Source organism: Phocoena phocoena, chromosome 19 (genome assembly GCF_963924675.1).
Source record: "Phocoena phocoena chromosome 19, mPhoPho1.1, whole genome shotgun sequence".
Lineage (NCBI taxonomy): Eukaryota > Metazoa > Chordata > Mammalia > Artiodactyla > Phocoenidae > Phocoena > Phocoena phocoena.
The window spans coordinates 51,224,559-51,355,557 of NC_089237.1; the positions used below are offsets into that span (position 1 = coordinate 51,224,559).

At 52.2% G+C, this 130,999-nt stretch overlaps 6 protein-coding genes across 9 annotated transcripts; 5 read left to right on the forward strand and 1 right to left on the reverse strand.

Annotated features, from left to right (window-relative positions):
• The first annotated feature begins 68 nt into the window (after positions 1–68).
• On the forward strand, positions 69–3,967 carry EFNB3 (ephrin B3). The gene is made up of 5 exons (XM_065897149.1): positions 69–190; positions 2,361–2,653; positions 2,823–2,915; positions 3,018–3,122; positions 3,558–3,967. The coding sequence occupies exons 1-5, from the start codon at positions 69–71 to the stop codon at positions 3,965–3,967; spliced, it is 1,023 nt and encodes a 340-aa protein (XP_065753221.1).
• A 9,369-nt stretch (positions 3,968–13,336) lies between these two features.
• Positions 13,337–98,811, forward strand: DNAH2 (dynein axonemal heavy chain 2). Its single transcript, XM_065897238.1, has 85 exons — positions 13,337–13,493; positions 17,683–17,744; positions 20,223–20,393; positions 28,361–28,589; positions 29,139–29,249; positions 29,419–29,657; positions 30,626–30,817; positions 32,792–32,997; positions 33,663–33,792; positions 34,058–34,240; positions 34,748–34,962; positions 39,152–39,298; positions 40,099–40,255; positions 40,506–40,745; positions 41,040–41,228; positions 41,425–41,572; positions 42,053–42,245; positions 43,750–43,950; positions 44,045–44,201; positions 44,565–44,739; positions 45,067–45,230; positions 46,853–47,014; positions 47,113–47,216; positions 48,260–48,416; positions 48,568–48,650; positions 48,741–48,921; positions 49,307–49,445; positions 51,803–52,020; positions 52,235–52,336; positions 52,667–52,792; positions 53,261–53,371; positions 53,681–53,869; positions 54,315–54,418; positions 54,519–54,708; positions 55,229–55,409; positions 56,366–56,493; positions 56,823–56,975; positions 57,258–57,383; positions 65,049–65,267; positions 65,511–65,628; positions 65,841–65,977; positions 66,495–66,632; positions 66,724–66,882; positions 68,492–68,644; positions 68,823–68,914; positions 69,198–69,396; positions 69,551–69,775; positions 70,952–71,056; positions 71,801–71,989; positions 72,189–72,274; positions 72,403–72,533; positions 72,691–72,840; positions 73,191–73,358; positions 73,605–73,765; positions 74,041–74,180; positions 75,838–75,970; positions 76,082–76,221; positions 77,519–77,729; positions 77,940–78,056; positions 78,227–78,368; positions 79,047–79,216; positions 79,353–79,469; positions 84,423–84,587; positions 85,284–85,409; positions 85,548–85,696; positions 85,770–85,836; positions 86,005–86,155; positions 86,408–86,556; positions 86,742–86,875; positions 87,033–87,177; positions 87,259–87,458; positions 88,930–89,056; positions 90,554–90,740; positions 90,949–91,097; positions 91,223–91,406; positions 91,642–91,832; positions 95,750–95,941; positions 96,112–96,296; positions 96,511–96,739; positions 96,824–96,975; positions 97,098–97,212; positions 97,704–97,880; positions 97,978–98,052; positions 98,209–98,359; positions 98,505–98,811. The coding sequence occupies exons 1-85, from the start codon at positions 13,337–13,339 to the stop codon at positions 98,657–98,659; spliced, it is 13,275 nt and encodes a 4,424-aa protein (XP_065753310.1). The 3' UTR covers positions 98,660–98,811.
• A 12,648-nt stretch (positions 98,812–111,459) lies between these two features.
• KDM6B (lysine demethylase 6B) lies at positions 111,460–120,278 on the forward strand. Its single transcript, XM_065896668.1, has 22 exons — positions 111,460–111,580; positions 111,861–111,994; positions 112,085–112,226; positions 112,431–112,529; positions 112,629–112,848; positions 112,957–113,049; positions 113,134–113,295; positions 113,378–113,551; positions 113,639–113,977; positions 114,082–116,231; positions 116,340–116,466; positions 116,594–116,699; positions 117,565–117,770; positions 117,893–117,957; positions 118,040–118,111; positions 118,210–118,358; positions 118,506–118,620; positions 118,710–118,897; positions 119,082–119,223; positions 119,516–119,642; positions 119,777–119,947; positions 120,066–120,278. Exons 3-22 carry the CDS (start codon positions 112,090–112,092, stop codon positions 120,087–120,089), a joined length of 4,866 nt encoding a protein of 1,621 aa, XP_065752740.1. The 5' UTR covers positions 111,460–111,580; positions 111,861–111,994; positions 112,085–112,089; the 3' UTR covers positions 120,090–120,278.
• Positions 120,279–121,644: 1,366 nt separating this feature from the next.
• On the forward strand, positions 121,645–122,673 carry TMEM88 (transmembrane protein 88). Its single transcript, XM_065897839.1, has 2 exons — positions 121,645–121,857; positions 121,982–122,673. Exons 1-2 carry the CDS (start codon positions 121,648–121,650, stop codon positions 122,249–122,251), a joined length of 480 nt encoding a protein of 159 aa, XP_065753911.1. The 5' UTR covers positions 121,645–121,647; the 3' UTR covers positions 122,252–122,673.
• Positions 122,674–123,295: 622 nt separating this feature from the next.
• On the reverse strand, positions 123,296–124,131 carry NAA38 (N-alpha-acetyltransferase 38, NatC auxiliary subunit). 3 transcript variants are annotated; one of them, XM_065897761.1, is made up of 3 exons: positions 123,995–124,131; positions 123,627–123,810; positions 123,296–123,454 (listed from the first exon to the last, which is right to left on the reverse strand). In XM_065897761.1, exons 1-3 carry the CDS (start codon positions 124,073–124,075, stop codon positions 123,342–123,344), a joined length of 378 nt encoding a protein of 125 aa, XP_065753833.1. In that variant the 5' UTR covers positions 124,076–124,131; the 3' UTR covers positions 123,296–123,341. The 3 variants fall into 3 exon arrangements, with proteins under 3 accessions (XP_065753833.1, XP_065753832.1, XP_065753831.1); XM_065897760.1 differs by having other exon boundaries at positions 123,296–123,459; positions 123,602–123,810; positions 123,995–124,075; XM_065897759.1 differs by having other exon boundaries at positions 123,627–124,035.
• Positions 124,132–124,743: 612 nt separating this feature from the next.
• On the forward strand, positions 124,744–126,250 carry CYB5D1 (cytochrome b5 domain containing 1). 2 transcript variants are annotated; one of them, XM_065897799.1, is made up of 4 exons: positions 124,744–124,903; positions 124,999–125,075; positions 125,206–125,424; positions 126,020–126,250. In XM_065897799.1, exons 1-4 carry the CDS (start codon positions 124,744–124,746, stop codon positions 126,248–126,250), a joined length of 687 nt encoding a protein of 228 aa, XP_065753871.1. The 2 variants fall into 2 exon arrangements, with proteins under 2 accessions (XP_065753871.1, XP_065753873.1); XM_065897801.1 differs by having other exon boundaries at positions 126,088–126,105.
• Positions 126,251–130,999: the final 4,749 nt, after the last annotated feature.

Below are 130,999 nucleotides of genomic sequence, written 5' to 3' on the forward strand. Positions count from 1 at the left end.
GCAGTCACCCCAGGGGGTGAGCGACTTTGGGGGAGTTGGTGCCCCGCCCCCCAGGCCTTGGCGGGGTCATGGGGGCCCCCCATTCTGGGCCGGGGGGCGTGCGAGTCGGGGCCCTGCTGCTGCTCGGTTTTTTGGGGCTGGTGTCTGGGCTCAGCCTGGAGCCCGTCTACTGGAATTCGGCGAATAAGAGGTGAGCGGCCCGGGGGTGGGGATACCCCACACCCTGTGGGCAGGGAGTCTGGAAGCCTTAGGGACTTTGGGGGCTGGGTTCTCGGAGCTGGGAGGAGGCGGAGGGAGGGTGCTGGTGATCGGATGTGAGCTGATGGGCAACCAGACAGAGGTGGTCTTGGGAGCCAGACTCTCGGGCCACGCACAGAGCTGGATGCGGGTGGTGACAACCATGTGTCAGGAGTTTGAGAGACCCCCAAGGGGCAAGGATTTGAAAGATAATGGGTAGCTGGGAGGACAGTGGAGTGGTTATTTGGGTTTGTGGGAGACCTGTGTGGTGTCGGGGGCTGGGCTTAGAGGGAGCCTGGTTAATGTCAGCTCTCAGGAGAGCAGCTGAGTAGGTGCTGCTGAGGTGCTGAGAGGAAGGGCAGGGTGCCTCCCTCCCCAGAAGGGACTCAGTGGTGGAAATGGGAGGGAAGGGCTCTCAGTCTGGGGGCACTGGGGACAACTCCCCCAAGGCTTTTTGACCCTTCTTCACACATCCGTCTCCTAACTCTTGCCCAGAGCCAGAGGGTCTGTGAGTCCTTGGTGGAACAATTTCCCAACCAGAAGATTTTCCTGCCTTCCTGGCTTGGAGATCTCTTTCTGGAAGAAGCCTGGAGCCCCCTAAAGCCCCCACTTTCCCTCTTGCATCTGGAGTCCTGAGGACTCCGTTGCCCCCTCCCCCATCTTTGCTGCAAACTCTTCCATCAGACCCTCTGTTCTGAGGCATGCTTGCTTTGCTCTGAAAAAAGGCCAGGGGTCAGATGAAACTTCAAGCCACACAGAGTAGGACAGAACCCTTGGGAGGTCATTTGGGTCCCTTGCCTCCATGCAGATCCTACTCCCTGTTAGCAAAAGAGTTTTGTGTTTTGAAAACTTCCTAATTGCCTGGGGAGGCTGTGTGAGGCCATGCAAAGAGGGTGTGCTTTGGAGCTCATCAAATCCTAGGTCTTAATCCTAGCTCTGCTGCTTTCTGTTGTGTGGCCTTGGGCAAGTCACTTAACCTTCCTGAGTTTGTATCCTCAATCCTTACAGGTTTTATGAAGATTAGAGGTAAGGTATTTGAACATATTATATGCTCATTAAAGGAGAACTAGGGTAATTATTCTTCCTCTCTTTACTTCACAGCTTCCCTCACATTTCCTGTCCTGGCCTCCCTCCCATATCTCTTGGGGTCTAATCTCAAATGTCTTTTCCCCTCTCAGTCTCCTACCCACCAACTCCCAGATGCAGTTGGAGTATCAGGAGCAGTGTGAGGATGTAAGTTAGGCTTATCCTGATAGAGCTGAGAAAATGGAGTTAGGGTGTTCTGGGAGCTCTTTGGGATGTTGGGGCAGGGAGGGAGGGGGTTATTTGGGAGTCTGGGAAGATACCAAGCAGCAGTCCCCTGTGACCAAGTTCTGAGACCCTGTCTGCAGCTGTTGGCAAGTAGTGGCTGTGCTGGGCCAGTGGCTGCCGGGGCTGAGGGAGATGCGGACTTGTGTCAGCTGTGGGTCGAAAGTCAACTCTTTCAATTCCAAAGCAATAGGGCACTTTCCCTAAGAAGTGTGGGACCTGGGGGAAGTGGGGTACTGAGCAGGGAAATGTCTGGGGCAGCTGTTTCGATTAGCCCCATTTAGGGCCATTGCCAGACCAGGCATTTGTCTCCTGTTACATTGCCTGGGTACTTGGGACACTGGTCTGGATCACCCTCCACACCCCCTCCCCCACCCCGCCCCCTTTGCCCTGAAATCACTGAAATTCAGGGTGGCCTGTGGGAGGGGAGGCTCTGCCCCCATGGTTGACTGCCATGGAATAGTGAAATCACCCGGGAGGGGTGGGCTGTGTGGTTCCAGAGAGGCCAGCTCCTTAGTAACTGGCATCCTGTTGCCACGGCAACAGGACCGGTGATGGAGTGAGAGATGGCAGTGTGCATGTGGTGAGGGCGGGCTGAAGAGTGCATTTGGGCACACCAAGGGGCAGGAGACCTCTGAGCCTGGCTTCCTGCTGCTTCCGTGAGCTTCCAGAGACCTTAGTGCCTGCTCTGTCAGAACAGACTCTCCACTCAGACAAAGGCTGTCCTGCAGGGATGTGGGGTGAGGGAGGCAAAGCTCTGGGGACCAGACCTCTGACACCTCTCGTCCTTATCCACCTTGCCCTCCTCCCCATAGGTTCCAGGCAGAGGGTGGTTACGTGCTCTACCCTCAGATCGGGGACCGGCTAGACCTGCTCTGCCCCCGGGCCCGGCCTCCTGGCCCCCACTCCTCTCCTAATTACGAGTTCTACAAGCTGTATCTGGTAGGGGGTGCCCAGGGCCGGCGCTGTGAGGCACCCCCTGCCCCAAACCTCCTTCTCACTTGTGACCGGCCAGATCTGGATCTCCGCTTCACCATCAAGTTCCAGGAGTATAGCCCTAACCTCTGGGGCCACGAGTTCCGCTCACACCACGATTACTACATAATTGGTACTGCTGGGCAGCGGGCAGGGTCGAGTGGGGAGGTGCTCCTGGGATCGAGGGCAGATGAGGGAGGGGACCACTGGAGCCACCTCGGGTGGTGTTGGGGCCAGGCATGGAGACAGAATAGGTGTAGACTCTGGAGGGCCAACTTCTCCCTCTGGTTCTTCTCTCCCAGCCACATCGGATGGAACCCGGGAAGGCCTGGAGAGCTTGCAGGGAGGTGTGTGCCTCACTAGAGGCATGAAGGTGCTTCTTCGAGTGGGACAAAGTGAGTGGGGCTGGGGCACACCTCCTAGGGGCCGAGGGGCAGTACCATCGTGGTCAGGGGGCTGCTGTCTCAGCCCCTCTCTCGGCCCTTCCCCGTCTCCAGGTCCCCGAGGCGGGGCTGCTCCCCGAAAGCCTGTGTCTGAAATGCCCATGGAAAAAGACCGAGGGGTGGCCCACAGCCTGGAGCCTGGGAAGGAGAACACAGCAGGTAGGAACCAGGGGTCCAGCCTCCTGTCTTCCCTAGCCTCCTCTGCTCTCGGACCCCAGCTGCCCTAGCTTCACCCTCTCCCTCCCTCCCTCTTCAGTTTTGGGAGCAGTGATACAGGAAAGAGGAGAAGAGAGGATGGGAGGGTGGGAGGGGAATGGAAGCCAAATGAGGAAAAGACTCAATCAGAACTAATTAGCCAAGTCAGTGCTTCAATCAGTGCTGTCAGAGAAGGGGGGAGGACTCCTTGGCATGGAGCTGAAGGGCTGGACACACCTGGATTCCGAGTGGGGCTTGGACGGGAGGGGAAGTGGGGTCCCCAAAGGGCCTGGGCACTGCTGGGGAAACCCATGGGGACCCGCAAAGATGGGTGTCCAGATGCCCGGGTGGCTCCTTCAGCCCCACCCCCTCTTTCCTCCTTCACCCCTTCCCTGCCAGGTGACCCCACCAGCAATGCAACCTCCCGGGGTGCTGAAGGCCCCCTGCCCCCTCCCAGCATGCCTGCAGTGGCCGGGGCAGCAGGGGGGCTGGCGCTGCTCTTGCTGGGCGTGGCAGGGGCTGGGGGTGCCATGTGTTGGCGGAGACGGCGGGCCAAGCCTTCGGAGAGTCGCCACCCTGGTCCTGGCTCCTTCGGGAGGGGAGGGTCTCTGGGCCTGGGGGGTGGAGGCGGGATGGGACCTAGGGAGGCTGAGCCTGGGGAGCTAGGGATAGCTCTGCGGGGCGGTGGGGCTGCAGACCCCCCCTTTTGTCCCCACTATGAAAAGGTGAGTGGTGACTATGGGCATCCTGTGTACATCGTGCAGGATGGGCCCCCCCAGAGCCCTCCAAACATCTACTACAAGGTATGAGGGCTCCTCCGACCTGGCTGTCCTGGATCCAGCCCCTTGTGGGGTGCTCCTCCAGTTTAATTCATGGTTTGAGGGACACCTCTAGCATCTCCTTGGCCCCCTTTGCCCCTCCAGCTCCTTTGCTCCTCCTGGCTCTCGCCTCTTCTCCACTTTTAGGATTCCCTAAGACATCCACCCAACGACCGCCTGCCCTCTGGTTGGCTGTGTGTGCCCCTCTCTGTCTCTGTGTTCCTAGGTCCTATTCCCCTGGGGAGGGGGCAAAGATTCAGCCTCTTCGTCTAACCGTGACCCAGGGATCCTTGTCCCCCTCACCCACTGAGAGCTAGGGGTGGGAACAGTCTGTCTTTTGGTTGGCACCTCTTTCTGCCTCTCACTGTTTTTCTCTTCTTTTCTCCTCTCTCTCTTATTTTCTGTCTCTCTCTTCTGTCTCTAGGTCTGTTCCTCTTCCCTAGCATCCTCCTCCCTGTACCTCCTTTTATTTACCCTCTTGGCTTCTTATCCTGTACCTCTCCCATCTCCAGGGTGGGGGCATCAAAGCATTTCTCCCCTCAGCTCCCTCTTCTGACTTCTCTTACCAACCACTCCCCTCAGTCTGCCAAAAATGGGGGCCTTATGGGGAAGGCTCTGGCACTCCACCCCAGCTCAGGGCATGGGTAGCAAGGCCTCCTCCTCTGCCCTGCCCCAGGCCTCTACATATTTACTCCAGCGATTTGGGATGGTTGGGTCATGACAGCTACCATGAGAAGTGTCCCGTTTTGTCCAGTGGCCAATAGCAAGCTATGAACCAGTCAGGACACATGTGGACTTGGTCTGATGCTGAATGGGCCACTTGGGACAGGAAGTGACTTGCTCCAGACAAGATGTGACCAGGCCTGGACAGAAGTGGCCTGGGAAGTGGAAGCAGTGCAGCAGGAACTGGAAGTGCCTTCATCCAGGACAGGAAGTAGCACTTCTGAAATAGGAAGTGGTCTGGCTGGAACCGGAAGTGGCTTAGTCTGGGGGGTGGGGGGAGGTGGATGGTTCTTACTCTGTGGAGAAGGGCGGGCAGGAAGAACTTCCCGTTTCAGGAGGAAGCTGGAACTTACTCTAAGAAGATCGGGTGGACTGAGGTTCTTCCTAGTATTCAGTGTCACGTGCCAGGATCTCCCTTCCCTTGTTCTCTGTGCTGCTTTTAGGACAGCTAAGGTGGCTGCCATCTGCCATGGCAGGCTCAATTTGTCTTGTTCTTCCCTTTCCATATCCCAGTATAATCTCTGTTATTCAACAGGATGACCCCAAGAACCCACGTGTTGTCCCCAGTAACCTGGATTGCTGTCTTGTTCATCACATTCTCCATTTCCTACTCCCTTCAAACTCAACACAGCTCCCTTCTTAGTGACCAAAATGGTGGCCTACTGACTGGTCTAGCTGACAGTGGTCCTTAGCAACAGCCAGTCTTTCCATAGTGACCAGCTGATACCTCTTCCTGCCCACTAGTGCACAATTGGGTGTTGCCTCAGTTTCCTCCCAGCTCATTTCCTTTAGGTCAGAGCTGCCTTTGGGCACCACGTCGGCCACCTCAATCACCAGCCAAGATGGTTGCTTTGTCCACCAGAGGTCAAGCTATCTCTCTGGTGCTGTAGTTCCCAGCTCCTTCCTGATTTTTCTAATCGCTCCTTCCAGAGAACAGGAAGTTGATATTGCCATGGGGGAGGTGGCGGGGTATGGCCGTCACCTCAATAGTTTTACTGTAAAAGGGAAATTTGAACAACAAAAACCAAAAAAAATAAAAAACTTCAAAAGTTGATGAGAAGGCTGGAGAATGACTGGACGTGAATTGGGGCAGAGAACTGGTGATTAGAACAGCTTTTCAGCCGAGTGTTGAATTGCATGAAACCAAGGGGTAGGGAGGGGGTTGTGTTGGATGGGTGAGGTGGACAGGGCCTGGCTGGAGGAGGGGAGTGTGGTCATGGGCTGGGCGATGAGGCTGAGGAAAGCAGCCCCTGCCAGGGCAGGGAGAGAGGAACCCAGGTGGCAGTGGGTTGCCAATACATCCAAATGGGGCTGTCTGTGAATATGTGTTCACTCACGGGGGAAAGCCCAAGTGTCTATTGCTAAACCAAGTATCAGATTCAAGGCAAGTCTCAGTCGGAAACAAAGTGGAAAAAACATGCTCACGTGTTCAATCTATTCCCTCCCACTCCTGCCCAAAGCACTCCTGTGCCCAGAAGACTCAGGGACCCAGGCATCAAGCTGCCTATCCCGTGGCTCCCTGTGTACCCATAACCCAGGCTCTTCTCCCCCTAAAACCCAGATGCCCAGTCCCCTAGACTCAGCCCCATTCTCCAACCACAAAAGCAGCAGTGAGGAGCATCGCTGCAGCCAGTCGGTGGGGGTCACAACCTCTGACCTGCCTGCCCCTCCCCTGACTTTAGGTCCCCTCCCGCTGTCTCCCATCTGCCTGGAGGTCAAGGGGTCCTCCTGCCCCTCCTCTGTCTAGTGGGACCCCTGCCCCTCCCCCTGTCTGAGCAAGATGCCTGGGTCCCGAGAGGTGCAGGCACTGTAGGAGGGGAGTTGAAAACTGGGAGGCCAGGTGCTGGGCTGTCTGGAATTTACTCCTGCCTTCTAAGCCCACACTGGAGCTGCCCGAGGTGGGGAGGCTGGAGGGGGTGTGGAAGGGCTGGTTCCTGCCCCTTAGTGGGGGTTGGTTGTCATGGCAACATCCCCTTCTTCACACAATGGGAAGCCCCCCTCAGCCTCCCGCGTGGATGGAGCCGACAGCCCCATCGCTGGCTATCAGCCTCAGGGACTTGGCAACCGTCACTATGGCAACCCAGAGCCCAGCAACAGGGCCCAGTTGAGAGAGGGAGGGGTCCACAACTGGGGCAGGGCTGTGTGTGCGAGGGGGCAAGGGAGCCATGGAAGACTCCCCTACACGTATATCCAGAGGCACAGGTGGAGAGAAGAGAGGGAAGAGAAGTGGGGATAAATAGTCTCCGTGACAGACAAACATCTCACCAAAGCAACCGAGACATCATAACATGCCGAGAGACCGGAAGACACCTGGGGACAGATGCACAGCTGGGGAGAGGAACAGCACATTCTGCACATTACCCTGGGACACACCCCTTCAGAGAACTGGCATCTATAGACGCTCCTCTCCCCAGACATTAACAATGCCAGATCTAGAGCCTTCCACATGTGTAGTGATCTTTTGAGCTATTTGAAAGCTCAGGTGACTTCCACACAGAAAAACACATGCCATCCTATTCGCTTTCTAGGTACAAACACACAAAAACACTCCTAGGGTAACAAGTACAACAAAGCAAGAAGAGGTGCAGGAAGACATCCATTCATTCATTCATTCATTCACTCAGCATCATATTAGATGTCTGCTTTGTTCCAGGTACTATTTCAGGCACTGGTAGTATGAGGTGAATAAGGCAAAGCCCCCGCTTTCATGAAATCCACATTTTGGTGGGGAACAGCATAATAATATTTCTGGTAGTGATAAGTGATATAAAAAAACAGAGTGAAGAGGATGGAGAGTATCAGGAAGATGCTTTAAATTAGGAGGTCAGGAGGGTCCTTCTGAAGAGGTGACATTTGTTCAGGACCTTGAATAATGAGGAGTATGGAAGGCAGGCACTATGGGGAAGGGCAGAGCAGAAAGATGGAACAGCAAGTGCAAAGCATAGAGGTGAAATCTCGACAGGCTTGGGAATAGTGAGAAAGACCACAACCACACACACGTTCTAGATGCGTCCTGTCTTTCCCCAGCCTCAGCGTGTAGGGTAGCAAGTGACCAAGGAAGAATCCACATTTAGGAAGTTGATCTAACTCCGTCTGCCATTTTTTCCCCTTTGTTTCTTTCTTTCTTTTTTTTTTTGACCTAAAAACATGCTTTTTTACTTCATTATAATAAATACAAAGAAATCAGCACACAAAATACATTTCCAGATAAACACACCAGTTTTATAGAAAAAGATATAAACATTTACTTTAAGGTCTGGGGTGGGAGGGGGTCCCCTTTGTTTCTTGTGTGGATGTGAGCTGTGTTTTCCTCAACTAAATTTTAGGCTCTGGGAAGGCAGGGATAATGCTCTGAGATTTTGGGGCTGTGGTACAGCTGCTGGTACAGAGTCTAGAGCAGAGTGGGAGTAAAGGATGTGAGAGAGCTGGGGACCACAGAACGTAAACCCAGCATAGGATGGAGGCTGTCCTGGGGGCTGTGCTGCAGACAGAAGCTCACACTTTTCCATCCTTCCGAACAGAAGCAGGATGTAAATTAGGTTGAGGTATGTATGTTTGTGTATGTGGTCTATGTTGAGGATTTTAAGAAAAGGAGAACAGAGCAAAGGGTTGCAGTGGGAATTTCTGATGGGGAATGGTTGACATCACAACTGGAAATGTAGTTAGAATGAAAAACAGAGCTTCCTAAGTGGAGTCACAAACGTGGGGCATCCCCTTCCCTAGAGAGAGTTTCAAGATCTGTAGGCAGGCTGGGAGAAATGTGGCAGGCTGGTTTGGAGGCAGGGGGCTAGCTGGGATGGGCTCAGAGAGTTGGGTGGGGGTAGGGAAAAGGATACAGAATAAATGGCAGTGAAAACTCAGCACAGGAGAGAGATGTTTGAAAGGCAGCAGCAAAGGTGGAGTCCTGTAGGGAGTTCTGAGGGGCCAGGTCCTAGGGTCCCCTGATTCCCAGAAGGAATCGAAGCATTCCACGGCCTGGCTCTCCCACTTCCCTCAGTTGCCATCAGAAACTCAGGCATCAGCTCCCTCCAATCCAAGTGGCTAGTGGTGGTGGTGGGGAGATTCAGCAGCCTCAGGGGGCGGCAGCTGGTGAGTGGGGAGGAATCTGTGTGCTGAGCAAACAGCAGCCTCAGTGCCCAGTGGCTGCTTCCTCCCTCATCAATCAGCCCAGCCAAATGTCCTTGCATTCCCACCACCCCAAGGGGACTGGGGCTGGGCCAGGGTCCCCAGGGGAGTGAGATGGGATGGGTGGGGGCAGGGGGGTTGGTGCTTGGCTCCCCATCTCTTGGCCTCTGTTCTCTCCTCTCCTGGAAGCTCTCTGCTGTTCGTGTCATGGAACGGACTCCCTCCTGGTGCTACCATCGTGAGGGCATCAGCTACAAATCACCTGTGGGGGTCTGCTCGTGGTGGGGGGGGTGCGGGGGGGAAGAGGGATGAGTCAGGGCTGAAGAGGAATCTACTCTGGTTCTCACGGGACTGGCCCCAGGCACATTCAGCAGGGAGGCTGCTGGCACAGGGGCTCTGCGCCCCCGGCTGGCCTCTCCATCCCCGACGGATGCTCTGGACAGCAGGCTGAGACCTGGACCAGAGAAATGTCCTCCCTCTTCTCACCTTTTCCTAGCCCCCAGCCCTAACTCCCCACTTCCCACCACAATCCAAAGGGCCAGCCCCCAGCTCACCCTAAATCTGCTGCTCCCCCTTGGGGACTGGGGCCTCCAGACCTTAGCCTCTGGCTCACTCTCCCCCCTCCTCAGCCCTTGCTCCCCTCAGGGACCCAGGCGTCCTGCCCACTCCCTTCACCATAACAACCATTCTTTTGGAGTTGCTTAAGACTTTAATATCATTTCATTAAGTCAGCTAGTTCAGAGAAGGTTGGGGGCACAAAGAGACTGGGGTGGGCAAAAAAGGGCCAAGGTAGGGGGGAAGCAAGGGAAGAGCTCCCTCTCTCCGTGGAGATGGCCCTGAGAAATCAAATATTGACAGTGAGAGAACAGAACTTATTAAAGCTGGGACAGGGGTGTGTGTGGGGAGCTGTGGGAATGGCCGGATGCCTGGGTTCTGAGAGTAATGAAGGGCCTGGGAGGAGGGAGTGCCTGAGGCTGGGAGGATGCAGTGAGATGAAGGGTTCTGTCGTACAACCCTTCTGCCCATTTCTTTTGCGAGGTACTGAGTCTTGCTACCCTGGCTGTTTCTCAGCTGTCCCCTAGAGCTCCTGGGGACAAGACCCCCATCACAGCTGTGGCTGCCCCCCCTTTCATCCCTTCTCCCTACCTCCACCTCTGTTGATGAGCTTCAGTGGCGTTTAATCGGATTGAGCAGTAATTAGCAAAGCAAGATGTTTGATTACCTATTTAGCATAATGTAGGGGCTGGGATCCCTAGGCACAGCCAAGGCCAGTGGGGGTGGGGGGTGGTTCAGAAAAGAAATGGGGTCTACACAACATTCCTTTCCCTGAGGGAGCCATGAGCCCCGCCTATAAGTCTCCCCATCCTGTGCCTCCCCTCAAATCTTCACTCCTCTGGGACTTTCTCCCTGGGGGATCTGACCAATCATGCCACCTCTCTGCCACCCACTGCCTAACTGGTTAGAGGATCACCCACTTAGCCCCACTTGCTGTGCAGCTGATTTTGGGGTGTGGCAGGACCCCTCTCTCCTTCAATCCGCGCCCTCAGCAACAGGAATGTGGGCTGGGCAGGAGCTCAGAGACCTCCTTTAAGGATAATGGGGGGGTGCCAAGGGCAGGGGTTGTCAATTCTGGAAATAAAAATGGGGTAGGTAGGATGGTGAGGTCAGAGCTGGGCTCAGGTGTGGATTAATCCACAGGCCCTTCAGGAGTACCAGGGACTGCCAGTCCTTGCCCTGCCAGACTGGCATAATGAGACTCGTCAGGTGTGAACATCAACCAGGAAAAGGGGGAACTGAGGTGCCAGCTTCTCTCCTCCAGCAAAGAAAATGTCATCAATTTAGCTCCTCATGGAAATGTAATCAGTGGGCTCGCTGCGGGCTTTGTCTTAATTAGGCACTATTGATGGAAGCAGGGAGGGTGCCTTCCCATCCCCCTGACTCGCTTCCTCCCTGCATCTCCCAGGCCTCCCTAAAGCTTCCACCAGCCCCAGGTACGGCTCAGTCTTCCAGGCGCCTCTTCTGGCACCCCGGCCCGCAGCGCCCCCTAGCACCGGCTGCCGTCTGCCCCTCCTCTCACACCCCTCTCCTGTCGCTTCCCCACGACTCTGTCTTTGTTCTTATGGAGAGCCGAGCCCCTCCCCGGCCCGGTCACCTTCCCCAGAGAGTCCCCGCCTCCTGTCCCCCCCAAAACGAGCGACGCTTTCCAAAGCCAATCCTCAGATTCCAAAAATTCCAGTTCCGTTCTTCCCTCCTTCCCCCACCCAGCGCTGCCCGGCGATCCTAGACCCCAGTCCGAATTAAGAAGGGGGAACGAGCGGGAGGGCAGGGGTGCTCCAGCCCCGGTTTTTTCCCCGGACTCAGCTGCAGCCACGGCTGTCTCGAAATCCTGGAACGCCTTCTAGAGCGCGCGTGAGCCTCGCAGACGGGACCTCGGGCGCCATCTGCTGGACTCGCCCGGAATGGAGCTCACAGACCCACGCGCGGGGTCGGGCGCTTGGGTTCCCCCAGCCTTTTCAGTGTCCTGCGGGAGGCCACTCATTGTTTCCAGCCCCAGTCCTTACCGCCCGTCCTCAGACCAGGCTTCCCGTCCCCCTCCAGCCCCCCTCCAGCCTGCCAGGTTTAGCGGCTTCCCCATGCCCCCCAGCCCTCTTGCCCCGGCTCCCCGCCGGGGTGACGCGAGCGCAGCCAAGCCGGGAGCGGCTGATCAGGGCGTCTCTGCGTCTGCGCCGAGGAGGCTGGCTCGGCGCGCTCGGGCCCCCGCCACTCGCCCCCCCCCACCCCCCCCGCTGCCCGTGCCCGGGGTTGCCAAGGCGACGCGTGCAGGCGCCGGCCCGAGAGGGCCACGCGGGGCAACTTCTCAGCTGGAGTGGCCGGTCGGTCGGCGTAGGGAGGAGAGGGTCGGCGTCGTGAGGTGTGTGTTGGCGGGGGAGGGCACCAGGGAGGAAGGGAGGAATGCCGGGGAGAGTGGGAAGCTACGGGGAGAAGGGGCAGTGGTGAGGGGTACGAGGGAGAGTTGTGGGGGCGAGGGAAGAAGGGGCCGTTGCGGGGGGAGGGCAGAGGAAGGGGCAGCTGAGAGGAAGGAGCGGCGACGGTTGTGACAGTTCTGTGAGGAAGCTCCTGTGAGGGGAAATTTGCCCACAGGTAGCCACTGGTGGTTGGAGGAGAGGGCCGGCCCCCTACGGTATTTCCTGAGAAATAAAATGAGCCCCAGGCTAGTAGAAGGCTCCTCCTGGGGCCTCGGTGTGGGACCATGGGGCGAACCCCCTGGGGAGGTGGCTCCCAGCCTTGCCACCGGAATGTTCCTGAGGCTCCAGCCGGAGGCAGGGAAGCACAACCTGACGCTTCTCTGGAGACTGGTGGCAGAAGCCGCGCTGTGGTACCTGGCTTTATTGATGTGTTGGCCTAATAGAACGGTGTTCCTTGGAGCAAAGTACAAATCCTCCAAGTGTGAAACTCATAGCGTATGATCAATGCCTGTGGCAGTCTGTGGGGATGAGGAAGAAAAGCCACAGGTGGTTGTCAGGCTAGAGCTGAGTGAAGAGGAACTGCCCAGCGAATCAGACATTGCCCTGGGCGCCCGCCAGAGATGCCCCGCTTCCCGCCCTCCTGCTTTTCTGAGAGAGACACTACTGGGCCTTCCTCATCGCCCCATTTCTCCCTCCCCCAGACACAATTCCAAGTTCATTGCTGGATGACCTTTGTCCTTCCTCTTCCAGTCTGTTCTCAGGACATCTGGAATCGAACGCTCTTGGTCTTCAGTAATCGGTTAGCACAGACTCAGCCAACTGTGCGAAGACACCTTTTCAGTACACACAGAACAGGGTTTCTGCCCCTCAGGATTGAAAAGCTGAGGAGACAGGTTGTAAATACTGTTTTCTTCCTTGTTTAAGGAGGTCACAGATTTTAGTGTGGGTAGGAGGGGCATTTTTCTTTCTCCCCCGCTTCCAGGGGGTAACTTGGGAGAAAAGGAGGTACATAGGAAAATCATCTTGGTTGCTCAGTGACGTGACAGAGAGTGTGGAACCTGGGGACAGTCTTCCCTTCCCTGGGCCCTCTTTCACTCACCCATGGCCCCTGAGAGCTAGAGTGCTTGAGGGTGTGTGCAACCACACCTCAGCGTGGTAGATGTTTCCCTGATTATCTTACGTTCTCATACCTGTGGGCAGAGATAGGGGTTCCTAAATCCTCATGAGTGGGTGTCTGCTGTGCCCTCATCTTTCCCCCCCCCCCCGGCCATGCCTTGGGGCTTGTGGGATCTTAGTTCCCCGACCAGGAACGGAACTCATGTGCCCCCTGCAGTGGAAGCGTGAGTCCTAACCACTGGGATGCCCGGGAATTCCCTATGCCCTCCTGTTTAGCTTCCATTTATTCCTAATGCCTCGAGGGACTGATTTTGATTTTTAACCCAGCGCCCTGAAGAAAGTAGGCTATCCCAGGGAAAGGACTGAGGATTGGGGGTGCATCTGGTGGTGGTCCCCCAGCTTCCGTGTGTCTACAGGTTTTGCCAACACAATGTCCAGCAAAGCCAACAAGAAGCAGGAAGTGAGTAGCCGGGGAAGCGCCCGCTGGCAAGTCGCTCGGTCTACTCTGGCCGCACAGGCTGTGGAGACCACCCTGCCGGCCAGCAGTGAGTCCCAGGCAGAGCCCGAGTCTCTCAAGGAGGAGCCTGGTGGGTACCTGCTGGGGAGAGGCTTGGAGGCAGAATGTTTGTATAGAAGGAGGGTCTTAGGGCCGGGGAGCAGGTTCTGTTACTTCTGGGTAAGAAGCAAGGGGTTCAGTGGAATCTCAGGCCTGCTGCTAGGTCCCTTGTTTTGTGTTTTCTTCCTGGCCAGCCTTATACTTGTTCTTTCTGTCTTAAAATTTCCCCCCAGTGCACCAAGAGCTCACCAGCCAATCCTCTATCCTAGCCTCTTCTTCCTTATTTCAAGTGTTCCTGGTTGCTCCTACCCGTGAAGAGGGTTTGATCTCTTCCTTTTTCCCATTTTCACCCTGGGTGGCAAAACAAATAATGTTTTCCTCCCATTAAGCCCATCACCATGGAGACTCAGCCTGCTTTGCCATCCTTTGAATCCTAAGCCTGACTGAATCTTTCTCCCATCTGTTTAAGGCTCTTGTATCTCTGCCCTCATTTCTTCAGGGCCTTGGTAGACTAAGGAGGTTCAGGTTCAGGGCCACAGGAAAAGAAGCCTGATGTCTAGATTGAGGAAGAAAAGAGTTTAAAGAGGCTGCCTCTTGTGGCTTTGATCTGAGGGATTCCTTCCTGTTGGGTGAGCTGGGGCCAATAGGGTTGGACGGTTTTTGGTAGCTGTTGCTGTCACTAGGCTGCCCCTTAGAGCACTGGCCAGTGTAGCTATGACTGTTAGCTAAGAATAGTCCTCCCCGTTTACCTGGGGCTTCTTTCCACTGCTAGCAGCCTGTCAAGATGGAGAGAAATAGAATCTCCTTTTAATATTAAAAGTTGAGAGATTAAGCGTGGGCATGGGAGAAAGGTCCAGGGTACACAGGGCCTTGCCCTGGGATCTGGACATTGGAACCCTGCAAATTTTTTTCTTCTGAGCTCTCTTAAGAGCAGTTTCAAGTGGGACTGGCTCCTAGACGCTGGGTACCAGGAGCAAGGGGAGGGAGGACGGAAGGCAGTGAAGTTCAACTTGGAGACTCCTCTGGGGTGGGAAGGGAATGTCAGGGTGTCATGTGATGTTGCTTATATGTGGAATCTAAAAAAAGGGTACAGATGAACTCATCTGCAGAGCAGGAATAGAGTTACAGACGTAGAGGGCAGACTTGTGGTTGCCGGGGGTAAGCGGGGGAGGGGTAAATTGGAAGATTGTGATTGACATCTGCACACTGCTGTGTGTACGGTGGATAAGTAATAAGGGCCACTGTACAGCACGGGGAACTCTACTCGACACTCTGTGGGGGCCTCGATGGGAAAAGAATCCAGAGAAGAGTGGATGTGTGTGTGTGTATACATGGGTGATGCACTTTGCTGTGCACCTGAGGCTGACACAACACTGGGAATCAACTATACTCCGATAAAAGTTATAAAAAAAAAAAAAGGGAACTTCTAAATGAAAGCACTGACCCCCAAACACCAAGGATCTCTGAGTCCTTTTAGCTCTAAGCCTTTTTATTGTTTGATGTGGAGCTTTCTAGCTGACGCTTGATAGAGGTTCAGAGAAGACTTGGGCCTCCAAGGCAGCCCTGAAATGAGCCTTAATCCCTGTACTCAGGACTTCCCTGGTGGTCCAGCGGCTAAGACTCCGTGCTCCTAAGGCAGGGAGCCTGGGTTCCATCCCTGGTCAGGGAACTAGATCCCACATGCATGCCGCAACTGAAGATCCCGTGTGCCGCAACGAAAGGTCCTGCGCAGCCAAATAAATAAGTAAATATTAAAAGAAAAGAATCCCTGTACTCTTTGGAGTTGGGGAGGGATTGAGGCCTGTCCCACAGGAGACAGAGGGGGCCTACTATGGTCTGAATGTTTGTGTCCCCCCAAATTCATATGTTGAAATTCTCATGCCCAATATGATGGTGTTAGTAGGAGGGGCCTTTGGGAGGTTGCTTAAATCATGAGGGTGGAGCTGTCATGAGTGGGATTAGTGCCTTAAAAGAAGCAACTCCAGAGAGATTCCTTGCCCCCTTCCGCTGGACACAAAGAGAGGTCTGCACCCCAGAAGAGGGCCCTCACCCAACCCTGCTGGCACCCTGATCTAGGACTTCCAGCCTCCAGAACTGTGAGGAATAAATGTCTGCTGTTTAGAAGCCACCCAGTCTATGGTGTTTTGTTATAGTAGTCCAAATGGGCTAAGACCAGGCCTAAAACACTTCTTGGTGAAGGATGGTGGGTTAAAGGGCAAAACACCCTTTTGAGGTCTTTATTGATATCCTTTGCTTCCTTAAGTGCTCCTCTGTTCCCACTAAGAAAAGAAGTACAGGTACATAATCCCATATCTCTAATTTTTAAAAGCCCTAAGAACTGAAAGGTTTTTTCCCCCAAAATTTGGCATCCAAACTTATTTGGTGGTGAGACATAACCTAAACTGACATGAAGGTATTTATAGTCTATTTAAACCACTTAGTATAAATTTTCATATGTTTTACTGCAGAAATACTGACATTAAAAGTTTGTGGAGTGCTGTTCTAGAGGCCCCAAGATGTGGTGGGGGTCTCATATACCATACGCTATTACAAGTCTACATTCTGAAATATACTTGATCCCAAGGGTTTTGGTTAAGGGATTGTAGACCTGTATTTCAGACAAATCAGAATAAATACAGAGAATGAGATAATGAACACCCATGTACCCGTCACCCAGTGTGAGAATAAACCATGATGGCAACAAGTGAATCCCTTTGTTCCCCTGCTACCTGCCCCCCCACCCCCAAGCCCTTCTCTCCTTCTCCAGAGGTCACCGCTATCCTGAGTTGGTGTTTGTCATTCTCAAGCCTGTTTCTTAAATTTTTACTGTATGTATCCATGACCATCACATACTAGTATCGTATTGCATGGTTTAGACTTTATATAAATTGTATTACAATAGAGGACAAAACCAGTTTACTCTTGCGATTGTCTCAGTCTCCCTCCCCCGCCTTGTTCCTGTCTGAAACCTTGGATGCCCTTGGCTTTCTCGAAGGGCATTGGGTTTCTTGGTTACCCATCGCACTCACCACTGAGCTCCTAGAATCAGCTGTTCCATCTTTCTCATGATTTCCTTCCTCGGCCTGTGTGCCTCACTCCCCTCTTAGGTTTTCTTTCTGGAAGTTGGAGTGTCCTGTTCCCAAGGTCTTTTGGTTGCCCCTCATTTGTTCCTTCCTCCTTTCAGCCCACGGGAGATGGGAGGTCCACCAGTTTTACCCCAGTCTCTCTGTGTGAGCAACAGATCAGGAAGGAGAGGGACACCCCCTGGGTTTTATGGAGTCCAGAGTGGGGATGGCGGTTTGCTTGGAAAGGGGCTGATTTCTGTGGGCCCCAGCTTCTCCATGTGGGAACAGGATGGGGGAAGAATGGCAGGCCAGACGCTGAATGCCTAGAATGACCTTAATACTGACTGCCTTCATTCCCCTGCCTCCTCCTGTGCCCCCTCCAGCCCCAGTCGGCTTTTTAAAAGAAAAATTAAAAAAATATATATATTTATTTATATTTGGCTGCACTGGGTCTTAGTTGTGGCACGTGGGATCTTCGCTGTGGCATGTCTAGTTGCAGAGAACTGGAGGCAGGGACTCGGACAGACATTTGTATGCCCGTGTTCACAGCAGTGCTATTCACAGCAGCCGAAAGGTGGACACACCCAAGCGTCCATCCACGATGAATGGATAAACAAATTGCAGTGGAATATTATGCAGCCATAAAAAGAACGGAGGTCTGCTACGATACAACAACGTGGATGAACCTTGAAAATATGCCAAGTGAAAGAACCCAGTCACAAAAGACCTCATATTGTATGATGCCACTAATATAAAATGTCCAGAATAGGCAAATTCATAGACTCAGAAGGTAGATTAGTGGTCACCAGGATCTGGGAGGAAAGGGGAATAGGGAGTGCCTGCTAAGAGGCTAGGCTCTGGTGCGACTTAGAAGTAAAGATATAGGGGCCATGGGGTGCCAGTTTCTCAAGGTACTTCAAGTACCTTGAAGTGGAGTTGCTCGGTCATATGGTGACTCTGTGTTTAACTTCTTTTATTTGTTGTTGTTTTTTTGGCTGTGCTGTCCGGCACGTGGGATCTTAGTTCCCCATCCAGGGATCGAACCCATGCACCCTGCAGTGGAAGCTCAGAGACTTAACCACTGGACCACCAGGGAAGTCTCTGTGTTTAACTTTTAATGGGATGCCTTCATTTTTGAATTTTCATTCTTCCCAGAGCCAATATTGGAGGAACCTGAAATACAGAAAGAAGAATTACAGGAGTGTGAGGTAGATGTGGTAAGTTTGGCTTTTCTCTGAGACAAATATTCCTCCCCAACAACTGGTGAATCAAAGGATCAGTTGCAGAATGGTGTATGAGGAATTCTCTTCAATCTCTCACTACCTTCTCTTTACTTTCTACTGGTAGCTTGCTCACTGCAAATCCAGTACACCGAGTAAAGGACAAAGTTATCCGTGTCCCCTACCCCTCCCAAAGAATAGGGCTTTCAGTGGGGAACAGGGCTCTTGGAAGGCCCTTCCTCATCTCTCCACCTTGGGTCAGATTGCAACAAGCTATATCCGTTGAATGGGTGAACATCTGAACAAGCTGGGCGGACACTGTCCTAATTGGTTACTAATTTCCAAGACATCCTCTTTCTTCCTGTCCTTCAGTTCCCTCCTTTGGCTGAAGAGTTTACAGAAGCCACTTGAAATACTTTCAGAATTTGGCACTCAGTAACCTCTACACCTTTATTTCCAAGCTGCATCAGAGCCTAGGCACACCCTCAGCTACCTGGGTTAGAAGAATAGAATGGTGACCTTGAACTTTTTTAAAAAGGGAGAGAAAAGTGACAACTACTCATTAAAGAAAAAAATTGGAAGGGATAGAAAAGTAAAACAAAGAAAGGGAAAATAAAAGTCATAGTATTACTGCCTGAACACATCCAACGTTACTAATTTGGTATATGTACATCCAAGGTTACTGATTTGGTATATGTACATCCAAGGTTACTGATTTGGTATATGTCCTTTCTTTCTGTGTAGATTTGCAAGTTTTTTTTGTTTCTTAACAATCCCAACTGTACCACACATTATAATTTTTTATTAGGCTTTCTCACAAAACATTTTTTTATTCTTCATGTTATTGTATACTTAAAAAAATACATCAGGCTGCCTTTATTTTTTTAATCACAAATATGTAAATCACAAGATACCTCTTTTTTTTTGATATGTAGTATTTTCATTACTGTTATTACATACTTTTTGTAAGCAGCATTTTTTTTTTGTGGCTGCGCAGCTTATGGGATCTTAGTTCCTGACCAGAGATTGAACCTGGGCCCCAGCAGTGAAAAACACCAAATCCTAACCACTGGACCGCCAGGGAATTCTCTGTAAGCGCCATTTTTTTTTTTTTTTTTTTTGGCCGCTGTGCTGCATGCAGGATCTTAGTTCCCTGACCAGGGATTGAATCTGTGCCCCCTGCAATAGAAGCGTGGAGTGTTAACCACTGGACCGCCAGGGGAGCCCCTTTAAGCGCCATTTTTAATGGTCATATGGTGCTCTGTAAGATATATGTATCACAGTTAAATCCTTACTCTTGGACATTTGCCATTTATGATTTTTTTGCTCTCATAATAATACAGTGATGAATATTATAAATAAAACTAACACATTTTGAAATACTTAATATTTCCTTAAGTTAGATTCCTGTATATGGAGTTCCTGAATCAAAGAGTAAAGAACATTTCTAACACCTTTAATACATAATGCCAAATTGTTTTTCAAACAAATTGCATTTTTTTGCCCTTGCACTAGCAACAAACACTTTCCAGGCCTGGGTGTTAGCAATTTAGCAGCTTTTTTTTTTTTCTAGTTCCACTCCGTGGCTTGTGGGATCTTAGTTCCCCGAGCAGGGATTGAACCTGCACCCTCGGCAGTGAAAACGTGGAGTCCTAACCACTGGACCACCAGGGAATTCCCTAGCAAGGATTTTTTTTTTTACATCTTTATTGGAGTATAACTGCTTTACAGTGGTGTGTTAGTTTCTGCTTTATAACAAAGTGAATCAGTTATACATATACATATGTTCCCATATCTCCTCCCTCTTGCATCTCCCTCCCTCCCACCCTCCCTATCCCACCCCTCTAGGTGGTCACAAAGCACCGAGCTGATCTCCCTGTGCTATGCGGCTGCTTCCCACTAGCTATCGGTTTTACATTTGGTAGTGTACATATGTCCATGCCACTCTCTCACTTTGTCCCAGCTTCAATGGAATATTACTCAGCCATAAAAAGAAATGAAATTGAGTTATTTGTAGTGAGGTGGATGGACCTAGAGTCTGTCATTACAGAGTGAAGTAAGTCAGAAAGAGAAAAACAAATACCATATGCTAACACATACATATGGAATCCTAATTGTTTGACTTAGGCTAATATCCTACATGTTCCCTTGATTTAGTTTTACTGTGAGGTTGAGGGTTGCTTGATAAGACATTTTTACAAACACAGGCATAAATGAAATCTCTTGGGAAGATAATATCCCTCAGTCTTCCTTCATGATCCATTCTATTTTTACTGGTAGAGGGAAGAGAATCTTATTGTCTTGTTTCTTCGAAAGCTTGAAACCTGTCTTTCAGTCCGTTCTCAGCTTTCCCTTCCCCGTTCTGAAGCTGTCTGACTTCTCTCATCCCCCACGTCCTCATACGTGACAGTGGTTGGGAGAAGTGACCCATCCCAACAGCTGTCCCTGCTCTGGCCCTCTGCTCTCCTTCTGCAGAAGCCCCTTTTCTTGTCCCGAGCTGTGCTGACAGGACTGGCAGCTGCAACTTGGACAGAGGAGCACGATACCATTCTGGAACACTTTGCCCAGGACCCTTCAGAGCCCATCCTCACCATCTTCATCGACCCCTATTTGGGGCTGAAGCTAGGTCTGGGGATGCCTGTGCAGGTGCGTACTCCGCGGTCCAGACCTCAGGGTGTTCTCCCAGGGGGCTGAGGGTTCTGAGGATCTCTGTCATCTGTGAGTATTATCTCCTGTGTACAAGGTCTGTTGAGCGTCACAGTGAGTCAGACACCCTGCTTGGCAGCAGGATACAGAGAGGAATGAGGCAAGGTTTTGCTTTTTTTTTTTTTTTTTTTTTTTTGCAGTACGTGGGCCTCTCACCGTTGTGGCCTCTCCCGTTGCAGAGCACAGGCTCTGGACGCACAGGCTCAGCGGCCATGGCTCACGGGCCCAGCCACTCCACGGCACGTGGGATCTTCCCGGACAGGGACACGAACCCGTGTCCCCTGCATCAGCAGGCGGACTCTCAACCACTGCGCCACCAGGGAAGCCCCAAGGTTTTGCTTTTGATGATCTCATGGTCTAGTGGGGAAGACAGACATATAAAAAATATTTACAGTATATTATGATGCCTGGGCAAAGCTTTATAAGAGCTTTTTTGGAAGCAACTAATGTAGCCAGTGGAATGCTGGCAAGGCTTGGTGATGGAGGTGATATTTGAGTTGGGGATGAAGGGTAAGTAGGATTTCATCGAGGCTGAGTAAGAGCATCCAGGTAAAGAACACTTTATGTGCAAAGAAAGAGGAGTTGTGGGAAATGATACTGGAAAGGTGGGTTGGGGTCAGCTTGTGACGGGCCTTGTATGTTATGCTAAAGAATTTGGCTTTATCCCAGAGGGAACTGTTGATGGCTTTCATGGGTTAGATAGATAACTGTTCCAACAATGGGGAGGATACATAGGTGAAAGGTAAACCATGGGTAGGGAAACAGTTAAAAGACAGAAGTACAGGGCTTCCCTGGTGGCGCGGTGGTTGAGAGTCTGCCTGCTGATGCAGGGGACACGGGTTCGTGCCCTGGTCTGGGAAGATCCCACGTGCCGCGGAGCGGTTGGGCCCGTGAGCCATGGCCGCTGAGGCTGTGTGTCCGGGGCCTGTGCTCCGTAATGGGAGACGCCACAACAGTGAGAGGCCCGCGTACCACAAAAAAAAAGACAGAAGTATAGTAAAATGTCGGTGGTAGAATATGGGTGGTGGATGTGCAGGTCATTATTGTAAAATTCTTTTGGTGTTTCTGTATGTTGGAAATTTTTAGAAATAAAATTTTGGAAAAGAAGAAGGGCTATTGCTTTGCTTTTATTGGCAGCACGTATACAAAAATTGAAATGATAATGAAGATTAGCATGGCCCTGCTCAGCAACACAATTTGTGAAGCTTCCACGTTAAACAAAACCCAAAACAGGCCATGGCTTTTTCCCGTGTATTGGCAATAATCGACTATAAAGCATCATGAAAAAAATATTTCATTCACAAAAGGAACAAAAATTTGAAAAAAATAATTTAGGATTTATACGAAAGAAAACAACTTTGTTGCAGGCCAAGAAAGAAGATTTAAATAAATGATGAGCCCTACTTTGTTATAAAGCAGAAACTAACACACCATTGTAAAGCAATTATACTTCACTAAAGATGTTAAAAAAAAAAATGGTGAGCCCTATCCTGTTTCTGAGTGGGAATCTTAATATTATAAAGATCATTCCATCCAAAAAAATGTACTGTTTTAATGCAACTCCAATCAAAGTGCCACAGACCCTAGATCCCTAGTGTAAAGGATTTTTAAAAGTATATCTAGAAAAATGAAATGAAAATAGCAAAAAAAAAAAAAAGATGAAGAAGAAAAGTAATGTAGGAGATCTGTGACTATGAAAATCTTTTATTAAATTACAGTAATTAAAATAGTTAGATTGGGGCACGAATATGTATTATATAAGCAACAGTAAAGAAACAGAGAGAGTCCAGAAACATATATGTAAGCATTTTCTACAAAAATTGCTTTTAAAATCTGTGGGGGAAGATGGATTATTCGATGAATAGGGAAACATGGAAAACAAAGGTTTTCTATTAAAAAAATCTAGTGGGGCAAGGGGGAAATAGGGAAATGTTGGTCAAAGGGTACAAATTTTTTGTCCCTACAACAAAAGCAATAAAAGCAAAAATAAACAAGTGGGACTACATCTAACTAAAAAGCTTCTGCACAGCAAAGGAAATCATCGACAAAATGAAAAGTCAACCTATGAATGGGAGGAAATATTTGCAAATCATATATCTGATAAGAGATGAATACATATCTAAAATATATATAAAGAAATCATACAATTTAATAGCAAGAAAACAAAACAATGTGATTAAAAACCGTGCAGAATTGAAAAGACATTTTTCCAACGAAGACATACAAATGGCCAACGTGTACGTGAAAAGGTGCTCAATACCACTAATCAGAGAAATGCAAATCAAAACCACAGTGAGGTATCACCTCATACCTGTTAGAATGGCCATCATGAGAAAGACAAAAGATGACAAATATTGATGAGGATGTGGAGAAAAGGGAACGCTTGTGTACTGGGAATGTAAATTGGTGCAATCACTATGGAAAACAGTATGGAGGTTCCTCAAAAAAATAAAAATAGAACTACCATATGACCTAGCAATCCCACTTCTGGGTGTATATCCAAAGGAAATGAAATCACGATCTTGAAGAAATATCCACACCCCCACATTCATTATAGGTTATTTAATAATAGCCAAGGTATGGAAACAGCCTAAGTGTCCATCATTGGATGAGTGGATAAAGAAAATGTGGAATACACACACACACACAGAGGAATATTATTCAGCAATGAGAGAGAAAAAAACCTTGCCATTTGCAAAAGCATGGGTGGCCTTGGAGGGTATTATGCTCAGTGAAATAAATCAGATGGAGAAAGACAATTACTGTATGATCTCACTTATATGTGGAATCTAGAAAAAAAAAAAAAACTAACTCATAGAAACAGAGAACAGGACAGATTGAGAAACAGAGATTCAGATGGAGGGAAACAGAGGACAGATTGGTGGCTGCCAGAGTTGGGGATGGGGTAGTAGGGAAAATGGATGAAGTTGGTCAAAGGTACAGACTTCCAATTATGAGATAAATAAGTTCTGGGGATTAATGTACATACAGCATGGTGACTCTAGTTAACAAAACGTATTGTATATTTGAAAGTTGCTAAGGGGACAGATCTTAAAAGTTCTGACAAAAAAAAAATGTAGTTATGTAAGGTGATAGGTGTTAACTTATTGTAATCATTTTGCAATAAATATACATATCAAATCATTACACTGTATACCTTAAACCAATACAATGTTATCGATCAATTATATCTCAATAAAACTGGGGGAAAATTGTACAAAGTTTAAGTTATGCAAGATAAATGAGTTCTGGAGATCTAATATACAGCGTGGTAACTATGGTTAATAATACTATAATGTATAATTTGCTAAAGGGTAGTTCTTAAGTGTTCTCACTACAAAAAGAAAAAAGAAAAAGAAAATGGTAACCATATGGGATAATGGATATGTTAATTAGCTTGATTGCCGTGATCATTTCACAGTGTATATGTATGTCAAAACAGCAAACTGTACACTTTAAATATATACAATGTTTATCTGTCAATTATACCTCAACAAAGCTGAAAAAAATCTATTTAGCATGCCAAAAAATATTCTAAATAGATCATGGATTTAATTGTATTCTCCTGGGGCAAGATTGAAATTGAAAAACTTCCTTAAGAAATTATTACTCTTGAATACTTGATAAAATAGTAAAAAGTAAAACGAGAAAACAACAAACACCCAAGAGTAAACAAACAAGGAAAGAAGCAAAATCTAATCTAATAAACTTTAAAAGTGGGGACCAATGAAAGGTCTATGTACTAACTTATGGAAACCGTCCTCCCTGCTGGAATGATGGACGCCCCTTAGTGAGATGGAGTGAACCTCGGTTTTTTACAAAATCTGAAAAGAAAGAGCCCATGTATTTTAACAAAGATTTTACACTGTTTTAAATTAGCTTTAACCATCTGCCCATCCCCTCATGCAGTTATCTTAGGCTAGAGAAAAGTGAATGAAACATAAAATACCCAACCCTTTCACTTTAACTTCGAGGGGGAAATGAAACTGGGCTCTCACAGTGGGACATCAGGAAGTCACCCACAGTACTTTAAAGCAAAAAGAAGGAATTCAGAGAGCTGCGCAAGCATGAGGCAAGTGAAGTTGCATGGCAACTGCAAGCATACTACATCAAGGGAGAAAAAGAACAGAACAAAACATGCAAAAGAGGAAAACATAACTGAACAGAAGGCAGTTCCTCACAACAGCATCATGTTACAATACGACTTAATAAGAACATGAATTTAATTTTTTAATAAGCTGAGAGACGAAATGATAAAACGTGAGAATGAAATAAGAGGGAGACTGCAGATTTTTGAAATAAAGAAAGCAGCATGTTTACATGTTAAAATTAGTAGGTTAGAAACAGCAAGGAACTGAATAGCTACCACTGAAAATCTGAACGGATGTAGAAGAGAGGCTTGAGATAATTACAGCGTATGCAGAAGAAAAAACCAATGACAATACAAGTAGAAGTTAATAGATGTGAAAGACAGACACAGGTGATCTAACATAGGGTACCAACTAATGAAACAGAATATAAATTTAAAAATAAAATACAGAGGGACTTCCCTGGTGGTGCAGTGGATAATACTGAGCTCCCATTGCAGGGGGCCCAGGTTCAATCCCTGGTCAGGGAGCTAGGTCCCACATGCATGCTGCAACTAAGAGTTCACATGCCATATCTAAGGAGCCTGCCTACCACAACTAAGACCCGGTGGAACAAAAAAAATAATAAAAATACAGAGAATTTCCCTGAACTGCAGAAGGAACAGAATGTGGGAATTGAAAGGACATACTTTATTCCACAAAAATTTGTTGCACAGTGTTTAATGTCAATACACGTCTTAGTTAGGTTACTTAAATTTGGGGAAATTAATTCTTTGGGAACATCACCTATGTGGTATTCCTGCCAAGAATATTTAACCTGCATCTAATAATGAGGAAACAATCCAATAAATCAAAATTAAGGGACATTTTGGAAAACAACTGGCCTGGACTATTAGAAATATCACTGTCATGGTAGAAAGAAAAAGACTGGGAAACTATGTGGAATTAAAGGGGACACAACCATGTGTGATCTGTATTGGATCCTGGATGGGAAGAAACCAGCTGTAAATGACATTATTTGGACCACTGTGGAAAATTGAATATAAACTGTGTATTATATAAAAGTATTAAATGAATTACAGTGTTGAGACTGTTGGAGAATATCCTCCCTTTTAGGAGCCATATGCTGAAGTATGTAAGGGTGTAGTTTTATAACGTCTGCTGCTAACTCTGAAATGGCTCAGCAGAGAGAGAAGGAGAGAAAATGAGAGAGAGTGCAATCATGCACAAGTACAGCAAAATGTTAACAATTAGTGGATTTAGATGAAGGGCATGTTATTGTTCATTGTGCCTTTCTTGCAACTTTTCTATGGGTTGGAATTTTTTTCAAAATAAAAATTTGGGAAATAATTATTTAGGCCTCTAGTCAAAATCCCAAATTATCTACCAAGGGGAACCATTAGGCTGATCTCAGACTTCTCTGAACACCCAGAATTTACACCTGTGAGTTCTCCAGGAACCATAGTGTAACCCAAGGGTATAATTCCCAGCCTAGATGGTCAAGTATAGAGGCAACAAATAGGCAGTCATTTTTAGTCTTGAAAGAACCCTACTTTGAAAAGCAAAAATGATGTCATCAATGGAAATCCAGTTCATCAAAGAATGAACCAAAAAAAAAAAAAGAGCAATGAACCAAATAGAAAACTCAGGAATAGAGACTCTGTGAATATTCATTTAAATAAAGAACTAATACTAAATAACCATGGGAATTATGGTTATGTTATTGAATGTGAATGTTATCAACCTGGACAATGTAAAAAATAATAGTATAACAAAAATTGAGAAGTGGTGAGAGAATGCAAGAGAGTAAGAGGATGCCAATGTTCTTGTCGTTCAAAGCAGCGGGTCAACTGAACTTAAAATTGGAAGGCAGTGAGAAAACTAACCTCTTTTTATTCATTTATTTATCTATTTTTTGGCTGCATTGGGTCTTCGTTGCTGCACGTGGGCTTTCTCTAGTTGCGGCGAGCAGGGGCTACTCTTTGTTGCGCTGTGTGGGCTCCTCATTGAGGTGGCTTCTCTTGTTGTGGAGCACGGGCTGTAGGCACGTGGGCTTCAGTAGTTGTGGCACACGGGTTCAGTAGTTGTGGCTCCCGGGCTGTAGAGCGCAGGCTCAGTAGTTGTGGGACACGGGCTTAGTTGCTCCACGGCATGTGGGATCTTCACGGACCAGGGCTCGAACCCGTGTCCCCTGAATTGACAGGTGGATTCTTAACCACTGCACCACCAGGGAAGTCCTAACCTCTTAATATTTTTCATAAGCTTTCTTATAACCTTAGAAAGGGGTCTTTTAAGAAGAAATCTCTCTTAGAGATAAAGAAACATTTATTTGAAGCTCAACCACTTACTATATTCACATCAATGTGTTTTTATTCTATTAAATCCAAGTAAAATTAAATTTAATACTTTTAATTACAAATAGCATGATCCTGGGGCTTCCTTGGTGGTGCAGTGGTTAAGAATCCACCTGCCAATGCGGGGGACACGTGTTTGAGCCCTGGTCCAGGAAGATCCCACATGCCACGGAGCAACTAAGCCCGTGCTCACAACTACTGAGCCTGTGCTCTAGGGCCCGCAAGCCACAACTACTGAGCCTGTGTGCTACAACTACTGAAGCCCGCATGCCTAGAGCCCGTGCCCCGAAACAAGAGAAGCCCCCGCTCGCCACAACTAGAGAAAGCCTGTGCACAGCAACGAAGATCCAACGCAGCCAAAAATAAATAAATTATATGTAAAAAAAAAATAGCATGATCCTATTTTGAAATAACTATTTTAATTTATTTTTCTGTATATAGATAGATAGATAGAGAGAGATGTCTGGAATAGTATTTTCTCTAATGATCATAATTAATGTCTGGGTGGTGGAATTTTAGATGACATTTAAACTTTTATCTTTGTACTTTTCTGCATTGTTTCAGTTATTTATAATTAACATATCATTTTTAACAAAAATAATAATTGTTAAGCTTTTTTTTACAAAAAGAAATACAAGGACTTCCCTGGGAGTCCAGTGGTTAAGACTCCGTGCGTCCAATGCAGGGGCGCAGGTTCGATCCCTGATCAGGGAACTAAGATCCCACATGCCGCATGGCATGGACAAAAAAAACCAAAACCAAAAAAAAAGCGCCAAAATTTAATTCTGGATAGTGGGAAGATGAATTTCTTCTTTGCATTTTATTTTCAGTTTTTAAAGTTAAATCAAGTATAAAGAGTAGCTACAAAAGTACGAAAGAAAAAAAGACAGATGAATCTGATCTTAGAGTGGGAATGACTTTTCTAAGCATGTGGAAGTCAGAAACTTTAAGAAGTTTTAACAACAGGAAAGTTATACGTTTCTGAATGTAAACAACAACAAAAACTCAGCATAAACACAACTGAAGGATAAGTGAAAAATTGGGGGAAAAGTATATGCAAGTGAAATGGAAAACCCTAGACAGTTGTCTCTTACTTTAGGTCCTTCTCCTTTCTGGTTTTCCTATATCCTTTTCTTTCCATTTATCCATCCATCCATCATTTATGGAGCATCTAATATGTCCCTATCACTGTGCTAGGTCTGGAGCCAAGTTGGACAGAATACACAGTCCCTACCCTCAAGGCATGCTCTCTCCATTTCCTCCCCACATCTCTGTATACAGACTCTGTTATGTCCCTGACAAGAACAGGAAGCACCTCATGTTGCTTATATTTGGAGAAGGATTGGATACACTAAGGGAATGCGACGAAGAACTCAGCCAGGCTTTCATGATTGGAGCCTCAGATTCCCTTGGGGATCATGGCTGGGCCTGGACCCTGAACTCTGATCTACTGTCTTTCATGCAGACCCAGAACCAGATTGTCTACTTCATTCGCCAAGCGCCAGTTCCCATCACTCCAGAGAACTTTGAGGCGACTGTGCATTTTGGGACAGTGCGGGGTTCCTACATCCCAGCCCTGCTTCGGCTGCTCAACGGCGTCTTTGCCCCTCAGATCTTTAGAAACACAACCTGGCCCGAGAGCATTCGAAATCATTTTGCTTCTCACCTGCACAGGTTCTTGGCCTGCCTGACAGGTGAGTGGAAAGACTGGAATGCCTGCTTTCTCCCCAGTCCCCACCAACAGTAGAGAGAGTGAGGCTGGGGGGGGGGTGGTGGAGATTGCTCCTGAGTACCCGCGTTGCTTGGCACAGAGTAGGTGCTTGGAATGTGTTTGTTGAATGAGTGGAACAGGGTACAGAGTTTGCCTTCTAATCCAGGTAGAGTTTCCTGCTGTAGAACAGTTGGCCAGACCTGCTCAGAGTTGGAAATTTCCAAGAGTACATGTAGGGTAAGGGGAGATGGGGGCGGGCAGTAGGGGGAGTACATGTGTCATAGAAGAGAGTGTTGAGGGCATGGTATAGATCTTTGACCATATGTTATGACAATCTCTTATAATATCTCAGTGAGGTATCTCTGCCTTCTGTCATTTTCCCGCTTGGTATCAAAAAAGCATGAGTCATAGTTTCTCCTGCCTGCTCTCCTGAAATGCGCACACTTCCTGGGCCCCAGATCATCAACCATGGTTGGAAGTGGGGTGGCATACACCCATCGCCCTCTGTGAACTCTCATGGTCCTTTCCTTAGATACTCGGTACAAACTGGAGGGGCACACTGTTCTCTACATCCCTACAGAGGCCATGAACATGAAGCCTGAGGCGGTGGTTAAAGACAAAGATCTGGTACAGCGACTGGAGAGTGAGTGGCTGGCACCGCCCATGTGTCAGGGCTCCTAGGGGAGAGGTGGGGGGCAGCCCAGAGGCTGGGACAGGAGTTGGGTTAGGAGGGCTGTGTAGGGGGAACAGGGAAGGACACAACTGGGGAGTACTGCAAAGAAATGCCAGAGGTTTTGTCCTCTCCCGGGCAGCTTCCATGATCCACTGGACACGGCAGATAAAGGAAGTGCTCAGTGCCCAGGAAACTGTGGAGACAGGAGAAAATTTAGGTCCTTTGGAGGAGATTGAGTTCTGGCGCAACCGATGCATGGACCTGTCTGGCATTAGCAAACAGCTGGTGAAGCCGGGAGTGAAACACATCGAGTCCATCCTGCATCTTGCCAAGTCATCCTACCTGGCGCCCTTTATGAAGCTGGCCCAGCAGATACAGGTCTGTGAGTGGATCAAAAGATGGGGGCTTGCCAGAAAGTAGACAGCGGTTGGGACACTGTAAGGTGCTAAGAAGAGAGAGTCAACATAGTCCTCAAAGGCAAAGATAGATGCACCCAGTGCTTGGACTTGGACTTGTGGGAGAGTATAAAAGTGGTAGAACACAAGGTCCCAAGGAGCTTATAGTTTAGTTAGGGAGACTTCTGGTTACTCAACAAGTGTACTACATTGAGTGCCCTCTCTGAGCCCAACCCATACAGTCCAGCTGAGAAATAAGACTTACACAGAAGAGATGGCTAGATGGCCTGGGGTCATAGACAAACCCACACGGTTCAGCCAAGAGAGCCGCAAAAGAAACACTTCAAAAAAATTAAATTTGGTATAATATGACAAGCTGATTATCTTAGTGTTGGGACGCACAGAGATCAGAGTGGTCTGTAGAATACAGAGAAAGAGGCCCTGTCTTCCGAGGTGGAATCTGAAGCTGGTATTGAGGGAACTGAGCCACCGTTAGGTGGAGAAGTCTAAAACCCTCGTTGAGAACAGGGCAGTGAAGGGGCCTGGGTGACAGCCGCTGGGCTGAATGAGAGTGATATCCAGTCAGTTGATCAACACCTATTGAGCGTCTCCTTTGTGCAGAGTTAAGAGTTCAAGGGGAAAAACTAGAGAAATAGTTGCAAAACCCGAGCTTGGGGAATTCCCAGTCTAGCGGGAGAGATGGGACTCCCACATGAGAAAAGACATAAAAATATTTTTGTAGAAACTAGTAAGTGAATAAAAGTCGATATGTACAAGCTCTGGTCCTGAAGGGTGGCAGAGACCTGAGGTGATTGGCACCAGGTAGGGTTAATTGGGAATGCTTCCCAGGAGAGGCAAGTCGGGGTAGGGTTTGAGGAGGATCAAAAGCGCTCGCTTTGAACGGGTTCTTTCCAGGGGGTGAGTCTTCTCCTGGTTTCTCTTTACTGCCAGGATGGCTCTCGTCAAGCACAGTCAAACCTGACTTTCTTGTCGATCCTGAAGGAACCTTACCAGGAGCTGGCTTTCATGAGGCCTAAGGACATCTCCAGTAAACTCCCAAGGCTTATCAGCCTCATCCGCATCATCTGGGTCAACTCTCCCCACTACAACTCTCGGGAGAGACTGACCGCCCTCTTCCGGAAGGTGTGTGCCTGCAGAGGGTGGGACAGAGGGTTACGTGGGGGTGGCCGTGTTAATAGGACGCAGATTTCTGGAGAAGGCGGAGTTCACCAGCAGACATATGCGGTGAAAAGGTAGTGAGGAATGCCCTTCAGGTCGGACGGAGACCACAGGTTTTTGCCCGCATCATCAGCTTTAGTGATGCTTGGAGTTGGGGCCTGGACTGGACATTTTGCTTCCAGGCGGACGTAGCCCTGGCGGGAAGAGGGGCTTTGCAAAGAGGCATAGATGGAGTGCAGGGCGGGAGGGGGGCACGAAGGACAGACTCCCAGGCAGAGCTGTATGGAAGGGGAAGACCCACTCTTTCTCGTTTCCAAAAATGGAACTCGCAGTGGGCGAGAGGCAGATTCAGGAAGGAACACCGACTTTTTTTTTTTTTTTTTTGCGGTGCGCGGGCCTCTCACTGTTGCGGCCTCTCCCGTTGCCGAGCACAGGCTCCGGGCGCGCAGGCGCGGCGGCCATGGCTCACGGGCCCAGCCGCTCCGCGGCATGTGGGATCTTCCCGGACCGGGGCACGAATACCGTGTCCCCTGCATCGGCAGGCGGACTCTCAACCACTGCGCCACCAGGGAAGCCCAAGAACACCGACTTTTGAGGAGCAGGAGCCGGCACACTTCCTGGAGGGCAGTGGAGCCAAAGAGTGGGGCAGGGGCGCTGGGCCGATCGCTGGCTAGAAATGCAGCTGCAGAGCTGGGCTGAGGCAGGCAATGGAGGTGGAACCCAGAGGTGCTGCCACGCCAGCAGTGGAGGACCAGGGGCGAGAGGGGTATCGGGAGGCAAATCCAGAAGTAGGAGGCTGAGACCTGAGGCGTGGTCTTGGGGACTCCGAGAGAGGGTGGGGTGCAACTAAGGCTGTGAACTGAGGCTGTTGGGACCCCATCTGCAGATGAGCAATGAGATCATCCGCCTGTGTTGCCATGCCATCTCCCTGGACCGGATCTTTGAGGGATACGTCATTTCTAGCAAGGAGGACCTACAAGGCTGCATCTCCTGTTGTCACGCCTGGAGAGACCACTACCTACAGGCTGTGCAGATGCATACCCAGTACGACGGGCCTCCCCTAATATCCTGTGTGTCGCCCACCTTGTCGTTCCTATAGCGGGTAGATTCTGAGTCCTTTTGCTTGCACTTTAAGCCTATGGATTATATCTTTCTAGAGTTTTTACATGGGTCCGAGTTTTCTCTGTGGATTCGGATATTCTAGCTCCCAGCCGTAGGTCCTCCTAACGCTAATAACCTTCTCCCTGATCCCAGGAATCCCTCCTGGTGTTTTCCTCCTTTCTTGGCCCTGAAGTCTAAAATTCCATTGTGTGTAAACCTTCTCTTAGAGCTGAGATGCTTTTGTTTCCTCTCTGCCTCTCCTCACCTTGAGTTTCTTCTCTTGGGGTTCAGGAAAACTGTTTCTTGGGGTCTCATTTTCTAAGGCTCCCCCTGAACTAGGACTCATGTTTCTAGCCTGGCCTGGGCAGGTTGGTTAATGCCTCGTGTTCCCGCTTCTGACTGGTCAGTCTTTCTTCCGACAGGTTCTCCCGCTGGGGCTGGGTCCTAGACCAGACCAGCATATTTGCCCAGGTCGATGCCTTTGTGCAACGCTGCAAGGACCTTATCGAGGTGGGAAGACTGTCAGGGAAGGAGACTTAAAGCCAGCAGCAGACGCTCCAGGAGCTGGGGGAGCTGGGGCTGAGGCTACACATAGAACTTGCTGCTTTGGTTCTTTTCACACGACTATGCCTGACCACCATCCCGTGCTTTGAGACTTTTGCCTGTTATCACTGCCTTAGTATCTCATATTTCACTCTGCAGCTAAAATTCACCCCGGTAACCCCTTGCATCTGGTTGGTCCTCCTTAGTTTTTAGCCATTTAAAGCTAAACCAAAGAGCTCAGGACAGAGAGGTTCAGAAAGGAGGGCAGGAAGCCTCACGCTGACTTCTTTGCAGGTATGTGACTGTCAGTTCCATTTTGCCCGCTGGGAAGATGGCAAGCAAGGTCCCCTTCCCTGCTTCTCTGGTGCCCAGGGGCCCCAGATAACACGGAACTTGCTGGAGATTGAGGACATCTTCCACAAAAACCTGCACGTGCTGCGAGCTGTTCGCGGGGGCATCCTGGACGTCAAGAACACCTCTTGGCACGAAGACTACAATAGGTGAGAGCATCACAGGCAGGCCCCCGGGGTCGAGCAGGGAAGGGAGGTCAGGGAGGTGAGAGCAGAGTGTACTGGGGAAGCGTGGAGGCCACAGGTCAGGAATGGGGAAGGCAGGGGAAGTGCAAGGAAGGAGGTGGTGGCTCAGACTCAGGGTTCCAGAGTCAGCCTTTCTGGGCTTGGATCCCGGTTCTGCCACAAACTAGCTACATACATTGTTCTACCAGCTGGGGCCTCTGTTTCCTCACCTATAAAATACGGTTAGTGGGACTTCCCTGGTGGCACAGTGGTTGAGAGTCCGCCTGCCGATGCAGGGGACGCGGGTTCGTGCCCCAGTCTGGGAAGATCCCACATGCCGTGGAGCAGCTGGGCCCGTTAGCCATGGCCGCTGAGCATGCGCGTCCGGGGCCTGTGCTCCGCAACGGGAGAGGCCACAACAGTGAGAGGCCCGCGTACCACAAAAAAAAAAAAAAAAAAAAAAAATACGGTTAGTGATAAAGCCTACCTCACTGCACTGTTTTGAGGGATAAATGGATTAATGCGTGTACAACACTCAGTGCCTGGCACCTAGGAAGCCCTCAGTACATAACAGATAGAAGTCTTACTCAGGGGATGTTCTTGGGGGCAGGCGAGGGCACCCACCCTTCAACATGCCTCTAACGGTGCAGGTTCCGGGCTGGAGTCAAGGACCTGGAGGTGATGACTCAGAACTTGATCAGCTCCGCCTTCGAGTTAGTCCGCGACGTGGAGCACGGGGTGCTACTGCTGGACACCTTCCGCAGGCTTGCAGCCCGAGAGGTGCGGCTGCCCGCTTGCTTCCTCCACCCCTGGTTCTCTTCTGCCTTCCTTCAGTTCCTGCTGGTCCTTCCAGACACCATCCAACCTCCGTTCATGCTCTGTCCCATGTCCTGAATGGCCAGTGCCTCTTTTCTTCCGCTGTTCCCCCAGTGCCCGGATGCCTTGGGAGCGGGACTCCCACAGCAGGGGTGTAGCTTTCCTCCAGGGTGGAGCTGCAGGGAACCCGCATCCCTGGGTGTGTTGTCAACTTCCTCTTCTTCATCAGACTATCAAGCGAACATATGACAAGAAGGCGGTGGATCTCTACATGCTGTTCAATAGCGAACTGGCCCTCGTGAACCGTGAGCTGAGCAAGAAGTGGCCGTACCTGGAGCCCTACATGGCCCAGCATTCGGGGCAGGCGCACTGGGTGCGGATCCTACGGCATCGCATCGACAGGGTCATGAACGTAAGTCTGGCCTTTTCCAGGACTTGTTCTCAGTGCGGCAATGGTAGAGCTTGCAGGCTGAGCCCAGTGCCGAGGCGGGAGTGGGGTGGGGGGCAGGGGCGGGGGGGTTGCCTCCAGAGAGTCTCCCTGGAGAGGTTTCCTGACCGAGACTGGATCTGTCCAGGGGGTGGCAGACGTAGTGATCTGTCCTGAGGAAGAAGGGCTCATGCTAGTTTTCGACCTTGTGCCTCTTAAATTCCTTACCTCCTGTGATGGACTTCCTTTTCCCAACTTTTTTCCTCGAGCTGAATCTCTGTGCTTCTCTTTCTTCGTTTGCGCTCCCCCTCTCGTTGTGCCGTGGCCTCTTCCTCTCACCTTTCCTTTGGGCTCCACCTTCCCTCCGAGTCTCCCACATATTGTCGGAGTGTCTGTGTGTGTGTCGGGGGTCGGGGATGGGGGTCTCAGGGAGATGGTGACACGGAGGAATGTGGCAGGTGACTCCAGCCATCCCTGGTTCTTCCCCCGCAGTGTCTTTCCAATGCTCATTTCCTGCCCCACATCGGAACGGGAGAAGAGAGCGTACACACCTATCAGCAGATTGTTCAGGCCATTGACGAACTGGTTCGAAAAACCTTCCAAGACTGGACATCAACTCTGGACAAGGACTGCATTCGACGGCTGGATACGCCGTTGCTACGAGTCAGCCAGGAGAAGGCGGGCATGCTGGATGTGAACTTTGACAAGTACGACACCCTCCGTGACTTCCTCCCATTCTGCTTGTCCTGTCTTTAGCGCCCTTCCCTTCCCCAACCCTCCCCAGAGTTTAACTCCTATCTCTTGGTTTCTCTCCCCATTCTTCTAAATCTCTCTTATCCCGTAATATGTTTACTACCACTTCTTAATTTTAATTTCACATTTTATCTTCAAAAAAACTGATTGAAAACAGAAAAACCCCAGTAACCTACTCAACCAGTGATGTAGGTGCTCTGCCGCTAGGTGGCTGCGATGGCTCGGTGAAACCTTCCAAACTGTGAGCCACCAAGGGGCCTTTCCTGAGAACTGATGGGCTGTCAGATCATGTCCTCGTCTACAGCTTTAGAATCATGACATTTTCATATCACCACTGTTTTAAATTTAATTAATCCATTTATTAATTATTCAAAAATATATAGCGAGTGCCTTCCACATGCTAAGAGCTGAGATGGGCACAGGGAATGTGTCCAGTGGCGAAGTCCCTACCCTTTGAGGCTCTGTAAGTGGACAGTTCTACCCTGGAGCCATGCCTCCTTCCCATATAAGATGCTGAAGAGAGAAATAAAGAAGGAGCTATGTAAGGCAGCTGACTACAGAGATGACAAACCTTCTTTTTATTTATTTATTTAATTTATTTTTGGCTGCATCAGGTCTTAGTTGCGGCACGCAGGATCTTCGTTGAGGCATGCAGGGTCTTTTGTTGTGGCACGTGGGCTTCTCTCTAGTTGTGGTGTGTGGGTGTTTCTCTCCTCTAGTTGTGGCATGCAGGCTCCAGGGAGGAGCCTGAAGCCCGCGCGCCTAGAGCCCGTGCTCTGCAACAAGAGAAGCCACTGCAGTGAGAAGCCCGTGCACCACAACGAAGAGTAGCCCCCGCTAGCTGCAGCTAGAGGAAAGCCCGCGTGCAGCAATGAATACCCAAGGCAGCCAAAAATTTTTTTTAAATATGAAATAAAATTTTAAAAATATATATTTTTAAAAAAACGAATGAGTCAAGATTACCAGTTTCTTGTGTAACATCCCAGGGATAAGAGTGTATGTCTGTATAAGTATACTTTTTAACATGAATTGTAGCATACTGTCCTCACTGTTCTATACTTTCAAAGTGTTCTCAAAATGATTTATTTAATTTTTCCGTTATAAAATTCTTCATGCTTTTAGAAGATTTGCAGAATGCAGAAAAGTAGAAGGAAGAAAAAAATTCCCCCAAAGATAACCACTGTTAAAGATTTGGTATATTTTTTATCACGCCACCCTGCCCATTTCATATGGTTGCTTTTTTTTAATTTTTAAATTAAAAATTTTAAACTACAAAAGTAGTGCATGCTCACCGTGAAAGAAAAAAAAAAGAGATTGATGTAGAAGTATATAAAGGAAAAACTGAAAATCCAGCACACAGCCCCACTCCCTAGAGGTAACCATGATTACCATGTAATCAAAAATACACACTGCTCACATAAAACAGGATCCCATTATAAACAGTATTTTTGCAACTTGCTTTTTTTCTTTTAAGGTTAACAATATGTGTGGGAGATTTTCCATTCTGTATGTACAGTACTACATAATTATTTTCCACGGCTTATAGCATCCCACGATTTTGCTGTACTGTAATTTAATCCATCCACCCACTACTGATGGACTTAGAAGTTGTACCGTTTCCATAAGGTTCTTGAATATTCTGTGCTGGGGGCTTTCAGCCAGGCTTCCTGCATCTTGTTCCCTTCCCCCGCACAGTGGTGTGTCCACCTGATGTTTGAGCTTAGTGCCCACGTAGCAAGGATAAACTTAGGAGACCACTTTTCTGTCTGCCGTGATCATCTCTTGTCGAGGGACACATCGGATATTTATCTCAAACACCATTGCATAATCTTTACAGTAGAGCTTAACAAGACAACTTTGGGCCAAATATTTATGGCCTGGGTTTAGCCAAAACCCAAATAATGGCTAAAACATTTCTTCCAGAGAGAAGAGTTACCCCCATCCTTTGGCAGTTGTTGTCTAGAGAGATCTGTTTTAAGCTGCCTTACATTTTTTGTGGCTTTATGATAAACTACCTCAATCCAGTAAATAATGTATGGGGGAAAAAAAAAAGCCATGATCACGGGGAAGGATTTTGAAAAGTCTGGCTTGTTAAACCAGTAAAGACATCCAAGACAGTTTCAGCTTTTCCAAAACATATGAAGGCTCCAAGGAGGGGCAGATAACTTTATCAGGTTTACTTTTTTGTGTTCACGGTCTAGATAAGATCTTGAAATAAGCATGCTCTTCAAATGTCCTGATTGTCCCCGGAACTACCTGACTCTCCCTTAGTTCTGGGAGCCTTCCAGTCCCTAATAGCACCTATTTTATCTCACAAGGGTTTTGTTATCCCAGCTTATAGCCCAAATATTTGAACTCTGAAGTCCAAATTGGCTTTTACCACATTTTACAGCCAGACCAGCCTTACAGATAGTACTTAACACAAACATATTCCAGATGTCGTCTGTACCCTGGCAGAAAAGAGCTGTGTTATTGCTGTGTATGTAGCAGACTCCTCTGTGTAGTGGGACTTCTCCAGAGCAGGACAGGGGACATTGGCGTCTGTCCATGTTTTGCGTATGGGACTTCCTCTTCCTCCTTTTCTCCTGCTCTGACAGCACTTTCTCCATCCTGTCAGTTCATTCTGGGGTGTCAGCACCAAACCCAGCCAGCTTCCTTGTCCTATCTCTACTGCCTGACCACTTGTCTGAGGACAAATCAGAAAATATTTTACAAAAATTATTCCCCAGGCTGATTTTTTTGTTTTTGTTTTTTTGCGGTACGCGGGCCTCTCACTGTCGTGGCCTCTCCCGTGGCGGAGCACAGGCTCCGGACGCGCAGGCTCAGCGGCCATGGCTCACGGGCCCAGCCGCTCCGCGGCATGTTGGGATCTTCCCGGCCCGGGGCACGAACCCGTGTCCCCTGCATCGGCAGGCGGACTCTCAACCACTGCGCCACCAGGGAAGCCCTATATCTCTCTTTTGATTAAAAAATTTTCTGCTCTCATTTTTAACTTCTAAGGGCTCTCTTGGTGTCCCTTTTCTAGCATCTTGTTTCTGTTTCACAGATGCTCTTTTGTCTCTTATCTCTCTCTGAGGATGTTCGAGGTGGTTTTGTTTGTTTTTCTTTTGCAGGTAGGCCGTCTTCTTTCTGCACAACCTCTGTCCCCTCTCCTTCCCTTCTGGTTGCTTTCTTCTGTTTGTTTTGACTCCCACCTTTTGTGCTAGGAAAGACAGAGACCAGTGTTCTGTAACCCTTGGTTGTCTGTCCATATTTAAGGGACAGGGGCTGGAAAGCTGACCGGCAGCTCTGCTGAGCAGGAAAAGGGGGGCTTCTCAACTGGGAGCCTCACTGCAGGCTTGTCTGGGTGCGCTGTTTCCTGGCGACTCCAGAGGTCATCATCCGTGGGACTTTTCTATTTAGGCTGGTCCGAGGTCACAGAGAACCATCTTTCAAACTTTGCTCTGGAGGGTGTAGATCCAGCTGCCAGAGTGCTGGTTTCTGGGCAGGAAAGGGAGGCAGGGATCTTAACATTCAGTGGGTTCATGGTGACTCACCACCCCTGCTGCCAGTGTATTACTCTCTCCTTCAACTGGGCCCGGGGTTCCCCAGTCCAAAGACCCTCTGTTTGTCTCTGCACTGCCTCCTGAGACAAGAAGACTTCAGTCTTAGGCTGGGGTGAGGGAGGGCAACTTGCTTAACTACGTAGAGTAGGAGAGGGGACATGGGTAGAGCTGCTTCCTAAACTTTCAACTGCTCTTCCCGTTATATAGTCCCACCTTCACCCCTTTCCTGAGATACTTGGAGCCACCCGTACCCAGGCCTCTAAAGAGGCTTCCCAGCTGTCTCCAGCACCAGCTGAGGACTCCTCTTCTCCTTATCCATCTGCTTTTGCACATTCAGATGTTTTCAGTTGTTGTCTTCTTTTATTTGTGGGCTTATGCCTTAGACAAGCAAAACCCCCCTTTACTGTTATTTTGGTTATTTGGGGAGGGGAGCAAAAGTCAACGTGTCCAGTCCGCCTTCTTTACTCGGAGGTTCTGCTTCATTGCTTACCTTTAAGGGTCTCCATGCGCCCCAGCCCCGTACCTCTTGGTCGGGTGTTGGTTCTGGTTTACTCCCTTGGGCGGCCCTGCAGCTGCTCTGCCTCTCTTCCTCCCCAAGGTCCCTGTTGATCCTCTTTGTGGAGGTCGACTACTGGGAGCGGCTGCTTTTCGAGACGCCCCATTACGTGGTGAATGTGGCTGAGCGCGCCGAGGACCTGCGCATTCTTCGAGAAAACCTGCTGCTCCTCGCTCGGGACTACAACAGGTGGGGCCCTCGCTGCAGCCCTCCTGAATGCCACTACGTGCTCCCTCTTTGTCTTATCCGCCCCATGATGTTGTCCATTTCCTACAGTGTGCGTCCTTCACATTTTGTCCATCTCAAAAAAAAAAAAAGGTTCCCGTGCTCTCTCGTACGGCCCTACGATTATTCCTGTCCCTTTCAGTGTTGTCTTTTGGCTTTAGAGTAGAGAGCAAAAAACACCACGTCCCCTCCCACCCCACTGGGCACTTGGACCATATATACTGTCGGCCTGGGTGACTTCTCTAGGAAGGAAGTTGATGGCGTTAGGTTTATGGGTCCAGAACAACATAAGATTCGTTGAACCAAGCAAGGCCATGCTGGCACTCCTCTTAACACCCTTTGTACTCATCTCTGGAGTGAGGCTTAGCTCGGGGTTGGGTACCTTTCTCGGCCCAGTTCAAGTCCGAGGGGATGGGACCGGCAGTCTTGTTTGAGTGTCTAGAACTGCACGGTCCAGTGTGGCAGCCACTAGGTGCACGTGGCTATTTCTATTCAAGTTAATTAATCGAAATTAAATAAAACTTAAAATTCAGTTACTCATTTGCACAGGCCACGTTTCAAGGGCCCCGCAGCCGCACGTGGCTTGTGGCTACCGTACCAGGCAGCACGAATGGTAGACCATTTCTGTCATCGCAGGAAGTTTTATTGGAAAGCTCTAGCCTAGAATCATGAACTTTCAGTTCTCCACCAAGTGTCCTGGTGTGGAGGAGAGGTCGTCAGAGCGGATAGCTCCCTGTCAGCTACCGGTCTCCTCTTATGTGCAGGATTATTGCCATGCTGTCCCCAGATGAGCAGGCCCTGTTCAAAGAACGTATCCGGTTCCTGGATAAGAAGATCCACCCTGGGCTCAAGAAACTGCACTGGGCCTTGCAGGGGGCCAGTGCCATCTTCATCACAGAGTGCCGTGTACACGCCAGCAAGGTGGGCCGTGGTCATTAGACCCTAAAGGTCTGCAAGGCAGACTGAAAGGCTGGCATGTGGGTAATTAATACCTGAGTCATGGGTAGTGGTGGAGAGACCAGGGAGTCGTGTGAAAGAAACGAAGTGTGCTTAGGGAAGTTTTTTTTCTTAATGTCAGCAACTCTAGCTAGAGGACAGTGGGAGGATAGAATTAGGCCCAGAGGGTCTATTCCCAAGCTGAAACTCCCCCATGGCTGGGGTCTGACTCCAGGTGCAGACGATTGTGAATGAGTTCAAGGCGTCCACTCTGACCATTGGCTGGCGAGCCCAAGTGATGTCAGAGACACTGCTGGTACGCATTAGTGGCAAACGGGTGTACAGGGACCTGGAATTTGAGGAGGACCAAAGAGAGCATCGGGCGGCAGTACAGCAGAAATTGGTGAGCCTGCACCACGATGTGGTGGCCATCATGACCAACTCCTATGAAGTCTTCAAGAACGATGGCCCCGAGGTAGGGGGTCCTGTGGCCAGGGCTTTGTGGGTGGGCAGGTCCTCCGCTCCCCCAGTCCCATCAGACCCTTCTCTTGGTCTTTCCCCTCCCCCCCAACCCCCACGTGCTTCTCAAACATCCTGCTCTAGTCTTGGATTCGCCCAACCTTCGGCCTTTCAAACCTCCTTCCTTCAGGACTCGGCGTCCCGTCTTTCTGTTGAACCAGCTCGTTCCCTCCCTGTTGGCTGGTTCTCATTTCCCAGGACCTGCCTTGTCTTCCCTGAGGGGCTCTCTTCCCCCTGCCCTTCCCACCAGATTCAGCAGCAGTGGCTGCAGTACACGATTCGGCTGGACCGCATGATGGAGGATGCCCTGCGCCTGAACGTGAAGTGGTCACTGTTGGAACTGTCCAAGGCCATCAATGGGGATGGAAAGACCACCCCCAACCCACTCTTCCAAGTCCTTGTCATTTTGAAGAATGACATGCAGGGAGGTGTGGCACAGGTGGGAACCACTTTGCCCCCAACAGCCCGAAATCATCACACTTTATTTGCCAGTTTCCGTCAATCCTTAAACTTGGCTCTAGGCCCTGACTTTCTCCTACAGCCTCCAGGCCTGGTTCTGCGGTGTCCAGCCTTCCCAGTCCTGAGCTTGTGTCCTCCCGGGCCTGTGCTAAGCCGTCTCCACTGTGCTCCCACAGGTGGAGTTCTCACCCACTCTGCAGACCTTGGCAAGTGTGGTCAATGACATTGGCAACCACCTCTTCTCTACCATCTCTGTCTTCTGCCACCTCCCTGAAATTCTCATCAAGTACAAGTTTCTTCGTGAGCCCATCTACACAATCGTGGGTGAGTGGGCAGTGGGAGGGCCCCAGGTGCAGGGGTAGCAAAAGCTTAGGACCTGGCAGAGCCAGGAGAGACCAGGGCTGTTTCTAGACATACTGGGCCAGTCATCTCCATGACTGGTGGAAAACCCAGGTCAAAGGGCTGGAATGGGGAAGGGAGAAGGGCCACAGAGGGGGGTCAAAACTAGGTGACTGATGCTCAAGGGGTTTGGGGTTTGGGGTTGGGAGACCAGGAAGGACTTGTTTGGGACTGGGGCTGGGCTATAAGAGCCCTAGACACCAACAGGTGAGACATCTGAATCCTACAGAGTAGAGTCATTCTTTTACTTTCAGCCTCCTCCTTCATTTTCTAATGCTCGTGTTTGAGCTGTATTTCTTTGGGAAGGTGCTATTGGAGGGGAGGTTCTGGGGCAGTGGCCAGGGGCTGGGCTACAGCTTGGGCCCGGGTGGAAGTTAGTGACAAGCATTTTGCTGGGTCCTGAAGAGCGGGATGAGGACATCAAGAAGATCCAGGCCCAGATCAGCAGCGGCATGACCAACAACGCAGCCCTGCTACAGAACTACCTCAAGACCTGGGACATGTACCGGGAGATCTGGGAGATCAACAAGGACTCTTTCATTCGTCGATACCAGCGCCTCAACCCGCCGGTCTCTTCTTTTGACGCCGACATTGCTCGGTAAGGAGCAAAGGTGGCTATGAGGGTCTGTCTTGAAGAGGCGGAGCGCTGCAGGAGGAGGTCTGACCTGCAGGCTGGGGGAGGGGCAGAAAACTAGAGGACCAGCACCGGACCTAGGGCACTGGGCCTTTGTTTCTCAAGGGGATAGCGATCCGATAAGAGCTGGGCAAGGGTTTCCCTGGTGGCACAGTGGTTGAGGGTCCGCCTGCCGACGCAGGGGACACGGGTTAGTGCCCCGGTCCGGGAAGATCCGACATGCCGTGGAGCGGCTGGGCCCATGAGCCATGGCCGCTGAGCCTGCGCGTCTGGAGCCTGTGCTCCGCAACGGGAGAGGCCACAATAGTGAGAGGCCCGCGTACTGCAAAAAAAAAAAAAAAAAAAAAGAGCTGGGCAAGATTTAGGGAAAAAGCTGCTTTGGTGTGGAGTACCACAGGGTCCTGCTGGGAAAGGAGAGATGCTAGGGATCTGAAAGGTGAAAGACGTGAACACTTTCATTTTAAGAACACAGATGGGAGTTAAATGGAAGAGGATTCTTAAATTCTAATATGAACTCCCATCTCTTTGTCCTCTAGTCATTCATTCATTCATTCATTTGTTCAAAAAACACCATTGTTATGATGGGTTGTGAGGAATTAAAAACAAAGAAATGAACAAGTTTTTTCCTCCCAAGGACTCTAGTGCAGTAGGGAAGATAAGAATATTGCTGAAACAGCAGTGGCTGTGGCATCTTGAGGACAGTTGAAATCCCAGCTCCACCACTTACTAGTCATGTCACCTTCGGTCGGTTATTCACATTCTCTGGGCCTCAGTTTCCTGTGAAATAGGTGTTATACTACCGACCTCATAAGGTTGTGAGACTGTTAAGTATATGTGGAAGCACTGTGTGAACTCTGAAGCGCTAATGTGCTGACGTGCTCAGCGTTCTTATACAAGCTTCCATGGGATCAGCGCTGTGAGTCAGGTATGCAAGATGCGGGGCAGTTTGATGAGAGGAGAGAGAATTTTCAGCCGGGGGCATCAGGGGAAGGAGGACGTGGATGAAGGGAGTGACTCTGGGGCAGGGCTTTTCAGGATGGGTAGGACATCAGCAGGCAGAGATGGGCAGCGGGAGGGCATTCCAGGCAGAGACAACAGCACGAAGACGGGACCACGTGAGCATGTTCGCCAAATAGCGAGTATCCAGAAAGGAAGTCAGCAGAAGACCGAGGTTCAGAGCAGTTAAATAACCTGCCCGGCGGCACAGACCTAGTGAGCAGTACAGTGTGAACTCCGCCCAGATCTCTGAGCCTCTAAAGCCTTGAATGCCAACCGAGGAGTCTGAAAGCAGCGGTTGGGAAAATGACATGTTCACAGCCGTCTGCTGGGGGACGGGTTGAAGTGGGAGACACCTGGGAGCAGAAGAATGCTTTAGCGCTGCTGGCTGGGAGGAAAATGTCACCCAGGCAGGGCATCTGGCACGACTGCAAAGAAAAAGACGTCCTAGCGGGGATGTGGGCCTTTTCAGCTACACGGAGGTGGCTAATAACGTGCAGAAGGAGGAGACGGTCCTCAACATCCAGTTTGTGTTGCTGGACTGCTCGCACCTCAAGTTCTCGCTGGTGCAGCACTGCAGTGAGTGGCAGAACAAGTTCACGACCCTGCTCAAGGAGATGGCGGCCAGGCGCCTCCTGGAGCTGCACACCTACCTGCAGGAGAACGCGGAGAAGTACGGCGGGTGGACGTGGGCTCAGGCCGCGCAGGGGGTGGGTAGGCCCAACCTTCGCGCCCGCCCACCCATGCTCTCTTCGCCCACACTGCAGAATCAGCCACCCTCCCCAGACGCTGGAGGAACTGGGGGTCAGTTTGCACCTCATGGAGACCCTGCAGCTCGATATGCCCAACTTGGAGACCCAGATCCCTCCCATACACGAGCAATTCACCATCCTCGAGAAGTACGAGGTGCCAGTTCAGGACAGCGTAAGTTCCTAAGGCGCGCGGCCCACCCACCCGAGCCCGGCCCATTCCCGCCCCAGGTTGCCGGGGACGCTGACGCCCCACGTCGGAGACCCTCGGCTGTCAGGAAGCAGAGCAGAGAAGTGAGCGGGGGAGAAGGTCCAAGGCCCCAAAGCCTCTGAGAGCCAAAGCTAACTCGAATGATCTTTCAGGTCACCCTGGGGATCTCTTTCAGGCCCAGCAACTGCTTGATTTCTTTGGGCCTCACTGCATGTGGAACTTGGACACAGATGCCGGTCCAGAGGATCGGAAAAGAGTTCTTCGAAGTGTTGGTGGGACGGGCAGAGCTCCTGCTCGTGGGCCACCTCCACTCTGTGATGTCCCCAGGTGCTGGGGATGCTGGACAGTCTCAGCGGGCAGTGGGTCGCCTTCCAGCAAGCTGTGCTGGACAGTGAACAAATGCTGAAGAGGCACAAGGAGAAGTTCAAGACAGGCCTCATTCACTCAGCTGACGATTTCAAGAAGAAAACACACAACCTTCTGGAAGAATTTGAAGTCAAAGGTACCCGTCTCGCAACCTCTCCCCTGGCTTCCCCTTTGTCTTGACCCAGTCTTTCAAAGCCTAGGTCCCGGGGGAGGTGCAGACAAGGCTGAGCATGGGAAAGAGCCTGGCACGTCTGTCAGTGACACTCCTGTTGTCGCTGAGTCTTGGCTGGAAGGCAGCAGCCCAGCTCATAGCCTCTCCAGTTTTCTTACACTGACTTTTCACGTCCCACCCGTTTCTGACTCTCGAGCCACAGTTAGTACTTTCAACGCATTCTTTCAACGCATTCCCTCTCGTTTTCCTTCTCTTGTGGGAGGAGAGAAGCTCACCTTGGACTCTCCACAGGCCCCTTCGCCAGCAACGTGGGGCACCAGGCGGCCCTGGGGCAGATAGCCCACGTACGGGCTGTGCTGAATGCCATGCGGGAGGAAGAAAACAATCTCCACGCCAACCTGGGCATCTTCAAGATCGAGCAGCCAGCCTCCAAGGACCTGCAGAACCTGGAGAAGGTGGTGTGCCGAGCAAGGCCCTCGTGGTGACCAAGGGTAGGGGGCAGGAGGCAGGAGAGTGGGTCCCAACCGGCCTGGGAAAACAACCGGGGCCAGGAAGATGGGTACACGAGGAGCTTTTTTTTAAAAAGTGGGGGGAAAACTCAGGTAACAAAAGAACCATTTTAAAGTGAACGGTTCAGTGGCGTTTAGCACGTTCACAATGTTGTATAACCATCACCTCTAATTCTAAAACATTTTCATTACCCCCAAGAGAAGCCCTATACCCGTTAGCAGTAACCCCCCATTCCCTCTCCCCCCAGCCCCTGTCGACCACTAATCTCTTTTCTACTTACAGTTGACCCTTGAACAACAATGGGTTTGAATTGAGCAGGTCCGCTTATACGCAGATGTTTTTCAGTAGTGAATACTACAACACTACACAATCTGTGGTTGAATCCACGGGTGGGGAACCATGGATATGGATGAACTGCGGATGTGGAGGGCAGACTATAAGTTATACACAGGCTCTCTCGATTGCAAAGAGGGTTGGTGTCCCTAACGCCTCTGGTTTTTAATGGTCAACTGAACATGGGTTTTGCCTATTGTGGACATTGTGTGTAAAGGAAAGCATGCAATACGTGACTTTTTGTGTCTGGCTTCTTTCATTTAGTGTTTTCAAGGATCATCCGTGTCATAGCATGTGTCAGTGTCCCATTTCTTTCTATGGGTGAATAATATTCCGTTGTATGGATTTTGTTTATCCATTAACCTGTCGATGGACATTTGGGTTGTTTCCACCTTTTAGCTACCGTTAAGTGGTGCTGCTGTGACTGTGCGCGTACTTGTATTTGTTTGAGCTCCCGATCCCAGTTCTTGTGGGTATGTACGTAGGAGTGGAATTGCTGGATCATAGGATAACTCTATGTTTAACGTTTTGAGGAACCTCCAAGCTGTTTTCCACAGCAGCTGCAGCAGTTTACTCTCTCACTAGCAGCGTACGAGGGTCCCTACCTCTCCACATCCTTGCCGGCATGCCCCCCCCCCCCCGCCTTTACTTTTGGTTCTAGCCATCCTAGTGGGTATGAAGTATCTCACTGTGGTTTTGATTTGCATGTCCCTACTGACTAATGACGTTGAGGATCTTTTTCTTTTTGTTATATATTATTTATTTACTCATTTATTTTGGCTGCATTGGTTCTTCATTGCTGCACGCGGGCTTTCTCTAGTTGTGGTGGGTGGGGGCTACTCTTCGTTGCGGTGTGCGGGCTTCTCATTGCGGTGGCTTCTCTTGTTGCGGAGCACAGGCTCTATCTAGGTACACGGACTTCAGTAGTTGCAGCACGTGGGCTCAGTAGTTGTGGCGCACGGGCTCAGTTGCTCCGCGGCATGTGGGATCTTCCCGGACCGAGACACGAACCCGTGTCCCCTGCATCAGCAGGCGGACTCTCAACCACTGCCCTGAGGCTCTCTTAAGGCAAGAGAGTGGAGGAAAAAGAAATGTGAACTGAGGAGGCAGCTGTATGTTGCCAGGAGGGAAAAGCTTCTCAGAATGAGAGGAGGAGAGGCCCTGCGTGTTTGCCAGGGAGGAGGAGGGTGAGAGTCACATCACTCAATGCACCTGTCTGCTCTTGGCCACGAAGGAGTTGGACGTGCTGCAGCAAGTCTGGGAGATCACCCGAGACTGGGAGGAAAACTGGAACCAGTGGAAAACCGGCCGGTTCCTGACCCTGCAGACGGAGGCCATGGAGACCACGGCCCACGGGCTGTTTCGCCGCCTCACCAGACTGGCCAAAGAGTACAAGGTGCGTGGGGAGAGGGTGGGGGCTGCTGGCAGGCTGACTGAGGAAGGGCCATGTGGGAAAGATGGTCAGGTCTTCTGACACCTCTCGCTCTTGCTCAGGACCAAAACTGGGAGATTATTGAGACCACTCGCTCAAAAATAGAGCAGTTCAAGAGGACCATGCCTCTCATCTCGGACCTGCGAAACCCCGCCCTTCGAGAGCGGTGAGGCTGCCCCTCGGCTCCTGGGGGTCGCCCCCTGGCCTGGCCGTCACCTGGTTCTCCCGGTTGTCCCCTCCGTGGCGTTCCTAGCTCTCTCTGCCCCTCTGTTCACCAACAGACGCCTTGAAGAAGGGTTCCCAAGAGCCCACCGCTGTCCTCTGTCTGTCACATCGTCCTGGGTTCTCCAGCCTTCTTGGCTCTTTCCCTTCCATCGCCCCTCAATTTATGTTGTCTGTCAGAGCTAAGCTTTACGTCTTCTGTCCTACAGACACTTGCACGTTGTAGCCCAAAGCCTAATAACTTTTGTCCCTTAGGGGTTTTGCTTTTGTGCCTTGTTTAAGAGGACCCCGTCTACCCCAGTGTTGTAGACACACTCTCTCCATAGACACAGAAAGTGTAGACACACTTTCTTCTCATACTTTATAATTTTGCTTTTCAAGTTTACCTCTTTTAGTGCATCTGGAATTTATCACATGATAGAAGAGGGCTTTGAAACCATTGAGGCTAGAATAAACTATTTTATAAATGGTGTTTTAATAATTATCTATTCACTTAGGAGTAGGTAATTTTGCTTCTTTGGTATTGCCTCCAGCATAATGTTTTTGGCAGTGCTTCTCTAATAAGTATTATGCAATTAAGTATCCCCTAACCGCTTTATTTGCTTAAGTTATTTACCCTCTCTAAGCCTCAGTTTCTGCATGGGTAAATGGAATAACATGGATAGAGTGGTCCTCCTTTATAGAGTGGCCGTGAAAATGAAATGGTTCATGTAGAGCAGTTGGCCCAAGGCATCATCTATAGTGGACCTGCAACCCTCCGTCCTAACTCCCTCTCCAGAGAGTCAGCGCCTCAATCTCTGTGTTCCCCACAGTGCCTCAGATTGTATGTGAGAGGCTATTGAGTAAATATCTGTTGAATCGTGAATTAATAAATACACGGAATCATAATATCCCAGTGGGAGAGAGCCATCGGGGGGTGATGCTGATACTTTCCAGTAGGCTCTGGTGTTCCAGCGTCCTGATCTGGCCTTTTGTCCCTGGCTGCAGGCACTGGGATCAGGTCAGGGATGAGGTCCAACGGGAGTTTGATCAGGAATCTGAAAGCTTCACCTTGGAGCAGATCGTGGAGCTTGGGATGGATCAGCACGTGGAGAAAATTGGGGAGATCTCTGCCTCGGCAACCAGAGCGCTGGCTCTAGAGCTGGTACGACAGAGTCCTTTCCCATGGTCCCTCATTTCCTAAGCTTCCTGGAACAAAGGCTTCCAGCTTTTCATCCTCTGATGGCCCCTCCCCTCTCCTATTACCCTTGGGGACTAAATACCTGATTGATCTGTCCCCCAATTTTTTTCTGCAGGCATTACAAAACATCGCCAAGACCTGGGATGTGATTCAGCTAGACATAGTCCCCTACAAGGATAAGGGCCATCACCGGCTCAGGTAGACAGGGCTGTGTGACCTGGGCTGCAGAGTGGGGACCGAGACTTGGCAGATGGGGCTGGACTATGGTTTTGACACCTTCCACCACAGAGGTACAGAAGAAGTATTTCAGGCACTGGAAGATAACCAGGTGGCTCTGTCTACCATGAAGGCATCTCGTTTCGTCAAGGCCTTTGAGAAGGATGTAGACCACTGGGAACGCTGCCTCTCCCTCATTTTGGAAGTTATTGAGGTGGTGCTCACAGTGCAGCGTCAGTGGATGTACCTAGAGGTCAGGATTCACTGCCCGAGCTCTCCCTACCTGCTGTTTTGACTCCTTTATTTGTACAGGACCTAGATAGTTGCCCTGTTATTGGCCCCGTTTTCCCACCTCCAAAGCCATTCTTCATCTGGGACCTAGGCGTCTGACTCTTGGTTATTACCTCTCATCTTCAGCCCCCTCCTTGAAAAGCCTTTGTTCTTTTTCCATTTTTCTTCTCGGACCCACATACCTAGCCTCCCAATCCCAAGTTTCCTTCTAGAACTTGAGCATCTTGCCCTTTGGTTCTGATGCTCTTTATCTTCTCCTCAACCGTCATTCCTGGTCTGAGAGCAGGGAGCAGAGTGTGGAGAGTGTGTGAGAAACAGCCTCTCACGCCAGTTGTTTGGCCCTTCAGAATATCTTCCTAGGAGAGGACATCCGCAAGCAGCTGCCCAATGAAGCAGGCTTATTTGACCAGGTCAACGGCAACTGGAAAGACATAATGGACCGGATGAACAAGGACCCCAATGCTCTCCGGAGCACCCACTATCCAGGTCTGAGCCCTGACGTAACCTCAGCTGGTGCTATACGTATGTGAAGTCATGGCCACATTCTTCATTTACTGAAAGGTTGACCATTGCACCTGGCTGTCCTACCGTCACCACCACCTCTTCTAAGCATTAAATAGTAGTTCCGTAAATTAAACTCAACACATATTTGAGCAGAGTACAGTATAGTGGTTAAGAGGATGGGATATGGAATCAGACAGACCTGAGTTCACACTCTGACTCATGCCTTACCGATTGTGTGCTCTCAGGCAGCTTGCTTCCTCCGTACTGCAGTTTCCTCACCTGTAGTGTGTGGGGGGTTAACGATAGCTATTTCTCAGGGTCTTTGTGAGGATAATAGAGGAGTATGTAGCACTCAGTACAGTGTCTGGCGTAAAGTTAGTGCTCAATCATTAGTACTGTGCCTCAAGAAACACTGATCGAGGAATCACTCTTCTTCTCTAGTTGGTTCATTCGATGAGATGATGCAGGTAAATGAGATAATGCAAATAAAGCACTTGTCACATTAAACGGCACAGAGAAAACCTTTGGTTACTATGAGCTATTGTTATTACCGTGACTTTAATTGGTTTATCAGATTAGCTAGTCTTTAATGTAGACATTTTGGTAGGCATGGGGATTGGGTAAGGGGATGGGGGAGAGATGTACACATAGTGAGGTCTGGTTGATTGTGCTCGATTGGGGTGAAGAATCAGGAAGTCACGTTTGGCGACGGGTACCTACAGTGCATGTCCTGAGAAGAGTTTTGGCATGGGGTACGGAGGACCTCTTTGTTTTGCCAAGGGCCAATCTAACAATTCTTCATTTTCCCAAGAACCTTAAGTATACACATCAAAAAAAATTATTATTCAATTACTCGGGTAAAATATAAGTATTAAGATGTGCAAAATTGAGTGACAACATGAATTTTTTAGAAATAATATTTGAGATAATTGACATAAGTACATTTTAGAACAATTTATAAGCAGAGCCATCTCTTCGTTGAACCCACAGAACAAAGCTGTGGGGTCCACTGCTACCGGGTCTCCCTGTGGTCTCCAGGGGCTACTCGGGTGGTCGCTCAAAGTTCTAACAGCCTGTAGGCTTTGTACTTGAAGGCCTGAGGGTCACCTCAGTGGTCAGACTCTGTGACATCCATGCTTTCTTCAGAAAGCTAGAAACTTGGAAGACCAGGAGATCAGCTAATCAAAATCTAGTGCTGGGAGAAAACTAACATTATCAAGAACCTACAAATGGGAACACATTTTATCTTATGTCTCGGATTTTTCTTTGAGGTGGATCTCATTGCCATTTTACAAAGAGGTAAAAGCTCCCTGAGGTTAACCGACAATGCTAATTAAGTGAAAGAGCCGCAGTTTGGATGGCCACCGTCTGCCTCCCAATCTAGTGCTCTTTTTGTTTGTTTGTTTGGCCACGCCGCACAGCTTGTGGGATCTTAGTTCCCCAGCCAGGGGTCGGAACCGCACCCCCTGCAGTGGAAGCTCGTAGTCCCAACCACTGGACCGCCAGGGAATTCTCTCTAGTGCTCTTTTTGCTCTGTCACGAGGGACACTGGCAACCCCAGTGACTGCAGACCCCTTTCATTGTGTGCGTGTGACATGTATTTAAATCTAATGGGTTTTTTTTCAATTTATTTATTTTTGGCTGCATTGGGTCTTCGTTGCTGCACACGAGCTTTCTCTAGTTGTGGTGAACGGGGGCTACTCTTTGTTGCAGTGTGTGGGCTTCTCATTGCGGTGGCTTCTCTTACTGTGGAGCACCAGCTCTAGGGGGCGCGAGCTTCAGTAGCTGTGGCACGTGGGCTCAGTAGTTGTGGCTCACGGGCTCTAGAGTGCAGGCTCAGCAGTCGTGGCGCACGGGCTTAGCTGCTCCACGGCATGTGGGATCTTCCTGGACCAGGGCTCAAACCCTTGTGCCCTGCATTGGCAGGTGGATTCCTAACCACTGCACCAGCAGGGAAGTCCCAAATCTGATGTTTTAACTTGTTGAATTGTTTATGTGCAGAACAAGCTCTAATTTTCAGAAGCTCTTGGGATGATCGGCAGAGCCCCACTTCTTTGGTGGGAAAGGACTGATGGGAGATGTAGTTATATTAATGGAATTGTATAATTAATACGTAATGTATAATGCGTACAATAGTGTATAATGAATACTTAATAATGAATTAATGAAGAGGATGGGAAAAGAGTGACTGGGGACACTGCATCTGCTTCCAAAAACCATATGGCAGTCTGTGCCCCAACGCTCAAGAGCTGGCAAAGTAGATATAGTTGGAGGCTCCAGATCTACTCAGGGCAATGGTACAAGGGCCACCAAATATCATTCATTGTTCTCTTCTCCAGGCCTCCTGGACACATTGATAGAAATGAACACAATCCTGGAAGACATCCAGAAGTCTCTGGATATGTATTTAGAGACCAAGCGCCATATTTTCCCCCGCTTCTACTTCTTGTCCAACGATGACCTCTTGGAGATTCTGGGCCAGTCCCGCAACCCAGAGGCTGTGCAGCCACACCTCAAAAAATGCTTTGACAACATCAAATTGCTGAGAATGCAGAAGGTCAGTAGAGGTGGCCATGATGCAAAGGAGGGCAGGGGAGGGATGGTGACGTCAAGGTGTTCAAGGCCTCGGAGGGGACCGTGCCCTCCCAGCAGGAGGGGGATATAATGATTCTGGGTATCTGGGACAGAACTTTCTAGAATTGGTAATACAGAGGGGAGGGGGGGGAGCAGAAATTACCCTCCAAGGGCTCAAGAGCTTCCTGTTCCTGCAGGTCGGGGGACCCAGCAGCAAATGGGAAGCGGTGGGAATGTTCTCGGGCGACGGCGAGTATGTCGATTTCCTTCACTCGGTACTTCTAGAAGGACCTGTGGAGGTGAGCTGCAATGAGGGCCTGAGAAGCAAGCTGACTCTTCTAAGTTTGCTTGGCTCTGTGAGGAGAGGGCATCTCTGTGAAGGGATATTAGTCACTTTTTGCCCTCCCACCTGCCATTCCTAAAACCCTTAACCTCTACCCTGCACCCGAACGTCGGACAGTCTGCCCCCTAGTCTCCATTTCCCTCGGGGACGCAGGCCGGCCGCTTCCCAGCTCCTGCTCTTCTCTTGGGCCCCAAAGCCCCGGAGTCCTGCTTCCCAAGCACCTTCACTCTGGGGACTCCTGACTCTGGCCCTGAGGGCGAGCCACCCTGTTCCTACCTCCCCCCAGTCCTGGCTTGGTGATGTGGAGCGGACCATGAGGGTGACCCTCCGGGACCTTCTCCGGAACTGCCGCCTGGCCCTCAAGAAGTTTCTTAACAAGAGGGACAAGTGGGTGAAGGAGTGGGCTGGCCAGGTGAGCTGGGGTCAATGGAAATGAGGGAACAAGGAGGACCGAGCCGAAAGGAAGCAGCCAGTGTAAAGACAGGATCTTCTTCTTCTTTTTTTCTTTTAAATATTTATTTGGCTGCATCGGGTCTTAGTTGCAGCATGTGGGATCTAGTTCCCTGACCAGGGATCAAACCCAGGCCCCCTGCACTGGGAGCGCGGAGTCTTAACCACTGGACCACCAGGGAGGTCCCTAAGGACAGAATCTTGCGTCGCACAAAAGGCAGGTTTCCTGCCCCCTGTTGTGGGCTGTGGCCCCAGAAGCCTGCACCGTGGACCCTCAGCTCCTGACTCGGGCACGTGCCCATCCTTCAGAGCAGTTTAGGCGTAGTGAGAGGAGTAGCAGCTGGTCCCGGAAGAAGCTGGGTTTTGGGAGCCAGGCTGTGTGTGTGGCCAGGGACAGGGCTTTGGAATAGAGCCTCTACACGTGCCCCAGGTGGTGATCACTGCCAGTCAGATCCAGTGGACGGCTGATGTCACCACATGCCTGCTGACAGCTAAGGAGCGGGGAGACAAGAAAATCCTCAAGGTCATGAAGAAGAAGCAGGTGGGGAGCCCTGCCAGGACGGGAGAGGCCTGGAGTTAGAGCTGGAGGAAGGGGGCAATACATTGGGTCAGAATTAGCGATGAGCTGGTGGGAAAGGGTCCGAACGAGGGTGCGTTATGGGAGGCGTCCAGCAAGAAGAGGTTGGGTGGGTCAGAAGTACGTCTCCCTGTGGTGATGTTGGGGGTCAGGAGCTGCAGTGGGGGTGGGGTCAGCATTGCGGTTGGATGCGGAATGATGCTGGGACGAGGCGTGATTAGGGTTTGGTGGCATTGCTCGGGCCACCTTCTTCTCTGGCACCTCACTCCACAGGTGTCAATACTGAATAAGTACTCGGAAGCCATCAGGGGGAACCTGACCAAGATTATGCGCCTTAAAATTGTGGCTCTGGTGACGATAGAAGTCCACGCCCGGGACGTGTTGGAGAAGCTTTATAAGAGTGGCCTCATGGACGTCAGCTCCTTCGACTGGCTCAGCCAACTGCGCTTCTACTGGGAGAAGGTGCCGAAGGGCCAGCTTCCCACTCCCCTACCCTAAACCCGATCCTAATGCCTTAACTAAATTCATGTTCTCTAAATACAGTAATATCCCAACCCAACCCTTAGTCCTATCACAGCACCCTAATCCAGCTGGTAACTCTCTCTCGAATCTGCCAAGTAAGGAGTGGCAAGTGGCACTTTTCCAGGGAGTGCCCACTCTGGGTGTCACTTGATCGGGACTCAGAAAGACTCCAAGCAGCTGCTGCAATAGTTTGGGCTGGACACGTGCAGCGTGACCCCCAGTTTCCATCTTGGCCGTAAGCCCGTCCCTCCTTCTAACTCTAAACGGAGCCCCCAGTCTTCTCCCTGCAACTCCCCTGCCGCTTCCAGTCCTCCTGTCAGCCATCGCTGCAGCTCTGTGTCTTCCTCCAAGCCCGCCCCTCTCTTACCCTGCCCTGTTTCCCTAGGATCTCGACGACTGTATGATCCGCCAGACCAACACACAGTTCCAGTATGGTTATGAGTACTTGGGTAACTCTGGCCGGCTTGTCATCACCCCGCTGACAGACAGGTCGGCCGTGGGGAGGCAAACAAGGGGCTTGGGGTGGGGGCAGCGAATGCCGAGCCAAGGCTTCCAGGAGTCCGGCTTGAGTCCTGTCCTGCATCCCCAGGTGTTACATGACACTGACCACGGCCCTGCACCTGCATCGAGGTGGATCCCCCAAAGGCCCCGCAGGCACAGGGAAGACCGAGACCGTCAAGGACCTGGGCAAGGCCCTCGGCATATATGTCATCGTGGTCAACTGCTCTGAGGGTCTGGACTATAAGTCCATGGGCCGGATGTACTCAGGCCTGGCCCAGGTTAGCATCCTGCCAGCCTGGCCAGGAGGCCCCTTCGATATCTTTTAGTTCTAGAAAATCAGCTGAAACCCAGATCTGTTTCAGTGCTTTGTAGCTGACGACACTGTATCGCCTCAGTTAGTTCTCACAACTGGGGAAATCCCTGCGCCTCCCTGAGCTTCACTTTGCTTATTTGCAAAATCACAAGATTATGTAAGGATTCAATAACGTATGCACACTGGAGTCGCTCAACACCCACAAGTTCCCTACCCTGGTCACTTTCCCACCCACACCTCTCAGGCATTCCCCTAGATCCTTCCTGTCTGATGGAAAGTTCTGGCCAGAAACCACAACAGTGCTACGGGGCCCCCTCCACCACACACACACACACACACACGCACACACACACACACACACATTCATTTTAGAGGCTGCTGCTCCTATCCAAACATTTCAGGGAGAATATGTTAGTCACAATTTTTAGTTTCTCCCAGTCTGGGGGTACTTTTCTTGCTCCCAGCAACTCCCCCCCCACCCACAGATGGGCGCCTGGGGCTGCTTTGATGAGTTTAACCGCATCAATGTGGAAGTGCTATCCGTGGTGGCCCAGCAGATCCTGTCCATCCTCTCAGCCCTGGCTGCCGGCCTCACCCGCTTCTATTTTGAGGGCTTTGAAATAAATCTGGTGTGGTCCTGTGGGATCTTCATCACCATGAACCCTGGTAAGGGCCTGGGAGTGGATGGGGCTCCTGGGGGGAGAACTGAGTGTTCAGGGCAAATAACTGTGCATCCCCCCACCCCCTGCCAGTGTTTTTAGCCAAGTGAAACGTGGCTAAAGACCATAAAGTGTGAGAGAAGGAGAAACATACACATTTCTGGGAGAAGGGGTGGCAATCTTACTGTTCTCCCTAAAGGGATTAATAACAGCTTGCAGGCATATATGTAGCCCTAGTCTTTTTTTTTTTTTTTTTTTTGTGGTACGCGGGCCTCTCACTGTTGTGGCCTCTCCCGCTGCGGAGCACAGGCTCCGGACGCGCAGGCTCAGCGGCCATGGCTCACGGGCCCAGCCGCTCCGCGGCACGTGGGATCTTCCCGGACCGGGGCACGAACCCGCGTCCCCTGCATCGGCAGGAGGACTCTCAACCACTGCGCCACCGGGGAAGCCCCCTGGTCTTTTGAAGTGCTTAGCCATCTTCTTTTGTTGGACTAGCTCCCAGAGTTCTGGTGTGTCTGCCATCCCTTTTGCCGAATGGGAGAATCTCCCCCCAAGTGCAGGGCCTAGGGTCTCTCATTACTGGTGCCTGAGAACAGCTCTGGGGGAAGGAACTAGGAGAAAACAGGAAAGGGTTCTGGTACTGAAAGAATCAGATAAACAGGTGCGATTTCTATTAGCACTAACATGAGTTATACATGGAACTTGGAGAGATGGGAACTTGACATTTCTGTGATTTGAGTTTGAATCAGGGCCATGCAGAAGGTTAAGGAAAGGACCAGGGGTAGGAAAGAAGAGCAAAGTGGTGTGGGAAGAGCCAGGGCTGAGATGAGAAAGGAAGTGGTCTCAGAGTTGGAGCCGGGGAGAGAGTTAGGGATGGAGCTGGGGATGGGGAAAATGGGACTGATTGGGAAGTAGGTCTTTGGGAAGCAGTATGGATTCTGAGTCAATGGTGCTGTTTTCCAGGCTATGCTGGTCGCACAGAGCTTCCTGATAATCTTAAATCCATGTTCCGTCCAGTTGCCATGGTGGTGCCCGATGCTACCCTCATTGCAGAAATCATTCTCTTTGGGGAAGGATTTGGCAACTGCAAGGTATTCTGATAATCTCTTGTCTCCAACACTTTATTTCCCTTCCGTGATCATTCTCTGGACCGAAGAACCCCCTGGAGGCCTCGTAATCAGTTAATCCTACAAGGAACTTACATGGCTGTCAGTAGGATATGGAGGGAGGTCTCCCCTCTATGGTGTCACTAGTCCTTGATGGCACGATTCACAGGATCTTCTCATTAGGATTGTGCATAGAGCACTTCCCAGCTGCTCCAAGTCCCGGGACCGAGCTTCTTGGATCTGTAACTGTCCCTAGATGAAGCAGAGGGATTGGTGGGGAGATGGATTGTTTCCTCCTCTCTTTTGTTCTCCAGATTCTGGCCAAGAAGGTGTACACACTTTACTCGCTGGCCGTGCAGCAGCTCTCCAGACAGGACCATTATGACTTTGGCCTACGTGCCCTCACCTCCCTCCTGCACTGCGCTGGCAAGAAGCGCCGCCTGCAGCCGGATCTGTCTGATGAAGAGGTAGATTGAGGACACGACCGTTGGACCTTAACCTCCATTGTCACTGGTCCTATGCGCCTTCACTGAAGTTTTTGAGATCCTTACTTTCGCAGGCCTAGGTTTCCCACCCTCCTGCCCGTCCCCTCAGGTGTTGCCTGAGTTCCACCTGTCCTATCGTTAAAGACTAGCTCGGATGTATCCATTGTTCTTAGCTCCTGCCTCTCACCCAGTTGGAGAGGAAGGGCCTAATGAGTACCTCGGCCCTGGCTTCGCGAGCCTGAGTCTCTGTCTTTTCCCATTCAGGTTCTGCTGCTCTCGATGAGAGACATGAACATCGCCAAGCTAACTTCAGTGGACGTGCCACTCTTCAATGCCATCGTGCAAGATCTATTCCCCAGCATCGAGCTGCCGGTCATTGACTACGGCAAGGTATTTGTTCCTCAAGACTCTCCCTGACCTCATGTGTGAATGTGGGTCTGGAAACGGGACACCTGGCCTCCAGGCCTTGTTCTGTCCTTCACTAGCTGTCCATTCACTGGCTGTGACTTTGAGCAACACAGTTGGCCTCTCTTTGGGCTTCCTTATCTATAAAACCATACAGGCCTATTCAAACATTCTACTTTCTCACCTCAACTCCCTACTCCCTGACTCAGCTGCTCAAGTACTTCTACTCATCAGTTCCTTGACTTCACCGAGACCGCTGATCCCCTGGCCTTTCTTACTTTCTACCTGGTAGCCCTCTCCTTTCTCTACCTCTCTTCTCATTCAGGGAGTTTTGAGGAGAGACTGCTAGGAGCTCTTTGAAATGTGAGAGGAGTGGGATGGAAGAGGCCAGGGAAGGAGCATTTTAGAAAGTGTAGGAATTTTCTTCTCTGGCAGTATGGTAGTTTAGATACCCTGAATGATTCTATCCGTTGAAACCACTAAAATGCTGGATAAAAATATAAAAATACATCTTTTAAAATGTATTGCTAAACTGGCAAGAAAGAAAGAATCCTGGGATGAGGAGGGGGAGTAAAAGCAGGGAGGCAAGTGAATGAGAAAGCTGGATTTCTCCCCGAAAGTTTTTGTTGAACTTAAGGCACTGGGGGTAGGAGATGAAGCAGCCCACATTTTGAGGTATAACAGAAAACCCAGTCATGCATAAACTTCCGTCCACAAAGGAAAACACCTTCAGTAAGTGGGAAAATGAGAAACCCACCACTGACGAGGGTCCATGCAGTAAAGAAACATGCATAATGAAACAGTAAAGAAAATCGTCATGACCTTTGATGATGAGAGGAAGGGGCAAAATCTCCTTTGAGATTTCCTAACCACAAGTCAGCCCTCACATGGTTCCTGGTCATAATTTATTTTAATGTGTAATGCCCCAAATCTCAAATTTAGAACTTAAAGTATTTCCAGTTTGTTAGTGTCTCCCCCAAGTGACTGGCAGAAGCAAATGCAAATTATTTCTAGAATAATGACGCTTCAACTTAAGCCTCAAAGAATTCTCATAAAAGTCCAAGAAAATGAGCATCTTCTGGTCAAAAATCACAAAACACACAAGGAAACAAGATACTATGAATGGGATGCCAAAGAACAACAAAACAGAATCAGATCCACAAAGACTTCAAACATGGAAAATAATCAGCACAGAATTCTAGAAATAACTAAATTTAATATGTTTAAAGGAATAAGAGAGGGGAATTCCCTGGTGGTCCAGTGGTTAGGACTCTGCACTTTCACTGCCAAGGGCAAGGGTTTGATCCCTGGTCGGGGAGCTAAGATCCCGCAAGGGCAAGCCGCACAGCACAGCAAAATAAATAAAGAAACAAATAAAAATAAAGAAACAAGAGAGGAGCTTGAAACTGTGATCCAGGAACAAGAGACTTCTAAACAAAGTAGGATTGAAAAGAACCAACAGCATTCCTACAAATGAAAAAATATTATAATTGAAATGTTAAAAATCCAGCAACTCACAGGGAGGGCTTCCAGATTAAAAGATGGATTAAAAACAATTTTGTTTCCTTTTGAAAACCTGCTACAGCTACTCTAAAGAGATTTTTACAAATAAGGCATCTATACCCGAAAGGATGGGGAGAATGGGAGAGGCAATGACAGCAAAATTGTGACATGGGAAATAAATGAATCAAGTTGTGACTTACTCAGCAAACCTGAGAGGCTGGAAGTGGGGAGAATTGTGAGTTGGGAGTAGGTGGGGGGAGTGAGTAAAGGAGTGTAGCTGAAACGAGAAGGATTGGCAGCAAACAGTCTTGGGAGCAGGTCTCCCCTTCTCTGCGACCCTGGATAGCCGTGCCTCTCCCACTTTGGTGGAAGAGTAGAGGGTAACAATAGTAGGTCTCTGGTCTGGGGGACACATGGTATCGTTGAGGGCGGGAGAAAACTCTATTAAAAATGGGGATTAAGTGAACGTTTACACATTGAATGCTGAGACCCTTAGCCTTCTCTGAAGCCCCCAGAATGCCGGCAGCCAGCCAGCCAGGAAATTGGAAGAGTTCTCTCTGGGGAATCTCTCTGTCCCAAGAGGAACGAACAAGGCATCGACAATGGAAATTTCCCCACAAAAGTCCCAGATAAATCATCTACAGTGACACTCACAGTCTACAGGCCCCACTCACACACTCAGAGCTTCCATTCAGCTCTTTAGTCCTCCACCCTCATATATGAGCCGAAAACCAAGGCTCACCACACATCTGAGGAAGGCCTCTAACATGAAAGCAGCCAAAACAAATAGGAAAAAGCAAACTGGAGAAAATAGATAATGCAGAGAGAAGAAAAGTTTTTAAAATAAATCTATCATTAGTATACTCAGAGAGAAGATTAAGGTATTGTATCCATGAAGTACTGATGAAATGCTATTGGAAAAGGAATATTCCAGAGAGTAGAGCAGAGCAGACAAAGCGGGAAAGAGATTAAGATTCAAGTGCCAGTCTAGGAAAGACAACACTGAAATACCAGCAGTTCCAAAAAAAGTAGGAACAGAGAAAATGGAGGAGGCCAGGATCGGTAATGAAACAATTCACGAAGAATCCCCAGAACCATAGCATCTAAGTTTCCATAATTAAAGGATCTATAAATGCATGACATAATAGATAAAACAAATCCTTACCAAGGCCCAGCATTGTGAAATTTTAAAACACTAGGAAAAGGAGAAGATTTAACAAGCTTCCAAAAAGGGAGAAGAAAAAGAGATGACATGCAAAAGATCAAGAATTAGAATGTTGGACTCCTCGATAGCAATATTGGCTCTGTAAACAATGAAGCAGGCTTCAGCATTCTGAAGGAAAATTATTTCCAACCTCAATTGCTATACCCAGACAACCTGTCACATAGGAAGCTAGATCAGAGATGTTTCAGACAAGCAGACTCTCAAAAAAAAAAAAAAAAAAATTACCTCCACTGCATCCTTTCCTCAGAAAGCTACCAGAGGATGTGCTCTACCACAGTGCAAGAGCATTCCAAGCAAGAGGAAGATAGAGGACACGGGATGACAGTTGTGCACCAGACAAAGAGAGAAGCCAATCCAAACTGAAGCAAAGCTGAAGGTTCAGGCAGACTTCTTTTTTTTTTTTTTAAGATTTTTAAAAAATTATGATTTATTTATTTATTTAGTTTTGGCTGCATTGGATCTTAGTTGCAGCACATGAGATCTTTGTTGAGGCGTGCGGGATCTTTCGTTGTGGTGCACGGGTCTTTCTCTTTTCTAGCTGTGGCGCCTGGGCTCCAGGGCTCCAGAGCGCGTGGGCTCTGCAGTTTGCGGCATGCAGGCTCTCTAGTTGAGGCACGCGAGCTCAGTAGTTCTGGCGTGTGGGCTTAGTTGCCCCGTGGCATGTGGAATTTTAGTTCCCTGACCAGGGATCGAACCCACGTCCCCTGCGTTGTAAGGTGGACTCTGCACCACTGGACCACTAGGGAAGTCCCCAGACTTCTTGAAGAAGAGGAAATCGATACCTGATGAGAATAAAAGTTTTGAGAGATTTAGTCAACTGGCAGAGTTTGGAGTTGAGTTAAAGATGAGTATATTAAAAACTAAGCAAACAAAAAATCAGAGCAACTATTAGCCCCTAGGGAAAACCAAAATGTTGTGCAGGAAAGGAAAAATAATCATGTATTGAATCGTATACATTGTTATACCCATATTTAACACTGTTTACAAGAGACACATGTAAAATGTAAAGACAAAGGGTGGAGAGTCAAAGACTAGAAAAATACATCAGGTAGACACTAATCAAAAGGAAGCTGGGGGGACTTCCCTGGTGGTGCAGTGGTTGAGAGTCCGTCTGCCGATGCAGGGGACACGGGTTCGTGCCCTGGTCCGGGAAGATCCCACATGCCGTGGAGCGGCTGGGCCCGTGAGCCATGGCCGCTGTGAGCCTGTGCGTCTGTAGCCTGTGCTCTGCAACGGGAGAGGCCACAACAGTGAGAGGCCCGCGTACCGCAAAAAAAAAAAAAAAAAAAAAAAGGAAGCTGGGGTAGCAATATCAGACAACATAGATCTTAAGGCAAAATGAATTACCAGAAATAGAGTCGCTTCATAATAATAAAAAGTTCAATTCACCAGGAAGATACAGCAATTCTAAATTTGCATGCATCTAATAATATGGCCTCAAAATAAATAGAACAAAATTTTTCAGAATTTCAAAGAGAAATAGACAAGTCTACAATCGTAGTGGCGCTCTTCACATCTCTCAGTAACTGATAGGCCAAGCAGACTAAAAATCAGGGTTTTTTTTTTTGTTTTTTTTTGTTTTTTTAATTTTTTTTAATTAATTAATTTTATTTTTGGCTGTATTGGGTCTTCGTTCCTGCACGCGGGCCTTCTTTAGTTGCGGCGAGCGGGGGCTGCTCTTCAGTGTGGTGCGCGAGCTTCTCATCGTTGTGGCTTCTCTTGTTATGGAGCATGGGCTCTAGGAGCGCGGGCTTCAGTAGTTGGTAGCTCGCAGGCTCAGTAGTTGTGGCTCACGGGCTTAGCTGCTCCAAGGCATGTGGGATCTTCCCGGACCAGGGCTCGAACCTGTGTCACCTGCATTGGCAGGCGGATTCTTAACCACTGTGCCACCAGGGAAGCCCTAAAAATCAGTTTTGTTAAAGAAGATTTGAACAACACAATCAATCTTGAGTTAATCAAGACATCGACAGCAATTGCATTCAATAACTGAAGAATAACCATTTTTTTCAAGCATACATAGAATATTTAGGTTTCTTGACCATGTAAAGGTCATAAATCTGCCTCAAAAATTTCAAGGGAATTTATTCAGAACACATTTTCTGATCACAATGTTAACTCTACTGATATCAGGCAAAGTAGACTTTATGGCAAGAAGAATATTAAAGATAAAGGGGGACATTTCATAATGATAAAAGGGCCAATGCTCAGAAAGATATGGCATTCTAAATTTGTATGCACTTAATAATAGAGCTAGAAAATGCATAAAACAAAATCGACAGAACTAAAAGTAGAAACTGATAAATCCACAACCCTAGTGGGAAATCTTGACATGCTTCTCTCAGAAATTGATAAAATAAGTGGATAAAAAAATCCATAAAGGGAGTTTCCTGGCAGTCCACTGGTTAGGACTCAGTGCTTTCACTGCCGTGGCCCAGGTTCAATCCTGGTCCAGGAACTAAGATCCCACAAGTTGTGTGTTGTGGCCAAAAAAAAGAAAAAAAAAATCCATAAAGATATGGATTTGAGGGACTTCCCTGGCGGTCCAGTGGTTAAGAATCTGCCTTCCAGTGCAGGGGACATGGGTTTGATCCCTGGTCAGGGAACTAAGATCCCACATGCCATGGGGCAACTAAGCCCGCGAGCCACGACTACTGAGCCCGCATGCCACAACTAGAGAGAAGCCCGAGCACTGCAACAAAGAGCCTGTGCCCCACAGGGAAAGTTCCCGCATGCCACAACTGAGACCCGACATGGCCAAAAATAAAATGAATAAGTAAATAAATATTTTTTTAAAAGATACGGATTTGAATGCTTTTAACAGATTTGACCTGACACATGTAGAACATTATATGCATATAATTGCAGACACATATTCTTCTCAAGTATGCAAGGAGCGTTTACCAAAATTGACTGTGCACTGGATTATTAAGTAGCGGTCTCATAAACTTCAAATGATTGAAAATTATACAGAGGATGATCTCTGACCACAATAGAATTAAACTAGAAATTGGTAACAATATATAATTATTCCAAATGTTTGGAAATTAGGCAATACAATTCGAAATAACTCATGGGTCAAAGAAGAAATTACAGGATATTTTAAACTGAGTAAATGTGACATTTTAAACTTTTGGCATGATGCTAAACACGCACACACACACAAATACACCCAAACATGCTAATACAACTAATTCTCAGACAGTGGAGGGAAGTAGTAAGGGTGAGGCCTCTTAGTGGTGTTTGAGAGATACAAGTAAAATCTTGCATTGTTTGAACTTACTTGGTTGCATTGGCTGTGTATTTAAAAATGTCACAGTCTTCTGGGACCCACATGGGTCATGGTTCTATGAGCATTTCTTTATTTTTCATTTTTGTTTTTAAAATTTTTAATGGAGTAGAGTTGATTTACAGTGTTGTGTTAGTTTCAGGTGTACAGCAAAGTGACTTAGTTTTTTTTGTGGTACACGGGCCTCTCACTGTTGTGGCCTCTCCCATTGTGGAGCACAGGCTCCGGACACACAGGTTCAGCGGCCATGGCTCATGGGCCTAGCTGCTCCGTGGCATGTGGGAATCTTCCCAGACCGGGGCACGAACCTGTGTCCCCTGCATCTGCAGGCGGACTCTCAACCACTGCGCCACCAGGGAAGCCCTAAAGTGACTTAGTTTTATATATATATATTTTTTTTTCACATTCTTTCCTATTATAGGTTATTATAAGATATTATATATAGTTCCCTGTGCTATATAGTAGGTCCTTGTTTATTTTATATATAGTAGTTTGTATCTGTTAATCTCAAACTCCTAATTTATCCACGCCTTTCCCCCTTTGGTAACTATGAGTTTGTTTTCAATGTCTATGAGTCTATTTCTGTTTTGTAAATTAGTTCATTTGTATCATTTTTTTAGATTCCACATGTAAGTAATATCATGTGATATTTGTCTTTCTCTGTCTGACTTAAGATGATAATCTCTAGATTCATCCATGTTGCTGCAAATGGTATTCTTTCATTCTTTTTTATGGCTGAGTAATATTTCATTGTATAAATATACCACATCTTCTTTATCCATTCATCTGTTGACAAGCATTTAGGTTGCTTCCATGTCTTGGCTATTGTAAATAGTGCTGCTATGAACATTGGGGTGCATGTATCTTTTTGAATTTGAGTTTTCATCTTTTTAACTTAGGTGATGATTTGTTTAATGTCTGGCTCCCCCACCAGACTGTGGGCTCTGCGATAGGATGAACACTAATTTGTTCTCAGCACCCAGCACACTGCTTGGCACATACTTTAGAGGCTTAATAAATATTTGTTGAATGATATTAGAAAAGATGTGTAGAACTGCGTGTCAGACATTGTGTTTTACATTGACTATCTTACCTAATACAACAGCCCTATGCGGGAAGTACCATCATTACTCCCATTTAACAGATTAGGAAACTGAGGCTCAAAGAAGTTAACTTGCTCAGGTTCACATAGCTGAAAGCTGGGGCCCCAGGCTGGCTGACTCCAGAGCCCAATCTCTTAACTCTGCAGTTGGCCAGCTCCCAAGGAACAAACAACTGTCAGGGTGCGAAGGGCCCTGGTGCAGTTTTTAATGGTTTGCACATTATCCTTCCAGGTATCGGTGAACTTTTTTTTTTTTTTTTTTTTTTGCGGTACGCGGGCCTCTCACTGCTGTGGCCTCTCCCGTTGCGGAGCACAGGCTCCGGACGCGCAGGCCCAGCGGCCATGACTCACGGGCCCAGCCGCTCCGCGGCACGCGGGATCCTCCCGGACCGGGGCACGAACCCGCGTCCCCTGCATCGGCAGGCGGACTCCCAACCACTGCGCCACCAGGGAAGCCCCCATCGGTGAACTTTTGAAAGTCCCTTACAAGCCGCACCCTTTTTCTTCTGCTTCCTGTATTTTCCCTTCTCTCAGCTGCGGGAGACCATTGAGCAGGAGATTCGGGATATGGGCCTGCAGACCATCCCGTTCACCCTCACCAAGGTTATCCAGCTGTATGAAACCAAGAACTCCCGCCACTCCACCATGATCGTGGGCTGCACAGGCAGCGGCAAGACTGCCTCGTGGAGAATTCTTCAGTCGTCCTTGTCCTCCCTGTGCCACGCCGGAGAGCCCAACTTCAACGTTGTCAGAGTACGGACCTGGGACAGTGGGGCCACTGGAGGAGACTTGAGTAGCAGGAAAACAGTGAGGCTGGGGGCAGGGGTGCGTAGGTGTCTGGGAGGGTGGTGCAGACCAGGAGGGCGGCCTGGGAAGGATGAGAGAGACAGGGGCCAAATACAAATACCTGGAAATAAAGGGAGGCTGGAAATAAAGGGACATCTTGGGATTTGTGTTAGCCGGCAGCTCAAAACCCCCTTCCTGTGTCATTTTTAGGAGTTCCCTTTGAACCCTAAGGCACTGTCCCTAGGGGAGCTGTATGGGGAATATGACCTCAACACTAATGAATGGACAGACGGCGTCCTGTCCAGTGTCATGCGGACGGCTTGTGCAGGTACCCAAAGGATCTTGGGGCAGGGAGAGCAGATGCCTAAATCTCCTGTGTGGGTGGGCAGTCTGGGGATAGAAAGCTCATTTTGGGGGAAAAAATGCTTGGGGAATGCGGAGATCACCAGGAAGCAACTGCTTGCGTCTCCAGGGAGATGAGTGTGGAGGGAGGGCTGGGTAACAAAGCTCTGGTTTCCTTATCATCTACCTCCGACCAAGACGAGAAGCCGGATGAGAAGTGGATCCTTTTCGATGGCCCTGTGGACACACTGTGGATTGAGAGCATGAACTCTGTCATGGACGATAACAAAGTGCTGACCCTTATCAACGGAGAGCGCATCGCGATGCCTGAGCAGGTTCGGGAGTGGAAACTGGAGGGCCTGGGGCAGGGCTAAGGGGAAGAGCAGGGGCATCCAACAAGAAGGGGAAGTTGTATAGGAAGGCCCAGGAGGAGGAGGCCTGGATTCAGGGCAACCTGTGACTGAAGAAGAAATGCCTGTCTTACCACAGACTCTGAGGACAACTGTATAGAAAACACGATGTACTAGGACACACTGTGTGGACTGAGGCAGCCTCATTGCCACTGACATATGAGGGATGACCTTCCGTTGTGCACCCAGAGTTACAATTCATGGGCTTTTGTAAAGCCCACCCTTTCCCACCCGCTCAAACAATGTGAGCGAGAGAGTGATTTTTCATAAGGGTGACCTTGAATAAACCCTGATTTCTTTTAACAAACAAATCATTTGTAAAGCTTAGGTCTTTATTCATCCTGCCACACGTGGTACTCAGTAGAGACACCTTGGCGCATCAGAATTCTGGGTGTTTTTATTACTGAGGGAAAGACAAGGTTCTGACCAAGTATATCCATAGGTGTCTCTCCTGTTCGAAGTGGAAAACTTGTCAGTGGCCTCCCCAGCCACTGTGTCTCGCTGCGGGGTGGTGTACACTGACTACGCTGACCTGGGCTGGAAGCCCTATGTTCAGTCATGGCTGGAGAAGAGGCCAAAGGTATGAAGGGAATGGAGGAGAGGAAAGGAACCGGTGGGGCCTGTGGAGGGGACACAAGAATCATTCAGAGACCCTGCTTATTCAACTCCAGGTAGAGGCAGAGCCTCTTCAGCGCATGTTCGAAAAGTTCATCAACAAAATGCTGACCTTTAAGAAGAACAACTGCCACGAGCTGGTGCCCCTCCCGGAATACAGCGGCATCATCTCCCTCTGCAATCTGTACTCAGCCCTGGCCATACCGGAGAATGGGGTGAGGGAGGACCAGGGCAGGAAGGGCTCTCGACCTCCCGGGACAACTTCAGGGAAATGGTGTGTCTGAGACACAGTTGGAACATGAGGCTTGAGTGGAGCAGAGACTCCAAGGGGAGGCCTCACCAACCGTGGAGGCAGCGAGCGGTGTGTGTGTGTGTGTGTGTGTGTGTGTGTGTGTGTGTGTGTGTGTGTGTATTTGCATGCGCGTATGTGCATGCACACTGGGAGGCCAAACTAAGGACTCTAAATCAGATATAGTACACAGTGGTCTCGCTGTAATTTCCTGCCCATATCTGGGAGCTGAGGATGGTTCATTTGGTTCCTCATTTCTCCATCCTTTCAAAAATTAAATATTAAGTCTTGGAATCTGTGAGGCCTTAGGATACTGTTTCTTTTTTGTTTGTTTTTTAAGAATTTTTTTTTTTTTTGGATATGGACCATTTTTAAAGTCTTTACTGAATTTGTTACAATATTGCTTCTGTTTTATGTTTTGCTTTTTTGGCTGCAAGGCATGTGGGAGCTTAGCTCCCCAACCAGGGATTGAACCCGCACCCCCTGCATTGTAAGGTGAAGTCTTAACCACTGGACCGCTGGGAAAGACCCTGGGATACTGTTTCTGCTGGGAGGAGCTCCCCACCTAATCTGATGAGGGGTTTTAGAAATTTTCAGATTAACTGATATTTAAGAAAATTTTTGTTTGGTTTAGAATTATGGAGTAAGGACCAAAATTGAGTATTTTTCTGTTGAGATTAAATCACTGCCTAGAAATGGTTCATATTGTTTTTAAGGACATTGACAGATCACTCAACTATTAATATAAAGTTATATAACAATTAAGATCTATAACAGTATGTGTCATTCCTGGTACGGTTAATATAAATTAAAACTGTGCAGGTGAAGTTGCAAAATGACATAGGGGAAAAGGACAGTAATATCGTGTCAATGGCACCCAGCTTCTAAGGAGGACTGGGTAGGGGGAAGAACGCTGATGAACAAAACAAAGAGAGGAGGGCAGTCTAGGTAAAGGGAATGGCTTTTGCAAAAACACAGAGACAGGGCTTCCCCAGTGGCGCAGGGGTTGAGAGTCTGCCTGCCGATGCAGGGGACACGGGTTTGTGCCCCGGTCAGGGAAGATCCCACACGCCGCGGAGCGGGCTCGCTGAGCCTATGCTCTGCAATGGGAGAGGCCACAACAGTGAGGGGCCCACGTACTGCAAAAAAAAAAAACAACACAGAGACACAAGAGTCAGTCCCCGCTGGGCAGGGTGGGTGATGGGTGGATGGTGTTGGCAGTGTTACAACCCCTCTTAGCTGCAGCAGAGACCCCGAGAAGAGGATGGTGAGATGTGTGTTGAGCTGGAAGGACAGACTGAAGGTTCTGGATTCAATATGGTAGACAATGGAGTCTCAACACAATTTCCCACCATGTCGCTGTAACTTAGTAGGTTTATTTAAATGTTTTGATTTAGGTTTATCTACAGCCACATGGTTTTCCAAACAGAACTAGGAAGGGAGGGAAACTCTAAGCCTTTGTGATGAGCTGCCAAAATTAGACGCCTCCACCTCTTACAGATTTACGGTATTTCCGTTTCTCCTTTTCCACCCAGGTGAACCCAGCTGATGGTGAGAACTTTGTCTCCATGGTAGAGCTGACATTTGTGTTCAGCATGATCTGGTCTGTGTGTGCCTCCGTGGATGAGGAGGGCCGCAAGAAGATCGACAGTTACCTCCGAGAGATTGAGGGCACTTTCCCCAACAAGGTCAGGGCCTTCAAACCCAGCTGCCCTGTTTTTCTGCATCCCTGATCCTTAGACTCTTCTTGAGCCTCAGCCTGCCACCCAGCTCTCTTTCTTCTGCCCAGTGGTCTGTGAGCGCTTTTTCTGGGCAGGGAAAAGCTAAAGGAAGGCTTTGGTAACCCGCCACACGTTCCCTCCTCAGGACACAGTGTACGAGTATTTTGTGGACCCCAAGATGCGGAGTTGGACATCATTTGAGGAGAAGCTCCCTAAGAGTTGGCGCTACCCTCCAAAGTGAGAGCCAGTGGGTGGGAGATGTGGTGAGAGAGCCAAAGAGGGGTGCAAAAGTGAGCTGTAGGAAGAGAGGGTGGATCCCAAGGCAGTGCAGGAAGTGGGATCTAGAGGAAATGGGACAGGGTCCTTCAGGAGAATGCCTGATCCCCGGACCCCGCAGGAGGCAGGCTTGGTGATTAGAGAGTGGTGATGCCAGAGGAGGATAAACACTACGGGGCAGAAGGAAGCGGGAGTTAGGAAGGAGCGGGCCACGATCTTGAGACACAGTCCCTTTCCCCACCAGCTTCCCCTTCTACAAGATCATGGTGCCCACCGTTGACACTGTCCGCTACAACTACCTGGTGAGCACCTTGGTGGCCAACAAGAACCCCATCCTGCTGGTGGGTCCCGTGGGGACTGGAAAGACGTCCATCGCTCAGAGTGTCCTGCAGTCCTTGCCCTCCAGCCAGTGGTCAGTGCTCACTGTCAACATGTCTGCACAGGTGTGTGGCAGGACCCAGGGCCAGGCTGCCAGCTCCCTGCTCTTTCCCTGCCTCTGCTCCCCCTTGGAGGATCCAAGTGCCTGGTCGACACTCCTCTCTAACCCCGGATTTCTCCTGGGGGGCCCAAGCATTCATTCTGTGCCTTTTTCACCAGACCACATCCAATAATGTGCAGAGCATCATTGAGAGCAGGGTGGAGAAGCGAACCAAGGGTGTCTATGTGCCATTTGGAGGCAAAAGCATGATCACCTTCATGGATGACCTAAATATGCCAGCTAAGGACACGTTTGGGTCCCAGCCCCCCCTGGAGCTGATTCGCCTCTGGATTGACTATGGCTTCTGGTATGATCGAACGAAGCAGACCATCAAGTACATTCGAGTAAGCATCCCGAAAATTTGTCCTTCAGGCCTCCGTTCCCGCCCATGATGGGTTCAGTCCCTGCTCCTCTGGGACCCCAGGATAGAATCCTGTAAGCCTATGTTCCTCCCTGCACAGGAGTGTCCTGCCTTTCTCAGGACCCAGACATCTGGCTCCTAGGTTATCAATTCCTGTTAGTAACCCTCCTCACTGACTGTCCTGTGCTTCCTGACCAAGGGAGCCTGTCCTCCAACTTCCACTCCTTTCCCAGGGCTCTTATACCTTGCTCCCATGGCAACGCTGATGCCAACCAGAGCTGCCCATAACCCCATCTCCAGGCCTCTCCACCTCCCACTGTTTCAGTAACCACCTCCGCTCCCCACCCAGAATCCAGGCGTCTCCCTTCAGTCCTGGCTTTTCTCCCATGGGATTCTGAACGTCTTGTTTCTTTTTCCTGAATCAATGGGCAGCCATTCCAGCCTGATATCTGGGGCACTCATCTATCTGGCCCTTGGGGTCCAAAACTCACCTAATAATATATTCATATGTTTCTGAGAAAAAACATGCACATACATACACAGATACATGTATATATATATATATATATATATATATATATATATTTAAAATAGAAAAGAAGAGAAAGTCTAGAAGACGTAATCAAATGTTGTTTTTTTTTGTTTTTTTTTCTGGTACGCGGGCCTCTCACTGCTGTGGCCTCTCCCATTTCGGAGCACAGGCTCCGGATGCGCAGGCTCAGCGGCCATGGCTCACAGGCCCAGCCGCTCCGCGGCATGTGGGATCTTCCCGGACTGGGGCACGAACCCGTGTCCCCTGCATCGGCAGGCGGACTCTCAACCACTGCGCCACCAGGGAAGCCCAAATGTTGTTTTTTTGACTCTCCTCTATTTTCCAATTTGGGAACATGGATTATAATGATGAAATAAGAACAAATACATTATTTTAGTAATTCTGTAAAAATGTCCCAAATCCCTTCCTTCCCCTCACCTTTCCCTGCCCCTACTACTACGTGTTTCTTCCTGCTCTTTCTTGTCCCTGTCTTCCCTCTTCCCGTTTGTCCCTCCATCTCCTCTCTTCCTCATGGCTCCTCTCACATGCTCCCTATTTCCATGCTCCCTCTCTTCCCGTCCTCTCACCTGTCTCCACCCCCCACCCCATCTGGTCTTTGCTCTCTAGGACATGTTCTTGATGGCTGCCATGGGCCCTTCCGGGGGTGGACGGACCGTCATCTCCCCAAGGCTGCAGAGTCGCTTCAACATCATCAACATGACCTTCCCTACGGTGAGGGCATCCTGAGGGCTGGGGGAGGGGACTGTAGAAGGCAAAGCCATCTGTGGCTCAGAGAACGACGGGGCAGATCACAGAGGGGCCCAAGGACCCCCAGGGCTGAGTTGCACTCAGGGAGCTATGATACGTGGAGGGGAGACGGCTCTCTGCAGGAGCCTTGCTTCTGCTGAGCTAGGAGAGCTGCAGGGTGAAAGTGTAGCCTGGCTCTGGCATGTGAAGCCTAACAGTCCCAGTGGTCAGAGAGTGGGGACCAAACAGACAAGGAAGGTAGAGCCTCCAAAGCAGAGAGCTGGGAGCGGCCCAGGGCTAGGGTGAGGCGAGGGAGGCACTCAGGGGCACCCAAAGCCCTCAGAAGTCAAGATAAATAATATTTTCATGTAACGTTAAAAAAAATTTATGCCAAAAATTCACAATGAACAAGACGCCAAAATTTTAAATAAGTACAAGATCAGTATAGTACCATGCTGAGCCTCATGAGAGCCTGAGGCAAAAGGAAAAACCAGCAATACGGATCCCGTCTTTATTTAAAATGTTCGTATTCGTTCATCGTGGACAGTTTGCATTAATCTTGATTTTTAAATACTACACTAAAGCATTATTTCTCTTGATTTCTGAGGGTTTTTTGTGCCCCCCTTAAATTCTGCCCCCAAGACAAGTGCTTTTCTCCCCTGACCCTAGTCCCCACCTTGGGTGAGAGGTCATGAGCCTGCAATGTTGAGTCTGAGAGCCTGTTTCTAGGAGTCGCAGATCATCCGGATATTCGGCACCATGATCAATCAGAAGCTCCAGGACTTTGAGGAAGAGGTGAAGCCCACTGGGGATGTGGTGACCAAGGCCACCTTGGATGTGTACAACACTGTGGTACAGCGCTTCCTGCCCACGCCTGCCAAGATCCACTACCTCTTCAACCTTCGAGACATCTCCAAGGTGAAACTCTGTCAGACCTTGCCCCTTTGGCCCAGCACGGCCTCCTCGGAGGCATTCTCCTCTCCTCAAAGTAAGCCTTGGAGCTCAGTAGCATCCCACACACCCCAAACCACCCCCATCCGGGAATGCTGCTTTCTCTAAAACTTCTGGAGGGACTCTCTTCCCTCCCTCCATCCCACTAGCCACGCCCCTTCCCTAGGTGTTCCAGGGCATGCTGAGAGCCAGCAAGGACTTTCACGATACCAAGTCCAGCATCACACGACTCTGGATCCATGAATGTTTCAGGTGAGGTAGCTGTGCCTGCCAGGTCCAGGCCTTCCCAAGCCCAAGCCTCCACCCCCCACCCGCCTGTCCCTTCCCCAAGACCACGCTCCTCTTCATTCCCAGATCTCACCCCAGCTCCCTCCCAACAGGGTCTTCTCTGACCGACTAGTTGACGCGGCAGACATGGAAGCCTTCGTGGGCATCATAAGTGACAAACTCGGCTCCTTCTTTGACCTCACATTTCATAACCTTTGTCCCAACAAACGTTCTCCCATCTTTGGTGAGCTGGGAGCTCTGGCCCCTCTAGGCTGGAGACTCTTAGGAGATGGGTTAGAAGGGGAGGCGGGGCACCAAGTCCCATGGACGCGTAGGGCCCTTTGGGGAAGCCTGGGGAGGACCAGGCATTTGAGATCTGCCCCCCTCTTCCCATGACCCAGGGGACTTCCTGCGGGAGCCCAAGGTGTATGAAGACCTGACGGATCTGACGGTCCTGAGGACAGCCATGGAGACGGCGCTAAATGAGTACAACCTGTCACCCGCCGTCGTGCCAATGCAGCTGGTGCTCTTCCGAGAGGCCATTGAACACAGTGCGCACCTCCTGCTCCCATCCCTTCTCCAGCATCCCAGTTATGGGATATTCCAAGGAAATAGGGATCTCTTCCCAGGTCGCTCCCAGATCAAGTCTCAGAAGTTGCCTTCCTCCCTAACCCCAGATGTGCTTGTGGCCATGGGTGGGGTTTTCCTTGATGGTGTTTAACAGAGATGGTGGAGGTTGAGAGTTGAATTGCTACCAGTGCTTCAGGCACCAAGCTCTTGCCACGCTGCCTGCTTCCTCTACTGCAGTTTTAGTCGTCCCAGTCCCCAGCCTAGGGCCTGGAGGTCCCCTGAGGTGGTTCAACCAACTCATTACCCCCACCCCCTACCCCCTACCCTCCAGTCACACGGATTGTGCGGGTCATTGGACAGCCTCGGGGCAACATGCTCTTGGTGGGCATTGGGGGCAGCGGACGCCAGAGTCTGGCCCGCTTGGCCTCATCCATCTGCGAGTACATCACCTTCCAGATTGAGGTCACCAAACATTATCGAAAGCAGGAATTCCGAGACGGTAACGCTGGGTTTCTGAGATGGAAGAGGGTTTGGGGCTGGGAGTGAAAGATCAGATGCCTGAACTTCCTGTGATGACAAGTGAGAGGAGGGATGGAAGCTGGGTAGGGAGCCGCGCCAGGCCCGGGTGGGGTACAGGACGGTGTCATGTATGTGTTGCCAGCTGGGGGAGGGCTCCTGAATCTCAGAAGGAGAAGGAGGGACAGGATGCTGAATCTGAAGAGTGTTTCTGTCTCCTCTGGCCCAGATATCAAGCGTCTGTATCACCAGGCTGGGGTAGAGCTCAAGGCCACGTCCTTCCTTTTTGTGGACACCCAGGTTGCTGACGAATCATTCCTAGAGGACATTAACAACATCCTCAGCTCAGGCGAGGTCCCCAATCTCTATAAGGTGGATGAATTTGAAGAGGTGCGATCCTTCCACACCCACTACCAGTTGGTTCTTTGGCCTTCCTAGCTAACCCCTTCTCACCTAATCCCAGAGGATGCTGCCGGAGCACCCCCTCCCTCCAGCCCCCCATTAGGTGGTGCTTCCTCTTCTGCCATCCTCCCCCGCGGGACGCTAGTGGGCCGAGCTGCTTTAAAACCCACACCCTGTGAGCCCAGCACCTGCTGCTCCCTGCTCCCTCCAGCCCTGGGTTCTGCCCTTGGAACCTCAACCCTCCGACTGCGGCTTCCACGCAGATCCAGACGCACATCATAGAGCAGGCCCGCGCCGAGCAGGTGCCCGAGTCCTCGGACAGCCTCTTCGCCTACTTCACCGAGCGCGTGCGGAACAACCTGCACATCGTCCTCTGCCTCAGCCCCGTGGGCGACCCCTTCAGGTGACTCTTGTTACAGCCTTCTTCTCCCTTGAGGCCCCCACACATCGCGGGGTCCTCCTCCCCGGTTCTGGCCTCTGTGCCTTCTTCCGGCGAGACTCAGGAATAGCGCTGGCCTCTCCAGCCCTGTACACCCCGTCTCCCGGCTGTAGCCTGTGTTTCTTTCAGCAAGTTCCTGCTGCTTACATGGGGGCCTTTTGGTGTATCAGATTTCTTTATTTTTCCGGAAGATGGAGGTGGTTTTTATGTTTTGTTTTTAAATTTTTAATTGTGGTTAAAAGCACACATAAAATTTAATCGTTTTAGCCATATTTTTTTCAGGTTTGTGGCTTGTTTCCTCACTTTCTTTAAGCTTTTTGGGGTTTTTTGTTTTTGCTAAAGAGAAGTTCTTAAATTAAAAAAAAATGTTTATTTATTTATCTTGGTTGCCAGGTCTCAGTTGTGGCACATGGGATCTTTAGTTGCGGCATGCAGCCTTCTTAGTTACGGCATGCGTGCAGGATCTAGTTCCCTGACCAGGGAGTGAACCTGGGCCCCCTGCATTGGGAGCACAGAGTCTTACCCACCACGCCACAAGGGAAGTCTCTAACCAGTTTTAAGTGTACAGCTCAGCAGTGTTAAGTATATTCACACGGTTGTGCAACAGATTTCTGGAACATTCTCATTGTGCAAAACTGTAACTCTATACCCACCGGCCAACTGCCCATTTCCCCCACCACCCCCAGGCCCTGGCAACCACCCTTCTACTTTCTGCCTCTGTGAGTGACCACTCTAGATACCACGTAGAGGTGGAATCATACATTATTTGTCTTTTTGTGACTGACTTCTTTCGCTTAGCATAACGTCCTCAGGGTTCATCCATGTTGTAGCAGGTGTCAGAATCTCCCGCCTCTTTAAGGCTGAATAATATTCCGTCGTGTGTATACACCACATCTGATCCATTCTGGGTATGACTAGATTTTCAAGGGCATTGGAAAATAGGACGACAGAGAACTTGTGCAGAGAGGCAGTTTGGGTTACCGTTTTGTTTATCTTTTCATCTTTTTGGTTTATGGCATATCTGCCATGTACCAGGCTCTGTGCTAAGCATCGTACACGCGTCACCCCACCGAGTCCCCTAACAACTCTAGTTAGTATGTTTTGTTATTCCCATTTTAGAGCTAAGGAAAATGACGTTCAAAAGATTACATCACTTGCGGGGCTTCCCCGGTGGCGCAGTGGTTGAGAGTCCGCCTGCCGATGCAGGGGACGCGGGTTCGTGCCCCGGTCCGGGAGGATCCCGCGTGCCGCGGAGCGGCTGGGTCCGTGAGCCATGGCCGCTGAGCCTGCGCGTCCGGAGCCTGTGCTCCGCGACGGGAGAGGCCACAGCAGTGAGAGCCCCGCCTACCGCAAAAAAAAAAAAAAAAAAAAAAAAAAGATTACATCACTTGCCCCGAGCTCCACACCTAGTTGGTGTGGAATCGGGTCTTTCTGACCGCAGAACCTGTTTCTAAATCCTGCACTGAATCAGCTCTGAGGGGAGCAAAACCTGGACAAGGAGATACAGGGGCACGGGGGTGGGGCTTTTAGGTTCCTGGGGAGTGGGTGGGGCTGTGACGAAGCCCCTCGCTGGAGGCTGAGTCTGCGATTGGGCTTAACTGCCTCTCGGAACCCGCGCCAGGAACTGGATCCGCCAGTACCCAGCCCTGGTGAACTGCACAACCATCAACTGGTTCTCAGACTGGCCCCGCGAGGCCCTGCTGGAGGTGGCTGAGAAGTATCTGGTGGGAGCAGACCTGGGGACCCAGGAGAACGTGAGGCCCTCCTCCCCACCTCTCCTCACCCCCCTGCACCTCCCGCCCATTTCTGTTCTCTGTCTGCCTTTACTCTTGCTCTGTCTCACATCCTCTATGAATTGGCCTCAGATCCACAGGAAGGTGGCCCAGATCTTCGTCACCATGCACTGGTCAGTGGCTCAGTATTCCCAGAAGATGCTGCTGGAACTTCGAAGACACAACTACGTCACACCCACCAACTACCTGGAACTTGTATCTGGATATAAAAAGTATGATGAAGAGTAGGGGGCACAGAGGGCCAGGGAGCTTGGTGTCTTTCGAGGGTGCTTGGTGAAATGAAGTCAGGGAAAATATCCAGGAGCTGGCCAAGGGGACCCGCTCGAGGACTGGGATGTTGAGGTGGGATGGCAGAGATGCCAGAGACCTTGATTCTGTCCAGGAAGTTAAACAGAGAGATGGGGTTTCCAGGGGACATGGCCATCTCAGGGGCCCTCTGGCTGTGACCACTTTATACACCTCTCTGTCCTTATCTTCTAGAATGATGTCTCTCTTCCCAACCACAAGACAACTGTGACATTATATTATGGGTATATATGACAATGTAGGTCCTCTTCTCTCTGCCTTTAACATCTTCTAGACTTTCCACCATTCCCAAGAATTGTATATTCATTCATTAAGTTGTACTGACTGAGTTTTTATGTGCACAACACAATAATTTGCTTTGAAGGATATAAGAGTAAGGTAAAAAAAAAACTCATTTATTGGATTTAGTATTTCAAAGGTGAAGAAAAAGCCATTTGTAATAATAATGATAGCCAATATTAATTCATTTAAAATATATTTTTGAGCACCTACTCTGTGCCAGGCACTCTTTTAGATGCTTGTAATATATATGCCAGTTAACAAAATAAAGTCCTTGCCTTCCCTGGGTACACAGGCTAACATCCTGTTTAGGATTTCCCAGTCACTGCGTTAAGCTCTTTACATGCATATTATTACTTAATCCAGAAAACAATCTTGCATAGACATTTTTCTTTGGCTGTACAATGTTAAAACTCATTTTTGAGTGAGTTGCCAACATTTAAAACTTGGGGAGCCTTAGAAAACTCCAGATTTCCAGTCTGTCTTGAAGCGTCAGAAATTGTGGCAATACTGAGCCCACATTCATTCTCAAATGGAAAAAAACAGGTTGGAGCCCAGAGATGGCCACCCCCTTGAGAGAAGAAGTTTGTGTTTTCTGGTTCACTGCAGCCCCCCTGTCTCCTGCACAGCGGGGAAGAGTCTCAAGTAGGGAAGTGGTGTGATGAAAACAGTAGCAAGCAAGCTGATTCTGACAGCGGTGTGTAGAATAAATCAGAGGCACGAGAGTCTGGAAGCAGGAAGACCGGTTGGGAGGCTGTTGGCAACGATCCAGGCAGGAAATGATAAAAATCTGACCAGGATGGTGTCGGTGGCAACGGGCAGGAAGACAGGGCCCAGAGCCGCTCTGGGAAGGAAGAGACTAAATGGGCCTCTCCTTTCTGGGTGCCCCGGCTCCTGAGGCACCGATCCTACTCTGTCCCCTAGCTTGCTGGCGGAGAAGCAGCAGGAGCTGCGGGACCAAGCCAATAAGTTGCGGACGGGGTTGTTTAAGATCGATGAAACTAGGGAAAAGGTGGAAGTGATGTCTTTGGAGCTGGAGGATGCCAAGAAAAAGGTGGCTGAGTTCCAGAAACAGTGCGAGGAGTACCTGGTCATCATCGTGCAGCAGAAGCGGGAAGCGGATGAGCAGCAGAAGGTGCCCCCGCCCCCTTCCCCTGCCCCTTGTGCCCCCTACTCCCCGTGCCCACCGGGCAGGGGCTTCCCGGTCTCCACTGGTTACAGGGCAGGGAATGGGAGTTCCACTGCTCGTGTTTTCTCTAGCTTTCTCTTTCTCTTACTGCCAGCACCGTCACCGCCACTTTTGCTCAAGGTGAAGTCAAAACCCTCGTTTTCTTTTCATCCGTAGGCTGTCACAGCCAACAGTGAGAAGATTGCGATTGAGGAAGTTAAGTGCAAGGCACTGGCTGACAATGCCCAGAAGGATCTAGAAGAGGCATTGCCAGCCCTGGAAGAGGCCATGCGGGTATCGGGGTGGGAGGGCTCAGGAAGGGGGTGGGGCCGGCCGCCTTTGTTCTCAAAGTCCCTGGGGAAGTAGGGGAGAAGAGGGGAACTTCAGCTGGGTCCTATCTCCATAAAGGAAGCTGTCTTACCACCTGAGTTGACTCTTGTCCCCAAGTTAATCCCTTTTCCCAGGCCCTGGAGTCTTTGAACAAGAAGGATATAGGAGAGATCAAGTCTTATGGACGGCCCCCTGCCCAAGTGGAGATGGTGTTGCAGGCGGTCATGATTCTCCGAGGCAACGAGCCCACCTGGGCAGAGGCCAAGAGGCAGCTAGGTAAGCCAGGGATCCGGAAGGTAATTAACGTGAGTCCACCCAGCATTCCCTAATCGTCTGCTGGGTGTCAGGCACTCGGAGAGACAGAGATGAAGGATGCATTGTACCAACCCTCAAAGCACAGAGCCTAGTAAGGAAGAGAAGGCATAAATGTCAGTCCAGTTTCTTTGGTTGTAAGTTACAGAAAATGACTCATCTTAATTTAAGCAAAAAAAAAAAAATTTCATAAATCTATAGGAATATATCCCAGAATCCAAGGACAGGAATGTCTCCGCTCGCCCATCCTCCAAAAACACAAGAATCAGAAAATGGATATAAAGAGTCTTTCTGTTTTATTCTTGCGATAGTTTTCCTGCTCTGAGTTCTGGTGGTAGGATGTAGCCTGTAAGCTGTAGTTTGGTGGCCCCTGCCCTAGAAGAAGGTGCAGAGTATATAGAAAGAGTGGTGTGTGGGGCAGTCGGGCTGAGAGTGTTGAAGGTAAGTGATGGGAGTTGAGGCTGCGGAGGTCCTGGAGGCCCTGGGAGCTTCAAGGGTCTAGAGAAGGGAGCAAGGTCAGCGGAAGGAGCTCGGGATGAGGGCAGATATGCTGGCCTTGGGAACTGAGCCCAGGAAGCATGTGGCCTGGATGAGGAGGGGGGTCGGGCCCTCTGGCTGAGGCCCCCTACCTTCATCCCACAGGGGAACAGAACTTCATCAAGTCACTGATCAACTTTGATAAGGACAATATCTCAGATAAGGTCCTGAAGAAGATTGGGGCCTACTGCGCCCAGCCGGACTTCCAGCCTGACATCATCGGCCGCGTGTCGCTGGCTGCCAAGTCCCTCTGCATGTGGGTTCGCGCCATGGAGGTAAGTGGCGGCCAGTGGGGAGGGGAGCAGTGAGGCCGGCCCAGGAGGAGGGGGGATGGAAGACCCAAGTGGGAAGGAAAGATCACGGGCAGGTGAGTGGGTGGCGGGTAAGAGGGTGCCTGCTGTCTCCCCGCAGCTGTACGGGCGGCTGTACCGGGTGGTGGAGCCCAAGCGGATCCGCATGAACACTGCGTTGGCCCAGCTTCAGGAGAAGCAAGCGGCCCTGGCCGAGGCCCAGGAGAAGCTGCGTGAGGTGAGCCTCACACCCGCGTTTTCCGTTTTCCGAGGTGGTCCCTCTCCCAGATTTCTGAGGGATGCTTCCTGACTGTTTAATTTTCCCTGTCAAATTCTACTCCCCTCTCCCTTACAGTCCTGTCTGCCTCCCCGTCTGTGCCTTGTTTAGACAAGTCTGCCTCTGGCTCAGAAAGCTAAGCTGACTGAGAGGGTTACAAACGCACAGGGGCACTGTCCCCAAGGAGCCCCTCCCAAGACTGACCGGGGAGCCGGCAATGTCTGCCATCCTTCGTTGGGGGCCCTTTGGAGAGGGACCCTGAGACAGTAGTCGATGAAATCCGGGTGGCAAATGTGTCTTTGCTGGGGGGATGGGACAAAGGTGTCACACTGCTGCTTGGACCTGGAGGAATGTGAGGGCTTTGGAGCCTGGGGAGGGGATGGGGTCGTCTGGAGGTAGAGAGGGGTATTTCCTGTGAGTGGGCTAGACAATCCAGAAGGTGATTTCCTACAAGATATATGCACAAGTAACTCCCTAACCAGGCAGAATATGTTGTTATCAAGAGTTCAAAATGCTTTCAGTCTATCATTTAATTTTCTATCATTGATTTGATAGGTAATATAAATACATCCACATGGTTTGAAATTTAAAAAGTACAAAAGCATATCCAGTAAGAACTCTCTCTCCCACCTTCTACTCTCTAGCCACCAGCTCTGCTCCCTTGAAAGCAACCCATACTACAAATTATTGTCTCGGCAAAATTTCTTTTCTTTTTTTTTCTTACATTACTTACACTGTTCTGCACCCTCCTATATTACTGAATTATATATCGAAGATTGTTCTGTATCAGTGTATAAAGAGTTCTTGCTTTCTTTTTACCGCCGCATGTTATGCCAGTAGATAGCTAGACCATCATTTTTCTTTTTTTAAATGGCCGTGCCACGCAGCTAGCAGGATCTTAGTTCCCTGACCCGGGTTTGAACCTGTGCCCCCTGCAGTGGAAGCGCGGAGTCTTAACCACTGGACCACCAAGGAAGTCTTTCTTTGGTTGTTTTTTTTTTTTTTTTTTTTTGTAGACCATCATTTATTTAACCATTTCCCTTTTGGAAAGACAGATTCATTGCTTCCAAGTTTTTCATTTTCACTTGCCCTCTAACTTGGTTGATGCTATCCTTTTTTTTTTTTAATTTAATTTATTTATTTTTGGCTGCGTTGGGTCTTCGTTGCTGTGCGTGGGCTTTCTCTAGTTGCGGAGAGCGGGGGCTACTCTTCATTGCGGTGCGCGGGCTTCTCATTGTGGTGGCTTCTCTTGTTGTGGAGCACAGGCTGTAGGCGCACGGGCTTCAGTAGTTGTGGCTCACGGGCTCTAGAGCGCAGGCTCAGTAGTTGTGGCGCACAGGCTTAGTTGCTCCGCGGCACTTCCCGGACCAGGGCTCGAACCCGTGTCCCCTGCATTGGCAGGCAGATTCTTAACCACTGCGCCACCAGGGAAGCCCACTGCAATACTCTTAATTAAGGCCACCCTTGCAGACTATGTATTTCCTCTGCCCAAGTCCAGTTTCCTAGAAGTTGCCCTCCTTCAAACATCCTGCCTCTATAGAAATAGCCACTCACCCCTGGAAAAAGCTGCAGCCACCTGCCAAGGTCAGAATATCACAGGGTTGGCTTAAAGACTTTCACTCAGAGGCTTCCCTGGTGGCACAGTGGTTAAGAATCCGCCTGCCAATGCAGGGGACATGTGTTCGAGCCCTGGTCTGGGAAGATCCCACAAGCCGCGTGCTAAACCCGCACGCCTAGAGCCCGTGCTCTGCAACAAGAGAAGCCCGCGCACCGCAAAGCAGAGTAGCCCCCGCTCACCACAACTAGAGAAAGCTCTCGTTCAGCAACGAAGACCCAGCACAGCCAAAAATAAATTTAAAAAAGAAAAGAAAAGAAACTGGCAATAGTGGTTCTCTCTCAGGCTGGGGCTTGGGGGCTGGGGGCTGTAGTAGGAGGAAGATGGACCCTTCACTCTATACGTTTTCGTTCCTTCAGAATGTTGATTCATGTGAAACATATTCACTATTCAAAATTATACCTCAATAAAGATGTTTAAAAAAAAGAAGAAAACATCATACAATATAAAAACTGTATTACACAGCAAAAGAAATTATTATAAAATCCTGTTTCTTGAAAAAAATAAAATAAAATTTCAATAGTGTAAAAAGAAAGACATAAATGGGAAAAGTTATTTTCAAAAAAAGATAAAGATGATGTTAGGTGTGATAATGATGCTACGATTATGTCCTTTTTAAAAAAAGAGATGCCTTATGAGGTATTTACGGTTGAGATGTCATGAGTTTGCAATTTAAGATACTTTGGCAAAAAACAAGTTGATGGAATAAATATAGCAAAATGTTAACAACTGTTCAATCTAGGTGATGGGTATATAGGTATTGCTTATATTAGTCTTTTTTCTAGCTTTGAAATGTTTCATAATCATTTTTAATTAAAAAAAGATTAAAACTGCAAAAATTTAAAAAACTGTATGTATATATATATGTGTGTATAGTAGCGGTCAGAGATATGGAAGTAATTACCAGAAGATATAAAAAGAGGAATGGTTAAAAAATAATTTGCTACTGAAGGATGGGACTGAGTAGGAAAAGTGGGCTAGAGGACTGTTGCTTTTCATTATAACCCCTTTTATTATATTATTTAGGTTTTTAACCTTGTGCATATATTTCTTACATGAAAAATAAAAAACAGTGAAGACAACACCACACGCAAAATAAATAATGAAACATATATAGATCCGTCATGTGGGCTGGCTGCCTCCCCAGAGACCAGTCTCCACGGGAAGCCGAATTATAGTCAGAGTGTTGCTGATGAGCACGGCCTCAGCGCACGGAGGTGGTCGCGTGAACCTGATGACAGGGGTCACGCGGTAGAGCCTGCCAGATAACCCAACACGCGTGTGCAAGGGGACCTACATTTCCCTGTAGGTCCCCAGCCTCCAAGTGGTCCAGCTGATCACTGAGTGACACCTTCTTTCTTTAGATGCTAATGGCTTCCAACAGATTCCTACCAAGGCTTGACCTATAAACCGTCCTGTCACTCAAGGGTGACATTTTGAATCTCCACTTTGCCTTAAAAAATATTCCTTGGAGAGCTCCCTTTCCCATTCCCAAGTTCTTGGAGGTCAACCTCAATAGCTGAGCCCAGGTCCTGCTTGCTTAGTACACAGTAGGCGTCGTGCTGCAGCCCACATTTATCCTTACAGCCATCACTCAGGAAAGTGGGGCAATGATCGGAGCACTCCTCGCACGGCTGCAGACTGCCTCTCCCAGTGGGGATGCAGCAGGAAAGAGAACTAATGTTTATCGTGTGCACACCGTGTGGCAGGCACTTAGTGTAAGGCCAGCCCCCCGTTCCTCTTCATGAAGAGAACAGGTGACACGGTGTGTTCACAGACACGATTACTGTTCGCCAGTCAGGCACACACAGCGGGTCCTGGAAAAGACTCAGTTCTTTTATTTATTTATTTATTTTTTTGCGGTACGCGGGCCTCTCACTGCTGTGGCCTCTCCTGCCGCGGAGCACAGGCTCCGGACGCGCAGGCCTAGTGGCCATGGCTCACGGGCCCAGCTGCTCCGCGGCATGTGGGATCTTCCCGGACCGGGGCACGAACCCGCGTCCCCTGCATCGGCAGGCGGACTCTCAACCACTGCGCCACCAGGGAAGCCCTGAGTTCTTTTTTTTTTTTCCTTCCAGTTTTACCGAGATTATCACTGACATGCAGCACCGTATAAGGTGCACAGCACGTTGATTTAACCTACATACATCATGAAACGATGATCACAGTAAGTTTACTGACTCTCCATCATCTCATACAGAGGCAAAGACAAGAAAAAGAAGAAAACCTTTTTCCTTGTGATGAGAACTCAGGATTTGCTCTCTTAACAACTTTCATATACAACATACAGTAGTGGAATTATATTAATCATGTTCGTTACGTCCCTAATACTTATTTAGTTTATAACGGGGAGTGTGTACCTTTTGACTGCCTCGTCCAGTTCCCCTCCCCCACCCCCTATCTTTGCCTTTGGTAATCACAAATCTGGCTTCTTTTCTATGTTTGTTTGTTTGAAGTATAATTCACCTACAACACTATGTTAGTTGCAGGTGCACATCATGGCGATTCGATATTTCTAAACATTACAAAACAGTCACCACACAGTCAGTTCTTGACTTCGGATTTGAGTGATAAGGAGTTCCCTGGTGGTCCAGTGGGTAGGACTCTGTGCTTTCACTGCCAATGGCCCTGGTCCGGGAACTAAGATACCACAAGACGCACGGCACGGCCAAAAAGAAAAAAAAAAAAAAAGATTTGAGTGATGTATTCCAACCTCAGCAGAGCCCACAGGGTGGCAATGAGTCGAGGTGAGGGAGGCTTCTCTAAGAGGTAAGGCTCTTCCCAGGTCCCATCTTCAGTGGGACCTCGGACCTGGGCCTTTTTCCTGAATGGACTCCCTCTTCCTCCCTCCAACAGTTCCTGGGTTCATTCTAACTCCTCCTTCCTCTCTCAAGGTCTCACCTTAGGTGTGGCCTCTGGCACGGAGTGGCCGTTATTTCTGTGCTATCTGGTCCTCTCTTGCCAACACATCCTGTGTGCTTTATCACTATGCTACGAGAGGTCTGTCTCCTACTCAGCCTTGAGTCCGTTACCAAGTAGTTTCCAGGCTCAAGGAAAGGGTGGTGGAGGGATGGGAAAGAAAACGCAACTTATCACACATATTTGATCTTGTTTTTCTCCTCACAACAACCCTGTAGGGCAGGTGTTGATTGTTCTTATTTTGCACGTGAGGAAACAGGCCCAAAGAGATCATTTTCCCCGAGGTTCATTTTCCCACAACCCGGCAGACTGGTGATCCGAAGCCAGGACAATCTGGCCTCAAGCCCCGTGTCTGATCCCTGTACTCTGATTCCTCCCAGGTGGCCGGGAAACTGGAGATGCTGAAGAAACAGTACGACGAGAAGCTGGCACAGAAGGAGGAGCTTCGCAAGAAGTCCGAGGAGATGGAGGTGAAGCTGGAACGAGCCGGGATGCTGGTGTCTGGGTTGGCTGGCGAGAAGGCCCGATGGGAGGAGACCGTGAAGGTGAGATCATTGCACCAACTGGCTGTCCTTCTTCCCTGCCCACCAGTGCCAAGAGCTCCCATCCCGTTTAGGTTGAGGGACAGGCGGGGTAAATGGGGATACTTGGGTGAAGGGACAGCCATGAATGGGGCATGGGAGTTCTTCCCCTCCACCTCCTGACATTTGGTGAGAATAGTAGAAGGAGAGACTTTTTGTACCATGGGGGATCTGCTTCTGTGTTTAGGTAGGGCTGGAAAGCACACACGAGGACCCTTGACATAGCCCACTGGCCAGATTGAAACCGACCTGGGGCATCTCGTCTCTACCCTCGGTGAGCTCCTGGCTTCACAAGAGGGTTAGGCCTTATCGTAAGAAATAAACATTGCTGTTAAAGATGGGGAACTCAAGGGAGTTCCCTGGTGGCCTAGTGGTTAGGGTTCGGCACTATCACTGCCATGGCCCGGCTTCGATCCCTGGTTGGGGAACTGAGATTCCTGTAAGCCGCATGGTGTGGCCCAAATGTGAAGAAAAGGGAAAAAAAGATGGGGAACTCAAAAGTTGTGAGAGTAGATTAGAGTTCTCAGGGTGCAAGGGTCTAGGAGTGGCGAAGACTCTCTCTGATCTGGTTAGTGTCCAGAGGAGAGTGCCTTCAGAGCAGTCCAGGTGTCTCCAGGCTGGGGGCCCAGGCAGCCTTACACCTCCCCTGCTGTCCTCCAGGGCCTGGAGGGGGATCTGGGCTACCTGGTGGGAGACTGTCTCCTGGCAGCTGCCTTCCTGTCCTACATGGGACCCTTCCTGACCAACTACCGGGATGAGATCGTCAACCAAATCTGGATCAGGAAGGTGAGGCAGGGCTTAGGCGTGATGAATGAGCTCATGGGCTCTGAGACTGTGGCCTTTGGGAGTAACAGAGATGTAGGGAAGGGGCAGGGGTGCTGGGCTCAGATCTCCAGGCTGAAGCTTGGGGCTCTTCTCACCCAGATCTCAGAGCTGCAAGTTCCTTGCTCACCCCACTTCACCTTTGATAAATTCCTGTCCAATCCTACCAAAGTTCGGGACTGGAACCTCCAAGGGTTGCCCTCGGATGCCTTCTCCACTGAGAATGGCATCATTGTCACCCGTGGCAACAGGTAAGTGTGCTGCTGGGAGCACGGGGCTGAGTAAGGGCAGAGCCTGTCTTCTGACTCACGCTTCCTCCTTCAGGTGGGCACTGATGATTGATCCTCAGGCCCAGGCCCTGAAATGGATCAAGAACATGGAAGGAAGTCAGGTATAAGGCTGGGGGACTGATCTGTCCCCTTATATTCTCTTCCCCAGCCTGAGTCTTCCTGAGGTCCTTCCCTCAGGCCATTACCCCCCTTGGATCCTGCAGCAGTTCTTCTTCTTGCTCTTCTTCTTCCTTCATCTTCCTTCCTGCATCTTCTTCCTTGCTCTCTAGGGCCTACAGATCATCGATCTGCAGATGAGCGATTACCTTCGAGTCCTAGAAAAGGCCATCCAGTTTGGACACCCAGTACTGCTCCAGAACGTGCAGGAATATCTGGACCCCACACTCACCCCTGTGCTCAACAAATCTGTAGCTCGAACTGGTGAGGGCCCAGGCGTATTGTGGGGTTGGTCTGAAGGACAAATCCTAGAGCCCAGCCGAGTCGGACCCAGGGGAAGAAAGGGCTGGGTCTTTGGCTGTGTCCTCTACTTACCTGTCCCTGTATTCAGACAGCCCTGGGCCGGGGACATTAGGGCAGGCTGAGTCGCTGCTACTGGATTCCAGTTGGGGAACAACGGGTCAGCCCACACCTGGTCACGTGGGCTCCTTGCCCTTGACCCTCCTGTGGGTGCAGGTGGCCGCCTGCTGATGCGCATCGGAGATAAGGAGGTGGAATACAATACCAGTTTCCGATTCTACATCACCACCAAGCTCTCCAACCCCCACTACGGCCCAGAGACCTCAGCCAAGACCACCATTGTCAACTTTGCTGTCAAAGAACAGGTGGGTGGGGGCTGATGCCTAGACTGAACTAGGGTGAACCCGGGAGGGCTGTAGAGTCCGGCAGGATTGAGAAAAGGCTAAGATTGTGTCGGGCAGCTGCGGATGCGGGGCGTGAGGGGGTAAAGGGATGAAACGGGTAAAGGTCACCGCGGTGGGATTCTCACCACGAGTCCTGGCGATCCCAGGGCCTGGAGGCCCAGCTGCTGGGCGTCGTGGTCCGGAAGGAGCGGCCGGAGCTGGAAGAGCAGAAGGACTCACTGGTCGTCAATATCGCCGCTGGCAAGAGGCAGCTCGAGGAGCTGGAGGACGAGATCCTTCGGTGAGACCTTGCCTCCCCCAACCCGCGGCCCGATTGTCTGCTCGCAGGCCGGACTACAGCCCCGGGGGGGCTGATGGGGGGCGGTCTCCCCACTCCCCGACCCCAGCCCAGTACCCCTAAAGCCTCTCCATCCACGTGCCTCTTGGCTTCCCTCCAGACTGCTGAACGAGGCCACAGGCTCCCTGCTAGACGACGTGCAGCTGGTGAACACGCTGCGGACCTCCAAGATAACCGCCACGGAGGTGACAAAGCAGCTAGAGACCAGCGAAACCACGGAGATCAACATCGACCTGGCCCGCGAGGTGAGCCCCTGCGCCCTCCGGCCCAGCCCCCTCCTTGCCCGAGCCCCCGCCCCTCCGGCCCTGACTCCGCCCCCTCCACAGGCTTACCGCCCTTGCGCCCAGCGGGCCTCGGTGCTGTTCTTCGTGCTCAACGACATGGGCCGCATCGACCCCATGTACCAGTTCTCGCTGGACGCCTACATCAGCCTCTTTATCCTCAGCATCGACAAGAGCCACCGCAGCAACAAGCTGGAGGACCGCATCGACTACCTGAACGAGTACCACACCTACGCCGTCTACAGGTCTGCGCGCCTCCCCACGCGCCGCGCGAGCTCGGCGGGAGGCCCAGTGGCTCTACGCCGAGCCCTCTGGCTACTTGTGCCTTCGTGCTGCCCCATGCCACCGCTCTTGTCCCCCTGCTCCTCTCTCCATGCACTTCCCCTGGGTGGCGTCCGCGGTCGGGGTCTAACCATCATCCACGGGCTGACTAGTCCCTGTTCCAGTGTATCTTCTCTTCGGGGCTCCCTTGAGCGTTAGCCTTGTGTGTAGGACCGTCTCCTATACCAGCACTTCTCAAACGGTTCCCGTGCCCACGACGCACTGGGAGTCGTGTTAAAATGCAGACTCAGATTCAGTAGGTCTGGGCTGGGGCCTGGGAGCCTGCATTTCTAACAAGCTCCAGGTGAAGCTGCGGCTCTTGGTCTGTGGCTCGCACTTTGAGTAGCGAGGTTCCTGACCCCTCTGCCTGGACTTCCCACGGACCCTTCAAGTTCAGCTTGTTTCACGTCAAACTCGTTAGCTTCCCTCTTTCTTCGGGGCCACACCCCTGAACGGCACCAACACCCGCCTCCCAGGCACCCAAGCCGGAAGCCAGGCGATGTTCCTGACTCTTCGCTGTCCCTCACCCCTCAGATCAGTCACCAGGCTTTGCCCATGATGCTTTCTGCAAACTGTTCCCCCACCCCACCCGGGTCTCCCCAGTGCCGTGACTGCACTTCAGTGGAGGCCGCCGTGATCTTTCTTTCTGAATTCCCCAACGGGCTCCCAACAGGTCCTTCTGCCTCCAAGTCTGTCCCTCTCTAATCTGTCCTCCTGTAGGCGCCAGCGTGAGCCTTTCAAACACAGAAATCTGGCCATGCCACTCCCGGTTTACACTCTTCGGTGGTGGTTTCGTGTCCAATGGCCACAAAGTCCTCCGTGCCTTGGCCACCACCTGGCTCCCAGCCTCACCTTTCCCCTCCTTATGCTGGATGCCTGAGCACCGCTGACCGGCCTGCACGCCATGGTTTTCCCGCCCCCACTGCCTGCTTCGCTTGTGCTCTGAGCTCTCCCTGGCGTCCTCCCCTCTCCTCTCTGCCAATCACTCGGTAACTCGGCTGTATCTCCGGGCAGCTCCGCTCCAGGCAGGGAGGTGGCTGCCACCCTTGTATAGGACTCATCACGTCCTATGGTAGCCCCGATGGCCTCTCGCCTGTCCTCCCCACTCTACCTGACTTCCTCCAGCACAGAGACTGTGCTTGTTCATCTTTGTGTCTTCAGGACCTGGCAGGGTACCTGGCACATAGCAGGGGTCCAGTCGTTATTGAGGAAACTCTGGGAAAACCACGTCCTCTCTCTAGTGCCCCGAATGCTTGGCTGTTTACGAGAGGTTTGGACTCGAAGCTGAGTAAGGCCCTCCTTCTGTGTAGGGCTGTGTGATGGTCTGGTCCTTTCTCAGAAAGCATTCATGCTGAGTACCCTACCTCCCGCCCCCCCATCCCCTGTCCCTCCCAGGTACACCTGCCGCACGCTTTTCGAGCGCCACAAGCTACTGTTCAGTTTCCAGATGTGTGCCAAAATCCTGGAGACTTCCGGCAAACTCAACATGGATGAATACAACTTCTTTCTGCGCGGGGGCGTGGTGAGTGGAGTGGAGGGCACATCCGAGGGTGGGGCGGACAAGGCTGGGGATGGACTCCACACCCAGAGGGTAAGGCCTGAGGCTCCAGCGAGTGCGCAAGTGCGGAGGAACCCTGGCAGGAGCAGGCGCCTGAAAAACTCCTGGGGGGGGGGCGCGGGGGGTGACTTGCCTTGTGCCTCCTTGCCCGAGTTACAGGCGGGGCTTTGGGCCCCTTACCTGCGACCAGCTGGTTGGTATGAGCTGGCCACTCTTTCACTGCCTCTCAGGCCACTCCTTCCCCAGCCTAATTTCGTGGCCACCATTACACTTTCTCCCTTGTCAACACCCTCAGCCTCTTTGCACACTGCCCCCCCTCACCGCCCCCCCACCGCCCCCCCACCGCACGGTGTGGCATTTGCTCGCTGAAGCTACTGCTCTGGTAAGATCCAGCTCTCCTTCCCCTCTGTCCCAGTGTGACCCATGCAGCTGAGCTTGACTGGAGAAAAACATGCCCACACCGACTGGACTCACTTTAAATCCATGACCGTGCACCTCAGGTGGGCCCTTAAAGCTGCCAACCATACCACGGTTCCCTGAGCCGTCAGCACACCCTCCTTGGACAACAGTTTCGTTCCTTTTGCCACCTTCACTTCACCTCTCATCTGGATTTTAGCAAGAGCCTCTGCCACCCCTAGTCTCTCAACACAGCGACCAGAGAGATTCTTTGAAAATGGATGCCCCATCACTGATGTCATCCCCCGCTGCCCAGCTCCACACTCCGTCCACTCCAGCTGCACGGGCCTCCTCTTGTCGCAGGCATATCCCACCCCAGGGCCTTTGCACTGGCTGTTCCCCCTCCCCTCCTTCAAGTCTTGATTTAAATCTCACCTCACTGAGATTTCCTTGACTTTCTTATTTAGTATTTCAGACTACCCCCCAGCACTTCCAATCTGCCTTATCCTCCTCAACCTATTCTCTTTTTCCATGGCACTGCCACCTTTATCGTACTAGATAATTTACTTGTTATGTTTTTGGTTCAGTATCCGCTGTCTCATGGTGGAAAATAAGCTCCTCAAGGGCAGAGGTGTTTGTCTGTTTTGTTCAGTGGTGTGTCCCAGGTGCTTAAAACACATAGTTGGTGAACAACAAATATTTGTTAAAAAGGGTAAATGAGTGAGTGGACAGTTAGTTTGTGCTTCTCTCAAGGGTGAGGCTGCAATTGAAATCATTCGGGTAAGAGGCATTGTTGCCAGGCAACCACCAGAGGGCGCCCGCTTCTTAACTTCGGACTGTGGCACCTCCGCACAGCGTCTCAGAGACCTAGCCCCCACCCCCGCCCCCCCACTTATTTCCCCAATAAAGGTGGATTCCGATCCACCTCAGATTCCTGTATTTATTTCTTCATTTTGTTTCATGAAATACTCATCACGGCTTTTCCACCTTGAAAAAAGAGAGAATGCTCCTTTTGGGCTGTTCCCGGTCAATCGTTTTCTCCTCTCGCCACCCTCCCACCCCCAGGTCCTGGATCGCGAGGGCCAAATGGATAACCCCTGTACCAGCTGGCTCGCAGACGCCTACTGGGATAACATCACAGAGCTGGACAAACTGACCAACTTCCACGGGCTCATGAACTCCTTTGAACAGTATCCTCGTGACTGGAACCTGTGGTACACCAACGCCACCCCGGAGAAGGCTATGTTGCCAGGTGCCTGGGCGCCAGGCCTCCCTCTCCTGCCTCTCTCCTGCCCTCGTTCAGCCACGTGCCCGCTCTTCTCTCTCTAATCCCTCCCCTCTCTCTCCCAAGTTCCCTCAGCACATCTGCCTCCTGACCGGCGTTCCTGCAGGTGCCCCTTTGTTTACATTCCCAGCTCTTCCCGACTCACTCTCCCTGCGATCACTCACCTCCCCCGCAGGTGAGTGGGAGAACGCCTGCAATGAAATGCAACGGATGCTGATCGTTCGCTCCCTGCGCCAGGACCGCGTGGCGTCCTGCGTAACCTCCTTCATCGTCTCCAACCTTGGCTCCCGCTTCACTGAGCCGCCTGTGCTAAACATGAAGTTGGTCAGTGGCTTGGTTTCCTTCCCGCCTCCCTCTCCCTGTCCCAGGCTGCCGCCCGCATTTCCTCAGTCTCTGTCCCACTGCCTCACCCGGCCTTCTGCCTGAGCCCACGCCTGTGCTGCTGGCAGGTGATGGAAGACTCAGCCCCGCGGACCCCACTCATATTTATCCTGTCTCCCGGCGTGGACCCCACCAGTACCCTGCTCCAGCTGGCAGAGCACACGGGCATGGCCCAGCGCTTCCATGCCCTGTCTCTGGGCCAGGGCCAGGCCCCCATCGCGGCTCGGCTCCTCCGAGAGGGTGTGGTTCAGGGTCAGTATCCATCCTGTTCTGCGCCCACCTGTGTCCCTGGCCCGACTGCCCACCACCTCCCACCTCCTTCGCCCTGCTGTAACTGCAGCTCCCACTTCTCCGGAAGGCCCCAGGGGTGGCACCTGAGCATTTGAACCCCATCTCTCCCAGCCACCACACACACAATCAGGTGGAAAGTGGAGGGACAGGTGGGGCATAGGGAGTGGTTCCCACTGCATCCAGCATCTCCTTGCAGGACATTGGGTGTTCCTGGCCAACTGCCACCTGTCGCTGTCGTGGATGCCTAACCTGGACAAACTGGTGGAACAGCTGCAGGTGGAGGATCCACACCCTTCCTTCCGCCTCTGGCTCAGCTCCAGCCCCCACCCAGACTTCCCTATCTCGATCTTGCAGGCCAGCATCAAGATGACCACAGAGCCGCCAAAGGTATGGGCAACTGACAGCCAGCAGCGACCGTGCCATCTTGGCCTACCTTTCATCTTCCAGGCCTCAGAGAGAGGGTTTAACCTTAACAACAACGCGGCTTTTTCTGATTCTGCTGTCCTCTAAAAAAATTCCACCTCCTTTCCCTCTTCTGTGTGCCAAACTCTTAGAACGTAATAGTAATTGCTAACATCTCTTGAGTGTTATTATGTGCCAGGCATTGTTCTACATGCTTTACATTTATTAATCCATTTAACACACACACACACCTATCAGGTAAATACTATCACCCCCATTTTACAGGTAGGAAATGGAGGCAAAGAAAGTGTATATAACTAGCGCTTGGACCCTTCAGACCCTTCCTCCTCCCGACATTTCCTTACATTCTTACCCTGATGTCACTTCCTGGCCTTTCTCCTTCCTTCCCTCCAACTCTATTGAAAATTTTATCTCCAATATTACAAGGTCACCATTGAATGCAATCAGTGAATTGCAGATTTAAAATCTGATCATGTTGCTGCATCCTACCCACTTACCTCCTACTTAAAACTTATTTTAGTCACTTTTCATTGCTTTTAATCAAGATCAAAACCCTATTCACACGCCCCAGCGGGCGCCTCCCCAGCTTTGTCGGTCGCCGCTCTCCCCTTCACTTTCTTTGCTCTACCTACACCTTGATTTTTAAATTGCTTTGTTCTTCTTCCTTGATAGACCCTGTATTCTCCTGCTTGGGGCTTTTGCATGTGCTGCCCTCCCTGCTTTCCTCCCCGTCCCCTCCTTTGCCCCTTCAGGTCTCAGCCCCGCCAGCACTTTCTCAGGAAGACTCTGACCTCCATGTCTAGGTAACACTCCTAAAACCTTCACCACTCCCTCTGGTCTTCCCACTGTGGGGAATTTTACACGTATTAGTGTGATCCTGGCTGATGCCTGACTTCTTTTCTAGACTGTAAGCTCCAAGAAGAGAGCAGAGGCCATGCCTTTTTCTTCCCCCTCACCGTTTTGCTCATCCTGTGACTAACACAGGGATGCGCATGTAGTAGGTGCTCAATAAATGAGGACCCTATGAATGCACAGGTGTGTGGATGTCTTTCATCATTAAATCCTTTTTGACCACCTGAAGGCAGCTGGCATAGTTGACTGTCCCTCTCCCTGGTTTCCCCGACACACACTCCTGGTCCCCCCTCTGTTTCTTGCCACATTATTTATTACTTCTGTGTTTCTTTCTTTCTCCTGTCCTGTCCTCATTCTACATTTCCTCCTTTCACAAGTTGATGGAGAAATTGTCCTCTTCCTGATTTCAACCCCAATCCCCATCTCTGGCTGCAGTATCAAACTCACTGCAGGGTCTGAATTCCATCTGGTTACGAAGCATTTCTTTTCAGCACACCAGCACCATAAATCCCACGCTGTCAAAACAAGTCATCCTCCACGTAGATTATCTCCTCATCCCATTTTTGTTAATGGCGCCACTAATTTTTTAAAAATATATGTTTAAAGTTGATTTTTATTTATATTCTTTTCTGCCAACAAAAGTATTCTGTACTCCCATTTAAAAATGTCAAACGGTCCAGAAATGTGTTGCCAAAGAAACAGAACTTTTTTTTTTTTTAGTTCATTTTTTAAGAGCCTTTCTTATTGCCTTCTAAGAGAGGTGTGTGCCTTGGTAGCCCGTGGGCCCTCTGTTGGCTGAGCCCCACCCTCTGTGATGGGTAGAGATGTGTTGGCCCTGAGGTGGGTGCTGTTTAGGTCGGCATGATAAGCAGTGAGTGTGGAGGCAATGATGAATTGGAGCAAAACCCAGGAGGAGAGAGGAGTCAGAGAGGATGGCTCTGCCGTGATTGGGTCACCAGAGGAGAGGGCCTTGTTCTAGCTCAGCCCAGGAGAGCCTTCTGTGAAATGCTACTTGCTGGTGATACAGAACCTTCCTGGGATCCACCAAACCTTCAGAGAAAGTAGGACATTCAGGGTATAGTTGGTGCAACCAGATTTCTTTTGGAAGCTGACAAAGAGGCCAATATTTTAAAAGTATTTTATTTGGAAATAATTTTAAACTTACAGAAAAGTTGTAAGAATAATAGTACAAAGAACTCTCACATGTATGTTACCCAAATTCATCTGTTGTTAACATTTTGTCCCACTTGCCTTATCATTTGATCTCTCTCTGTTTTTCGCTCTCTCCTCACTCACACTTCTTCTGAAACGTTTGAGAGTTCATTGCATGTATCCTGGCCCTTTACTGCTACATACTTCAGTGTATGTCAGTGTAAAGGGCTCAGTCCTAAGAATAAGAATGTTTTCTTATATAATTGCAAGCACAGTTGCCAACTTCAGTAAATTGATACACTCTTTTAATCTAAATGTATTATATATTCCAATTTTGTTAAATGTCTCAATCATGTCATATATATACAGATGGGTTTCTGGGCCCTTTATTCTGTTCACTGGTCAGTGTGAACTGTCTTAATTACTATATAGCCCTATAATAATTCTTGATAGCTGGGAAGGCAAGTCCCCTCACCAATGTCCTTCTCCAGGCTATTCCTGACCTTTTATTCTCCAACATAAATTTTGGAACAAGCTTGTCAAGTTTTCACCAGAAAAATTCTATTGATCAATTTGGGGGAAATCACCATCTTTAGGATATTGAGCCTCCCAATCCATGAGTATAGTAGGTCTCTCCATTTATTTTTTATTTTTTTGGCTGTGTTGGGTCTTTGTTGCTGCTCACGGGCTTTCTCTAGTTGCGGCGAGCGGGGGCTACTCTTCCTTGTGGTGCGCGGGCTTCTCTTGTCGTGGAGCACAGGCTCTACGCGCGCGGGCTTCAGCAGTTGCAGCATGCGGGCTTGCTCCGCAGCATGTGGGGTCTTCCCGGACCAGGGACTGAACCCGTATCCCCTGCACTGGCAGGCGGATTCTAAACCACTGCACCACCAGGGAAGTCCCTATTCTTTATTTCAATAAAGTTTTGTAAGTTTCGCTATAAAGATGTGTAAAGGGAATTCCCCGGTGGTCCAGTGGTTAGGACTCGGTGGTTTCATGGTATTTTACATAATTTGATGACGGTTGTAAATGGTATGTTTTAAAATTATATTTTCTTTTTGTTGTTGGTTATCCAATGTTCTTACTTCTGTTTTCTCCCTGCTCTATTCTGTCCATCATATATGAGTCTTCTTAAAATACTCTTTAAGCATATCACTGTCCTACTTAAGACAGAAATGGCTTCAGGATACCTGATGAGTCTGGTCCAAACGGCTAAAACTGCCCTTCTTATTGCACTCCATCTGCTCATGGCCATTCTTTCCCCACCTGAGCACTTGCACTTGATTTCAGTTAGACTTCTCTTCTCACTTTATCTCCCCTTTGTGCCTTTATTTCTTCAATTCTTCCCATCTCTGGGAAACTCAGGCCCTCCTCTCAGCCTCGTCACATCCTTCCCATTTGTAAGACTTAGGCCAAATCCCAACCTGTTCATGAAGCCTGATAAATCCAATCACATAGAACGTTCCTCCTTGATGAGACACTATCTACTGACCCTTTGCCCATAGTTGTGTACATTTTTGTTCATCAGTAGTGCACATTTATGTTTCTGTTCGTATTTTCTGGCACTTCCAAATTGAGTTGGCCTACCCACCATTGAGAACATCGTGGTTGAGGGGATCAAAAGGCGGGGGGGCGGAGACAAGAAGACAGGGCTGCCCCTAGTCCATACAGTGTCCGTGTGTGAATTAGAGAAAGGCATGCAGCCCCGTGAATGAGTGCACGTCCTGGCATGCAGCTCAAGGGCTGGATTTCAGCCTCCACTCATCCCTTCGGCCAGTGCCCTTGTGCAGTGAGCAACCTCCACAACTGTACACGACGGTGCTAGGGGCAGGGCCAAGCAAGATGCATGTCATCCCACCTCTGTACTTTATTGTCCCCAGGGCCTAAAGGCCAACATGACCCGTCTTTACCAACTGATGACAGAACCACAGTTTTCCCGCTGCTCCAAACCCTCCAAGTATAAAAAGCTGCTGTTTGCACTGTGCTTCTTCCACTCTGTGTTACTTGAACGCAGAAAGTTCCTGCAACTTGGCTGGAACATCATCTGTGGCTTCAATGACTCCGACTTTGAGGTTTGTGCTAACCAGGGTCCCTCATCCCAGCCCTGTCTCCTTACACTTCCTGCCCCATGGCTGCCCTGCAGGAATAGCCACTGACAGGAAGCCTGTGTTAAAGCGCCCCTGGTAGGGTTCCTGCCATAACTGTGTGTGGGGCTGGGAGCTCAGGCTGGGACCACACACAGGTGTCAGAGAACTTGCTGAGCCTCTACCTGGACGAGTACGAGGAGACGCCCTGGGATGCGCTCACGTACCTCATCGCTGGTGTCAACTATGGCGGACACGTCACGGATGACTGGGACCGGCGCCTGCTCACCACCTACATCAACGACTACTTCTGTGAGCAGGCTCTATCAACCCCCTCCTACAGGTGAGGGGCGCGCTGAATGGGGTGGGGGCAGCGGGCAGCACTGGGGGTGGGGGAAGTGTGTGAGGAGAGAATGTGACATGGGAGAAGCAGGCTTTGTGGGGCTGTGGGGCGGGGGCTGGAGCAAGAGCAGGGAGCTGGATGAATGGGGTCTCAGCCTGGCGTGGGAGCCCCAGAGTCCCCGTGACACAGTGATAATTACGCAGTGGCTCCCCAGGTTGTCAGTATTGGAGACCTATTTCATCCCCAAGGACGGGAGCCTGGCCTCATACAAGGAGTACATTAGCATGTTGCCCAGCATGGACCCCCCCGAGACCTTTGGCCAGCACCCTAATGCAGATGTGGCCTCCCAGATCACTGAGGCACACACTCTCTTTGAGACTCTGCTTTCCCTGCAACCCCAGATTACACCCACTATGGCCGGAGACCAGAACCGGGAAGAGAAGGTAAGGACAGACAGACACCTGGGGGAGGGAAAGCAATGAGGAAGAGGGGTCTGCACTCAGAGCTCAGAGCTCCTGCCTCGGCAGGTCCTTGAGTTGGCTGCTGATGTGAAACAGAAGATCCCTGAAACGATCGACTATGAAGGGACCCGAAAACTGCTGGCTATGGACCCCTCCCCACTCAATGTGGTGCTTCTTCAGGAGATTCAGAGATACAACAAGCTTTTGGAGACCATCCTGTAAGATGGAGGGCGGTTCTGTGGAACGTCGTGGGGGAGCACGAGGAAAGGCCTTCACTGCCTGCCTATGATGGCTCTCCCAGGCCCACCCCATCCCTAACCCTCCACCTTACCCTGTTCAGGTTCTCACTGACAGACCTAGAAAAAGGCATCCAGGGCCTCATCGTCATGTCTACAAGCCTGGAAGAGGTTTTCAGTTGCATCTTTGATGCCCGTGTCCCTCCACTCTGGGGAAAGGCAAGATTACATTACTGTTGATCCTAATCCAACAATGAACTCTCCTTTCACCCCTGGGCCGGCGACCTCCTGGTTTTAAGGAAGCATATAGCAAAAAGCAGTGAGCCTGGGCTTTGGGGCCAGACAGGTTCAAGGTTGAAATCTGACTCTGCCCTTTACTGACTGACTTTGAAAAGTTATTTAGTTAGAAACTTACTCAGGGTAAGTTCCTAGCCTCTCCAAGGATGTTTCAAGGATCCCCTGTACTGTGCACAATGCTAGAAGGTGCTTCATTAATGGTAACTGGTTAATATTACTGGTGCTATTGTTAATAGTTGTCATTTTATGCTTCTTTCCTGGGAGTTGGCTTTTGGAGAGCTGTGCCGAACTATGGTTGGGGAACAGGGGCTGACAGCATATATTCTTCTTATAGCTGCTCCAAGTGTTGAAACAAGGATTTGAATGCATGAATAAGTGAACGAATAAACACACACTGCCTTCTCCTCCTCCAGGCATATCCCTCACAAAAGCCATTGGCTTCATGGACCCGGGACTTGGCCATGCGTGTGGAACAGTTTGAGCTGTGGGCCAGCCGCACACGGCCTCCTGTGATCTTCTGGCTGTCTGGCTTCACCTTTCCCACCGGCTTCCTCACTGCTGTCCTGCAGTCTTCAGCTCGCCAAAACAATGTGAGCAATGTGGAAAGTGTGGTGGGGATGGTTGCTGGGGATATGTATCTGCTCTCCTCTTTGGGGGTCCTCCCTTATTCTCACATTCAATCCCCAGATTTCAGTGGACAGCCTCTCTTGGGAGTTTATTGTTTCCACTGTGGACGACAGCAACCTAGTGTATCCACCCAAGGTGGGAGCCAGATGTGCTCGGGGTTCCGAGCAGAGGGGGTTCTGGTGGAGAAGGAGGGTGCTTGGGAGCAAAGGTGGGAAAGGAGAGGTGGCAGGACAGGGGTGCTGGCAACCGAGGGTCTAGATTTCCCCCCACCCTGCCCCCATGTCTCCCCAGGATGGTGTCTGGGTTCGGGGCCTATACCTGGAGGGTGCTGGCTGGGACCGGAAGAACTCCTGCTTGGTGGAGGCAGAGCCCATGCAGCTTGTCTGCCTCATGCCCACGATCCACTTCCGGCCTACAGAGAGCCGCAAGAAGAGTGCCAAGGGTGGGACAGTGCCCTCAAGCTTGCCGGCTCCATCCCTAGTTTGGATCCTAACCCAGTCTCTGCTCCACCCCTCCCCCACACTTGCTCCTGCCCTGCTCTGCCAGAGGCTCCAGGGTCTGACTCTTTCTCCTCTCCTTCCCCGAAGGCATGTACTCCTGTCCCTGCTATTACTATCCCAACCGGGCAGGCAGCTCAGACCGCGCATCGTTTGTCATTGGCATCGACCTCCGCTCTGGGACCATGACATCTGATCATTGGATCAAGAGGGGCACTGCTCTACTCATGAGCCTGGATAACTGAGAGGACCTCCCCTTCTTCACCGCTTGAGGGAGGGTCGAGGACTCTAAAAGCCAAGGCTGATAATGCACCTCGGACAGACGCTGGACCTCACTCTGGCCTTGACCTTGGTTGAATTTGTCGTCTGAGGGGGGCCCTGGTAATATCTGGTTGTGCTAGCCATAAAGGTGGGAGAATTGTATTGGAGCTCAGTGCATTAAAACACCCACAACCACAAGCCTTAAGTCTCTCAGTGGGATGCTGGGGGTTTGGGGAAGGAGGAAGCCCAGGCCTTACGGAGAATGAGAGTTCCTATGAGTAGCTACTGGACCGGGAAAGGAGCAAGGGAAGTGGGAGGTCTTGAGAGGGAGGGGAGGCGTGGCCTTGAACGAATGGGCAGGGCCGTGGGGCCTAAAGAAGATGTGGCTAAATCTCTGGGCAGGACTTGAGCAAGTGGGGCGGGGCTTACTTTGGAAGGGCGCGTGATCCAAACGGAATCGGGGTTTGTCAGGCAGGGGTCGGTGCTGGACCCCCGTTCCTTGCACCCTGAACCCTGTACCCCGCATTCGGCACCCTATTCGGCACCTGTGCTGAGGCGAGCAGGACCGGCAGAAAGCGGGGCGGAGCCTGAGAGAGGGACTTAGGCGCGGGGAGGGGCGGGACCATGAGAAGGGGGCGGGGCTGGGGCGCGGGAGGGGGGTAGGGGGGCGGTGTTTGTGTTGGAAAATCCAACTGCGCCACGGGGCGGAGCGGCCCCCCCAGCCCCGGCCTGGGAGAGGGGGGGGCCGCTCGACCCCCTGGGTGACCTTGGGGAACCTGAACACCTGGGACACCCCAGAACCAGGTAACGGGGAGCCGCGAAGGCGTCTGGAAAGGGAAACCATCTCCGCGCAGTGGGGCGGGACGCCTGAGTCGCAGGAAGGGTAGAACTGGGGATGGACGTTCGGGTCTCTGGAAAGGACGGCACTGGGAAGAAGACTGGGCGTAGGACGTCTGGGTCCCCTAGAAAAGAGCAGGGCGGGGGAGAGGGGAGAGCTGGGCGGCAGATGTCCTGGGTTCCGGATGTCGACAGGGGCCTGAAAGGACTCCCTGTTCCTCTTGGGCTGGGATTCCCCTTCCCGACCCTAGGGCGGGGGCGGGGCGCGGCGGTCCCTAACCTGAAGGGCAGGACCAAAGATCAGGGTTTGCAGTTAGGTCAGTGCGATGGCCTCTTGAGGGCGGGTGTAGTCAGGGTTGTGTCTCAGGTCCCGGGCCGCGCCAAGTCTCCCTCCGGCTCTTCCCACGGGTGAGGTATGTAGCCTCAGCTCTGACCCTCACACTGGGAGCCCCGACAGCTTCCCAGCGGTAGCCTTCGCCCCCATCCCCTCCACCGCACGTCACCTCCCTGCACTCGGCCTCACCCCGATGGTCTCCTCATCCCCGGTCCTGCCCCCACTCTGACACCTCCCGTTCCTAGCTTCTCGCCCTTCTCGGGACCTTCTCCGCTGAACCTTCGCGACGTAGCCGCGAGATGGCGAGAGCGAGACGCACAGCGCGACTCAGGGGCCTGGGGTGGGGGATGTGGCCGTGAAAGCAGCCGAAGCCCCCCGCCCCAGCCAGAGGGAAAGGTGGGCTGAGGTGCTTGTTTGACTTCCTGTCATCTCGGTCCCCCTCACAGGAAATTGTGGTCGGGAGGGCAAAGGGCATGGGCGGGTGAGGGGGGTAGGGACTCCGCCTCCCGGAGCTGGGGTAAATAGTGGGGAGGGGGCACGCGGGCAGGTTGCTAAGCAACGCAGATTCGCTTCCTGTCTGCCGCGGCTTGTGGCTGATTTAGGATGGGAGTTGGCAGAGTGGGGGGCTGGGAGACTGCGGCGAAGGTCGAGGGCAGGTCGCCTGGTTCTCGAGACAGGGAGATCCCTAGGAGGAAGCAGGGGAGCAGCGAGCGAGCTGCGCTGCCACAGAAACGGACTCGGCGTTGGTCCGGAGGGAGGCGGGACCCAGGCGCGGCGCTGAGCTCTGCTCCCCTTCCCTCCCGGGGGTTGCTTGCCCTGTTGCCAGAGTAACTGGAGAGCTAGACTCAGGAGCTGGATTCCCTAACTCTCGCGTCCGCCCAATCCGCTCCAGCGGCTGCCTCTGACATCAGGGCCTTGGCAGCCAATGTGGAGAAGGCATCGTAGAGCGACAGGAAGAGGGAAAGGGGAGGGAAGAGGTGGAGGCTGGGAGGGGGTAGCTGCCCGGGACCCGCACGTGCACTCCCACACGCTCGCGCCCACTCCCCCTCCCCGCGCCGCACAAGCCCGAGTAACCGCCCGCCCCCCCCGCGCCTGCGCGGCGAGTCAGCGCTTGCCGCTTCCCCCAGTTACCCCCATCTAGAGACTCTGTTCGCAAATTAGTACTGGGCTGCACTCACTCCTCAGCCCCGGGGGGAACCAGACGTATGGGTCCGCTAGCCTTTCTCTGGGTCTCAAGCCGTTATTGCCCAGCCTGGCGTGGGAGGAGCCAGCTACCTGTTCCCCACCAACCCCCAGCTGGCGCCCCACTCTCCCAGGTGGGCTGGGCGGAGCTGTGGTTTCCGGCCCCATATGCTCCGCCGCTGCCTTCCCGGGCTCTGGCTAAGGTTTCCTCTCCAAGACGAACGGAACGGGTATCAGCACCCCTTCCCGAGGCTTCACTCGCTCGGGCTCAGCTGCTGTTGGTGGCTGGGGAGGGCGCTGCGGGGAAGCCCCGGACGGGCCAGGTGACTTTTCCCGGACCATCACAACCCGTCTTCGCGTGAATTCCTCCCCTTTGATGTGCACCAAAACCCTTCTCATCCCTAACGTTTCTTCCCCCCCTCGCCCTGGTGCTCTTTGCACCTCCCTCGGCTCCTTTCGGGCTGCCTCTCCCGGTCTTCACTCGTCCTTCTCGTCTTCTCCCAGTTATGTAACTCTTCCTCTTGCCGTGTCCTGATTTCAACTCCACAGACTCCGCCCTGGAACAGCGCGGGGAGGGGCAGGAGAGTTGGGACCCAGACAGATTCCGGCTGGCGGCCGGCTGGGGCACGGGGGATCCCGCTGATGGGAGACGGAGCCCCGCGGGACCTGGTGCCCCCGCCCCCCACCTCCCGCGCCCCACCCGAGATCTCGCCCAGGAGAGAGAAGGCACAGTATCTCTGAGAGGCGTGTCGGGACTCCGTCAGAAATGTGGGTTGGGAGGTCAGGGCTGGAGGCGGAGAGGAGGAGCCGAGAGGCCCGAGTCCAAGGGATGGGAGCCGCGTTGGGGGCAGAAGATAAGGGCGGGACGCCTGGGTTCCTTCCTTCCTCTCCTTTTTGGGTTCCCAGAATTCTTAAGGCTATTTCCCAGGAAGCTTAGCCTGAGGCTCCTCTCCGCCCCTCGGGGTCAAAGGTCTGTGTTAAAGGTGGCCTGGGATGATGTCACCAGTGCACGTGCCCTTTCCATTCCGGCCCCCTCCCCCTACCACACCCCCCGCCCCGAGTCCAGTTGCAACCCCGTGCCATCTTTTTTCCCTCTCCCTTCCCTTGGCCTTAGCGTCCTGCAGGTGGGAAACCCTGGCCTGGAGTCTTGTGAGGGGGAGGGGCACGGGTGTGGTGTGGTGGACTTTGCCCCTTCGCTGGGCGAAGCGAAGCCTGGGTCACTTTTCCCTAGACTGGCGCAGAAGAGCTTTTCCTGCAAGACCCCCGTCCCTCCTGGAAAGAGCCTCCCAGCAGTCTTTTTACTTTCCCACCTGCTGCATTACCAAGTGTCTCATTGCCCCCGCCCCCATATTGAGTTGAAGTGGGAGTGGTTGCCAGATAGCTACCTCCCAGGAGGCATACTGTGGTATACTGCTGTGTGGTATACTGCTGGATACCAGCTCAGCCCTGACCTTAATTAATGGCACCCCACCCCCAGCCCCAACAGTGAGGAAAAGGGTCAAGAAACTGTATTAGACTGAAAAGTCAGGGCCTTTATTCTGTGTAGGTGCGTGGATTTCTGTCTCTTGAAGGAAGGGGACTCAGTTGATAGCTATGGCTGCCCTTCTTTATTAAGTCGTGGGATTGGTTATCGTATTGCAAAAAATTGGTTTCTCTTTTTGTGTACCTTAGGGCTTGGGCTGTCAGATCAGACCTGGATTCCATTCCCAGCTCTGCCACTTAGTGGCTGTAGAGACTTGGAAAGGTCACAACCTCCCAGTGCCTCATATTCTTAATCTGGAAAATTGAAATATTAATACCTACCTTCTAGGCAGTTGATAGGGAAAAAAATGAGATAATTTATGCAAAGCACTTAGCACAGTGCCTGGCACAGAATGAACACTGAATGAATGCTTGTTATGAAATGCTTATTATTGTTAAATGCTGTTATTATTTTTATTATTATGGTTGGTAGGCCTGCTTCAAACTGGCCAAGACCTTAGGAGTTCTCCAGGGAGGAGTGGAGAGTTTGTGCTAATTTGGTGGGGGGGTGGGGTGGGGGGGAAGGGCTGGGGATTAGCTTCCACTGCATTGTGCACTTTATTTGATGAGGGCTTTAGTCAGATTTGTATTGCTTTCTTTGCGATTATTTTTTCCCCCTTCTTGCAGAAGAAACAGCTAAGACTGTTCCTCTGGCTGTGAAAATAAAATAATTGTATTGTGGTTCTTGATTTTTGAGCAAGACCCCAGTCCCCTCGCATGCTCTTTGGAGCCTTTCAGTTTTACAGAGAGACTCCACAGTTTCCTTTGCGGGGACAGGGCTGGCCGAGGGGTGTGTAAAAGGTTCGGGTGGGTGGGTAGAGAGACTAGTGCTGGGGGCTGGGGGGGGCGGGTAGTTAAAGGAAGAGACCGGAAGGGAGGAGGAGGGAGCCTGCTGGTGGGGAGGGAGGGAGGGGGAGGAGGAGGAGGAGGAGGAGGAGGAGGAGGAGGTGGAAGAGGAGGAGGAGGAGGAGGAGGAGGAGGAGGTGGAGGAGGAGGAGGAGGAGGAGGGGGGGGAGGAGGGGGGAGGGAGGGGGTTGGGGAGAGCCTGCTACAGTTCTTTGTTTGACTCCGGGACTCAGGGACGGGGAGGAGGAGGGAGGGAGGCAGAGGCTGCAAGCGCCGGGGCAGGCCCAGGAGGCAGAGGAGGGACCGTCTCCCCCGCCCCCCCAGCCCCCACTCCCCCCCCCCCGCTGCTCCCCCCCCTCCCTACCCGGACTCCGGGGGCACCGCCGGGGGACAGACACCCAGCAGGTAACCCCGGCCTGGCTCGCCCTCCCCTCTCGGGTTTTCCTCCACACCCTCCCAGATGACCCCTTTCCCCGGTTCCGTCTCCCCGTCTCCCCGTTTCCCCCGGCCTTGCCTCTTTGCCCCCGGCCCTCCTTGTTCCATTTCCCCACTTGGGCTAGTCGCCCGCTGGCCGCGCCGCTGTCTCGTGCAGCCCAACTCCCTTCCCCTCGACCGACAGCCTGTGCGCCCCAGGTCTGCCCGCGGCACCTTTCGGGGCTCTGTCTCGCTGCTTCTCCAGGCTTTGCTTTCCTTCCGACCTGTCCCCTGGGGCTCTGAGGAAGGAGGGAGTCCCTGTCCTTTTCTCGTTTCCCCAGTTCCCCGCCCCCCAACTCTGGCCCCTTTCTCCTTCTAGCAGTCTCTAGGGGTGGGGAGAGAACCGGAATTTGGGGGGCCCTCTGGAGGGGCAAGGGGCTATGTGTCGCGGGCGAAAGGGTCTGTGAGTGTGTTTGGGGTGGGGGCGGGGACGGTTAGAGACCCGGCTGCCTCTCTGTTGTCCCTTTAAATGGCCCTCACATTTCTGGGGACTCGTGGGGGTAGGTGGCAAGCCTCTGCCTGGGGGGCAGGGCCCTCTGTTCGTCCACACAATCAGGGGTGGTAATGATTTAAAGGGACAGCCTCGGTGTGGCCGCTGCCACCCTGCGCCAGCGGGAGGGGGGAGCCGGCAGGCCTTGTCTGGGGAGGCTTGGCTGGCGAGCAGGGCATTTGAGGCTGAATCTGTTTCGGGGCCTGCCAGGTCTGGGACAGTGCTGCGGATGGGACCTGCACGGAGGGGTGACAGCTTGCCTGGGGGGCACTCAACCTGGGCCTTCTCCAGGGCCCCACCTTTGGGTTCATGGACTCCTTGGCCAAGAATCCTTGAGTCTAAACTACGGAGTCTGTCGGCCACCAGGTGGGGGCCACCGGCAGGTCTGCACGTCATTAGCCTGTCCTGGGCACACTGGAGCTGGCCCTTCAGCTTCCCCTTTTGTTGTTTGGCTCTGTGCACAAGAAAGCCCCAGCCCCTCCCCCAGCTCCCCCTTCCCGTCCACATGCCCCCCCCCCAACACACACACCCACCCCAGCTGTTGGACAGATGAATTACAGCCTCCGGCTTGGGGCCAGGGCTGGTGAGGGATTAAAGCTCTGGGGCTGGCCCTTTAAATGGCTGTTGGCCCCTCCCCCACTCTGGTGTCCAGACACCCCATACACACCCCGCTGACCCCCTTGGCTGACCCCCTTGGCTGCCCCTCACTTCTCCTCTTGGTCTGTCCTAAGGCCCCTCCCCAGCATCCCCTTCTTCCCCAACACAACCACAAATACAAATGCTACAGACTAACACACACACACACACACACACTCTCTCTCTCTCTTTCTCTCTTTCTCTCTCTCTGTTTTTCTCTCTATCTCTCTCTCTCTCTCTCTCTCTCTCTCTCTCTCTCTCTCTCTCTCTCTGTTCTCTCTCTCTCTCTCTCTCTCTCTCTCTCTCTTACTCACTCACTCTCTGGTCTCACATTCTGAGTGTCCCTGTCCTGGAGGGTTCCAGCCTCAAGCTCCCTTCTCCAGCAGAAGGACCTTGCCTGCCTGGCCTCCCTAGCCTGCAGCTGACCACTACCCTGGCCAGGTGAGGGCCTTGCATGGGTCAGAAATAGCACCTCCCCTGGGGGCAGTGTCAGCAGCAGCTGAGGCAGCTTGCAGCACATTGCATCATGGAGGCTGGGGGCTGGAGGCCTGAGCCTCTGGGGCAGGGGAAGGATGGGGGCTGGAAGGACAGGGAATGGAGAGGCTGGACTGGGAGCCCAAGTGTCTGGGTGCTTAAGGGCAGAGGACTATGGCTAAGAGGGCAGAAAACATAGGTCCCTGAGGAGTGAGTTTGAGGTGAGGCGGACTTAGGTCTGACCCCTGGATGGACACCAGATTCTTGGCCCTGGACCTAGACACCTAACTTCTTGTCTCTGAAAGTTAGGAGGGGAGGGAGTGGGCCTCTGTCACCTAATTGGGCCACATAGAGGAAGGAGGTGATGGAGAAACAGGATATGGCCTTGATGGGTAGATGGAAGGGAGGCTTGCAGCAGAGGCCACTTCCAGACCCAGGCCCAGAGTCACAGTCCTTGCTGAGGAGGAAGGCTCCTCCCTGCTGGGCCCGGTCATCTAGTCTGGCCACCTGTGCTGCTCACCAAGACCTGCCTGCACCAGCCTGAGGGAAGGAGAGGGGGCAGAGTCCAGAAGGTGGGGTTGTCTGGTGTCTTGATAAGGTTAGGGAGGAGGCAGAACTGAAGGAAGAGTTTCTGTGAGCCTGAGGCCAGGACTGAAGCTGACCTGCGTGCAGATGTCAGAGGCAGTTAGGGCTACCCTGGGGCCAAGGACTCTCAGCAGGAGGGTCCAGTCAGAAGAGGGATCGTGGGTTGGGTGTCCACTGTGGACTTAACGCAGATGCTGTAGCATGCTCCCCTCACTCCCTGGTCCAGGCTGCTTCCTAAAGGGGAAGGCTGGAGGACCACTCTTGGGTTGGCTTTTCCTGGTTGCCATGGAAACAGATTCTTTCATCCCATCTGACCACCAGAGCCAGGTTTCTCCTCAATAAGGGGACAGGGGGCATAGGAAAATTCTCCAGCTTGGGAGATCCCACGTCTAACTGGCTTTTTTCTTTTAGGTTCCCCCAGGCACCATGCCAGCCCCGTAGTACCACCCACCCCACCCACTGTGGTCTGCTGCACCCTACTGCTGGGGCGCTGGTTCCAATGAGACAGGGCACACCAAATCCCATCTGGTAAGTCCTGCCCCTGAGCAATGCAGCGCCTCCCCGCAACAGTCCAGCTCTGCGCCATATGCAAGAAGGATTGATGTGATCTAGATCATGCCCACTCCTCAGAATGGTCCAGTCCAACTCTGAGCATCCCCCCCACCATGAGGTGGTTGAGTGGTTCAGTCTTCCTCATTTATGGACCTCCCCTCTGTTGCCTATGAATGGTTCATCCCTGTACTTCACCAGCCTCTCAACTACCACCAAAAAATCACCCCCCCTTCCCCCTCCCCACCAGTGCTACAACTCAGTTACTTACTAAATTGAATTAACCTGGGGTTTGTAGGCCCGAAAGTAGAGATAAGATACCTGAAGGGATTTATTTATTTTTATTTTTTTGGAATGAGGAGGGCTTTGCCCCTATAATAGTTGTTGAACAGCCTGGCTTATGGAGGGTGATCGGGAACTGATTTGGAGAGATACTGGAGGCCATTGTCACAAAAACCTGCCGTTGCCATGGCAGTCTTGGCATTCCCACCCTTCCTTCCAGATCCCTTCGGTTCCTTTCTCTCCCTACTGCACCACAGCATTTGCCCCATACATCCTAAATCTTACTCCTCTTGTGCTTCCCTCTCTCTTTCTGCCACTTCTCTGCCTAAGGCCCTGCTCCATCCCATCCCCCATTCTTCTGTAGGAGAAAAGAGGGTACCTAAGCCAGAGACTTAAGTTCTCTGAGTGTGTGTTGCTCTTCTCCACTTCTCACTAAGTTTTGAGTGGGACTGTTTTCTTCTGTGTATCTCTCACTATTTGGCGAGATGGTTTGCACATTGGGGTGCCTCAGTGGAATTGCGTTGAATGAATGTGTTAACTGAATGAGCTTCAGGGCCAAGAAACCAATGGCTTCTGAGAAATGCTGCACAGCCTCCTACCTACACCTTCTCTAGAGACATAAGACATTTGGGATGGTACTGTGGGGGAGAGCTGAGGGGCAGGCTGACCTAGGAAATGTCCTGTGAGGATAAAACCAACAGAGAATAGTACAGAGGCATTATAGAAGAGTGGTAAGAATAAGGCTCTGGAAAGAAGCCTAGCTCCTGCTCTCTCTTGTGGTATGACCTTGACAGAGTTATATAACCTCTCTGAGCCTCAATTACCTCATCTGTAAAATGGGGTAGTACCAGGTCAGGTTCTGGAGAGGAGTTTTTTAAAATGTATATAAAGTGCTTAACACAGTACCTGCCATGTTATAAGTATTCACTAAATGCTAGCAATTACCATCACAATGGGAGCCACAGGGAGCTGTGAGGATAAGTGAGGATATTGAGGAATAGGACAGAACTTAAATGAAGGCACCCAGACCTCCAAATGCTTGACTCAAACAGAAGGATCACTGATCCAGTAAGACATCAGGATTCAGGGGAGTGGGGCGAGGAGTCTGCCGGGTCAGCCTGCTCCAGTGTTTCCCTGACTCTGTTCAGGAACATGAAGGCAAACACAGAAGGGCATGTGCAGAGAGACACACGTGATCACGGCAAGTGATGCAGAGGCAGTCCCAGACAAAAGACCGAGACAGGAGCCAGGCAGACACACAGACAGAGACAGCCCCTCGGAGTCGTGTAGACAGGCATAATGACAGGAACGCATCAGACACAGGCACTGATGGAGACAAGATGAGCAGATATGCAGGTGCACACGGAGACAGACACCGGGACTCATACACAGCCGACCTTGTCAGAGAGACTGGTGAACACAGCGGTCCAGTCATTGGCAGACACAAGGCTCGCAGTGACACATAGCGGGCCAGGGCCGGCACTGTCACTTCTCGGTGGGGGGCGGGGAGGGGCCAGCAGCGAGGGAAGGCTGGGGAAGGGAATCCCGAGCGGGCGGCCTGCCCGGGGTGGCTGAGTCAGAGCGGAGCCCCAGCCGGCGGCCCTCCCCTACGCCTCCCCCTCCCCCAGGTAAGAAGCGAGCTGTAACCCCTCGCTTCCACCAGGCAGAACGGAGCCTGACAGGGAGCGGGACGCGGCGGGGTTCCGGGCCGGCCCCACCTCCTCGCGCGTGCCGCGTGCCTGCTAACTCCCTGCTCGGTAATACCCTAATTGCGGGGTCTTGTCTTTGGCCGGCACGTGAATCTGCGTGCTCACGTCTGGACCCTCATCCCGCGCGGCGGGAGCGGTGTGCGGAGGGGCTCCTCCGGCCTGGAGCCCAGAGAGAGTTAAGTGGGTGTGTTTGATAGAGTGGGTCCCTCTCGGGGCGCTAGGGGAGGGGGCCGGTTAAAGTCCCCGAGTCCAGAGCCCGGATGGAGGGGGCGGAGCTGGGCTTAGCCGGGAGTGCCCGGATGGAGAGGGCGTGGCCTCGGCAGGAGAAGAATTAACCCTTTCTGAGCGGCTGACTCCCAGTACAGTGGGTCCGACTGGAGAGGCTGGAATGCCTGCCCCAGAAGTATACCGTCCTCTTTGGCCGTGTGCGTCTACCCCTCATCTGTCTTTGAGGAGTCTCTGGGTGTCTGTCTTTGTGCCTGCCGGTGATTGTCCCCTCTCCTGGGTTAGTACGGACGCCAAGAGTCGGGGAGGGCTATTCCTGCCCCAAAGCGAGAGTGGAGGTGAGAGTGGACCGCGAGCCGGCTGCTGGCGCCTGGGGAACAGGTGTGACCGCGGCGTCGGGGCTGCCCGGCGCGGGGAGGGGCCGTCATGGGGGAAGACGAGAGGGGAAATTCCGCGGGACCGGTGGGGAGCGGTGTGTGGGCTGAGTTGTGTCTGCCTCTGACTGTGTGTGTCTGTGTGTGTTCAGGGAGGCGGGGGCTGAGTCAGTGGGAATAGGGGAAGGTTTTCTGGGTGACTCACGCTCCCCCACCCCAAGCCTGAATCAGACCCCGAGGGAGGGCTTTGTACAGGAGGCGGATGGGAAGTCAGGCGCCTGGGTCCCTGGTGGGGACAAGGATCCGAGGTGGTTGGCGAGAGTGAGTGTGTGTTTAGTGTACAGGAAGTTTTTGTTCTCAAGTGAGGGCTGCTGTATTCCGAGTACCGGCGTAGGGGTTTGTGGATAGAGGTGGAAAGGGGCTGGCCGACGGGACTCGCTGTTTTAGGGAAAGCTGAGTCAGTTCCCCGTGGGAAAGGGGAAGTGGTAGAGGGGAAGTGTCATCATCGCAGAAGGGGAAGCTGCATTTCCTGGTAACTGGCAGCGCCCTCGGCACCACTTCCCAATCGGGGATCTGTTCCTCTGATGTCTGGACCCCGGGTTCCCCGTTTTCCCATGTCTGGTCCATGGGTCCCGGGACTTAGGTGGGGGCAGCTGGCCAGAGCTATGCTTGACCGCAGTTAAGCGCTGTACTTGGCCCAGGGCTTGGTAACTGACATAAAGGCTGTATGGTGAGGAGAGGGAGTTCTGACCGAAACTCCGCGTGAACCGCGGAGAGGGTCCGCAGAGCCCAAGCGCCTACTAGGGCTCGCCGGGGAGTGGCACGCCGGGACCTGTAGGGTCCAAGCGCTTGCGTGCAAACAGACGACCTTGCCCTTCAGATCGAGGACTGTTTTCACCAGAAACCCGAATGCCCTTGTGGGCTGGGTGGAAATTTCCCCACAGCTCAGACTTCTCTCGGCGAAGGCGAACTTTCCAGCCGCCCCCAGCCCCTCGTCGCGCGTTCTCCCCCGGCTTCCTGCCCGGCGCTAGCTCCAGCTGGAGCGCTGGCCCCGCCCCCGCCGCTTTGTACTCTACACTCGCCTCTCGCAGCTCTTTGTACTCTAGACTCTCAATGGACCGATCCCGGGAGCGGAGCCGGCTTCCTACCTGCGGGGACGCGGGGTAGGCGAGCAGGACGCGTGGGGACCGAGATCCTGGGCTCAGAGAGGCGAGAAGGAAGAACTGGGGCTAAAGGGAAGGTGCCTAGGAAGGGGAGCGCTGCTCCCGTCGTGGGTCGAGCCAGCACCGACGGGAAGGGGTTGGGGGGGGTGAAGGAGGAAGTGAAACGGGTTCTGGGTTCTTTAAGGGAGTGGGCGGTGAGAGTGGGACAAGGGTGATGTCACCGCCGGGCGGGCCCCGCCCTCCTCCTTCCTCCCTCCTTCCTCCCTCCCGAAGGACCCCCCCCCCGTACTCTTACACACGCCGCTTCCGCTGCGCAAGTAGCCACGTCACGGGCAACCCCCGAAATCCCCCCTCCCTTGGGGGGCGGGGGCCACGTGGGCCGTGGGGAGCCGCGTGGCCCCGGCGGGGAAGGGCATAGAGGATACGGGAGCCACGCGAGAGGGGCCACTCGGGACCGCTGTGCGCGACTTCTCAGAAGTTGGGGGATTAGAGGACGGTTTTGGTTTTGGGGGTCGGTTGGTATTGAAGGCCTACAGAGCCAGGGGAAGTGGAGGAGCTGAAGGAACTGGGTATGAAGCTGGGGGCTTGACCATGGTTTGGGATGGGGGTCAGGCGTGGTGGGTGGAGCGCTCTGATCGCGGCGCGGGCAGGTTTGGGTACCTTAGAAGTCGCCGTGAGTGGCCAGCCCTAAACAGTTCCTAGGGGGTGGGGAGGTCAGGCACTGGGCGAGGTGAAGTGAGGAGGGGGAGCGCCGCCTGTGTCGGCGTTGTGCATCCGTCTGCTGTCCGTCGGTGTTAGGCGGCGGGGTAGGGGGCGTTTCGGGCGGTCTAGCGCGGACCACCGGCGGCTCTGTGGGCGCGTGGGACTTGCGGGTAGCTCCATGCCCCAGGCCGGCCCGAACGTGCGACCCGCCGCCTTCACCCGCACGGGTTTCAGGCTCCGCTTGCCTCGACCGGCCTAGTGTCAGCTTGGAGATGGAGACCCTAGGTGGGAGCCGCGGGGTCACGTCGGGGTCACCCCGGGCAGAGCCTGTCTGACCGGCTCCGCCGCCCCTCCTCCCCCGGCAGCGGCCGGGCTAACCTCGCTCCTATTGGTCCCGGCCAGGCTGTTACTGAGGCGGAGACACGGGTGATGATTGGCTTTCTGGGGAGAGAGGAAGTCCTGTGATTGGTCAGCTCTCCGGAGCTCGCCGACGCCGGGAGAGAAAGCTCCCACGGAGGCCGGGTAAGCGGCCGCCGCGCTGCAGCTCGGCCCGCGGGGCTCCCTGCTGGAAGCCTAGCAGCGCAGCCACCCCATCGCACCGACTGGCCCTCCCGCTGCCCCCACTCCCCTGAGGCTCCTTAGGCCAGGTGGGCCGCTCCTCAGGGATAGCCAGCCTTTCGCAGATCACAGACCTGTGGGCGCCACAGCCAGGCCAGCCCAGCCCAGCCCAGCCCAGCCTAGCCTGCGGCCCCGACTGTGCGCTGGCCCGCTCACCTTACTCCTTTCCCCCTTCTCTCCGTAGAATTGGCTGTGAAAGGCCCTGGGCGACCATCTGGGGGCAGTGGGCACTCCTGTCAGAGCGGCTGGAGCCGGACCATCGCCCCAAGGAGCTGGGGCAGGGGGCCGTGCCCGATCTCTGGGGCCACTGCTGACCTGGTAAGGGAAGACGGGCCGCGTCGGCTGTGTGTACCCTGACAGCTCAGTCTCTGTTCCCAGTAGGATCATAATCTCTTCTCCTTGACACAGGCTGGATGCATCGGGCAGTGGACCCTGCAGGGGCCCGCGCTGCACGGGAAGCCTTTGCCCTTGGGGGCTTGAGCTGTGCTGGGGCCTGGAGCTCCTGCCCGCCCCATCCCCCTCCTCGGAGCGCATGGCTGCCTGGAGGCAGGTGAGAACTTGGTCTGTCTCTCTGCCTCCAGGCACTCCTCTTCCCATCTCTGCTCCCCAGTCTCTGTGTCACTCTCATTTCTGCCATCCCATGGGCCTCAGTGCAGTCCTCAGCTGCTTTCTCTTGTTTCCTCAGTCCCCTCCTTCCTAGGTAGGGACAAGACTTCCAGCTTGCTGTACATTAACAGAGCCCTTCTTTCTCCAGGTGCTCTGCCAGCATCGGGCAGCCCCCACTCCCTGCTCCCCTACCTCCTTCACACGGCAGTAGCTCTGGCCACCCCAACAAACCGTATTATGCTCCAGGGTGAGTGAGGATTGAAAGGTGCTGGGGATGGGAGGTAAGGCTGGGACCTTAAAAGAGTTCGCCAAGCCTTGCCACCTCCCCACCCCTTCTGCTCTGTAGGACACCCACCCCAAGACCCCTCCATGGGAAGCTGGAATCCCTGCATGGCTGTGTGCAGGCATTGCTCCGGGAGCCGGCCCAGCCGGGGCTGTGGGAGCAGCTTGGGCAGCTGTACGAGTCCGAGCACGACAGTGAGGAGGCTGTACGCTGCTACCACAGCGCCCTTCGATACGGAGGAAGCTTGGCTGAGCTGGGGCCCCGCGTCGGCCGACTACAGCAGGTGGGATGAGGCAGGACACAGGGGGCTAGGATTGTGCGTTCTGACTCAGTGCCCTCGTCTTACGTCTGCCTCTGCCCTGTGCTCTGCACTCTTCCCCCACCTCCTCAGGCCCAGCTCTGGAACTTTCATGCCGGCTCCTGCCAGCACCGACCCAAGGTCCTGCCTCCCCTGGAGCAAGTGTGGAACTTGTTGCACCTTGAGGTGAGGCTGGGACTGGGCGGGCTAGGGAGGAGGGCCGGGCCAGGTCTGCACCGGTGCCATTCTCTCTCCTGTTTCCGTCCTCAGCACAAACGGAACTATGGGGCCAAGCGGGGGGGTCCCCCGGTGAAGCGGGCCGCCGAACCCCCGGTGGTGCAGCCTATGCCTCCTGCAGCACTCTCAGGCCCCTCGGGGGAGGAGGGCCTCAGCCCTGGAGGCAAACGCAGGAGAGGCTGCAACTCTGAGCAGGTATGATTGTACATGGGTGGGCCAGCAGCGAGTGGGCAGGCTGGGGCGAGGAGTGGGACTCTCACACTCTGTTTTCTTCCAGACTGGCCTTCCCCCAGGGCTGCCGCTGCCTCCGCCACCATTACCCCCAGCCCCACCCCCGCCTGGCCTAGCCACCAGTCCTCCATTCCAGCTGACCAAGCCAGGGCTGTGGAGTACCCCGCATGGAGATGCATGGGGCCCCGAGCGCAAGGGTTCAGCACCCCCAGAGCGCCAGGTGAGCCCCTCTCTCTGGCCCCCTCACCTCTTACCTCCAGCCCGTGTCCTTCGTTCCTCACGCAGTGTCCTCATTTCTCGCCCACAGGAGCAGCGGCACTCGCTGCCTCACCCATATCCATACCCAGCTCCGGCCTACCCTGTGCACCCCCCCGGCCACCGGCTGGTCCCGGCTGCACCCCCAGGCCCCCGCCCCCCAGGAGCAGAGAGCCATGGCTGCCCGCCTGCCACCCGTCCCCCCGGAAGTGACCTTAGAGAGAGCAGAGTTCAGAGGTCGCGGATGGACTCCAGCGTTTCACCAGCAGCAACCACCGCCTGCGTGCCTTACGCCCCTTCCCGGCCCCCTGGCCCCCCCGGCACCACCACCAGCAGCAGTAGCAGCAGCAGCAACCCTGGTCTCCGGGGCGTGGAGCCGAGCCCAGGCATTGTGAGTGACAGCTGCAGGTGGCGGGCGGAGCGGTGGGGGGACGAGTGGAGCTGGTCTAGGGTGGCTGGAGCAGCCCTCTGACCACCGCCGTCCTGCACTTGCAGCCCGGTGCTGACCGTTACCAAACTCCCGCGCTGGAGGTCTCCTCTCACCAAGGCCGCCTTGGGCCCTCAGCACACAGTAGTCGGAAACCATTCCTGGCGGCTCCTGCTGCCACTCCCCACCTGTCCCTGCCACCTGGCCCCTCCTCACCTCCCCCTCCCCCTTGTCCCCGCCTCTTACGCCCTCCACCCCCCCCTGCCTGGCTGAAGGGCCCAGCCTGCCGAGCAGCCCGTGAGGATGGAGAGATCTTAGACGAGCTCTTCTTCGGGGCTGAGGGACGCCCCCGCCCTCCCCCGCCACCCCTCCCCCACCGCGAGGGCTTCTTGGGACCTCCGGCCCCCCGCTTTTCTGTGGGCACTCAGGATTCGCACACCCCTCCCGCTCCCCCAACCACCAGCAGCAGCAACAGTGGCAGCCACAGCAGCAGCCCTACTGGGCCTGTGTCCTTCCCTACACCTTCCTATTTGGCCAGAAGTATGGACCCCCTTCCCCGCCCCCCCAGCCCAACACTGAGCCCCCAGGACCCACCTCTTGCACCCCTGACTCTTGCCCTGCCTCCAGCCCCTCCCTCCTCTTGCCACCAGAATACCTCAGGAAGCTTCAGGCACCCGGAGAGCCCTCGGCCCAGGGTCTCCTTCCCAAAGACCCCCGAGGGGGGGCCGGGGCCATCCCCAGGCCCCCTGAATAAAGCCCCCCAGCCTGTGCCGCCCAGGGTTGGGGAGCTGCCTGCCCGAGGCCCTCGACTCTTTGATTTCCCCCCTACCCCACTGGAGGACCAGTTTGAGGAGCCAGCTGAATTCAAGATCCTACCTGATGGGCTGGCCAACATCATGAAGATGCTGGATGAATCCATTCGCAAGGAGGAGGAGCAGCAACGACACGAGGCAGGCGTGGTCCCCCCGCCTCCTCTGAAGGAGCCCTTTACATCTCTGCAGCCTCCATTCCCCACTGACACAGCCCCAGCCACCACTGCTGCCACCGCCGCTGCCGCCACCACCCCGGCCACCCAGGAAGAGGAGAAGAAGCCACCACCAGCCCTGCCACCACCGCCGCCTCTAGCCAAGTTCCCGTCACCACCCCAGCCACCGCCAACTGCGCGAGCCCCACCAGCCAACCCGGCCAACCTGCTCAAGTCCTTGGCCTCCGTGCTGGAAGGACAAAAGTACTGTTACCGGGGGACTGGAGCAGCTGTTCCCACCCGGCCTGGGCCCTTGCCCACCACTCAGTATTCCCCCGGTTCCTCTTCAGGTGCTACCGCCCCACCGCCCACCTCCGCGGCCCCGAGCGCCCAGGGCTCCCCACAGCCCTCCGCTTCCTCGTCATCTCAGTTCTCTACCTCAGGCGGGCCCTGGGCCCGGGAGCGCAGGGCGGGCGAAGAGCCAGCCCCGGGCCCCATGACCCCCGCACCCCCGCCCCCACCCCTGCCGCTGCCCCCTGCTCGTTCTGAGTCTGAGGTGCTAGAAGAGATAAGTCGGGCCTGTGAGACCCTTGTGGAGCGGGTGGGCCGGAGCACCGCAGACCCGGCCGACCCAGCGGACACGGCAGATCGAGCGGACAGCGGGACTGAGCGACTGCAGCCCCCAGCTCAGGCCAAGGAGGAGAGCGGTGGGGTGGCGGCCGCGGCACGACCAGGGAGCAGCAAGAGGCGGCAGAAGGAGCACCGGCGGCACCGGCGGGCCTGTAAGGACAGTGCGGGTCGGCGGCCCCGGGAGGGCAGGGCCAAGGCCAAGGCCAAGGCCCCCAAAGAAAAGAGCCGCCGAGTGCTGGGGAACCTGGACCTGCAGAGTGAGGAGATCCAGGGTCGTGAGAAGGCCCGGCCGGATCTGGGCGGGGCCTCCAAGGCCAAGCCGCCCGTAGCTCCGGGCCCTCCGCCAGTTCCTGCACCCTCTGTCCAGCCCACACCCGCGGCAGCCCCTGTCCCTGGGAAGAAGGCTCGGGAGGAAGCTCCGGGGCCACTGGGTGTCAGCCGGGCTGACATGCTGAAGCTGCGCTCACTTAGTGAAGGGCCCCCCAAGGAGCTGAAGATCCGGCTCATCAAAGTAGAAAGTGGTGACAAGGAGACCTTCATCGCCTCGGAGGTGGAAGAGCGGAGGCTGCGGATGGCAGACCTCACCATCAGCCACTGTGCTGCCGACGTCGTGAGGGCCAGCAAGTGAGTGGTGGGGGCTGTCACCGCTGAGGCTGCTGGCCTGGCCCTGCGGGAGGCTCCCTTCCCCCAGCACACTGATATTCCTGTTCTCATCTCACTGTCCTTCTACAGGAATGCCAAGGTGAAAGGGAAGTTTCGAGAGTCCTACCTTTCCCCTGCACAGTCTGTGAAACCGAAGATCAACTCGGAGGAGAAGCTGCCCCGGGAAAAACTGAACCCGCCCACACCCAGCATCTATGTATGAGTGCCCTGCGTGTTCAGAACCGCCCCTGCCTGAGGGTTCTAGGACAGTGTTGGGACTGCTGGGGGGCCCTGAGCCTGGGACGGGGCTCTGACCTCAGCCCTGTCTCCTGGTTGTCCCGCAGCTGGAGAGTAAACGGGATGCCTTCTCGCCGGTGCTGCTGCAGTTCTGTACAGACCCTCGAAATCCCATCACCGTGATCCGGGGCCTGGCAGGCTCCCTGCGGCTCAGTGAGTGTGGAGGTGGAAAGACGTGGGGAGGGCTGCGAGGATCTGGGGCTTTGGGGCCCTCAGAGAGCCCCCACTCTGGAAGACCCAGGGCCACAGCTGTAGTGAGCTCTCCTCAGTCACATGTAAGCCATATTTGAAGAGTGCTCTGAGTGATGGGTCAGCTGACCTCAGGCTTTCCTCCCCCCCATCTGTCTGTCCCCAGCAGTAGGCAGGTGGGAAGGGGATGTATCTCGGGATCTGGTTAGAGTCACTTCTGGTTTTCGTGGTGATTAAGGTTGTGTAAAATCCAAGGAGACTCATGGTTTGGGGCTTTCTCTTTTTCAACCTTTTATTGTGCACAATTTCAAACACCTTCCAGAGTAAAAGGAAACCATACTGAGTTATAAAACGTAATCCTGTTTCCTGTAAAAATTAATCCTGTTTCCTTGTAGCCTTCTCTTACCCACATATCCTCCCTTTCCTCCAATGTTACTGAAGCACGGCCTAGGCTTTTACTTGATGAAATCTTTCATTGGATCCAATGAAAACTTAAACTGTTATTCATTGAGCACCTATTGTGTGCCAGGTGCTTTGCACATGTGGCCTCATGGACACCTGAGGACTCTGGGGGAGGGGCTGGGACTCAGAGCATCAGTGGGAGAAAGGGGGTTGGTTATGATGCAGGTAAAGGCCAGGCCCTGGGAGGGCCAACCCTCCCAGCTTCATGAGGGGCTGGGGTTCTCGCCTGTTCTTCCTTGGCTGAGCTCTGAGAAGCCTGTGTCCACTGCGTCAGAGTCTTGGGGAGCAAGAAGGGAGAGGGTGAGTTGGGGCCTCGCTCCCCACCCTCTGCCCCTGCCCCAACACTCTGCTCGGCCCTCCCTTGCAGACTTGGGCCTCTTCTCCACCAAGACGCTGGTGGAGGCCAGTGGTGAGCACACGGTGGAGGTGCGCACCCAGGTGCAGCAGCCCTCAGATGAGAACTGGGACCTGACAGGCACGCGACAGATCTGGCCCTGCGAAAGCTCCCGTTCCCACACCACCATTGCCAAGTACGCGCAGTACCAGGCCTCATCCTTCCAAGAGTCCCTGCAGGTGAGAGGCGCGCATGGGCAGAGGTAGAGGGTGTGGAATCAGGGGACTTGGAGCCCCAGCTGCGGTGGGAGGGCTCCTGGAAGGCCGCTGACCCAGGCCTGCCTACCCCTGTGACCAAGCAGGAGGAGAAGGAGAGTGAGGACGAGGAGTCCGAGGAGCCGGACAGCACCACGGGAACCCCTCCTAGGTAGGGACGCTTTCCCTCTGCCCTTCAGGACTCCTTCCTTTCCCTGCGCTTCCCCACCAACCTGTGCTCTTTGCCCTCGCAGCAGCGCACCGGATCCGAAGAACCATCACATCATCAAGTTTGGCACCAACATCGACCTGTCCGATGCCAAGCGGTCAGTGGGGCTGAGGCCAGCAAGCTGGGGCGGGAGTGCTGATGGGTCAGCAGAGTCGGGGTAGCTGCTCACTTCTGTTGCCTCCCTCGCCACGGCAGGTGGAAGCCCCAGCTGCAGGAGCTGCTGAAGCTGCCCGCCTTCATGCGGGTAACCTCCACGGGCAACATGCTGAGCCACGTGGGCCACACCATCCTGGGCATGAACACAGTGCAGCTGTACATGAAGGTCCCAGGCAGCCGAACGCCAGGTGCGCTCTTCACGGGGCTGCGGAGTGCGTCGCGCGCGCGCGAGGAGCGCGGGGGGCGGGGCTGCCGCCAGCGCTCCTCCGTCAACCAATGAGTGCGCGACAAGCCCGGCTCCGACCAACCGTGCAGTTCTCTGTTGCCCCCTTCAGGCCATCAGGAGAACAACAACTTCTGCTCGGTCAACATCAATATTGGCCCAGGAGACTGCGAGTGGTTCGCGGTGCACGAGCACTACTGGGAGACCATCAGCGCTTTCTGCGACCGGTGCGCGCCGCCCTCCTCGGGTAGATAGACCCCCCACGCCCCGTCCCTGGATTCCCAGATTTCCATCTGACCCTGTGGCCACCCTCCAGGCATGGCGTGGACTACCTGACGGGTTCCTGGTGGCCAATCCTGGATGACCTCTATGCTTCCAACATCCCTGTGTACCGCTTCGTGCAGCGCCCCGGAGACCTTGTGTGGATTAATGCGGGGACCGTGCACTGGGTGCAGGCCACCGGCTGGTGCAACAACATCGCCTGGAACGTGGGGCCCCTCACCGGTGAGGGGGCGGGGCCGGTGGTGGGGTGAGCCACTCAGCGGTGAGGGGCTGGGGCCCCTGGGGAGTGAGCCCCGTGGGGGGGGGGCGGGTTTGGAGGGCGCCAGGCCAGCCGTGAGGGAAGGGGCGGGGGCCCAAGTGTCTCAGGCTGTTGGGGAATCCTGTCATGACCTTCTCTGGCCCGCAGCCTATCAGTACCAGCTGGCCCTGGAACGATACGAGTGGAACGAGGTGAAGAACGTCAAATCCATCGTGCCCATGATTCACGTGTCCTGGAACGTGGCTCGCACGGTCAAAATCAGCGACCCCGACTTGTTCAAGATGATCAAGTGAGGGAGGGCCCTGTTTGGGAGGGAGCCCATCTCCATCCGACCTGGCCCGCCTTGTTCTTCCTTGTTCCAACCCCTCCTCCCCCACCGCTCCACCTTTTGCCGCGTGCCTTGCAGGGCTGCCGTGCTGGGCGGGTGACAAGGCCCCTGCCCTGAGGAGCTTTGTTTTCCAGTGGTCCAAGTAGACAAAAACCACATAAAACCTCCACTGTGACGGGGATGTGTCGGGGGCTGTGACCCGGCCCGAAGCGGGGAGGCCCCGCCCCGCCTCACCACCTCGCCCCGCCCTTAGGTTCTGCCTCCTGCAGTCCATGAAGCACTGCCAGGTGCAGCGGGAGAGCCTGGTGCGGGCCGGGAAGAAAATCGCCTACCAGGGCCGGGTCAAGGACGAGCCCGCCTACTACTGCAACGAGTGCGACGTGAGTGCGCCCTCTCTCCCTCGCGCGCTTCCTCAGAGGGAGGCGCTCGCCTCCGGCCTCCCTCCTTCTCTCCCCTCCTTCTCCCCCTCCTCCCTCCCTCCCTCCCCTTGACCGCCGCATCCTCCCCGCCGCAGGTGGAGGTGTTCAACATCCTGTTCGTGACGAGTGAGAACGGCAGCCGCAACACGTACCTGGTGCACTGCGAGGCCTGTGCGCGGCGCCGCAGCGCAGGCCTGCAGGGCGTGGTGGTGCTGGAGCAGTACCGCACGGAGGAGCTGGCGCAGGCCTACGACGCCTTCACGCTGGTGAGGGCCCGGCGGGGCGGGGACCCGAGGGGGCGCCGGGGCGGGGCGCCGGGGCGGGCCGGGCCGGGCCGGGGGTGGGCGGTCGCGCATCCTGAGCTCCGCCTGCTCTCTCCCGCAGGCCCCGGCCAGCACGTCGCGATGAGGCCGGACGCCCCGCCCGCCTGCCCGCCCGCAGGGCGCCGCGGGGCCACCAGCACACGCCTGGGCTGGACCTAGGTCCCGCCTCTGGCCGGGAAGGGGGTCGGGCCCAGCCCTTCCACCCCATTGGCAGCTCCCCTCACCTAATTTATTAAGAAAAAGAATTTTTTAAAAAACAAATATGAGGAAAAAAGGAAAAAAAATGGGAGACGGGGAAGGGGGCTGGTAGCCCCTCGCCCACCAGCGCCTCCCCTCACCGACTTTGGCCTTTCTAGCAACAGACACAAGGACCAGGCTCCGGCGGCGGCGGGGGTCACATACGGGTTCCCTCACGCCTGCCAGCCGCCCGCCCGGCGCAGATGCACGCGGCTCGTGTATGTACATAGACGTTACGGCAGCCGAGGTTTTTAATGAGATTCTTTGTATGGGCTTTACCCCTCCCCCAGAACCTCCTTTTTTACTTCCAGTGCTAGCTGTGACCCCTGTACATGTTTCTTGTTTATTCACTTGGTTATGATTTGTATTTTCTGGGTTTTTTGTTTGTTTTGGTTTTTAATTTATAACAGTCCCACTCACCTCTATTTATTCATTTTTGGGAAAACCCGACCTCCCGCACCCCCAAGCCATCCCGCCCGCCCCTCCAGGGACCGCCCGCCGCCGGACCCTCCCTGCGCCCCAGTGTGTGTCCGGCCCCGGCCCGTCCGTCTCCGCCCGTCCGCCCGCCCGCGGCTCCAGCCGGGTTCTCATGGTGCTCAAACCTGCTCCCCTCCCCTACGTCCTGCACTTTCTCGGACCAGTCCCCCACTCCCGACCCGACCCCAACCCCGCCTGAGGGTGAGCGACTCCTGTACTGTAGGGGAAGAAGTGGGAACTGAAATGGTATTTTGTAAAAAAAAATAATAATAATAAATAAATAAAATAAATTTTTAAAGTTTTAAAGAAAGAACTATGAGGAAAAGGAGCCCCGTCCTTCCCAGCCCCGGCCAATTTTTAAAAACACGGACCTTTCCCTTACAACCCACCCCCCTTTTCTTTTTAAGCGTGAAACAGCCCAGGGCCACGGCCTCACTGGGGCAGGGACACCCCGGGATGAGTTTCTCTGGGGCTTTATTTTCGTTTTGTCGTTTTTTTCCTCCTCCACGCTGGGGCTGCGGAGGGGTGGGGGGTTTACAGTCCTGCCCCCTCGCACTGCACTGTCTTTCTGCCCCAGGGGCAGAGGGGTCTTCCCAACCCTTCCCTTATTTTCGGTGATTTTTGTGTGAGAATATTAATATTAAAAATAAAATCAGAAAAAAAAATCTCTTTTCGATAAGTGCTGGTGGTAAGCAGGGAGAACACTGGGAAGAGGGCGGCGAGACCGTGATTGATGGGGAGGGGAGCCCCTCCCCGGAGGCGCCTGTGGAATGTCCAGAGCTCGGTTGCTCCTCGTTATGGGGGGTGCCTAATCCTGGAGCCGCATTCCAGGATAAGGGGGGGTGGGGTGGGGAGAGGCTGGGCCGGGGGAGGGGCAGGAAAGAGGGCTATAAGGGCCGTGGCCCAGGCGGGAGGGAGCCAGGCGGGCCATGGCGGATGTCCCCGGGGCGCAGCGACCGGTTCCCGGCGGCGGCCCAGAGCCCCGGGACCCCCTGGACTGCTGGGCCTGCGCTGTGCTGGTCACCGCCCAGAATCTGCTGGTGGCTGCCTTCAATCTTCTCCTGCTGGCGCTGGTGCTGGGGACCATCCTGCTGCCCGCTGTCACCATGCTAGGCTTTGGCTTCCTCTGCCACTCCCAGGTGAGTGTGCGCCCCGCGGTGTGCGTGTGGGTGTCTGGTGACGGTGGCGGTGGGGTCTGTGGGCCACAACCTCTCCCGGCCTGGGCTGTTTGGCTTGGGCCTCATGCCTCTTCTCCTCCCACAGTTCTTGCGCTCCCAGGCACCCCCTTGCACCGCGCACCTGCGGGACCCGGGCTTCACAGCCCTGCTGGTCACCGGATTCCTGCTCCTCGTGCCGCTGCTCGTGCTTGCCCTGGCCAGCTACCGCCGCCTCTGCCTCCGCCTCCGCCTGGCCGATTGCCTCGTGCCTTACAGCCGAGCCCTCTATCGGCGCCGGCGCACCCCGCAGCCGCGGCAAAACCGGCCCTCGCCAGGGCCCCAGGCCGTTCCAACATCAGGAAAGGTCTGGGTCTGAGGACCCTCGAGTCAAGAACAACCCCGAGGAGTGCCCGCTCTCCCGGTCGGCCCAAGGACTTGAGGCCCGGGGGTCTCCCGACCTACCCTGTCCTCGCTCCTGCCTAAGCCGGGTCCCAGCATCCTCTTGAGGGACAGAACGGCAGCATCTGTGGACCCAATTCTGGTGAAAATTCGCCACACCCCGGAAAACCCACTTTCCCCTCTCTACCCATATCTGAATCCTGAACATCTGGGCTGGACCCTGCATCCCCCACCCCCCCTGTGAATAGGACAACTGAACCTCGGTGGTGCGCTGGTGCCCTCCTTTTCCGGTGCTGCTCCTAGTATTTACGGGCTGTGGGGTGGGGTGGGGTGGGGTGGAGTGGGCGAGGTTGGAGGGGAAGGAGTCATCACACGTCAATAAAGAATTAATGAACTGAACGCGATCCTGGGATCCTGTGAAAAGAAGGGCGGCACAAATACTATCAATCACTCCTGCAACATGCCCAGGAGCAGGAAACAACATGCGGGGGGGGGGGGGGGGGGGCGTGGCTCTACTGCGCAGACCGGAGCATCCTTCAGCCTCCTGGGAGGCCTTCCTTCCCTTATCGCATTAGGCCGTTCTTCCTGGCCAGACCCCAGAGCTCTGTCCCTGTCACCTCCTTATCAATAGAGTGGAGGGAGCCCGGCCTCTGTAGCCTGCCCTGCTCCCCTTGGGGACCTGAGCCTGTTCTCTGACCCCAGCTTAGAGGAACTCGGTGTTGCCAGGCCGGAGAGAGAAACAATGGGCCTTCCGGAACAGGATGACACCCCCTCCCGCCACAATTCTGGAGCAGCTGCGTGGGAGGGAAGATGGAGGGGCCCATCCTGGGGCCCGTGGATCCGAAGTTCAGCCTGTCCCCCCATCCCCACCCCGAACGTGAGGGAACCTTCGGCAGTCCTGGACGTCCAGGTTGTGGAAGGAGGGTTGAGAGTGCTCCCGACCTCAGAGAAACCTATTCCTCTAGGGATGAGGTGTGTAATTCCTGTCCCAGAAACCCAGCTACACACAGACACAAGCCACGTCGGTTACAGATTTAATGAAGTCCGAAAGGCATGCGCGATCGTGTTCAGAGATAGGGAGGCCCCGCCAGGCTCTCTCTCTGCACCTCAATAGAAACGATGTGGTGTCCAGGTACCATGGCCAGGCCCAGCACACGGGGTTCCCCGGCAGAGAAGGAATCTGGAAAGAAGAGTCAGAGCATCAGAGAGGCAGGCCAGCGTCGGCCCCGCCCCTTCTGTGCCACGACTTCTAGTCCCAGAAACTAAGGGGTGCAGCCAGGCACTTAAGGGGAAATGCTTTGCGTGAGGCTCCGCCGCATTCCCAGGCGGGTGTGCATTCCCCGGGCACTGACCCGACGGCTTGAGGAACTCCTGCGCCGAGCCCAGGATAACATTGCAGTCGCGGTCGGTGCAGAGGAAACAACCGACCAGTGTCCGTCCATCTGTCATGCGAATGCGCATAGTCTTGTTGAGCAGCGCCTCCAGCTGCTGCCTAGCGCGCGTAGCCGGTGAGTCCTCGCGCTCCCCATCAGAGTCCTGAGCGGGGCGGGACAGGCGCTCAGACCGCGCCGCCTCGGCTGCTGCCCGCCCGCGGAACCACAGCTCCCGACAGCCCGCGGGGCGCTCACACGAAGCCCAGAGGCTGCCGGGAGCTGCAGTTCCCCCTCCGTCCCCCCATCTTGCTCCCCGACGGCCCCTCAATCCCAGAACCCGAGCTAACCCCTGCGCTGGAGCTGCTTTGACGCCGGCTGCAACAGCCATTCTCCTCTCGCAACAGCATGGCTGGTCCAGCTGCGGCCATTTGTTCCCGGGCCTCCTCCAGGCCCTTCAACTTCCTAAGAACCTTCGGTGTCCGGTGGTCTGAGATCTCGCGAGCGCTCCCGACCTGTTTTCTTTCGCGAGATCACCTCTCCTCCTCCTCCTCCTCCTCTTCGTCTCCGGCAACTGCAGAAGTATCGCGAGCTTCTATTTCGGCGCTGAGGCTCACTGAGGCCTATTACGTTGGATGTACCAAGATATCGCGAGAAATTTTCAACTCTAGTTTCTTACACATCCTTTAAGGAACCCTGGAATTTAGCGAGAATACCTTTTTTCATAATCACACGCCTCCCCTCCCTTGTTTTTCTGCCTCGCGAGACAGTATGTCCTGAATACTCCCTGTAGCCTAGGCCACTGTGAATGAAAACGGAGTGTGTTCTCTTTCCCGCGGAACTCCTGAGGACAAAACTCAAATTACTTGAATGCCTGAATCGGACTACGTTTCCCGTGAGCACGCGCAGCCCACGCTCCTCTCGCCCATATACAGCGTTTGATCTCAGTGGCCGGTGGCCGGAAAGGGACAATGGTTTCCATGCCAGCGGATAAATGCGCTCGCCTTAGCTCCCGGACCAGAGGGAGGATGCAGCAGAGAGTGCGTGCTGAAAAGCGAGGAAGCAACTAAAGGAGTCGGTGACCGATAGAGCAAGAGCCATGCCACGCCGGGGCCTAGTGGCCGGGCCAGACTTTGAGTATTTTCAGCGTCGCTATTTCACGCCGGCCGAGGTGGCCCAACATAACCACCCCGAAGACCTCTGGGTGTCTTACCTGGGAAACGTGTACGACCTAACACCATTGGCACAGGAATACAAGGGTAAACGCCACACTTTGGGCCAGCGTCGAGGGTGTGTTTGGGGGCGGTGCTTGGTTCTTGGATGGGTAGCATTGACGGCAGCTTCTCCTTTCCAGGAGACCTGCTGCTGAAACCCATCGTGGAAGTTGCGGGCCAGGACATCAGTCACTGGTTTGATCCAGACACCAGAGACGTGAGTTCTGCTGGAACCTGGGGTTGGGGGGAGGGGCACTGGAGAGCGGGATGAAGAGGAAAAGCAGAGGCTAAACAGAGCCCGAGATAGTGACTGCTCCGACCCTCCTCCCTCAAACCCTGCTTAAAAGATCCGCAAGCACATAGATCCGCTGACCGGTTCCCTGAGATACCGCACCCCGTGGGGCCGCTTTCTGCACGTGCCGCCTCAGCTGCCCCGTTCGGACTGGGCCAACGATTTCGGGAAGCCTTGGTGGCAGGGGTCGCGTTACGAGGTGGGGCGGCTGTCCGCCAAGACCCGGAATATCCGCATCATTAACACGCTCACGTCGCAAGAGCACACTCTGGAGGTGAGAACTGGTGCCCGGGGGCAGGTTAGAGGGAACCCAGAATCTCCAAGCAGATCTGCAGGCCAGCAGCTCTCCACAACCGGTGGGAGCTGTATTTTCTTTCCTTTTAGGGGTAACTGAGGAAAGAAGACCACCTACATCCCCAGGGTTAGGAATTAAAGATGTGGCTGGGCCACAGGGTACAAGAGACTTTTTCTTAAGCCCAGGGTGACAGTTTGTGCACCTTAGTGATGGTTGTCCTTGGAAGCTCTTACATGCTGTGTTTTTGTACAGCAATTGCAACTGGGCTCTCTTATTAGTCTACTCTATTGTGGGGATGAGGTGAGGGGGCAGTGACTTTAGGGCCATTTGTTTATTACAAGTGGCTGCCATAAAGGCAGGTAGGATTTGGGGGCCATTCGTTGCATGCTGGAGCTCCAACTTTATTTCTGGGACTGTGGAGCACCTTAAGCTGCTCTCTGCCCAGGGAGGCACTCTGATCCCAGCTTTGGGTTCCTGGCCTTTGCTTGTGTGTGTGTGTGTGTGTGTGTGTGTGTGTGTGTGTGTTTGCTCGTTCAACCCACAATTCTGGGTGGGGTGCTTTCGTGTTCTCCAGGTGGGGGCCCTGGAATCAATGTGGGAAATCCTACACCGCTACCTCCTCTATAACGCACATGCTGCCAGCTACACATGGAAATATGAAGGGAAGAACCTGAACATGGATTATACCCTGGAAGAGAATGGTATCCAGGATGAGGAGGAAGAATTTGATTATCTCAATATGGACAGTACGCTCTACACACCTGCAGTACTGCTGTACTTCAGTGATGACCTCACAGAGCTATAGAAAGAGAGATGTATGCTCATGTAGGCTCAAGACATATTTTGAGTTTAGCTGTTTCTGTGACCTGTAGGAAAAGAGATGGGGATGGGGCAGGGAGGGCGGTACCTGGACCTAGACCTCCATTCTACTCTGGGAGCTGGCCTGAGGTTCCCATTCCCTACTGAAGTGTAAAGGTCCTATTCCTCGGGTTAGTTACAATTTACTCTGAGAAAGTTAGGAAGAACGCTAGGAGTGAATTAATTTTTAGGAATGATACAAGAAAATAAAGTATCTTAGATCATGGAGATGTAGAAGAGTATAGTCAGATAGAGCTCAGGCAGAACTTTTCGATAGTAAGAGAAAGAGAAGTCCTACACAGGGATGAGGGATGGAAGAACTTTTCTGGCAATGATGGAAATGGGATGGCTGTAAGAAGATGGGATTTTCAAAGACAGGAATAGGAAGTGTCTATCACTCGCCATATAAAACTGGCTAATCTCTCTTCTGAACAGTATTCGGCAGCCACCAGGTAATTCAGGCTAGGTATTATGCTATGTGCTTTATACACCTCATTTAATACAACTATCCATAAGACAGATACCATTACCACTACTTACAGATAAATCTTCTGAAGCTTAGTAAGATTTAATAGCGCAAAAGGCACACTACTTAGTAACCAGATTGCAAACCCAGGTCTTCCCAATTCCAAAGTCTATGTTCTCAATGTCCAGGCTCACTGCACAATGGGAACCTGTAGGCCTATTGTGTAGTCAGCCGTGGTGTTGTGCCTTTTTGTTTTGTTTTTTTAGTTATTGCCTTTGGAAGGGGCTTAGCACAGTTCTGCAGTGGTAGAGAGGACACAGGGAAGGCCACGTGTAAGCTGAGTAATAGCTGTTGAGGCTACTTCATGGTTAATCCCATAGCAAAACTTTCCTCTGACTTTTCTGAGGCAAAGAGGTGGGTATATACTGGTTCCAGGAAAATTAGAGTGGGAAAGGGCTTTTGGATTGGGACACTTTAAAAGGGGGAGCAAAAAGTAGGCATGTATATTCATGATGGGCCTGTGCGTGCCTCTGAGGGAAAGATGAGGAAGACAGGGTCGACTTTGCCAGATGGTGACTCTGCAAGAAGGGGCTTGACAGAGGTGATGTAAAGAGAGGAGCTAATTGGGGCTTCCCTGGTGGCGCAGTGGTTGGGAGTCCACCTGCCGATGCAGGAGACGCGGGTTCGTGCCCCGGTCCGGGAGGATCCCGCGTGCCGCGGAGCGGCTGGGCCCGTGGGCCATGGCCGCTGGGCCTGTGTGTCCGGAGCCTGTGCTCCGCGACGGGAGAGGCCACAGCGGTGAGAGGCCCGCGTACCGCAAAAAAAAAAAAAAAGGAGCGAATTAAGTCAGAAAACTCCTGGTGTTCAAAAGAGAACAACCATGGAGGGCAGTGGCCAGATCTGGTCCCCTATGACCTAAGGAGGGAAGGGGAATGAGAATCACAGGTGAATTTCTTGACAGTAGCAGGCAGAAAAAGCAGGAGAGAGATGTTAGTGCATCTTCGTGGAAGGCGGCCCCCAGGAGACACTGGGCAGGCTGCAGAGGAGTGCGCTGAGGGGCTGACTATGAACGGCATGGACAGAGGTGGAGACAGCTGTATCCACCTGCTGTTGTTTCATGTGTATCTTGTTTGCTCAGTTAAACCCTAAACTGTTTGAGAACCAAAGCTATGCTGTTGCTGTAACCCCAGCCTCAGGGCCTGTGCCTATGGGATCTGCCCAAACTCGTCCCTCTTCCAGGGTTTCCTACTTTAGTACCTCTCGCCAGAAACACATCCCTTTCCTCACACACCCAGTCACTCTCCAAGTAGATTCTATCTCCTAAACATGTCTGGAATCCATCTTCTTTTCTCGAAGCTGTTATCATCACCTCTGGTCTGGACTGCTGTGATAACTTCCTAACCAGTCCTCCCATTTCCTCTTCTGTCCTCCACACACAGCAGAGTGAGCTCTGAAAAACAAACCTAAACATCTAACTTTCCTCCTTCAGATTCTTCAGTGGCTTCTAGTTGCTTTTGGAATCAAGTGCTAAATCCAAAGACCTTGCATATATCAGCCTCTACCTTGCATCACCCCTCTTTGTTCACTGGCTTTCTGTTCACTAAAGGTTTTCTTGCCTTAGAGCCGGCACACAGGCTGTTCGCTCTGCTTACAACACTCTTCCATCTCCCACCTTGCTAATCCTACGTGTTTCTTCCTCACAGAGACTTTTCTGATTTCTCGATGCAGGTCAGGACTTTCTGTTAAATTTCACAGTGCTTATTACAACAGTAATGTTAAAATTATGGATGTAATTGGCTGGCTGGCTGCTAGATTGTAAGCTCATGAGGGCAGAGATCGTGTCCATCTTGTTCACTGCTGTATTGCCAGTGTTGGGCACACAGTTGCTGCTCAGTAAATTTTGACTGAATGAACTCAAATGTTAAGTGAATTCCTCTGCCTCTAATAACTAGTGGATGGGATGTTGTGTCCTTGGTGGGGGGCAAGGTGGGACCAAGAAATAGGATGTCTGGATCCTATGCTGTCATCTCTATCCACAGGTTTCTCTTTCCTTGTTCGCCATAGATCCAAGACCAAAAATTACTCCATAGAGGTTCTTCCTCTCACCAGATTTTTGAGGCAATCGACCTGTCTTTTCTCTACATGGCCACCAGGTGGCTGTAGTCTCCTACAGAGTGAAGGGAAAGGGGCCCGGATGAGGGAAAACACTTCCAAGTTCTAAACAGGTTAGGATTAAAGGTAGCCTGTGGAAACGTACAGGTGAGAGGGAAGGATCAGAAAAAAGGGAAAACAACATGGGCACTATTCCATTAGCATTAGGTTTATTCCTATTTTTAATTTTTTCCATAAGCACATGCCAGGAAAGGAGTGTAGTTTGAGAAATAAAACTCACGGGATAGGACAAGTAAGGGGTCTGATTACAGGTGTGGGTATGTACAGGGTGAGGCAGAGAACTATGGAAGGAATAAAGATCACAGATTTTTAAGATAATAGAGTATGTTCATTTACTCTTAGAGGGTTTTGTTTTGTTTTGTTTGTATAAAGCTTTCTACTAGGCGCTACCTTGGTTCTCTAAATATCCAAGACTGGATATTTGCATGCGGAGTATGTAAATAATGCCCAGTCCTAAAACCTAGGAAGTAAATAGAACATGACTGTAGGTCCTTTGGTAGTGATCTCTTCCATTTTGTAGGGAGGTCGGGTGGTGGGTGGTATATTGAAAGGAACGTTGCCTGTCCTCAGTAAATCATAGCAGCTTCAAATAACTCAATTTGCAAATATTTCCCACAAGGCTCAGTCACTATATGCAAGTATCACTGGGGGTCATAAAAAGGTGTATGTTCTTTGCAGGAAGCTTGCTCACTCAATGGGCTAAAACATACACACATGAAAAGGTAAATGAAAATAGTACATGGTAAAGGACCAAATTAGGGTACAGAAAAAGTTTCCACCTTCATGGCAAAGCACAATTGGGTTCTTAACCTGGGCCTCCAGAAACGACTTCTAAATATTGTGTGTGTGTGTGTGTGTGCAGATGTGTATTATCTTGGAGAAGGGCGCTGTAATTTCCATCAGTCTCAAAATGGCCCAACCCCCTGCCCCTGAAATAGTACACACACAAGCACAATAATAAAGACCCTCAGAAGTAAAATATCAAAGGTGACAATACAATGTGGTTCCTGGATTCCTGGCACCTGCCTCAATGGTCTACTTCAACCTGATACACCTGTGTTCCCATGGTGGCAATTCCTAAAACTTGAAGCCTTGGGGCTAAGTTTATAACTAGTCTGAAACATTTTACTGCCCCAAATTCTGATCTGGACATACCCTGGAGCTGAGTGAGGGGATCTATCATTTGGACTTGGGACCATAACACCGAGTCATGACATCAGGATAAGGTTAATGTACCCAGTCCCCACAGCTGAGTTGACGTGTTGATAATGGGAGAACAGCCACTTTATGATGGAGCAGCAAGAGTGCATGGAGGCTTAGCTGTAGAGAAAGACAATCTGAAACCTGAATGATCTTGGAAGTCAAAGATTAAGCATTCAAAATACAAATAGATATGCAGCCCATATCTATTTCCCAGGGAAACACTCACACACACAAAAGCTGGTGAACGAATAAGTGAACTGAGGCCATTAAAATGGGATCGGGGTCAAGAAGGTTGAGACGAGGAACAATATGGATGAGACACTGCTAGAATTAAGTCCCTTTCTTACTGGGAGCAGCCCAGCTCCCACCCTTTGGGAGCTTAATGTTTAGTGGGAACTTGGGCATCCAGTTTCAATCATCTGACTTAATCATCTCTGTATCCCCAACAGCCATATAATGTCTGGCATGGAGTGGCAATAAATACATGTTTGTTTCAGGAATGAATGGAAAATGTAACCCCCACTACTTGAAATATGTGAACTCAGGAGTCAAATATATTCAGATACTGTGGTGTCCCTTGCTACTTGCCCACTCTCACTATTTGAAGAGAGCAGAAGAGATCTGGACAGTGAGTGACATTTGTGCTGATAAATTCTTCCAGTCCTCCTAGAGAACAGTAAGGAGGAGGAAATACTTCCTTGCCCTTAATGAACAGCCTATAGGAGTAGATATTACTCTACCACAGTGTATCAGGTGAGAATGTATTTGGCTGCAAGTAACAGAAGGCTGAGCTGGGGCTTAACTATAAAGGGTTAAATTTTCTCACAGAATGAGAGTCTGTGGTGTATGACTCCA

Bases quoted from the DNA above. Each gene is read 5' to 3' on its own strand.
- DNAH2 (XM_065897238.1), top strand. From the start codon at position 13,337: ATGTCCAGCAAAGCCAACAAGAAGCAGGAAGTGAGTAGCCGGGGAAGC. The intron at 32,998-33,662 runs GTGAGAGCATCA...CTAACGGTGCAG, and splicing joins TGGCACGAAGACTACAATAG to GTTCCGGGCTGGAGTCAAGG. The intron at 68,915-69,197 runs GTGAGAGCCAGT...TTTCCCCACCAG, and splicing joins AGTTGGCGCTACCCTCCAAA to CTTCCCCTTCTACAAGATCA.
- TMEM88 (XM_065897839.1), top strand. From the start codon at position 121,648: ATGGCGGATGTCCCCGGGGCGCAGCGACCGGTTCCCGGCGGCGGCCCA. The intron at 121,858-121,981 runs GTGAGTGTGCGC...CTCCTCCCACAG, and splicing joins GCTTCCTCTGCCACTCCCAG to TTCTTGCGCTCCCAGGCACC.
- KDM6B (XM_065896668.1), top strand. From the start codon at position 112,090: ATGCATCGGGCAGTGGACCCTGCAGGGGCCCGCGCTGCACGGGAAGCC. The intron at 118,112-118,209 runs GTCAGTGGGGCT...TCGCCACGGCAG, and splicing joins GACCTGTCCGATGCCAAGCG to GTGGAAGCCCCAGCTGCAGG. The intron at 119,948-120,065 runs GTGAGGGCCCGG...TCTCTCCCGCAG, and splicing joins CCTACGACGCCTTCACGCTG to GCCCCGGCCAGCACGTCGCG.
- EFNB3 (XM_065897149.1), top strand. From the start codon at position 69: ATGGGGGCCCCCCATTCTGGGCCGGGGGGCGTGCGAGTCGGGGCCCTG. The intron at 2,916-3,017 runs GTGAGTGGGGCT...CCCCGTCTCCAG, and splicing joins GCTTCTTCGAGTGGGACAAA to GTCCCCGAGGCGGGGCTGCT. The intron at 3,123-3,557 runs GTAGGAACCAGG...CTTCCCTGCCAG, and splicing joins TGGGAAGGAGAACACAGCAG to GTGACCCCACCAGCAATGCA.
- NAA38 (XM_065897759.1), bottom strand. From the start codon at position 124,035: ATGGCTGTTGCAGCCGGCGTCAAAGCAGCTCCAGCGCAGGGGTTAGCT. The intron at 123,455-123,626 runs GTCAGTGCCCGG...TCTTCTTTCCAG, and splicing joins GGAGTTCCTCAAGCCGTCGG to ATTCCTTCTCTGCCGGGGAA.
- CYB5D1 (XM_065897799.1), top strand. From the start codon at position 124,744: ATGCCACGCCGGGGCCTAGTGGCCGGGCCAGACTTTGAGTATTTTCAG. The intron at 125,076-125,205 runs GTGAGTTCTGCT...CCTGCTTAAAAG, and splicing joins TTGATCCAGACACCAGAGAC to ATCCGCAAGCACATAGATCC. The intron at 125,425-126,019 runs GTGAGAACTGGT...CGTGTTCTCCAG, and splicing joins CGCAAGAGCACACTCTGGAG to GTGGGGGCCCTGGAATCAAT.